This window comes from Callithrix jacchus, chromosome 6 (genome assembly GCF_049354715.1).
Source record: "Callithrix jacchus isolate 240 chromosome 6, calJac240_pri, whole genome shotgun sequence".
NCBI lineage: Eukaryota > Metazoa > Chordata > Mammalia > Primates > Cebidae > Callithrix > Callithrix jacchus.
Window position 1 is genome coordinate 22,291,046 of NC_133507.1, and position 102,446 is coordinate 22,393,491.

At 44.4% G+C, this 102,446-nt stretch overlaps 1 long non-coding RNA gene and 1 pseudogene across 1 annotated transcript; one reads left to right on the forward strand and one right to left on the reverse strand.

Annotated features, from left to right (window-relative positions):
* Positions 1–24,640: 24,640 nt before the first annotated feature.
* On the forward strand, positions 24,641–58,431 carry LOC108592330 (uncharacterized). The gene is made up of 7 exons (XR_001912442.4): positions 24,641–25,256; positions 43,220–43,386; positions 44,042–48,380; positions 56,235–56,303; positions 56,783–56,935; positions 57,910–57,970; positions 58,083–58,431. It is a non-coding gene; the product is annotated as an uncharacterized LOC108592330 (long non-coding RNA).
* Positions 58,432–58,929: 498 nt separating this feature from the next.
* LOC100388338 (DNA-directed RNA polymerase III subunit RPC7 pseudogene) lies at positions 58,930–64,601 on the reverse strand (annotated as a pseudogene).
* Positions 64,602–102,446: the final 37,845 nt, after the last annotated feature.

The window sequence follows — 102,446 nt, forward strand, 5'->3', positions numbered from 1 at the left end:
TCTGCTTTTCCATTCTTGGCATGTGACTTTTATCCTCAAGGTCACAAGACAGCTGCTGGAGTTCCAGCCAGGATGTCCATACACTAACCCCTTTCTCCTTTGTCCATGGTTTCCCTTTCTGTAGCTTTAGTTGCCTCTAGTCAACTGCAGTCCAAAAATATTCAGTGGAAAATTCCAGAAATAAACAATTTGTAAGTTTTAAACGGTGCACCCTTCTGAGTAGCATGATGAAATCTCATGCTATCCTGCTCCGTCCTGATGCTGTATACACTGTCGGTTAGTCACTCAGTGGTCTTGGCTACTGGATCAACTGTTGTGGCATTGTGCTTGTATTTAAATAATTCTTAAAAATGCAACAGTAGTTATAGTGACATATTGTTATAATTGCTCTATTTTGTTATTAGTCATTGTTGTTAATCTCTTACTGTGCCTAATTCATGAATTAAACATCTTTTTTTCAAACAGAGTCTTGCTCTGTTTCCCACGCTGGAGTGCAGTGGTGCCATCTTGGCTCACTGCAATCTCTTCCTCCTGGGTTCAAGCGATTCTCTTGTCTCAGCCACCCAAGTAGCTGGGATTACAGGCATGTGCCACCATGTCCAGCTCAGCTTTGTATTTTTAGTAGAGATGGGATTTCACCATCTTGGCCAGACTAGTCTTGAACTACCGACCTCAGGTGATCCACCTGCCTCGGCCTCCCAAAGTGCTGGGATTACAGGTGTAAGCCACTGTGCCCAGCCTAGAAATTAAACTTTATCATAGGTGTCTAGGTATTCAGAAAAAAAAGTACATAGAGGGTTTGGTTCTATCCCCAGTTTCAGGCATCCACTGGGGGTCTTGGAACACATCCCCCTTGAATAAGGGGTCTATAGTATTTCAGGCAGAGTGAAGGGGAAGGCCAAGGGGTAGGCAGCTCTTCCTTCCAGCCGAACCAGTCCCCTTGAAAAAGACTTTGCAGACGCTTCACCCAGGAACTTTTGTCTAGATTCAAGAGATGCAGCCAAATGCAGTCTTTTAACTGAGCAAACTCCAGCCCTGAGTAGATCCCAAGGTTTGTTATTAAGGAAGCAGCAGGGAATGGACATTGGGTAGACTGTTTTGGTGTGTTTGGAGGAACGTCATGTTCTTAGTATTGCCAAAGCCTGAAGTGCCAGAGGGCATGCAGTGGGAGGAACGTGGTACAGCACCCAGCTGCTCCGGAAAGGGGAGTCATGGCCAAGACGGGCAGGACAGAAAGTCCACGGAAGTGGCAGGGCTGAGATCCAGCCTTAAACATGAATCTGTCCCTGGAGTTGGAGTGTCAGGATCTCTCTTTTCTCTTTTTGCTCCTTTCCTTCTTCCTTCCACCTTTTTTTTTTTCTCTCTCCTTCTCCACTTTATTTTTCCTCTTCCTTCCCATTCCATTCTTCTCTCCTTGTAGGAGCTGCAGGATTTGGGTTGCAGTCAGAGATGAGTTGGAAGGTGGAGAGGAGCCCTGCCCTTGGGTAAGCAGGGCCTTGAGGGTATGCTAGGGAGTGCTGGAGGAACTTTCCATCCATCAGTAGGGAAAGCCTGGGAGCCAGGCTAGAGATAGCCACTTAGAAGAGGTAGGGAAGAAAGAGACATCATTGGTTCTGGGCAGTAGAGTAACATGATAAATGCAGACTTAAGGAAAATAAGTCTATTGGGAAAGAGCTTCTCTAAAGTGCATTTTAATTTTACATTCTTGGCTCAGGAGGAAGACACCTTCATATGAAATCTGCTATTGCATCATTAGTGAATGATGCTGTGGAGGACTTTGCTCCTAGAGTCTTTCATAGTTCTCCATATGAAATCCTGTAGGAGTCCTTTCTTAATGTAGGACCTTGGGAAGAGCTGCTTTCCTTCAGGAGTTTGTAGTTTTCTTCTCCATGAATGACATTTACACAATCCACCTGACTTCCTTTACGTCATGGCTTCCAGGAAACACTGGGGCAAATGGTTGGACAACTGTGGTTCTCTTTTCCTTGCTTCTCATTTTCTATTTATACTGGTATTTTAATTGCCTCATTGGATGTGTTTTTGTCTATGAAATATGACAGGAAACACAGGCATGTTAACTAGGCTGGAAGAGATTAATATGTGGCACAGTTGATGGGTGCAGAGGGGCCCTGGCAGTGTGGAGACTTAGCAGTCATTGTGGCCCAGGTGGGAGGTGATATGATCCTGGTGGGAGGGATGTTTGGGTATGTCCAAGAGAAGTTGCAGAGAGCCCATAGCATGTGTTACATTATCAGTTTCACAAGGGGGACAGCTACAGGTGACTGACACATCCAGACATGTGTATCCCAACTGGGGAGGAAGTTTGCTAGAAGAGTTTAATTTGGGGTTTATTCTCTTCCTTGGTGTTGAACACCTTGGGCTTTCCTGAAAGACATGCTTTGGCGGTATTTCCTGTCTCAACTCAGGACCAAGGTTGGGGCTCTCAGGCACCCAGGCTAGTCTGTTTTCTAAAGTCTTTTGATTTCTGCCACTGGTCTTATGTGCCTACAACTACATTCTTCAAAAACGGACCTACTGGCATTGTAAACTAATCCAAAAATTGCTATGATGGGCAGGTATTGGTCATGGTGTCACCTTTCAGGTGACATATTAACCTATTAAAAGGGCTTGGTGGGGGCAATATTTTGTTTTTAAAAAGTGACTTAAATATTGGGGATTTTGATACCATCCAAGTGCCTCTGTCATGGTGATGGATATAGGTGAAAGGAGGGTTTTGGTTGTGTGTAAATTTCATGGCCGCAGGACTCTCTCGCCTTGTTGCCCACTCACACTGTGACTGATTAGCTCCCCTCGGCCAAACCCGGCCCATCGCTCCTGCCTGACTCCATCCCCCACTGATCTGCTCATTAACTAACAAAACAATCAATCAGCTGCACAATCACTTCAGTGCACCTCTGTTTCAACTCCTTTTCTAGGCAATTTTCTGTGATAAAAAATAAAAAGAAAATATCATTTTCTGTCTGTATGGCTCAGATATTTAGTTACTTCTAGTTCTGGGCTGTTTCCATTCTTATTCTGGAATTCATTTATTCTTTCACTCCTCTTTATAGTCATTCATTTCTTTGTTTTTTTTTTTTTTTGAGACGGAGTTTCACTCTTGTTACCCAGGCTGGGGTGCAATGGCGCGATTTCTGCTCACCGCAACCTCTGCCTCCTGGGTTCAAGCAATTCTCCTGCCTCAGCCTCTCGAGTAGCTGGGGCTACAGGCATGTGCCACCATGCCCAGCTAATTTTTGTATTTTTAGTAGAGATGGGGTTTCACCATGTTGACCAGGATGGTCTTGATCTCTTGACCTCGTGATCCACCCTCCTTGGCCTCCCAAAGTGCTGGGATTATAGGTGTGAGCCACTGCGCCTGGCCCCGTCATTCATTTCTTATACATTTATTCAACACAACTTGATTGAGCATTTCCTCTGTGCCAGACTCTGGTGCTGATGTTGGAGAAAAGAAATAATTTCGGTCTTCACGAAGCTCCTAAACTAGAGTTTCTCAACAGACAGCTATTAACTTTTTTTGTGTGCAAAAATTATCTGTGGCCTGGGATGGTCCATACATTATAGAGTATTTAGTACCACTGGTTCCACCCTCTAAATGCCAACAGCATTCCCTCTTTCCATTGCAACAACAACAAATAATGCCCTCACACATTTCTAAACTCAGTGGCAAGCCTGTTGTTAGTGTGGTGGATTCTGTACATTGGTTATTCTCATTTTCTTCCCCCCAGTTACCGAGACTGGAAACCTACAAACTATGTTTCCCTTTCATCCAGGTTGTATTAGTTTGCTTGGTTGCCAATACATGATACCACAGACTGAATGGCTTAAACAACAGCCAGTTCTTGTCTCATAGTTCTGGAGGCTGGAAGTCCAAGATCCAGATGTTGGCAGGGTTGGTCTCTCCTGAGGGCTCTCTCACTGGCTCACGAATGGCCACCTTCTCCCTGTGTCTTTTTTTTTTTTTTTTGAGACAGAGTTTTGCTCTTGTTTCCCAGGCTGGAGTGCAATGGTGCGATCTTGGCTCACGGCAACCTCCATCTCCTGGGTTCAAGCAATTCTCCTGCCTCAGCCTCCCAAGTAGCTGGGACTACAGGCATGCGCCACCATGCCCAGCTAATTTTTGTATTTTTAGTAGAGATAGGGTTTCACTGTGTTGACCAGGATGGTCTCCATCTCTTGACCTCATGATCCACCTGTCTCGGCCTCCCAAAGTCCTGGGATTATAGGCGTGAGCCACCGTGCCTGGCCTCTCCCTGTCTCTTTATGTGGCTTTTCTGCTCTGTGTATGTGTGTTCCCGGCATCTTTTCCTCTTTTTATAAGGACTCCAGTGATATTGGCTCCCTCTGCCCCTTATGACCTCATTTAACCTGAATTACACCCTTAAATGTTCTGTCTCCAAATACAGTCTTGTTATGGGTCAGGGGTATCATAGAGATCTGAATTTTGGAAAAGCACAATTCAGTCCATAACATATGGTGAGGCATGTGACTATTGTGGAGACCAGCTCCCAGTATATCAACGTGGATTCGAGATCTCTCAAAGTAATCGAGTGTTCAGTGAAACAGAAAGAAAAGACAAAGAAACAGTTTTCTTCAAAGCTGGGCCCAGGGGAGACACCACATAAAGCCGCTCCGCAGATGTCTAACATTCCCCTGAAAACCTCAGTTTTTTATTAGGCTCTTTCAGTAGGGGAGGGTGAGTGAGGTTACACAAAGTTTCAGTGATAATTATTCAAAAAGAGACATAAGCAAAAACTGTTGACCAAAGATCACAATATAATATTGTAAAAGCAGAACCATGTGAAAGTTACTTTCTGTGAGTTAGCATAAAAACCATAAACCTTAGCAAGAATACAGGTTAATTATAAACTTATAATTATCAGCAAGAAAAGCAGTAGGCTCACAGCTGCAGGGGGAACAGGATCTGACACAGGACAACCAGCCTGACCACAAAACTGCAAGAGGGGGGAGACCCCATGCAGGCCGTGGGGAGAAGCGGGAGAAGAAAGATTTTTACGTCCGTATCTCCACAGAGGTTTCTCCTCATGGCAGACGCCCCTCATGTGTCCGTTTGTAGGCTCCCCATAAGGGTCGCCTTCCCTTTCCAGGGCCATAATTAATATGCATTTCCTGGGAAAGGAATCTGGGTAATAAGCCTCTCCATTACACGTCTGTTCATAGACTCTCTACAATGAGAAGCTCATTACCTGCTGTCATCTCTCTCCGGCAGTCAGGCTACGTGGTTTGTCTCTTACACAGAGTTCCTGTTTTTACAAGAACAGCTCAGCAGAGCCAAAGTTACAAGTTACAGCTCAGCAGAGCCAAAGTTACAAGTTACAGCTCAGCTCTTCACATTATTCTTCATTTTTCTCAAACATAATTGATACAGTAAGTAACAGGCATCACAAAGTAAATAACTCATTTCAGGGAAACCAAATTCTAAGAGAATTTACAGGTTAAAAGTCAACAACAATTTCTTCTTGTTATTTCAGATAGCTCAGGTTTTGCCAATTCTTCCAGAAGCTTGGGGTGGTTCAGTCACCACTGAGGGGTCCACAGTGTTCCCAGCATGTGACCTGGGTTGGCCTGGCATGTGCCTCTGCTGGAGATCCAGATGCAGAAGTGAGCAAGGTGAGGCGCTGATCTTATGCAGGTGTTCTGACAAGCACGGTGGCAGGGGCAACTGGTTTTCTAGGGCCGCTGTAGGTTTTTAGCATCCAGCCTAGTATCGTAGGGTCCAGAGGTGAGTGGCAGGAGCCATCAGTGTTCCCTGCAGCAGGCCTGCAGTGTGGTTGGACATTGCTCCTGGCTCTGTTATTCCTGCTTGCATCACATCTGATCTCATTTTCCGTTTCTCCTGAAGATTGCATGCACTATTCAGTACCGTTTAATAAATCATCTTTTTGCTTACATTAGCTAGAGTGGATTCTGTTGTCTGCAACTAAGAACTCTGATACAGAAAGAAGGGCCCCCAATATTTTGTTGTAATTGAGTGTGGTAAATCCTGAGTAGAGTTATGCATAGGATTTTATGGAAACTCTGAAAAGAAGAACCCATAGTCATTCACATTCATCTCCTAACTCTAGGACCCACCTCCCACCGCTTGGGCGTTGCTGCTTGCTCTGTTCAGAAGCTTCTTTGCTGGATGGCTCTAGTAATCCATTTATCTAACAAGGACTCTTTAATTTAGTAACTAATAACTAATCAGCTAATCAACTAGTAACTCCCTTTATTTGTACCTGAGTAGCTGATCCCATTATTGTGGGTGGAGATTTAGATCAATGGGTATCCATCTCTGTGTCTGTCTAGCTGTGTCATCTCCAGCTGGTCACTTCTGCTCCATCACCTGCATCTTCTTCAGTGGTAAAATAAGAATTGAGCAGTCCCAGCAGCCCCTCTCACCATTGCCATGCTACACAATGTAGCTGTTCTTCTGTGGAAACCAAAACATGGTTATTTGCTTGTAGGAATGAGGGAGGAATTCCTGCAGAATGTCCCAAATGGCAGAGATGGATGTGAAATCACCGTTTTAGAAACACAGGTGTCTGGAGACTGCTCTATCTTTGTGGCAAGGGAGAATGGTGGGAGGAGAAGCTGCAACCCAAAAGGCTTTTCCAAAATGTGTTCATCAGTACTTTAACCCCACAGGATTCTTCTGCAGAGGCTATTCCATGGTGAACCAACTTTGGGGAATGCCACATACTCTATTGCTTTCTGGACATTCAGAGTGAACTTAGCAGGTTGAAGGCTCCGAGGAGGCCCCCAGATAGGAAACCTGTTTATTAAACCTCTTCTCAAATGTATTTGACTACTCGACCCTTTGTTTTCCACATAGCATCTACTAACATCCTCTGCAACACCACTTTTAGGGAAATGCTGAACTAAGTTAGTCTCAAAGTCTTCCAAAATAAACACAGACCTTGAAAGGCCTTAAAAGGCCATTTGAGATGGTGAGTCCTGCTTACAGCTTCCTTGACTTCTGACTAACCCAGGGAGCACTCAGAGTTCTCAGCAGCAGGAGGCAAGGCCAGAAATCCCTGTGAGTGGAGGCCACATGGAGTTGCTGCTGGTATCAGTGGTGAGTCACAGGGGTCCACATCAGGGATGTATTAGGCATGAATCATGGGCATCTGGAAGCCTTATTCAGCTCTACCTTCCTTTGGTCCCTAATCCTTTGTAATGCCCCAGTTTCATGATGTAACTGCAAGGGAATTAAGCTTGGGAAGCAAAAATGATGTAATTAATTTAATTCTGCTTCAATTAAAGCCTTCAGCTAGCATGACATCTGACCATGTCAGTTTCACAAGGGGGACGGCAGCAGGTGGCTAGGCGTGTCCAGACATGTGGGTATGCCAGGTGGGGAGGAAATTCACTAGATGGATTTCACTTGGGTTTTATTCCAGTCCTCGGTGTTGAATGCTCGGAGATTCCCTGAATGACACACTTCGTCAATGTTTCCTGGTTCAGCTATTAACTGAGGACCAGGAGGAAGACACTAAGGAAACAAGACTAGGTCATTTTCTTGTCTTTTGAATCCTACCGTTGGTTCTTTGGTTCTTTCTACCCAGAGCTACTCTCTTCAAAAAGAAACCTCCTTTTATTCATTAAAAACTGACCCCCAAAATGGCTTTCATGGGCAGTTATGAGTGGGTCATTGTGTCATATTTTGTTCTGAGTGGCAGATAAACTTATAAAGAGGGCTTGGTGAAGGCAGTGCTTTGACCTAAAGGAGTGACAAACACAGTGGGAATTTGCTCTCTGTTATTGGGAGATGACAACAGAGTGACTTTAAACTTGTTTGTGAAAATAAGCTCTTTTGCTGGGCACTGTAGCTCACACCTGTAATCCCAGCACTTTGGGAGGCCAAGACAGGAGATCCAGACCATCCTGGCCAATATGACATGGTGAAACACTGTCTCTATTAAAAATACAAAAAAATTAGCTGGGCATGTTGGAGGGCCTCTGTAATCCCAGCTACTCAGGAGGCTGAGGCAGAAGAATCGCTTGAACCCGGTAGGCAGAGGTTTCAGTGAGCTGAGATGGTGCCACTGCATTTCAGCCTGGCAACAGAGCGAGACTCTGTCTCAAAAAAATAAAAGCTCTTTCTAGGCTAGGCACAGTGGCTCATGCCTGTAATCTCAGCCCTTTGGAAGGCGAAGGTGGGAGGGTTGGTTGAGTCCAGGAGTTTAAGACCCCCCCATCTCTACATAAAATTAAAAAATTAATGGGGCATGGTGATGTGTGCCTGCAGTCTCAGGTACTTAAGACGCTGAGGTGGGAGGATCCCTTGAGCCCAGAACTTTGAAGACATTGTGAACTATGATTACACCACTGTACTCTAGTTTGGGCGACAGAGTGAAACCCTATCTCTAAAATAAATAAATAAGCCATTTCTGGGACTTCTGGAGTCTTGTCTCTTTCTTCTCCAATCTATAATTAAAGAAACTTCTGGAATAGGTGAGCATCTCCTTATACCATGATATCCCTGAGATGTTGGCTGCCTTTGCTCTGGGCCCTGTCTCCAGGAGGAGACCCTGACAGCTCCAGCCAGGAAGCACAGGGCCCTCGCCAGCTCTGCTGAGGCTCATGTCAAGGGGAGGTCACCCCTGCTCCCTGCTTGTCCCCTGTGACCTGTGGCTAACGCAGCCTCACTTTCAAGCTCAAGTCCCAGCGTGGGGCCCTGGGGAGCAGTCTGGCCCTCTCTCCTGTTGGCTGAGAGGCTTTTTAAGTCATGCCAAGGGCTCAGCGGGGCATTCTGACCAATTCTTTCCTAGACATTTCTGCTTCTCATTCCTCTCCTTCAGCATTCATCACTGGAGCCTCCTTTTTTTTTTTTTTGACAGAGTCTTGCTCTGTTGCCAAGGCTGGAAAACAGTGATGCCATCTCAGCTCACTGCAACCTCTGCCTCCCAGGTTCAAGCGATTCTCCTGCCTCAGCCTCCCGAGTAGCTGGGACTACAGGCATGCACCACCACACCCTGCTAATTTTGGGGGGTATTTTTTAGTATAGGCGGGGTTTCGCCATGTTGGCCAGGCAGGTCTCAAAATCCTGAATTCAGGTTAATGCACCTGCCTTGGCTTCCCAAAGTGCTGGGATTACAGGCATGAGCCACTGCACCCGGTCCACTGGAACCTTCTTGCTCCTTCTTTCATAACTCACAGGAGCTGTTTTGAGGCTCACTAGATGAGAAGAGATTAGCTGTGGATCATTGCTAACAAGTATTGGGCTGGGTGGCTCGGGCTGGGAAGAATCTCACAGGCATGGCCTCATTTTGTCCTCACTTCAGCTCTCTGAGAGAGGAGCTGTTACCATCTTCAGTTTAAAGATGAGACTTTAAGAGTATCTTAGGCCGGGCGCTGGGGCTCATGCCTGTAGTCCCAGCTACTTGGGAGGCTGAGGCAGAAGCATCGCTTGAACTTGAGAGATGGAGGTTACAGTGAGCTGAGATCGTGCCATTGCACTCCAGCCTGTGACGAGTAAGACTCAGTGTCAAAAAAAAAAAAAAGAGTGTCTTGGTCAGCTCACACTGCTACCACAAGATCCCATAGACTGGTAGCTTATAACCAATAGGGATCTATTTCCCGCAGTTCTGGAGGCTGGGAAGTCCCAGATCAAGGTGCCAGCATATTTAGTGTGTGGTGAAAGCTGCTTTCTGGTTCATAGATGATGCCTTCTCACTGGGTCCTCACATGGGAGAGGGAGCAGGGAAGCTCTCTCGGCCCCTTTTTTTGCTAGGTCATTAGCCCCATTGATGAGGGAATCCAACCTCATGACATTGTCACCTCTCAAAGGCCCTATCTCCTAACGCTATCACTTTGGGAGTTAAGGTTTCAACATATAAATTTTGAAGGAGACAAAATCAGTCCATAGCAAAGAGGATAAATACTGTGGCCAAGGTTTCATAGTGAATAAGCAGTGGAACAGACACTCACTCAATAAGCCATTTATATAGCACCTGCTCTGGCCCGGGTGCCATAGGAGCTTCAGGGACAGAAGCTTGGATGTGACCAGACATAGGACTTCAGTGGAGCAATAGGAGAAGTGAATTAAGCATAATGTGAAGTAAGATGGGTATTGCGGTGGGCAGCCCAACAGTGCGGCTCAGGGACTGGGTGGGGTGGGCTGTCCTTGACAGACTATTTTAACAAAGGCTCTTTGAGGAGTGACAATTGATGTAGCTTTGGATGAGCAGGAAGGAGAAAGGCCAAAGGGGAATGAGGGCCCCACTTTGCAAATAAAAAAAAAGAGAGCAACACAGCACATTTGGGAAAACAGCATGGCTGACTAAAAGTAAATGCTGAATAATCTTGGGGCATTAATGGAATGGATGCCCAGCCTGGCCTCTCAGCCCATCTCCAGGCTCTGGGGAGGGCAGGATCTTTGTAGAGTATAATGTGGGGGAGGGCTGCACAGATTTGGGGTTTGGGAAGGTGGCTGTGGCTGGATGTGGAGGATGGCTGGGAGGGACATGGGAGGTAGTGCAACTCAGTTGAGGTCATTCTTTCCATGATTTTCTTTCTCTCTTTTTTTTTTGAGATGGAATCTCGCTCCATTGCCCAGCCTGGAGTGCAGTGGCATGATCCTCAGCTCACTGCAACCTCTGTCTCTCAGGTTCAAGTGATTCTCCTGCCTCAGCCTCCCAAGTAGCTGGGATTACAGGTGTGTGCCACTACACCTGGCTAATTTTTTTTTGAGACGGAGTCTTGCTCTGTCACCAGGTTGGAGTGCAGTGGTGCAATCTCCGCTCATTGCAACCTCCGCCTTTTGGGTTCAAGGGATTCTTCCACCTCAGCCTCCTGAGTAGCTGGGAGCCACCACGCTCGGCCAATTTTTTTGTATTTTTAGTAGAGATGGGTTTTCACCGTGTTGGCCAGGATGGTCTCGATCTCTTGACCTCATGATCCACCCACTTCGGCCTCCCAAAGTGCTGGGATTACAGGTGAGCCACTGCGCCCCCTCACCTGGCTAATTTTTGTATTTTTTAGTAGAGATGGTATTTCACCATGTTGGCCAGGTTGGCCTTGAACTCCTGACCTCAGGTGATCTGCCTGCCTCAGCCTCCCAAAGTGCTGGGTTACAGGTGTGAGCCACCATGCCCGGCCAAGACGCCTGCATGTAGTCCCAGCTGTTCGGGAAGCTGAGGCAGGAGAATTGCCTGAACCCAGGAGGCGGAGGTTGCGGTGAGCCGAGATCGCGCCATTGCACTCCACCCTGGGTAACAAGAGCGAAACACCGTCACACACACACACACACACACACACACACACACACACACAAAAAAAAAGAATTTTTAAGTTGGAAGGATATTTACAAATTCTTTTCTTTAAGCCTCTTTGATCAAGATAAGGAACTTAATACTAGGGTGGTTAGAGGAGGCACCACCAATCTCGGGTAGTTAGCGGTGGCCGCGGCCAGAACCTGGGCCTCCTGACTCCCAGCACATATATTTTTGCCACACTGTGCCAGTGTGTGGAGACATCACTGTTGTCTTAGGATGTTTATGTTGCTATCAAGGAATACCCAAGCCTGGGTAATTTATAAAGAAAGATGTTTCTCTGACTTGCAATTCTGCTGACTGGAAGGTTTCAGACTGGGCATCTGGTGACGGCCTCGGGCTGCTTCCACATATAGTGAAAGGCACAGGGGAGCCAGTGAGTGCAGACAGCACACGGCGAGAGGGAGCGAGAGAGAGGGGAGGCAGTGCCAGGCTCTTCTTGCATCTTCTTCATGGCACATTTCTGAATGTCTTTGAGAGCCCGAGGGGCACGCTTTGTGAAGGCCACTCCATGGATATGCTTGTGAATGTTGATGATGTATTCTCGGGTCACCACCTCGCTGATGGCAGAATGGCCCTTTTTCTTCTCCCCACCGTTCTTTGCTGGAGCCATTTTGCCGGGTCCAAGTTGGAAAGGAGGAGCGCCAGGGATTGTGGGAGAAGGAAGGCTGCAGTTGCAAGTACAACTTCCGGGTCGCCAGGCGAGGGGTCACATTTTTCATTTCTAATTTTTTTATTAATATGGCAATCTATCTAGGTGTATCCATTACAGAGGGGGTTCTCAGCTTTGGCACCATTGACATTTTGGAGCAGAGAGTTCTTTGCTGTGGAAGAGGCGCTGACCCGGCCTGGTAGGATGGTTGGCAGCTCACATCCTCACAACCAGCTGGGAACGTGGCTGCAATTCATACTCAGGCAAGGCCAGTGTGCTCTCCAGGGCACTGTGGCTCTTGAGGTGTGACTGTAGGGCAGGTGCCACTAATTAAGACCCCTGGGAACCCTTGCAGTGTCTGTGTGTTGCTTAGTCTTTCTAACTGAGCCTGGCGGGAAGCTTGACCAGTGCCCACCTGTGCTGGGAGTATTTGAGCTGGGGCAGCAGTAGAGGCTGCTGGTAAACCCTTACCTGTTCTGTGGATGGATGTAAGAGCTATTTGTTGATTTCTCAGCAAAATCCTTACCAGGTCCAAGTGTGCAGGGAGAACTCAGAGAAAGTCACTGGCTTGGCATTGGACTGCAATTCAGTCTGTTACTTTCCGTGAAGTGGGTCCTTAAGAATCACAATGGGTTGGGGATCCCTGGAGCCCCTGTGAGATGCCCACTGACCTGGGGAAGGCCTGGGCTGACCTATGAGCTGTTTTATTGTCTTCCTTCTTACTGCACATCGTGGCTCAGTAAGTATATATGGAAACATGTATGTCTCAAAAACTAAATAAATGAATGAGGAGGGGTCCTGGTCAGCCCCTCTGCCACAGCAAAGAATTCTCTGCTGCAAAATGTCAGTGGTGCCAAGGCTGAGAACCTCTTCTGTACAGGATACACCTAGAAAGATTGCCATATTCATAAAAAATTAGAAATGAAAAATGTTCAAATTTAAGGAATTCATTGAATGATGATACATCCCTTTGACAGACAACTGTGTAACTATTTACAACAATGCAGTGGCATATTTAATAAACCTGGTTGACCCCCTGCCCTGGCAGAAGAGAGGATTGCCCCTTGGCCCCAGGGCCTCAGCCCTGAGGTCACTGGATGAGGGCTACGAGACAGAGGTGGCCTTGATGATTTCTAGTTTTGGGCTTGTAGCTGAGAACATTTTCCATACTCTGCAGCTTCTGTCACTTTCTTTCTGACAGCCTGGGAAAGCAACTGTCACACTTAGAGATCTGCTATGACAGGGCTAGAAAGAAAATTCTAGGGCACTAAAAGTGATTTTCAATTTTGAAATAAAAATGGCGACTAATAAGAGTGAGAACTCATACATTTGGCTTCCCATTAATGTAGCCAAAAAAAGGAAGAAATGCTGTCAATATCTCACCCTCACCCTTTAGTTAGAAAGGGGTGAAAAGTTCTGGGGTGTCCATTAGGCTGTTTGAGAAAAACAAACCCAGAGAGACAATCTCTGTGTGGGTGGACCTTCCTAAACAGCTGCAAGCTTCCTGAAATCTCATCACATCATAGGGGTTTGAATTTAGGAGTTTATCCAACTGGGCCCATGGAGAAGTTTGTGGAAGATTGTGGAGACAGTAGCAGGGAGGGAAGAGAGTCTCAGAGTCTCTCTCCATGTGATGGGCACCAACCAGACCCTTGAGCTCTTGCTATTTCCTTAAATGTTACTCCGGCAACTGGCAGAGGGGCAGCTGCTTGGGATTTGGAGTCAGGGCATCTTGGGTCCTCCTCCCCACATTTTCTAATTATGCAGTGAGGGCAAGGCCCTCAGTTTCTCTCAGTTTGTTTCTCATCTATAAAATTAGTACTGCCTCGTAGATATGAAAAAGAAATTAAATAATGCTCATCAAGCCTCTGGCTCTGTTATGTAGGAGGAAGGGGATACTCAGAGGGGTTGGGAACTTGGACCCAGTTTCAGGATAAGTTAGAAGAATCTGGATGAATCTAGACCAGGATGGAGGTTGGGGCCCTGTGTGGGGAACTGCTGAGGTAGCCAGGCTTGGAGGCCCAGTGTCCACTGCCAGCTTTGTATGCCCATTCATTCATTCATTCATTTATTTTTAGAGATGGAGTTTCATCATGTTAGTCAGGCTGGTCTCGAACTCCTGACCTCAGGTGATCTGCCCACCTCGGCCTCCCAAACTGCTGGGATTACAGGCATGAGCCACTGCGCCCAGCCTCATTTATTTATTTTTTGAGGCAGGGATTCACTCTGCTGCCCAGGCTGGAGTGCAGAAGTGCGATCATGGCACACCACAGCCTCGACTTCCCAGGCTCAACGGGTCCTCCCATCTCAGCTTCCTGAGCAGCTGGAACTACAGGCATGCACTACTATGCCTGTCTAATTTTTGAATTTTGTTTTGTAGAGATGGGGTCTTGCCATGTTGCCCTGGCTGGTCTCGAACTCCTGGGCTCAAGTGATCCTCCTACTTTGGCCTTCCAAAGTGCCAGGACTACAGGTGTGAGCTACTTCACCCGCCTGTATGCCCCTACTGATGTGATCATTCACTTATTATTGATTACTGACCTATGTACAAAGAAATAATAATTGGAGGTAGCTAACGATAAAAGGAAGAAAGACAATAAAATGATAAAGGAGCAAAGATAAGAGAACAAAAACCAAGTGGTAGTAAGGACAACTATTGCAATTCTTAACTAAGGATAGCAGAAGCAATTTAGCCAAAACATTGAACTCTGAACTCTCAGGAGTCAAGACAAAAAGGGATATACAGCAATCACTTCTGCCTGGGGATTTTTGTGGTATTTTTGGCCACCCAACATCTGGAGCCTTTTTCTCTGGGAATTTTCCTCCCTCCATAGAAGCGGAAATGACTGATACTCATTCTTGGCCTCCCTTGCATCCAGGGAACAGAAAAACATCAGACACACCATGCAGAGACAAGTGGGGTTGGGGTTGGCCTATGGAAAATGCTCTCTGGCATATGGCTGGGATAACTGCACAGTTATGGGGGTGCTGGTGGTGGCAGCAGATGGTACCCCCATGCTGGTAGGGCTGGTGACAGAAGCTGGCTGCACTGGCTGCTATGGTGTGCTGTCCCTGCACTGCTCTGTGTCAGGACTGGGGTGCTGAGCCATTCAGTGCATGTACTTAAGAATTTTTTTCTTCCAACTTGTTTTTTTTTTTTTGAGATGGAGTTTTGCTCTTGTTGCCCAAGTTGGAGTGCAATGGTGTGATCTCAGCTCACTGCAACCTCTGCCTGCCAGGTTCAAGTGATTCTCCTGCCTCAGCCTCCCAAGTAGCTGGGATTACAGGCAACTGTTACCATGCCCAGCTAATATTTTGTATTTTTAGTGGAAACAGGGTTTCATCATGTTAGCTAGGCTGGTCTCGAACTCCTGACCTCGTGATCCACCTGCCTTGGCCTCCCAAAGTGCTGTGATTACAGGTGTGAGCCACTGTGCCTGGCTTTTTCTTCCAACTTGTAATTTTTGAATAATTTCGAATTTACAATGAAATGAAAAGAATAGCACAGTGAACATCATATATGCCTTTATCCAGATTTAATGATTTGTTAACATTTTTCCATGTTTGTGGGCACATGCCCTGTCCTCTCTCCGCACACATGTGCATGCACACGCACACATATTTGCTGAACTATTTGAAATCGAGATGCCCACATCATAATCCTTTACATCCAAATACTTCAGCATGCTCTCCTAAGAATAAAAACGTTCTCCATCTTCATAATTCCATTGCCACCTTAAGAAAATGAACAATTTTATAATATTATCTAATATCTAGTCCTCATTCAAATGTGTACAATTTCCAAAAATGCCTCATGTCTTTTAGTCTCTTGAAATCTAGAACAGTCCCTCTCCCTTCCCAATCATTGTCTGTATTTGACACACTTTTCAAATGCTTTTAATTTCAGATACTTTAAAAACATTTCTTCTCTGCTCAAATCAACTCTAGTTTCTTCTGTCACTTACAAACTTGGCCTCGTGCACACAGCTCCTCTTACCTTACCGAAGGAGTATTTCCACTATATTCATAGAAAGATTAACTTTCCCCTGCTCAAAAAGGAGTAGCATAGTTCCAAAAATGGGCTTCGTAGTCAGACTGCCTGGGTTGAAATTGAACCCCACCACTACCCAGCTGGGGAAGGGCAAGCTACTTAACCATTATGAGGATCCGTTTCCAGAATTGTGATGCATAATAATAATTGTAATGATAGTCTCTGTTGCATAGAGTTGCTGAGAGGATTAAATGCGTTCACAGGCATGAAGGGCTAGCTGCCCTGTAAGTGCTATGTACGGGTTTGCTATAATGATGCCACCTCTTCCTGGTACATTCTCTCAATTCTTTGCTCCTGAGACAACTTACTTTCTTAGAAAATAGACCCAATGGAAGACCCTACTTAATGATCTGTTTTCCACTGTAGGGTGATAGTACTAGCTGTCTTCTTTGTAAATGGTGCTTTAGACTTTTCATTAAGAAGGAGAGGGTGGGTGTGGTGGCTCACGCCTGTAATCCCAATGCTTCTGGAAGGCTGAGCCGGGAGGATCACTTGAGGCCAGGAGTTTGAGACCAGCCTGGGCATCAAAGTTAGACTCCATCTCTAGAAAAAAATTTGAAAATTAGCTGGGTGTGGTGGTGCACAGCTGTGGTCCCAGCTGCTCAGGAGGCTGAGGTGGGAGGATCACTTGAGCCCAGGAGTTTGAGACTGCAGTGAGTATGATTGCAGCACTGTACTTCAGCCTGGGTGACAGAGCAGGATCCTGTCTCCATAAATAAATAAATAAATAAATAAATAAATAAATAAATAAATAAATAAATAAGAGAAGCAGGTATATTGTACTTAGAAACAAGGTTCCCAGTCTTCAATCACATCAGTGGCTCTTGTGCACTTAGTGGCCACCATGGGCCAGACACTATGTATATGCCATCTTGGTCCCCTCATAAGGGCTGTGGGACATTATTATTATCATGCTACACATGTGAAAACCAAGGCTCAGAATTAAAGTCACTTGGTCAAGTTCAAGCAATCACTAAATAAGAGCACCGAAGTTAAAACTTCAATTTAGCTGCCAAGCAAAGCCCTTTCCAGTAAACCATGTTGACTGTCTCCCTGAGTTTGCTGGGTTCTAGTGTTTTTGGCTAATCACTCCCCAAATCACCTTTTTTTCCTTTCTTTTCTTTTTTTTTTTTTGAGACAGAATGTCGCTCTGTTGCCCAGTCTGAGTGCAGTGGCTTGATCTCAGTTTACTGCAACCTTCAGTGATTCTCCTGCCTCAGCCTCCCGAGTAGCTGGGACTACAGGGGTGCGCCACCATGCCCGGCTAATTTCCAGAGCACCACACACACACACACACACACACACACACACACACACACGGGCTTGCAGGGAGATGTCACACACACACACACATGGGCTTGCAGGGAGATGTCACACACACATACACACACATGCACACACACACACACACACGGGCTTTCAGGGAGATGTCTGAGTAAAGGAGAGACACAGGTTTTAACCTTTTGTGCAGCCAGATCTTTAGGCCCTGCATGTGTCCTAATTCAACAGGAGATTGGATGAGATGAGCTGAGGATAACGACTGTGGAGAGAGCCAGCTCTTCATAGTTACGTTCCGTTTAGTTACTGATTGTGACTTGTAGGTTTCATATCTGAAGATGATTTTCACTTTACCCAGTATTTTGTACAGGAAAAATTAGGGAGAAAAATACCCAAAAATTTTTACTGCAGAATGCTTTTGTTTCTCTTTTTTAAAATGGGATCTAATTGAGTCATACGTGGTCTTGTAATAAGGTTGTAAGAAGGTAGGAAATTGGAAGGAGCAGAAGCATTCACAGTCAACCTTTCAGAGTATTGCAAGCTTATTTTTTACAAGCAAAATTATTTTCTGCAAAATCCATTTCATGTGAATACTTAAAAGGGGTGCTCCCCATGGGTCCCCACCCTGGATCCCACACTGTATTTAAGAGTCACATCTTCTCAGCCTCCTCTTGGCTCTTGGTGATCCCAGCACTGAGGTTGGAGCCCTGCTTACTGCCTGCCTCCTCCCGAAGCCCCTCACTCCCTTCCTGGAACCCCATGGCTTTGTGGAGCACCGTTTGAGAACCCCCCATATACTCTAACATTTACTAAAAATGCAGAGGTGAAACGAGTCATTTCAGCCTATATTTAGAAAACAGTCTCTTTCAAACCTCCTGGTGAGAATAAATCCAAATAATTTGTGTAAATATTTCACCCTTGAGGAGATGGAGCATAATTCTTTACTTCTTCCACGTGGGCTATGCATAGGGACTTCCATCCAGAGAGTGCGGTGTGGAAGGGTGAATGCCAAAGAAATCCAGTGGAGATACCAGACTTTTTTTTTTTTTTCGAGAGGGTTTTTCTCAGGGGCTACTCTCAGTGCTGCAGCTGCTGCAGGCTGTGCAGGGCCTCCACACACGCCTGGATAAGGCCACACAGCTGGATGCTAGTCTCCAGGGAGGTGCTAGCGCCCAGTTCAGCAGAGGCCCAGGTCAGCTTCTGCAAGAGGGCTGTCTGTGTGCAGGCCATGACATCTGCATTTGGAGGCACAGCAGGAGGGGGTGGTCCCTGGGCTGCTTTGAGCCCTGCTGCAGCTCCCTCACAGTGCTCCGGACGAGGTACTGGGGGCTGGGGTGCAGGTCGAGTGCCCACCACCTCAGCCAGGTGGGCAAGGTGAACAGTGATGAGTCATGCCAACAGTATGTGCCCTTGATATGATGGGATAAGAATGGCACTTTTTTATTTTATTTATTTTTTGAGACGGAGTTTCGCTCTTGTTACCCAGGCTGGAGTATAATGGTGCAATCTCGGCTCACCTCTGCCTCCTGGGTTCAAGCAATTCTCTTGCCTCAGCCTCCTGAGTAGCTAGGATTACAGGCGCGCACCACCATGCCCAGCTAATTTTTGTATTTTTAGTAGAGACAGGGTTTCACCATGTTGATCAGGATGGTCTCAATCTCTTGACCTTGTGATCCACCCGCCTCGGCCTCCCGAAGTGCTGGGATTATAGGCATGAGCCACCGCGCCCAGCATTTTTTAATTTTTTTAAGACAGAGTTTTGCTCTTGTTGCCCAGGCTGGAGTGCAATGATGCCTTCTTGGCTCACCACAACCTCCACTTTCTGGATTCAAGCTATTCTCCTGCATGCACCACCACGCCTAGCTAATTTTGTATTTTGAATAGAGACAGGGTTTCTCCATGTTGGTCAGCCTGGTCTCGAATTCCTGACCTCAGGTGATCTGCCTGCCTTGGCTTCCCAAAGTGCTGGGATTATAAGCATGAGCCACCGCACCTGGCCAGGAATGGCACTTTATCTCCGAGGTCTTCTGCCCTAAAACCCATACCCAAGTTTAATCACGAGGAAAACATCAGAGCAATCCTGATGGAGGGGGAGTGTGAAGAAGGCCTGATCAATACCTCTCACATCTGAAAGCCATCAAAACCAGACACTCTGGGAAGCCGTCAGGACCAAAAGGAGCCTAAGGAGGCAATACAATGCGATACTGTGTCCAGGGTGGGGTCCTGGAAGAGTAGAGGGAGGGATATTGGGTCAAAACTAAGGCAATCTGAGTAAAGCATGGATGCTAGTTAATAATAGCAATAATAATACATTGCTATTGGTTCATTCATTGTAATGAATGTACCATACTCATGGACGATATTAGCTGGAAAACTGCTTGAAGTTTATGAGAATATGGGAACTCTCTGTACTATTGTGGCAGTTTTTCTGTCAATCCAAAACCGTTCTAAAATTAAAAGTTACTTTTGAAAAAAAAAGGTTTATTCCATTACATAATAATTTCTGGTGTAGGAAAAGGGTTTTTTCTTTTTTTAATTTTAAATTCAGCCTAGTCCTTTCTGGTCATACATGAAGGCTAAAGGGATTTAAGGCACTCTGACAAGAGTCTAGACATTAACTTATACAATTCATATTTCTCACCTCACCAGCTTGGGATACAGAATAAGGTCATGTCTTTTAAGAGGTACATAACGCTGGACTCTCATTTGCCTTAGACAACTGGAGAACGTTATTTTTCCAGACCCTTGGCTCATGGTGGCATGGTGCTGTCCTCCTGACAAATGCACTGTGGTCCAGTGAGCACTGTCACCATCATGGTCATCGTGGACCTGCAGGAGCTGAGAAGAAGCCAGCCCTGTCCATGGCAGCTGTGCAGCTTGGCTTCAGAACGGGTCCCTGATGGCGGCACTCCCTCAGTTACTCACCTCTCCTGGCCATGAACACAGTCATTTCTCAGGGGTCAGGGTGGCCAGGTCAGGAAATCTCCCCAGCCGTAGCCACCTGAAGTCCTTGGGGAATTCAGTGTGAAAACATTGTCCTTTCCTCTCAATTTCAAACCTGTCAATTTCCTGCACCAGCTTGAGTGATAGTTCTCCTCTTTCCATCCCCAAGGGGACACTTGATTTCCTGGCTACTTTTGTTCTGCTGTGGGTGAAGAAAGCCACGGCGGCTGGGCAACTGTGACTTGATGGAGGGCGGAGGATCAATCTCTTTAATAGACATAAGAGTAAGTGAGCAGGAGGGGCAGGCAGCGAGAGGGAGGCACTTCTTTCACTGGCTGGGAGAGGACCTGTGCCCTGGGCCTGCTTCACCTAGCTCTGTGACTCTCAGTATTCTATCTAACCTTCCTGGGCCTCAGTTTTCTCATCTGCAAATTGGGGAGAGGGATAGAAACATTGGAAGAGAAAATCCTGATTGTGAAGTGTGTTTTCCTTCCTTTATTTTTTATTTTTTTGAGATGGAGTGTCACTCTGTAGCCCAGGCTGGAGCCTAGTGGCATGATCTTAGCTCACTGCAATCTCTGTCTCCCAGGTTGAAGCGATTCTCCTGCCTCAGCCTCCCAAGTAGCTGGGATTACAGACACTTGCCATCAGACCTGGCTGATTTTTGTATGTAGTAGGGACCGGTTTTACCATGTTGGCCAGGCTGGTTGCAAACTCCTGACCTCAGATGATCTGCCCACCTCAGTCTCCCAAAGTGCTGGGATTCCAGGCGTGAGCCACTGTGCCCGGCCATGAAGTGTGTTTTCTGTTCCATCTAGCAGTGTATCCAGGAGCCAAAGCTGGAGCCTTGGCTCTGGCACCCCCTGACCCCCACCCCTCACCTAGTACCATCTGAAGTGGTGGTGCTTATCCCCTTGCTGTAGACTCAGCCTCAGTGATGGTGGGGAGAGAAAAGCCTCGCTCTGACCCCAGCTTAACCCTAGCCCCCATTCGAGGTATTGTTGCTATTCTCTGGGGTTTGCTTTGCCGGAATACTGCCCCTTTGTGGTCTAAGATCCTTTCCAGGGGCTTCGAGAGTCCCTCCCCCACTGCAGTGTGCATTCACTAGATAGGGTAGACTTGAGTTTTTTTGCTTGCAAAATCCAAGTCCGTTTACTTTTCCTCTCCAAAGTGATGAAAAGGAATTCGGCTGCCAGGACAAGTCACAAGGAAGATGAAAGCAGCTTTCCTGAGGTTCAATTCTTCCAGAAACAATCTTCCTCTTCTCTCTTCCCCGCTACTCCTCCCCAACTTTCAATGCACCCAATGCATATTGCTTTTAAATGTCAAAGGGAAAAAAAAAAGAGAAAAAAAAAAAAGTGAGAGAAAACCCATTTGCTCCTGAATGCCACATTCTGGTGAGGGAGAAAAGGGAGAAAGAACAAGTGTTGGAATGAAAGAGAAGCAGAGTTTTTGTTTCTTTCACCCTATTCAGGTCTCCAGGCCAGCCCCCTTTGCTCTCTCCTCTCCCTGCCGTTTCCCTCCCCCCAGGTTGCATTGAAATGTCAAATGCGGCAGTTTGCAGCTGAAAGGGGGTCCCTGGTGGGAACAGCCTGCCCTTCTAACCTGCAGGACTGAGCCGTTCCGGGCTCGCCCTTGTGTTTGCTTTTCCCCTTTCTTCCTCGCCAGCTAATGCCAGCAGATGTTTGGGATGGAGGAGGCAAAGGGGGAGCAAAGGGCTTTCCACCTGGGCGTGTGAAGGAGGCGCGTTGCAACCACGCTGGGCCCCTTCCTTCCCTCAAGTTTCTCCAACCTCTGGTTGACACAGAGATTGTCCCCTGGGGCCTATTCACTTTCCACCTGGGAGGAGAAAGGCCCGGGAAGGGAGCTCCCTGTGTCCAGAGCTGCCTGCCTCTGCCTGAATGTCCTCTCTTCCCATTCAGGGATTCTGTCCAGGCATGTTGGAGGTCAAGACAAAGCAGAACAGTCGTGAGTTTTATTAAAAATGTCACGCCTGTAATCCCAGAACTTTGGGAGGCCAAGATGGGTGGATCACCTGAGGTCAGGAGTTCGAGACCAGCCTGGCCAACCAACATGGTGAAACCCGTCTTTACTTATAATAATACAAAAATTAGCTGGGTGTGGTGATGCAAGCCTATAACCTCAGCTACTCCAGAGGCTGAGGCAGGAGAACTGCTTGAACCCAGGAGGCGGAGGTTGCAGTGAGCCAAGATCACGCCACTGGGCTCCAGCCTGGGCAACAGAGTGAGACTCCATCTCCAAAAAAGAAATCGCAAAAAACCCAAAAAAGAAAACAAAAATGTGCAAGTAGTAGTCAAAACGTTTTACGCTGCCCAGAGTGGGTGAAGGTGTAGGGAAAGGATGGTTTCCTTATATTGCTGGCGAAGGGGGACATTAAATGATCCATGTGAATAGAAGAGTCTGGAAGGATAGGCACCCAGATATTGATGGCTGGGTGGTAAAATTATGGTTGATATCTCTTGTCTTTATAATACCTAACGATTTCTCTTTTTTCCTTTACATGGATGCTTATTATAATCAGAAAAAAATCCAAGTTATTGCTTTCTTAAAGAGTGTGAACTGTGTAAATTAACTTTTGCCCCTCAGGTACTGGAAGGCTATCTTTTTCCTTATGTTGCACAAATAAAATTTTTCTAATAATTAAAATGTTTACTTCATAACACAAAACCAGAGATTTACTGTTTTTGGCATCTGAGAAGCAAAGCATCTCATCCCTAACAGACCACAAAACACACAGTGAAGTTCTGTGATTTCTTTTCCTCTCTGTTCACCTGTTGGTTAACTTCGATGGTCCTTCTTGAGACAGAATCTCGCTGTATCGCCCAGGCTGGAGTGCAGTGGTGCGATCCTGGCTCACTGCAATTTCCACCTCCTGGGTTCAAGCAATTCTCCTGCCTCAGCCTCCTGAGTAGCTGGGATTATAGGCATGCACCTCCCACGACTGGCTACTTTTTTTGTGTTTTTAGTAAAGACGGGGTTGTACCATGTTGGCCAGGATGGTCTCAATCTCCTGACCTTGTGATCTGCCCACCTCGGCCTCCCAAACTGCTGGGATTACAGGTGTGAGCCACTGTGCCCGGCCTGATGGTCCTTTCAATAAAGAATGATTGTCATCTTTCCTCCTTCACCTTAGCTCCAAGTTGGACCTGCGTCACTTCTCTCTGCTCTGTCCCCAACTCCACTGTCCCATCTACCCAATGTCCCCTAGCTGCTTCCCCCAGCAACCCTGCTGTTTGCTTTTCTGCTGTTTTGTTTTGTACAACCAACTCCAGCCCCCACTTCAGGTCATATCAAATGACACATTTAAAAGGAGGCTGACTGTCTTGGACGGTCCAAGACACGTGGACACTACTATAAAATACATCCACCTTGAATACTGAGAGCTTCCTGTAAGCCTTTCACTTTTTCCTTCCTAACATGACTTCCTAAATGCACCAAAGTTACTATTTGAATTTTATATGATTCTGCCCTAAGAGTCAAAACCGGGTCCCTTTACTTATGTGTGCCATGGGAAGGTGAGGATTTGGCTTTGGATAAAACATATTGTGGAGGTCAAAGCCCTGACTCTGCTTTTCCAAATATGAACTGGTGTTCCTAGGAAGCACACCGCAGGACCGACCTACATTTCCAATTTGTGCCCAAGTGGGAGTGGCTAGGTGAATTCAGGGAAAGAGACTTGAAGTTAGCTCTTGAGATATTGGCCGCCATATTGAAAAGTTGGAGGCATGGCTTGGAGGAGTGTGGCTGACTTTTGGACCCCAGGCCACCTTCTCCAGTCTGGCAGTTTGAAGACTAACCTTTCCCATTTGGTAACAGGGAAGAGGCAGAAAGTAGGAAAAAGACAGCCTTTACTTGTGCTTGTTCTTTAGCTGAGGTGAATGTATCTGAGGGTAGACGATGCCCTTCAAATGGCTTTGCTGCTTTTGGCATGCTGCTTTGTTCAGGCGCAGACAATCACTTGCACAGAACAGCGTGTGTACATGTAGATATCGCTTGGCCATCTTCTCCTTGCTGGGGAAATGCTCCTTGAGAACCATGGGATGGAAACATGAGCCAAGGAAATCCTCTTAATCTCTTGCAAGGATCTTCCAGCCATCACCACCTCGGGGTTGAGGATGACTGAAGGTCATCCTGAGTGCCTGATAATGCAGATACAGTTCAGTGTGGGGAGGACAGGGCTGGAGGGAAAAAGCCACCGGCTGCTACTTCTCTGCCAAAGAACAGCTTTAGGGAAATAAAAGACAGCTGCATAGGAAGCAGCCAGGCACTTCCATGGATGCTTTCATTTGTGAACAGAGGCCGTGCTAAGCAACAGCTAAAAGGAGCCTTGGGCATCCCTGACCGGACAGTGGACAGTTCTTTGTTTCCCCCATAAATAAGGGACATTTTCTTCAGGACTGTGATGTATTCCAGAAATTTGTTGTTAGTGAGGGCTTTCAGTTGTCTTTTCAGATTCTCATGGTTCTTAGGTCTTTATAATATCACATATTGGGAAAAAGTATAGGTTTTCACAATCTGGCTTTGGTGATTATAAAATATATAAGCTTAGTCTTCAAACCTCCCTGGTTTTACATATTCCTCATCTCTATACAGGGGACAGTAATATCAGCCTTTGGGGGCTGTGGGGCTCAAAATGCTTGTCTAATTGATGTGGTCCTGGCTACCTGTCTAGCCTTATGTCATTTGTTGCAGTATTTCAGGCCAAATTGATGCCTTTCTCTTCCCTACTCAGCAGGCTCTTTCACACCTCTTTAATACTTCCTATCCCTCTGCCTGAAATATCACTCCCTGACTCGTTCATTTCTCAAGCTCAGTTCATCCTTCAAGGGCCACTGGACTGTTGCCTCCTCTGTGGTACCACCTTCGCCCCTGTGTCTCTGCCTCTATTTACCTCCATGGGAGCTCATCATACACTCTCTGTTTGGGGAAAGTCTTCATGAAAACTGTTCCTCTCCCCCACTAGACTCTGAAGTTTTTGAAGACATGGTGAAGTATCCATTGCTGGTGGAAGACACAGGTAAGTGCTGTATCACTGTCACTGCTGTTTTATTTTTTCTGCCTTTCTCAAGTAGTTCCCATTCCGAAGTGTCCTTAATCCCAGGTGAACTGGAATGACTTCACTGCTTATGTATAAAATCACTCCATCAGGAGTAGCTACTCTGATGAACCCATAAGTGATCTTCAGAGCTGTTCAGGTGCAGGACATTTGGAAGTCCCTGTATTTTTGGGGGAAGACTATGAACGATTGATAGAGTTGTCTTCACCAATGAGCTAGAAATAACTTATTAGTTACATAACCTAATATACGTTATGTATGTAATACATGTTTGCAGCCATGCACACATATAATGTGTCCATAAAAAACAAAAACGCAAATTCTTTCAAAAGTCAAGTTTTTAAATGAATCATAATCGTATCCCTCCAATTTTTAAAATCAGTATTCATTTGCTGTTTATTTATTTATTTGATCTGTGAGTGCTGACGAGTAAAGAAGCAATAATGAGTGATAAATATTTAAGAAAAAATAGTGGCAAACAACTTACAACTGAGAACAATCTATTCATTAACTATTACTCAATTTTGACAGCTTAATTGTTTTGTTTAGTGAAGTTTATTGAGTACTTAGGATGTGCCAGACACTACTAAGGGCTTTGCATGGCTATCCCATTAATCCTCATTCCCACCCTAAGATACGAACATTTTTATGATATTCGTTATACAGATGAGGAAATGGAGGCTTAGCGTCAAAGGTTAAATGCTTTCAAAAACTAAATGTTTTCAAAAAGTAAAATCATGACTCTTATACTAACATAAAATGAAGACAGGTCAGAGATTTTATTGAACTGGTTAATTAATAAGGGAACCAGTAAGATGTCACTGAAATGCATCTGCATGTCTATGGACAAGAACAATTTGCTTTACTATAAATTTTCTGTAATTTAGAGAATTGTAAAAGAGCTTTAAGTCAATGCAAGGTGGAGGTAACCCAGAGGACATGGGAGCCATAACACCCAGTTGTATTATGTTGGTGAAACACCAGCCTGGTCAACATGGTGAAACATTGTCTCTACTAAAAATACAAAGTTAGCTGGGTGTGGTGGTGGGCGCCTGTAGTCCCAGCTTTGGAGGCCGAGGCAGGAGAATCACTTGAACCCGGGAGGTGGAGTTTGCAGTGAGCCAAGATTGCGCCAGTGAACTCCAGCCTGGGTGACAGAGAGAGACTCGATCTCAAAAAAAGAAAAAAAAGTGTTCTCAAAACGCTGCAGGCCGCCGGGTTTACTGCATGGCATCAGCTACTAGTTTTCCCTCCACAGAAACTAAGCAGCATTTTCCAACACTCACTGTACTATGGCCATACTCTCGGACTGGCCTTTATGAACCCGTCCATGATATTTATTCTATTCTATTTATTCTAACAGAAAGAATTTTTCTGTTAAAAATTTTTCTTCAAGTTCTTCAAGCCTAGCTCCATCCAAATGACCTTGATGCTTGGATACAATGCAGTTTTGTCAACAGGTCTCCAAAATTACTCAACTAGGATTTCAGCAGCAGGAGGGCTGAAACATACCTATTTTGAAGATCCAAATATACTTGAGCTTTTCAGGTATAAACGCTGTGTGCTGGATTCAGGCAGGCTGGAATGTGCATCCTGCCCACACTGTGTGATATTGGGCAAGTTAATTCAGCTCCTGAAGACCTGCTTTCCTCATTTGAAAAATGGGGATAATTACAGTTGTGGGGAGTGAAAGAGGTGATCCACAGGAAGCTTTTGGCACTGGGCCTGGCATCAGCTCTGTTCCCAGTCAATGTCAGCTATTAATGCATTTCATGGAGTCTAAGATGTTCTTTTTTTGCATATTAACGTCTCTGAAATCAGTCTGCTTCTTAAAATTGATGGCATGTCATTGTCTGAATGGTGGCATTTCTTCCCTCTTCTTAGGGTCTCTAAAACGATGATGGACCTTACAATAGATGGTGTCTAGACTTAGTGAAACTCAGGGTGTGTAAGGGTCCCTGGGGCGTAGTACTGATGGCCACAGGGCCTCACAGAGGAGAGCTGGAATTTTGGGAATGTCAGGTCTGTCCATCTCCCCAGTGGCCGGTGCACCCACAGGAGTAAGTCAAAGGAAAGCTGAATAAACAAGGTGGGTGGGTCCGCGCCTCTTGGGTAAGGTCTTCATGAGGGCAGGTGCACTTGCTCTTTCTCCTTCTCTCAGGTTTTGTTCAGGTTTTCTTTCCAGGTCCGGGCAGCTGAGCAGGGAGGGCGGGGTGAGGGCTTTGCTCATCTTGTTCAAGGTCCTCCTCCACAAGTTGATCTCCAAGCTTGCTTGGGCCACTTGGCTTCAACAGGTTCCATTATCCTTTTCCTTTGGGTCCCCTTTCAGGGAATGATTTTGAAACAGCACCCAGGGTTCCGAAGGAGGCAGCAATATCCCGTGTACCAGCTTGACCAAAGAGGGCAGATAAGGATGAGGTTCCCCCTGCCCCGCCCCCACCAACCACCTCTGCCTCGCTCTCGTTCTGTTCAGCCACATGATCATGACGGGACTTGCCAGCAACGCAGCCAGGGGAGAAGGTTTCCTTCTTGTTGTTATTTTTAAGGTGATCCTATAGGAAGGAGTTGGTGTAATGGATGATTTGCTTTCTTTGAAAAAGAACCATCTGGGTTTAGATTTCATATTTACTATTTTAAACCCTTTCAATTAGACCCTTGGGGCTTCCCAGGCCTGCCTGGGGGTGTCTTTCTCCAAGCTTCCTTTCCTTTCTTTCCCAAACCCTGGGAGAAATGTTTGTTTTTCTCACATATTCATCAAGGCCCAAGGCCTTCAGAAAGTACTGAGCGCAGGCCTTTGACATGGGAAGCTGGAGCCTGTCTGGGGAGGTTTAGCCGAGAACAGTACTTGGCAGACTTGCTTCCTGCCCCATGCTGCCATTCACTGTGGACAGCTTGGGGGTGGGGGTGGTGCTTGGCACATTTGCTGAACCCACTGGAAGCCCTCAGTTTTGAGAGGGAAAGGGACTTTCTCATGGATTTCCCGCTCCAAGAGCATCAATCAGCCTCAGAGCCACACTAGTGAGAAAAGGAGTTGTTTATAGCAGAAAAAGTGATTACAAAGGCCACCCGCTTGCTTTAAATCTTTTGTTCCTGTTGGCGCCTCAATCAGAATTCTGGGGCAGCCCTTGTGCAGCCTTTGCCTGCCTGGGTTTGTGGATCTCGGAGGTCGGGGATGCAGGACAGAGATGCCCAGAGGAACTGGGAGAAGCCTGGCACTGGAGTCTGTGCGGTGTCCCATCTCCCTCTTTTTTTTAGATGAGGAGTGACTTCCTGCAAATCTCCAAGCTTCCAGTTGTTGATGTGTCAATGTGAATAATCAGTCCAATCTCATGGGATATGAAATTTATTTTTTTATTTTTACTTTTATTTTTTTGAGATGAATTATTGCTCTGTTGCCCGACCTGGAGTGCAATGGCGCAGTCTTGGCTCACCGCAGCCTCCACCTCCCCGGTTCAAGCGATTCTCCTGTCTCAGCCTCCCAAGTAGCTGGGATTACAGGCCTGTGCCACCACGCCTGGCTAATTTTTGTTTTTTTTTTTTAGTACAGACAGTGTTTCACAGTGTTGGCCAGACTGGCTTGAACTCCTGACCTAAAGTGATTTGCCCACCTCAGCCTCCCAACGTGTGGGGATTACAGGCATGAGCCACCACGCCAGGTATGTGAAACTTAAATCAGGTGTCAAGGTCTGCCGGGCACTTGGTGGGCAATTCACACTATTACTTCCAAGCTGCCTTTCCCCCTTCCCTCTTGCCATGGAGGGTAGGATCCATACCTTACATGACTTAAATATGATTTTTGAAAGGGTAGTTGAAATAGAAGAATGAGGAAAATGAGAAGAAAAAAAAAAAAGTCATTTTCCCCCACATTGACTCCCTCCCACCGCACCTTCAAACCTGTTTACATTTCACAAACGTTACTGGCCAGAGGTTGCACATCTGTGCCAGGGTACTGCATTTCCTTGCCCAAAGCCAGTTGCTGATGGAAACCTCCACCCTGCCTGTTGGTGGTTTTGCTCCGCTGAGCTGTGGGCTGTGGGGTTAAAGGACCCTTGCCAAAGTGAAGAGTTTTATCTGCCTTCCTGACAGCTGTGAGAAATTCTGATTGAGAAGAGGGCAGATTCTACGCAGGGGGTTGGAGGAGACAATCCCCACGTGTCAGTTTTGAGAGGCACTGCTGGTGTCAGATAGATTTCATTCCCGTATTGGAAAGTGCTTCTTAATATGGAGTTGAAAATATTTAAGGCTGTAGCAAGGGACAGTTGGTCCAGGGCAGAAAATGGTCTGTATAAAGTTGCCCTCCCAGCTGCAGGGTGGACTGCATGGACTTGACCCCAATAGGAATAATTGAATTTATAGGAAGAACATTGCTCTGTGAATAGCTTTTGGAAGCTTCTGGGGCAGAGATGCACAGGGTTTCCAACATGCAAATGAGGCTGGGTACAAAACCCCAGAATAAAAAATGTCACACGAATACCATCCATCATTGTATTAACAGGTGGGCATGTAGACTGATTTGAAATTTATCAGTACGCAAATTAATTACGCTTTTGAACGGTGATGCAGAAGCATCCATAGGTGTCTTTGAGCTTCTTTGACAAGGGACACGCTGCTGTGGGTCTAATTGTCAGAGTAATTGTTTTCTCCCCTGCGAATGACTGGCGGCAAGTGCAGCTCTGTGCATTGGTGTGCTTTTGATGATCTACCGGACCTGAGGATGGGGGCTTTGTGGGATATGTTTTTATGAAACAGTTAAGCATTTATAGTGTAAAAATACCTATTAATTCTTCCTGGCTGGATTCATTTATTTTAAACAAATCGCAGTGGCTGGATATAGGCTTAGGGCTTAGGTGCTCCAGGAGGGATATTTACTTTCCTGATGTGTGGGTTTTCTCTTTATTTGTCTGAGTGATATTAACAACAATATACAGCCTTTCTCTGACTGCACTTGCTGCTTGTAAGCACAGTTTCTGTGGGCATTGTTGTAATAATCAGGCAAGACATTTCAAAATGTAGGCTAAGGGTGAAAACACGGCCATTGAAGAAAATAAATCCATGCCTTGGAGATGAAAACCATTTGGGCTAAAAATGAAGGGCATGTGTTACTGTGAAAACAAGACAGGTAACAAAATCAGAATCACTGGAATTTATCCAGCACTTCTTTCATTCATTTGGTCAATTATTTGTGGCAACGATCATGTACTAAGCTAGGGCCTGGGGATATATGGTAAACAGCTGTCCCGGAAACAGCGATGTAATTGTACAGATGGCTGGGAAACTAAAGGGCAGCGTGCAAAGAAAGGGTAATACAGATGGGCGGAGGTGGTCAGGAAAGGGGTCCCCTGATGCGTAGAAATTAACTAGATGAAGGGGTGTGTGTTTGTGTATGTGGTGCTGGTGCAGGTGATGATACAGTGAGAATGGTGTGTTTGAGGTTCTGAGGTGGAAAGGTGATTGGTATATGTATTAGGGTTTTTTTTGAACATAGTCTTGCTCTGTTGCCCAGGCTGGAATGCAGTGGTATCATCTTGGCTCACTGCAACCTCTGTCTCCCAGGTTCAAGTGGTTCTCCTGCCTCAGCCTCTTGAGTAGCTGGGAGGCTACAGGTGAGTGCCACCAGTATACAGGCGAGTGCCACCACACCCAACTAATTTTTTGTATTTTTAGTAGAGACGGGGTTTCACTGTGTTAGGCAGGATGGTGTCAATCTCCTGACCTCATGATCCACCTACCTCAGCCTCCCAAAGTGCTGGGATTAGAGGTGTGAGCCACCATACCTGGCCCTGTATTAGTTTGTTAAGGCTGCCGTAAGAAAGTACCACAGAATAGATGTCTTCAATCACAGAAATGGACTGTCTCACAGTTCTGCAGGCTGCAGGTTGACATCATGATGTCATCAGGATTGACCACTTCAAAGACCTCTCTCCTTGCTGTGCAGGTGGCCCTGTTTTCCTTCTGGGTTCACAGGGTCTTCCCTCTGTATGTGTCTGTGCCCAAATTTCCTCTTCTTGAGAGAATATGAGTCATATTAAATTTGGACGCACCTTAAACTCTTCATGTTAACTCAACTACCTCTTTAAACAGCCTCTCTCCAAATCCAGTCACATTCTAGAGTACTAAGGGGTTAGAGGTTCTACATGTGAATCTTGAGGGGACACAATTCAATCTATAACCCTCTATAAGAAAACTAAATGCAAATTTTCAAGATTCAAAATTGCATGCTAATTATAAACATAATACCTGATGGAGGTTATAGAGTTTAAAGAAATTTAATGCTATCCACTAGTAATTTTTATGAATGGATTGCAGACCTCAACTTACTGGAGAAGTGCCAGAAAGAAAAAACCCTGATGATGTCCTCATCTTACTCAGAGAAATGTAAACTTTGGTAATTAGATTAATAAGATGAAAAATTTCTTTATAAAACTTGAAAGAATAGGGGAGTGATTGCACTACATTGAGAATGTACTGAATGCCACTGAATAACTTTAAAATGGTTAGTTTAACATTATGTGAATTTCACCTCAGTGAAACAAACAAACGCACAGCCCCAAAAACTTAAAGGCAGCCACTGGCAGAACTCTTAAAAGGATTTAAAGTCTACAACCCTAGAGTAGCTTAGAAAACAAAATGTAGCTCATAAAAGCAATGAGAGGACATAGATACAGCAGGAAAGAATTAGAACCAAAATGCACAAAAGTTACCACAGGCATGAAACAACTTATCAGCCAACACAATTAATAGAAATGATTGAAACTCTTTTACAAAGGCTCTTGAACTGTATTTAAAAACCAGCAAATTATATGCTGTTAACAAGGAATACATCTAAACTAAAACACGACAAAATTGAAAATTAAATATCCTAACAGTGAAGAGGCAAGCACAGATTCAAAGAAAGCAGGCTGGCAGTGTTACTTTCCAAAAGGTGATCTTCATGGTAAAAAACATTACACAGAAAATACAGTCATTTCATATGGACAACGTGTATATTGTACAATATATGTCATTTTTGAGTGTGTGTAGTTGTGCCAGTTACTATGTGAGACATTTGTTTTGGATTATTTCTCAAAAGCCCTCAGGTAGGAGTTAGCTTGTTTTAATCCCTGTTTCGGAAGAAGGAATACTGAGGACTAGAGAATCTATCTCATGATAATCAAAGGTAGACCAGGAGTGTGCACTAGAGTCTGGTGCTTCGCAAATATACTCTCCATCAGGCACACAACACATGGACAAAATACACATTCATCTAATGTTGGAAATGCAAGAAGTTAATGGTAAATTTGCATAATGGTTTTTCACAATCTTGATCAACCTTTGCCAGAAATGATTAAAAAATAAATTGTTACAAGTAAAATGTCAACAGATCCCAAATTTATTGTAGAAACTGTACAAGCCATGTTCTCTAACTCTAGTGCTATAAATATTGAAACCAATAGTACAAATTAAACAAAAAAATCTATACCATCATTTAAGAAGTAAAATAATAAAATAGCCAAACCCTCCAAAATCCAAATTCATTTTCTTAATAGTTTGGTTAGAAAAGAATAACTAAAGTCGTACTTAGAGGCAACGCGATAACAGCAAATGAATTCATTTTTTTAAACAAAGAATGTGAATGAATGAAGTGGTCACTTCAAGAAAAAAGGTAAAAGAACAAGAAGAATACAAATCAAAGAATGGAAAAGAAATTAGAATTGCGGCATAAATTCTGATTTAAAAACCATAGAAAACCCTCAGTGTAACTAAAAAAATAAATCTAAGAGCGGATTTTCTGGTTGAGTTTTTGAAAAACTTAGCAGTAAAAGAGAAAACAAAAATTCAAAAAAATAAGTAGTCCTAATTACAGATTATAGTACATTTTCAAGCTATCAGAGAATAAATACTATAGGAAAAATATTTTTCACATGAAAAAAGTTTCAGTGAAATGGATGCTTTGCTGAGATAATTTAAAATTGATCTAAGAAGGAATAAAAACTGCAAAGAAATCAAAGTGTATGTAATTCATGTAAAAATAGTTTAAGCATTTATTCTAAAATTTATCACAAATCCAGACAAGTTTCTGGTGAGTTATTTTAGAGTGTTAAAGAAGAGCTCATTTCTTTGGTGAAAAAATCATGGAAAAAAAACCCAATTTTATAAAACTGGCTGAATCTTAAAACTTCACACTGTAGCACAAATAGGAAAATTATAAATAAATATGCCACATGGATATGAATGCAAAATTGAAAGTCATGAAGGGAAGATTCAAAACTGGGATTTATGTAAATAACTCAAGGACAGTTTTGCCTGAGGAGATTTTTCTGATCAGTTTCACCATTAGAGCCAAAAACAACTTGATATCAGTCAATGCTGAAGTACGGTGGATAAAATCAATACCCACACTTAGAATTTTAAAATGTTGATTACCACAGACGATACTAAAATTCATAGCTTTGCGATATATAAGAAAGAAAATAATGGAAGCCATGATGGAAGAAAAGATTATATTAAAGTACCAAGAAAAATCACATAATACCGAGGAGTAATGCTACCAAGAAACATATGAAGCCTTTGTGATAAAAACTTCTGAATTTTATTGAGAGATACAAAAAAAATTCAAATGATGGGGAGATGCATCATTCTATATGTCTTAATGATTTAAAGATGTTAATTTGCCCCAAGTTTACTTATGGCTTTCCTAAGTCCAAAATTCCTAATTTGAATTGGAATTTTTTTTTTGTGGAAACTTGATAAAATCCATGTTTTTTTTTTTTTTTTTGAGACGGAGTTTCACTCTTGTTACCCAGGCTGGAGAGCAACGGCGCGATTTCGGCTCACTGCAACCTCCGCCTCCTGGATTCAGGCAATTCTTCCGCCTCAGCCTCCTGAGTAGCTGGGATTACAGGCACACGCCACTGTGCCCAGCTAATTTTTTGTATCTTTAGTGGAGATGGGGTTTCACCATGTTGACCAGGATGGTCTTGATCTCTTGACCTTGTGATCCACCCGCCTCGGCCTCCCAAAGTGCTGGGATTACAGGCTCGAGCCACTGCGCCCGGTATAAAATCCATCTTTATAGTACATGGGCTATGGCGGGGATGAGAATAAAAGAATGATGACCAGATATGTCAAATGAGTAAAGCTGCAATGATCAAATCAGTACACCTGTGAGTGACAGAGCAGTAAGTCCTTAAACTCAAGTCTACAGAAGAGCTTAGTGTATAAACAAGATCATCACACACTGGGGGAATAGATGGAAACTTTCAACACTGGGGAAAAATCAAGCCAGAGCCTCTTCTTACTTCAAACACTGAAATAAATTCCAGATGGAGTCAACATTTAAATGCAAAAATATTCTGCAGCACTAGTAATCAAGCAAATGTAAATTAAAATAAAATGTCACTTTTTTTTTTCTGTTTATTGGCAAAGGTTTTTTAAAAAAACATTTGATTTTGGAAGTGTGTGGTGAGGAAGGCACTTCACAGACTCCTGGTAGGGACTTAGAGAGATTTGCTCTTCTGAAGAGTAGTATGCATTAAAAATGTCAAAAAACTTCAAACTCTCTGACTTACAAATTCCCTCTTGGCATCTATCCCAGGAAAAGATAGATGATAGATAGATAGATGGATAGATAGATAGATAGACAGGCAGATAGGGAGACAAAGATTACATACAAGTATGTTTTTTCGGTCATGTTTAAAATAATGTAAGTCCAATAAGTAGGATTTGTTAAATATCATATAGTTCCCATGATAAAATATTTTGTAGTCAATATATAAAAAAATTTAAAGGCTATTTAATGACTTAGTGAGATACATATGATATAATGTTAAATAACAGGGATGACACAAACTACGTATATATGGATAAGTGGGGTGTATATATATAAAACAAACTCAATATTATTAAAATATATAAAGCCTAAAAAGAAATACAGAAAAATGTTAGCAGTGCCATCTCTATGTATGATTGTAGAGATTTTATGATGTTCCTATTTTTCTTTATTTTTAAAATTTTCTAATTTAAAAATAAAGCACTTAGTTGTGAAGAGAAAAATAATAATTTTAAAAAACAGCTCCATCAAATAAAACAATGTAAAAGAGTTAAGGTTAAAAAATGAAGTGAAAAGTCCAGGCAGAGTGGCTCATACCTGTAATGTCAGCACTTTGGAAGGCTGAGGTGGGAGTATTGTTTGAGCCCAGGAGTTCAAGACCAGCTTGGGCAACATGGTGAGAATCTGTCTCTACAAAAATATAAAAATTATCCAGGTGTGGTGGTGCACACCTGTGGTCCCAGCTACTCGGGAGGCTGAGGTGGAATGATCACTTGAGCCTGGAAGGTCAAAGCTACAGTGAGCTGAGATTGTGCCTGGGCAGCAATCTCAAGCAAGCAAACAAAACAAAAAACAGCAAAAAAGAAGTAAAAAAAGTGGAATGCTTCTTCAGAAATGGGGTAAGGTGTTGATGGTATGAAGAAGTGGAAAAATCATAAATGTAATTGATAACAAATGTGATGCTCGAAACTGAGAGGCCAATTGTCTAAAAGTCAAAACCAAATAAAAAGAGTATCAATAAGCTGAAAAAAACACAATAAAATTGATATCTCCAATAAATTAAAAACAAAAACAAAAACAAAAAACAGGCTGAGCACAGCGGCCCATGCCTGTAATCCCAGCACTTTGGGAGTCCAAGGCAGGCAGATCATGAGGTCAGGATATTGAGACCGTCCTGGCTAACATGGTGAAACCCCGTCTCTACTGAAAATACAAAAATTAGCTGGGTGTGGTGGCAGGCACCTGTAATTCCAGCTACTCAGGAGGCTGAGTCAGGAGAATTGCTTGAACCCTGGAGGCAGAGGTTGCAGTGAGCCGAGATTGTGCCACTGCACTCCAGCCTGGCAACAGATCAAGACTCCATCTCAAAAAAAAAAAAAAAAAAAGGAAAGAAAAAAGAAAAAACAGCTCACCTTTAAATATAAAAATGGTCCAAGTATATTAACAGATAATTTAATAGAAGAAAAAAGTCAAAATATTTGGTAAACATAAGAAAAAAATCAAAGAAATACATGTTAAAACTACACAAAATTATCTTTAAAAAATCTTTAAAAAATATTTAAAGGCATGGCAAATGTTTGCAACATAATATTGAGAATGAAAGAGTGTAGGCACTTGTGCTCAGTTTTATGAAAAATAAAGGAAAGACATAGGGATGGAAGGAAATACATCAGATATGCTAACAATGGCTATTTCTAGGTAGGGAGATTAGAGAATATTTTAAATTTCTTCTTTATTGGTGCTTATGGACTTTGTTCATCACAGCTAAGACTGTGGAATCAATGATGAGCAGACACAGGAAGGACACTTTCTGAGTTGTGGACAGGCCTTTAGAAAAGACAGTGGACATTATGAAAATCTGCACCCACGGAGAACAAAGAAGGGTTGCCAAGTGTTCCCCATTGGTCTAAATCCACTGGGGCTTTCTGGAACTCTAGCAGTTCAGTGGGGTTTCCCTGGGGGAGCCTGGGTATGCAGGCCCCACCTCAACATGGATCTCTGCCCTCACCCCCTCACTGCCTCTGGCTTCTTCCTACTTCCTCATCTTGCCCTGGCCACTTCTAACATCACCACCCTCAGGCTTCAATGACTTCATCCTTACAAGATAAATATCATTAATTTTTTAAAAAAACATTGGGCTCCTGAGCTTTCAAAGAGAGTATCTGGATCTGAAAACTCCACTGGGTTTTCCCTTGGCAAGAATCTAAGGTATGCCCATATATGGATGTCCATCTTCTGTTTGGCCCCGGCTTCTCACTCCATTGTAGAAAGTTCTTTCTCATATGAGCTGAACTACCGTTAGTCCCAGCTCTGGCCTAAGGAAGCCTACAGAACAAACATCATTCTTTTCCTTTTCATATTATAATATTTTTATTGTAGAAAATACAGATAAGCAAAAGTAAGAAAATGAAAATTCCTTGCAATCTACCATCTAAATATAACTCATGTTAACACCTTCAGGGTCTAGTCTTCAATGTCGATTCTCATACAATCACATATACCCTTTTTAAATGACAAAATAAAGTGATGCTGGGCATACTTGTTTTTTTCACTTAATATACAGGCATCTTCCATACAACTTCAACTGTCTCTTAGTGAAAATGTCAAATTCTGCACAGATTTGTTATTTAGACAGAGTCTTCCTCTGTTGCCAAGGCTGGAGTGCAGTGGCACGATTTTGGCTCACTGCAACGCCCACCTCCCAGGTTTGATTGATTCTTCTGCCTCAGCCTCCTGAGTTGCTGGGATTACAGGCACATGCCACCATGCCTGGCTAATTTTTGTATTTTTGGTAGAGATGGGTTTCATCATGTTGGCCAGGCTAGTCTCGAACCCCTGACCTCAAGTGATCTACCTGCCTTGGCCTCCCAAAGTGCTGGGATTACAGGTGTGAGCCACCGTGCTTGACCCTGCACAAGTATTAATTGGTGATCTAATTCTTATCTTAAATGGGAAAAGTTATCATAGGTTACAGATCAACTCTAAATGAAGTCATCGGGTAGTTGTGAAGATTAATAATAGCAACTGTAAAGGGCTATGCACAGAACCTGGAACTGGAGAAAGCTTCAAATGAAGAATAAGACCAAATGCCTACTCTAATTAGCTGTTGAAGAATGTTATGAGTTCTTTGAGACTCAGTTGGTTTTCTTCTTATGAAGGGTCTGTGTATGCATAGGGGGTTATGTGGTCCCTTGTGACACACTTTCCTGTAGCATCAGTCCTTGGCCCTAGGCTGTCTCTAAGATGTTCACGGGTAAAGGTTTTGTCTTATCCTGCAAGATGGTTCTGAGCAAAGGGTCACAAGTCTAGGGCCCAAGGTAGGTTAGTCTAGCAGACATGACAATGAATATCTCCCTAGTGTCTTGGTATTATTCTCTGTTCTTGACACTTACTGAATAAGGGATGCTACTGATAAGGGATGAGTAAGGAGAGGTCAAAATTGCTATGCTGGTTTACTTCTGCAGTTTGGTGGGTTTAGAAATTAAGAATTTCTAAAGAAGGAGGAAAGTAGGTAAGTCAAGAAGAGCAGGAACCAGAGCCTAGCTGGCTGGCAGGAAAGTGAGGTTCCCATGAGTTTTGATAACACAGGCTGATAAACAATGCTGGCAGGCACCTGGCATCCTGGTGCAACAGTAGGATTGTGTAAGCTGTGTAGGCAGCGGGGCTGGGAGAAGCAGCAGCTGCTGTGTGCATGTGCGGTATGCTCCTTGCTGCCAGGAGTGAGTCATTGCTCAAACCCATCCTAGGCTAGCCAGGTGTACAAAAGGCACAGAGCATGGCACATGCCCATCTAAGTCCTTGCCACTGTCTGGGTTCCTGAGAATTGTAAAGAAGGGAGAATCTGTAGGAGGATGGAGGGCTCAGTGGGTACCTGGCCAGGTGGTCATTTGTTGTCAGAGTATCAGAGGCCATGTCACTTTCCTAGGAACACACAGGGTCAATGCTTTGGGTAGAATCTAACCTGATTTTAAGGTGACAATTCCAAGCCCAAGTTGGGACTTCAAAACACAGAATAATCTTTGTTGTTCTGGTTGAGCCTCCATGTTCAATGCATTGCATCTACCCTGCTTCAGAGGCTTGGTTTAAAGAGACATGATCTCCCACCCTAGGATGGGTAAGGTTCTGAGCTGCCCTCTAGTGAGTGCCTCGGCAGCCCTGCTGTCAGTGCTCCAGCCAAATTTGCTTAGTTGTAATTTCCAACATCTCAGGACCCATCGGAACAAGGCCGAAGGATTTCAAGGGCTTGCTAGGCTGCAGGCACTGGGATAAACGTTTATATGAGTGACAGATAGTATGGTGGTGAGACACAGGATTTCATGTCGGACTGTGTGGGCTCAAATCCCAACTCTACTGTTTACCAGTTGTGTGATGCTGGGCGTGTTACCTAACCTCAGCATGCCTGTTTCCTTTTCTGTGCAGTGCGTATGTGTGTGCATGTGTCTATGTGCATGTGCTTGTAAGAAAAGTAACTGCTTTATAGAGTTGTTGTCAGGCTTAAATGAGATCACACGTGGTGGAGAATGCTTGGAGCAGTGACTGCAGTGCCGTCAACACTCAATGTTCTAGTATGTAATTCCAGCAACCATATGAGGGAATGCCAGGGTTACGACTCTCTCCCAGGTGGGCGAGGCTGAGACACAGGGCATCATGCCTTGGCCTAAGGGCAAATATTTTGTAAGTCCTTGAATCAAAACTTACATCCCAACAGTCTGGCACTGTGTGAACTTTAAGCTACCATGCTCTATGGCTTAACTAAATTGAATTGATTGAAACATTGTCACTCTCCTCATTGTAATTGATGTTTCAACTCAGTGTTTCTTACTCCAATCTAAGACCTCTGTTACTTACCTTGTCCTTCGCGGATTAAGCAAAGCTGTTTGTGTAGGGTTATTTATTCCATATTTTATTCTCTTGGAGAGTTTCATAAAGTTTGACCTCAGTGTTTCCTATATGAGATAGACGGGTTTAATTCTCTGCCACCAGTCTTGGACCCAGTCAGCCTCCCTGCTTCTGGCTGCCTCACCTGCTTTCCTATTACTTACTTTCAGAGGAAGAGAAGTACCCGCTAGTAGCAAATCTGCTTAATTTGTACCCAAGGTACAAAATTCCCATGAAAACGTAGCATGGAGGCATTTCACAGCAAAGCAGAGTGGATCTGGCTTGCTGCCCGATTTTCATCTGGTGCAACTTATTTCCTTTAGGCTTGGAGAAGAGGGTTGGTCTTTTTTATTTTATTGCAATTTTGTCCTTTCTTCCAGGGGGTTTCCCTCTAATCACAAGGCTCGGGGTTGTGTTTCTGTCTACCTGGGCTCTCTCTCAGATTCCAGCTCACCACGCAGCTGGGCAGAAGGTGAGTGCTTAGGCAGTTACTTCCCCATGCCGCTGGAAAGCCTTGGACGCGCGTGCCTTCTGCACTCTGGTACTCGCTGAGAACATTTATTGCTATCAGTTGAGATTAATGAAACAGAGTGTCTTTGATGTAGATGAACTGAGGGGATCTACAGTCAACAATCAGTGAGGCAAAGCCCTTGGGAAGTCCAGGACAATGATGGGTGAGCAAGTTGATAGGACATAGTGCTGGCCTCAAGGTCCAAGACCTGGATTTCAGGTCGGTGCCTGTCAATCTGCCAGTTGCATTCTTGGTTCAGCTCCCCTTACTGCTTTGGCTGAACAAGATGATCTTTGGTAGGGTTGTTTCCAGCTGCAAAACGACATGATTCTAGGATACGGGAAGAGCTGTGCTTCCTAGTTTATTCTGTAAGCATGGGCTTGCTTTTGAGCCAGAACTGGGTTTTAATCTGGGTTAGTTTTGTTCTGATTTTATGGCTCTGGGATTTTGGTCCCTTGACTTTCAAATGGGGATAAGAATGCTCACTTTGCAGAGTTGCAGAGGAATCATACTGAGAACGTTTTGCATAGCCTCAGCTCGTGGTAGCCACTCAACACCTGTGAGGCCTCCTGGTAGCTCATTTGTATCTATAAATGCCCAGCAGCACTGAGGCAGGGCAGCCCACTGGTGATAGGGACAAAGGCACTTTAGAAAGAAAGTGAAAAGATCATTCTCAGCAACCCCCTATGGGGCACCTTCGTCAGTTGGCCACTTTCTCCAGGGGAAAGGGATGGCTGTTGTTGGGTAATTAGTGCCCTGGGCAGAGCCAAGACCAGGGCACAGTGAGAGCCTTTGTTTTAGGCTTGTAAATTTCAACACAGGTTGGAAGGAACAGAACCCCAATTCATTTGACAGACACTCCAAATCTGATTCTGTGGACTGAGCCAAGGGAGAGACTGCCTGGCAGCCCCAGGAATGGATGGCGAACTGGGCGGTTCCAGAAGGACTAAAAGATGCTGGGAGACACGGAGGGCAGCCTTGTGACTATAGGAGACAGAAACTGGCCAGTGTCCGTGCAGTGGGGGTGTGAGAAGCCTTTTGCCCTGGCAGTGTGATCTGCCCAGAAAATGCTCAGGAAGTCTATTCTAGAACAGAACTGAAGGCAGCGCTGTGCTGGTGCCTGCCAAATTTTGGCTGCCTCTCATCTTCCAGTTTGAGTGCTTTGAGAACCACTGAATGCAACTTTGCAAATACTGAAGATTTATTTATCATGTCGGTCCTAGGAGATACAGAGTATTGATGGACGTGTAGATATTTGCCAGACAGAGGGGTTGGGCCACAAAAGAGAGTTCTAGTAAAGTTAGCAGCATGTGAAAAATTCAGGGGTTTAGATAAGGTGGCACACAGCGGGATGGTGTTTCAGTATGACCAAATCACAGATTGCAAAAGGAGGCATGAGAAGAGAAGAAATAGTCCTCAGTGATGTTCTATGCAGTATAGATGTAATAGAGACAAAGACTTATAATCCTTCTTTTATAATTTTAAATTTTATTTTACTTTGATTGATATATCATATTTGTACATATTTTTATGGGGGAAATGTGATATTTTATTACATATGAGAATGTGCAATGATCAAGTCAGGGTATTTGGGGTATCAATTCCTTTGAGTATTTATTATTTCTGTGTGTTGGCAACATTTCAAGTCCTCTTTTTTGCCTACTTAAAAGGGTACATATTTTTGTAGTGTATAGATTCCTTAAAAAACTAGAAGTAGACCTACCATTTGAACCAGCAATCCCACTGCGGGGTATCTACTCAGAGGAAAAGACGTTATTATTCAAAAACATTTACACGCATGTTTATAGCACACAATTTACAACTGCAAAATTGTGGAACCCACCCAAATGCCCATCAATCAACAAATGGGCAAAGAAACTGTGGTATATACATATAATGGAATACTACTCAGCCATAAAAAGGAATGAATTAACAGCATTTGCAGTGACCTGGATGAGATTGGAGACTATTATTCTACGTGAAGTAACTCAGGAATGGAAAACCACACATCGTTATGTTCTTACGGATATGTGGGAGGCATAAGAATGATACAATGGACTCTGGGGATGTGGGGGTAGAGTGGGAGGGGGGCGAGGGAATGAAGACTACAAATATGGTGCAGTGTATGCTGCTTGGGTGATGGGTGCACTGGGGTCTCACAAATCACCTCTGAAAAACTCATGTAAGCAAATACCACCTGTACCCCGATAACTTGGGGAAAAATGAAATAAAATAATAAAAAAATTTTTAAATGTATGATATAGTGTTGTAAATAATAGTGACCCTTCTCTGCTACTGAACATGGTCTAACTGTGTGTTTGTACACATTAACCAGCCTCTCTTTGTCCTCACCCCTGTGCACCCTTCCCAGCCTCTGGTGACTCCCGTTCTGCTCTCTATCTCCATGCAGTCCACCTATTTTAGTTCCCACATATCAGTGAGAACGACTGATCTTTGTCTTTTGTGCCTGGCTTCTTCCATGTAACGTAATGACCTCCAGTTCCATCCATATTGTAGCAAATAACATAATTTCATTCTTTCTTAGGGCCAAACAGTATTTCATTGTGTATATATACATGTTTCTTAGGACCCTTTCCTTCTGGCAAGGAAAGAATGTGGCAACATCCAAGGGAGTTTGATCTGGTGACTTTATTCAGCCCCTGATACATTTAAAAGGTAGAGAAGGAGAAATCCGTTACTTTTGTCACCTTGTTCTGAGTGGCCTCCAACCTAATCCACTCCTCATTCCTCCTCACACCCCAGTACATCCTCCAGATGGAGATTTTCACTGTGGACGAGTAGATGTTCAAAATCCACATGTGCAGCATATATTGTTATGCACATGATGTTATGTATTTTGCTTGTTGGAGGGACGTCACATGAAGTAAACTAGCATATATTGGTGTTTTTTATGTGTCAAACACTATAATAGATACTTCAGACACTTTAATGAAGAGAAAAAGCAGGTCAATCCCAAACCAACTGTGAGTGCTTCTGTTTCCCAAGGGAGATGTGAGACAGTTCCTATCAGCTGGACACTATATGGACACTTAGCGATTGCTGGAGCAAGGAGAGAATGTCTGATTTTCTGATAGTTCTGGGTTGCTAAAGGATGAGACAGAGCAAGGGGCCTTTTGTTCATCAAAAAACCTGAAGTCTATGGCCATGGAAGTGTAAGCATCGGGTGGAAAGCTATTTGGTTCTGTATTATATGGGGTTGAAAATTGAACTTCTGGGTGGGGGGGCGGTAGGGGTGGTCTTGAGGACCAAGGGGATCCAGAAAACAGAGAATCAGGGAGAAGCGAGGAGAATCCCGAGGAGGTGGGCTGGCACGGCAGAAGGCTGGAACCTACTGGGAAGGTGGCGCCTGGGAAATGGCTGGCGGCGGCTCAGCCATGAGCCTGCTGAAATGACAGAAGCTGGATGCCCCGTTTTAAATTATTTGGGTTTAAATGGTTTGGGCCACGTCATTTCTTCCCCGTAGCCCCGAACCCTCAGCAAAACCTGCTTCACGCCAAATGCCCCCTGTGACTGTGTTTTAAGGAGAGCTGGCTGAGTTACACAGTCTGTGCTGGAACACAGCAGCGAGACCCACTTATGAAGCTGGGAGAGGAGTGAGATCAAAGTTTGGGAAGAGCTGTGATTTGGAGCCAAAGTGACCATGAGGATGTACAGCTCTGGGGATGTCAGGGTGGATGTGAGACTTTGCCAGGATATAGTGTGTACTGAACCCATCTTATATACATTTCAAAGGGCAGGGTGACCTTAGTTGGTGTCTACTTGGGTTTCAATTATGCTGCTTCAATAAACATAATCTCCGTTTTACAGATGAAAGAAACAAAGCATAGAGATGCTCACCAATGTGCCCGGTCACACAGCGCCTACATGATGGCCAGGGTACCGTAATGTTCATGTCCACGAGATGAAGGAGCTTGGAGAACCACAAACTCACACTATCAAAGAATCCAACCCCTAGCAAACTCTTCCGTAACGGCCAAATGGTAATGATTTTAGGCTTTGTGGACCGTTCTGTCTTTGTCACAACTACTCAGTTCTACTGCTGTAATGGGAAGGCAGCCAGAGACAGTGCGAATGAAAGAGTGGGGCTGTGTTCCATAAAACTTTGTTTGTGGACACCGAAAGGTGAGTTGCGTGTAATTTCCATGTGTTAGAAAATACTATTCTTAAAAATTGTTTTCATCCCTTAAAACATGTAAAAATCACCCTTAGCTCCGAGGCTATACAAAACCAGGCAGTGGGCTGGATTTGGTCCCCAGCAATGATGTGCTAAGCCATGCACTACACAATCCAGTTATTTATCAGATGTTTTAGTGAATAAACAGTTCAATGAGAGAGCTGTCAAGAGTGTGGATGAGGCCAGGTGCAGTGGCTCACGCCTGTAATCCCAGCACTTTGGGAGGCTAAGGTGGGTGGATCACTTGAGGTCAGGAGTTTGGGACCAGCCTGGCCAACATGGCAAAATGCCATCTCTATTCAAAATACAAAAGTTAGCCAGGCGTGGTGAGCAGTGAGACCAGCTGATGAAGCCGGGAGATGAGTGTGATCAAAGTTTGGGAAGAGCTGCCATGAGGATGTACGGCTCTAGGGATGTCAGGGTGGATATGAGACTTTGCAAGGACATAGGGCTGTACTTGAACCCATTTTATTTAAATTTCAGAGGGCAGGGTAACCTCACGCACCTGTAATCCCAGCTACTTAGGAGGCTGAGGCTGGAGAATCCCTTGAACCTGGGAGGTGGAGGTTGCAGTGAGCCAAGATTGAGCTACTACACTCCAGCCTGGGCAATGGAGCTACACTCTGTCTCAAAAAAAAAAAAAAAAAAAAAAAAGATGGATATCATGGCCTTTTTCCCTAGGAGACATTTGCTAAAATTCACATAGGGCTCTTCCCAGACAAATTAGCATGTTTCAGTCCCTGTTCCTTTTAATCTGATCGGCCTAAATCAAGCATTCCTTTCCTTGGACAAATCACTGCTCCCCTCAACCCCTCACCTCACCTGCCTTGTGTGTGCAAGTGTGTGTGTGTGTGTGTGTGTGTGTGTGCACGAGAAGGTCTGAACAGTCATCTCCAAAGTCCCTTTTGGCGCTGAAATTCTCAAATTAAAAGAAAAATCAAATGTTTAGGGCTCGTTTGTTTTGTCTCTTACTTTCTTTTCTTGCCCCTTGCTCTCTTCTCACTCAAATCCTATGAGCATCCTCTCTTTTGACTCTGCCTCCTCAAAGATACTGTATCTCAAGGCTGGTGGGATTATCGAATCCAAAAGCATCTCAGGGAAAAACAGCTGGAATATCCAGCATAAGAAGGGAAACTGGCAAGAGTTGAAGGGGGTGTCATTGCTGTTCTTTTTGTTGACTTGTAAAGCCGCGTGCTTTAACCGTCTCAAGATAGCAGGGATTTTTCTGTGTGTGTACGTGTTTTGCTTTTTTTCTGAGAGTCAAATGTAATACTCTCGTGTTTTCCTTTTTTTTTTCAGGGAAATGTAAGAGGAATTCATTTTCTTTGGGATTAACAAAATCTTTCTTCTTTTATGTTGGCAACACGAGGTTTTAGCAGATCTCTGATCTCGTACTGAGTAAGAAATATGGTATGACAATGGTGCACAGAGGCCGGGGGCTTGAACTCAATTTGGATTACAGAGCACAGCAGCAGGCCTGCTGCAGCTAATAGAGGCGGGTCTTTGCCAGTGATGCCAAGGGACAGCTTCGGGGACCCAGCCCTACACGCCCTGTCTATTGTTCCACCCTAATCTGAGGCCAGTTAGCAGGTGGGGGGGAGGCTGAGCCTCACAGTCAGGTGCTGCAGGGCAGCAGGCCGGCAAGCCCGGTGGACGCAAGGTGCTGCCGTGTCAAAGCCAGGATGGACACCGAGTGGGGAAGCGTAGGAGAGTGGGGATGTTGGTTGAGCTATTTAACCTCTCTGAGTCCAGTTCTTCCATCTTTAAACTTGGGTTAATCCCATCCATGTCTCAAGGCCTCAGCAGTCTAGGGGTGCGGAAGGGATCCCAGTGACAAGTGTGGGTGTTTTGTTAGCTTCTCACTGGGTGACTGCAGGATCTTGGCACTTCTCTCTCCTCTGGGTCTCACCAAGCTCTCATTTTTCTTGTTATTTCTTTGCTTTTTCAGGTCGTGATTTAAATGTCTACTGACATAGTCTGTTGTATTTTCCCATTCCCACCCCAGTGTTGCCTGGCCCTGCAGTGGCACCACTGACTCCTGGGGTCCTGCCGTCACTCATGAAGACAGTTCTTTGTGCTCCAACACTGCACACCCAGTGGAGACTCTAGCCTGGCTGTCAAAGACAGAGTGGGGCCATGCTCCCCATTTCCCTGTGTTTCTTACCATTCCCCAAGTGGTGTGTCAATCTTTTCCCCTTTTCTATCAAACAAAAGCCTCACCATCTATTTCCTGGTGCACAAATGCTTGAGATGCTGCTGGACCTGTATCCCCTTCTTAGCCCCAAGCACCCTGCCTTGTATGCACTATGCATCTGCCGCATATGCACTACGCCTCTGCTGCGTATGTGCTACACACCTGCCATGTATGCGCTATGCCTCTGCCACGTATATGCGATGCATCTGTTATGTATCTGTGTACACCAGGCTCTTGAGAGGGTTTGTGTGAATGGCATGAAATCAAATTTGATCATGAGAACAGCTCACAATTGTTGAGCACTTGCTGGATGCCAGGTGCTGCTGGTTGACGAGCTTTTTGTGTGCGTCTTCTCATAGAATCCGCCAAACAACCTATTTTCAGAAAGCAAGCCCTAGAGAAGAGAAACAAGCATAAAGCACATTTAGTGGCACCAGCAGGATTCAAATCCAGGCACTCTGATTCCGGGACCTGCCTTCAGAACCACCACTGTGTGCATGTAAATGACTTCCCAAGACTGGCACATGGTCATTGTCTGGCACCTGTCAACTCCAGCTGTGAATTGGTGTTGTCTCTTTAACCTCCTCCTGGTGCAGGCAGGACAGAGACAGAAAGAGACAGGAGGGAAAACTGCAACAGCACGAAGGGGCTGGCCCGGGTTGTAGATATTTGCTGGTTCCAAGAAGAAGTGCTGCTGGTGGGCTGGGATTTCATGTAAGACTTTGAGGGTATAGGGAGTTGAATAAGTAGAGGTAAAGAAAAGGGAAATCAGGCTGGGAGTGGTGTCTCACACTTGTAATCCCAGCACTGTGGGAGGCCAAGGTGGGTGGATCACAAGGTCAGGAGTTTGAGACCAGCCTGGCCAACACAGTGCTGGGCTTCCAGGCGTGAGCCACTGCACCTGGCCTCATCTGTACTCTTGACAGCTCTCTCATTGAACCATTCATTCACTTAAAACATCTGATAAATAACTGAATTGTGTAGTGGATGTGGCTGCACATGTGTGCGTGATTGTGTGGGTGTTGGTGTGAGCATGCATGCATGAGTGTATGAGAACATGTCTGAGTATGTACAGATGTGGAGGGAGGGGAATGGGTGCTGGAGACACGGGCAGGGACAGTATCATGGTTGCCATGCCAGCTACATTTTCTCACTTCACACTCTCAGCAATGCCATGTGATAGACATTATAATCTGTGTTTATAGATGAGAAAATTTGATTTAGACAAATTAAGTACCCTGCCAAGTCATTCTGATGAATGGTAGAGCTGAGCCTTGACTCTCAGTCAGCAAAGCTGATGACCTTCTTATATCCCATGCTGAAAAGCAAGATGGCCAGGGCCCTGACATTGTTTCAGGGTAAAGCAGCCAGGAGACATCAGAAGCAGGAGCTGTGCTGTGTTCATCCTGAAAAGTCCTGGAGGAGGAAGCCACCTATGGGTGTCTGGGCGGGTGATGGGGGCAGGTGGAAGTGGAGGGGCAAGGCTAAACCTTTAAGGAACTTCCTATAGGTGAGCACTCCTGGGAGAATCAGAACACTGGGAGGAAAGAGGTCGAGGACACAGCCTTCCTGCTGTGTAGATAGAACCTTCTGGTGGATGGAAATTTCCATGAATGCTTCAGCCTTTCTGCCTGGCTTTACAGGGAAATGGATTTTAGAGCTACTGGCCAGAAGATCACCTTTACGGAAAGCATCTTGCAGTCAACCCCCTCCCCAAGCCGCCTTCCAGTAAGAGGCACAATGGAAGGTCCCCAGTCTGGAGCAAGGATAGGGGCCAAGTAAGTGAGAAAAGGCACCGTTTCTAAAGCATAAAGAAAACCTTTCACCCCTTTACTTTTAAAACCCCAGTATCCATGACAACTGGACGGAGGGAAGAAAATGGCTGTCCCCTCCCCTCTTCATTGTTTAACTTTCAGTTGCTGCAGCAACTGAATATACTGAGCCCAGCCAGATTCTCTGGGTGCTTTCTTCTCTCTCAGTCCCCCTTTATTGTGAGCCCTCCTGAGTGCCAACATGGCTTTGTCTCTCGCTGGAGAAGCCTGTGAGAATGAGGATGGGCAGTGTCAGGCTCTTGGTGCTGCTGGAAATCCTTTGAGATGGAAGAAATGGCTGGAACAAAGGGGCAGGGGAACAGAAAGCCCTGAACTGCCTCGCCCCTGCCTCGTAGGGTCTTTATCATCTTAAACCTTGGGATTTGAGAGTGTCTAACTTTTCCTTTCCCAGGGATGACTTGGCAGGGATGCAGACAGAGTGGGCCTACGAAACTGGTCGGGCAGCAGTCTCAGCAGAGGCTGCTTCCTAGGGAGACAAAGCCTGCTTAACTTAGCTCATCCTCTTTTTCTTCATTCCCTTTTTTTTTGATTCTTCTTTTTTATTTCTCTCCCTCCCTCTCTCCCTTCCTTCCTTCTTTCCTCCCTCCCTCCCTCCCTTCTTCCCTCCCTTTCTCCTTTCCTTCCTTCAGTCCTTTCTTCTTCCCTTCCCTCCTTCCTTCTTCCCTCCCCTCCCCTTTCCCTTTCCCTTCTTTTTCTTCCTCCTTCTTCCTCTCTCTCACCTTTTTTTCCCTCTCTCTTCCCTTTCTTCCATCCCTCTCTCATATATATTTATGGTTAATACTTTCCCATTTGAGAAAATTCTAAACAATTATGTGGAGCTTGAAAACCTTTGCATAGTCGATGTCTTTCAATAATCTGTCTTGAAGAAATAATCAGATATGTGCACAAAGAGTTATCTTTCTGATGATTTATCACAGTGTTATCACATTTATAAAATAATAGAAGTCTACAATGGCCGGAAATAAGATCAGTCAAATGCACTGTCTTATTTCATTCTGGCAAAGGGATCATTTTTCATTCACTCATTCTACAGCTAGATGTTCGCCCTGTGCTGATGGCTGGAGAACAACAGTGAGCAAAACAGACCTGGCTGCTCCCTAATGAAACTTAGAGATACAGTCAGATAACTGAGAAATAAATGCAAATCACACATCATGGTCAGTGCCATGATGAGAAATGATGGGATATGAAGAGAGGGCGTAGCAGTGGCGTTTAACTTCAACTGGGGGTGAAGGAAGAGTTCTCTAAAAACCAGTGACCTTTGAATTGTGACCTGCAGGATGTGCTGGAGAAACGTGGAGAATGGATGGAGTGAGGCAAAAGCCAGGCCACGCAGAAGGGCTGCCATGCTCATTGCAAGGCTCCAGTTGTCAGGGAGCATGGCTTGCTCAGGGGACAGAGGGAGGCTGGGAAGCTGGCCTACAGAGTGGGGTCTGGGAGTCAGTGAAGGACTGGAGGGGAGGTGGGGTTGGGTACCCTCTGGGCATGTCTTTATTGTAAGAGTAATGAGCAGCTTCAATGTGGCCAGGGCAAGGGTAAGGGGTCAAGGGTGGTGAAGGTTGTGGGACAAAGTCAGATTTTCTGAGAAATCACTGTGGCTGCAGTGGGGAGGAACATTTGCAAGAGGCATAATGGGTTTGGGGCACCAGCCGGAATGCCACTGCAGTAGTTCATGAGAGGCAAGGGGCATCTGGATCCTGTGGTGGAGGCGGAGAAGGGGAAGTGGATCAGAGAGGAATTTAGGAGGTACAGCCAATGGAATGTGGTGGTGATGGATTGGATATTGTGGAGGGCGTATAAGAGGAAGGGAAGAGTCAAGAATAATGTATTATTTTTCTAGGGAGCAAAATACCACAATCTGGGTGGCTCAGAAGAACAGAAATTATGTCTCATAATCATGGAGGGTAGAGGGCCAAGATCAAGGTATTGACACAGATGCTTCCTTCTTTTTCATTATTATTTTTTTTTTGAGACAGAGTTTTGCTCTTGTTGCTGAGGCTGGAGTGCAGTGGCATGATCTTGGCTCACTGCAACCTTCACCTCCCGGGTTCAAGAGATTCTTCTGTTTCGGCCTCCCAAGTAGCTGGGATTACAGGCATGTGCCACCATGCCTGTATAATTTTGTATTTTCAGTACACACAGGGTTTCTCCATATTGACCAGGCTGGTCTTGAACTCCTGAGCTCAGTTGATCTGCCCACCTCAGCCTCCCAAAGTGCTGGGATTGCAGGCATGAGCCACTGCGCCTGGCCAGATGCTTCATTCTAAGGCAGCATGGGAGATTCTGTGCCATGCCTCTCTCCCGGCTTCCGTGCCTGTCTCCCGGCCTCTGTGCCTGTCTCCCGGCCTCCATGCCTCTCTCCCGGCCTCCGTGCCAGTCTCCCGGCTTCCGTGCCTCTCTCCCGGCCTCTGTGCCTCTCTCCCGGCCTCCGTGCCTGTCTCCTGGCTTCCGAGCCTCTCTCCCGGCTTCTGGTGACTTGCCAGCAATTGTGGTCCCATGGTTTGTAGCAGCATCACTGTGATCTCTGCCTTCATGTTCACATGATGTTTTCCCTGTATGCATATGTCTGTGTCCAAACTTCCCCCTTTTTAAAAGGACTCCAGTCACATTGGATTAGGGCCCACCCTACTCTAGTATGACCATATCTTATCTACTTACATCTGCAGTGGTCCTATTTCCAAATAAGGTTACATTCTGACGTATAGGGGGTTAGGATTTCAACACATCTTTTTTTTGGGTAGATATACAGTCAGTCCATAACAGACCACTTCTGGGCTTCTGACTCTGTCTCCGGATGGATGTTCCTGCCATTCTACTGGAGTGGAAACTACATGAAAAACCCATTTCAGAGAAAAAAACCTTGAGTTTCTCTAAGCTCTGTTGAGTTAGCTGTACCTTTAACTCATTCATTCATTCTTGAATGTCCAGTAAGTGACACCATAAGGTAGGCGCTGGATTAAGAGCTGGGGACACATATGTGTACAAGCAAATTAGTCACGACTCCTGCCACCGAGGTACTCAGAATTTAATGGGGATAGACCTTGATATGGTTTAATTCGGGTCCTCACCCAAAGCTCATGTTGTAGGAGGGGCCTGGTGGGAGGTGTTTGGATCATGGCGTAGACTTCCCCCTTGCTGTTTCTGTCCCCCTGAGTGAGTTCTCATGAGATGTGAGACATTTTTAACATGTTGTTTAAAAGTGTGTAGAACCTCCCCCTTTACTCTCTTCTTCCTGCCCCAGCCATGTAACAAGTGCCTTGAGCCTTCCTCTTTGCCTTTTGCCATGATTTTAAGTTTCCTGAGGTCTCCCCAGGTTGTATCCTGTACAGCCTGTGGAACAATGGGCCAGTTAAACCTCTTTTCTTTATAAATTTCCCAGTCTCAGGTAGTTCTTTATGGCAGTGTGAGAACAGACAATACAGACCTCAGACACATAAGCAAGTACAATGTTGCAGCTGGAACATGTGCTGTGAGTGAGAGATAAATTGAGAGGCTACAATAATGGGATTTTATTTAGCAAAAGAGGTCAAAAAGGATTTCCTTGAGGAAGAGGTACTTAAAAAGGGTTAACTAGCAAAAAAGAGAAAGAGCATTCTGGACAGGGAGAACAGTATATGCAAAGGTCCTGTGGTGAGTGAGAGCAGAAAGAGCATTTGGAATGGGAAGCTGGCTAGTGCAGTGGAGGTGCAGAGAGGCAGAGGCCACGTAAGGTGAGGTGAGCATCAGCTGGGCTATGGAACGTCATGGAAGCCATGTGGAAGAACTTTCTGTGGTTCCTAAGAGCAATAGAAAGCCCTGAACGATTCTGAGCCAGGGTGTGCATGATTTATCATATAAAAGGCATCCCTTGGCCAGGCGTGGTGGCTCATACCTGTAATCCCAGCACTTTGGGAGGCTGAGGTGGGCAGATCATGAGGTCAGAAGATTAAGATCATCCTGGCCAACATGGTAGAACCCTGTCTCTACTAAAAATACAAAAATTAGCTGGGCATGGTGGCGCACGCCTATAGTCCCAGCTCCTCAGGAGACTGAGGCAGGAAACTCACTTGAACCTGGGAGGCGGAGGCTGCAGTGAGCCAAGATCATGCCACTGCACTCCAGCCTGGCAATGGAGCAAGACTCTGTCTCAAAACAAAAACAAAAACAAAAGTATCTCTTTGCCTGTTGTTTGGCAAATGGATAGGAGGAGGGCAGAGTGGATGAAGAGACTTAAGAAGTCCAGAGACAAGGAGGGTAGTGGTGCTGAAGACAGATGTGACTAGACAAATTCAAGAGATATCTGGAAGGGAGATTTGAATGGCCTCAGTGACTAACTGGATATGGAGTGAAAGAGAGGGAGGCATTGAAGATGATTTTTGGGTCTCTTGCAACTAGTAGCACGTGACAGAGAACACTGAATGAGCACCAGCCTTGAGAAATGTGGACTTCAGGGTACACTGGAGTCATTCATGAGAAGAGGCTGTAAGTCTGCTGGATATTCCCATCTAGAGCTTAGAGGAGAGCTTGGCCAGATGGGGAAGACTGGACCCAAAGCAGATTCTGGAGGAGCAGGCAGAGCTGGCAAAGAATTGCCTTCTCCAGCACAGCAAAGGTACAGAGTACATGTGTAGATTTACAGGGAGCTTTGCAAGCTTAGTAATGAGAAAATGAGGGAGTTGCAGCTTTCTGATGGCTTCTAATTTTTCTGAGAAGAAAGAGGTGAAGTTGTCTGCTTTAAGTGTAAAAGAGGAGGCAGGGTGGAAGGCTGTGGGAAATCGGCAGGTAACGTTTGAAAATGATGTTGGAGAATAATGAAATAGGGAAAAGTTTGCAGTGTGTGAACTGAAAAACAGAAAGTTACAAAATAGTAGGTACGGATGACTTTAATTTTGGACAGAAAAAGTAGGCCGGGCGCGGTGGCTCACGCCTATAATCCCAGCACTTTGGGAGGCCGAGGCGAGTGGATCACGAGGTCAAGAGATCGAGACCATTCTGGTCAAGAAGGTGAAATCCCGTCTCTACTAAAAATACAAAAATTAGTTGGGTATGGTGGCACGTGCCTGTAGTCCCAGCTACTCAGGAGGCTGAGGCAGGAGAATTGCCTGAACCCAGGAGGTGGAGGTTGCGGTGAGCCGAGATCGCACCATTGCACTCCAGTCTGGGTAACAAGAGCAAAACTCCGTCTCAAAAAAAAAAAAAAAAAAAAAAAAAAGTAAAATGGTAACATACACATAAGTACATATACATATATACATATGCATATGCTCATATACATACTTCATGATTCGTTGGACTCTATGCAATTTAAAATACTTTGCTTTGTTCTTTTCTTCTGCATTTACTAAAATAAACATGTATTGCTTCTGCAATGAATAAACACCTCTTATTTCTAAAAATGTTATAAAACACTTTGCTTTCATTCTTTTTCTTGAGGAGAGACTTGTATATTATTAATTCGGAAAATTACTGTTAAACCATTTTTAGCTTAAAACAACAGCAACAACAAAAAAATCCACAAGTATTTAGTGACAAGAAATGTCTTTAGCTTAAAGTGCTCTAGTAGAGGCCGCGCTAATTTCAAGGTGATGTTCTTATTCCCTAAAGTTATAGCTCATCTGCCTGCAGGTTCATGACTGTGAAATCTTTGCCCCCTGGTGCAGATCCAGTCAGTGACTGAGACAGCCTAGCCAGTGTGGTAGCCTGGTGGCAGCACACTCGCTCCTACTCAAAGAGCTAAATTCTAAGCACATTGGTGGCATCTTTGCTAATTCTAATGATTTTGAATAGCAGGATAATTTTTTAAAAAACTGTACAGGCGTGAACATGTTATTTATGTTATTATTTCCAACAATACTATTAGACGTTGTAAATAAACTCTTTCAGTTTGAACACTTTATACTTTTTCAAACGGTTACATTCACAGATGAGAAAAAGAGCCTTTGCCAGGGTTTTGCATGGTGGCTGTATGAGGGGATTGCTAGCTGCAGCAACAAAGGACTCAATACATTTTAATGGCTCAACACTGACAGTAATACAGAGAGATGAAGGCACTTGCCCGTTGTCACATGGCCAGCATGGCTGGCCCAGGCAATCTGACTTCAGAACACTTGTTCCTCACCTCTTTCCTGTATTTCTGTCTAACATGCTAAGACACCTCTGGAATTTTCTTCTCACTCTTTCTCATACTTGGGAGGGTGATGTCTGTACTTTTTTGCTGCAGTATGCAGCTAATTGGAGACATGGAAACAGTAAATCACAAATACAGCTTGTCCTAAGCGGTATCTGTGAAACCACAGGTTAGCTGGGCTATGGTTAGCTAATATGCATTAAAATAAATGCATAAGCTCCATAGAAAACGTTTCCGCTTGTACCACCTAAAACCATCTCATGTGACAAACTTAGGGAGGGGAATAATTACATTCAGAGCCTGAGCAGTGTATGTGCAGACCCTGTTCTGGAATCCTCCATGAGGCAGAGCAGACAGGCCCTTGTTTCATGCACAGCCTGTCTCTTCCAAGATGGCACAATGACCTTCACAGACTTTGCCCATAAAATGGCACAAGGCGCCTGAGAGCGCCTTCCAGGATGTATACTTTGACCAGATGCTAGAGAGGTACCTGAACAGGACCCCTAACTCTGCTCTCTGTTGTCCCTGCCCTCTGCCAGCTCCACTGCTAACTCCATCCCCTCTGCCTCCTGGCTGCCCAGCCAAGCAGTTGGAGATGGAAAGAAGGGAGGGTCCCTACCTGAGGTTAGGAGTTTGAGACCAGCCTGGCCAATGTGGTGAAACCCTGTCTCTACTAAAAATACAAAAATTAGCCAGGCATGGTGGTGGGTGGCTGTAATTCTCGCTCTCAGGAGGCTGAGGCAGGAGAATTGCTTGAACCTGGGAGGTGGAGGTTGCAGTGAGCCGAGATCACACCATTGCACTCTAGCCTGGGCAACAAGAGTGAAACTTCGTCTCAAAAAAAACAAACAAAAAAAAAAAAAAAAGAGAGAGGAAAAAAAAAGTATCCCATGCTTTCTGAGACAGTACTGGCATCAGTACTTCCACAGGAAATCCTGCCAGAAGAGGCAAAGAGGCTGACTGCACAGTCCTTTAAACCAAAATGCAGTGTTTTGTCAATATCGGCCCTGGGAGGAAACTGGGCTGAGTTAAAGTTAAGAATCTGACTTAATCCCTAAATCTGGCAACATAAAGGGTGTAGACACCCAGGCCTAGCCCAGACTGGGCCTTTTCCCAGAATGGTCTGTGAGCTCTGGGTAGCAGACAACCCTGGTCTGGTGCTGGCTCTGTCACTTGGTGGGCACGTGCTCTTGGCTACACATTTCCTTAGTTCCAAATTTTCTAATATGCCAAATGGGGCTGAAACACCATATGCACATAGTTCTCCTTCCAGAACTCCTGCCTTCAGACCCAATATTTATTTAAGAGTAATGAAGGGTGAGAATAAGTCAGCTCATTCCACCAACCTGTGACTTTCACCCGACATTCTGTTACCAAGTGTAAAGTGTACACGTATGCGAGGGTCCTCTGGAGTGCTTACTAACTGACTGTGCTCCCATCTGAAAACAGTCCATTTATGTAGCACTTCTTCAGGTGCAAAGTTCTTAACCTCAAACGATCTCATAAAGCCTAATGAGTTTGTCATAGAAATTATTTTCCTGCTACTTACTTATAAATCTCCCAGCCATGACATAACCAGTATCCTCCTGCTCTCCCTCCCCCTCGCCATTGGCATCTACGACACACAAACTCTTACCCAGACACCCATACATCTGACTTACCTCAAGCCCATCTTTTTTCTTCTGTTTCTCTAGCTGAACTGCCATGAGAGACAGTGACGGTGCTGAGGGTGAAGGCTATTTGTCAGGGAGATCCTGAGAAAGGTAAAGGGCCGGGTAGGAGAATGAACTAGTGTTTCCCAAGTGTGAATTTCTGACTGGAGAGACAAACATTGGCTGTCCATCAGCTTGATGGTATCTGCTCCACTTCCTGCCTCTACCTCACTAATGGTTGAGATCTTCCACAAATGGTGGGAAGTTCCTTTCCTACAGAATCACGTGGGCTGAGAAACCCTTCGAAAGTAAGGATGCACTCAGCTACTCCAGTTTCTTTCTGAAGATAATCTATGGAGAAAATAAAACTACTTGCTGCATTTAATTTTGTATCTAACTGAACTAGAACATTTGTAATTAAAAAACACTTTAAATGGATCCAATGAATTATTAAGAGTTATGACTAGCGAAGCAATGTTGTGATCAGTGGTGGCTAGAATTATTTAGCCAGGAGCTGGGCTTCGTGGGGAGAGATGTGTGGCTGAAAAAAAAATCTTAGTTTGTAAGAAGCAGTTTTCTTGACATACTAGGCTAAGGAAACCTGGCACAGAGGATGTGAAATGGGGGAAATGTGAGGCTCCCTGAAGAAGCGATGGAGCTTGCAGAGGGCGCCCTATGTGCCGGGCGCTGGCCTAGGCGCTTTCCAGCTGATACCTCGCTTATCCTCAGGGCAACCTGATGAGGTAGGTACCATTATTACCTATTTTACAGATGAGGAAACTGAGCCATGTGGAGGTGGAAAAGCCAAGACTGATCCCAGGCAGCCTGGCTCTGTGTGCTGAACAGTCGTACTTTTTGCCCTCTGGTATCTCATACGTGGAAGGCAGGCAGGGAACAGAGGAGAATGGTTGAGGCTGAATTGGTACATAAGCGCAAGGGCCCAGGGTCCTGAGTGGTGCCTGAGAACAGAGGGGCCCAAGCTGTTGGGCCATAGAGCAGACTGCCTGGTGTCTGCCAGGTAGTAGATTATCCCTAAGTGTTGAACTGAAATCAAGCATCGCTATCTGACCTGTCAGCCCTGTCTCTCCAGGTCATCAATATTTCTCTTAATTCTTTGATTTTCTCAAACTGGGTAAACCACAGAAATTGTGTATTTCTTTTCCTTAATTTTTTTTTTTTTTTTCCGAGATGGAGTCTTGCTGTCACCCAGGCTGGAGTGCAGTGGTGTGATTTCGGCTCACTGCAACCTCCGCCTGGATTCAAGCGATTCTCCTGCCTCAGCCTCCTGAATAGCTGGGATTACAGGCATGTGCCACCACACCTGACTAATTTTTCGTCTTTTTAGTAGAGACAGGGTTTCACTGTGTTAGCCTGGATGGTCTCCATCTCCTGACCTTGAGATCCACCCACCTTGGCCTCCCAAAGTGCTAGGATTACAGGCATGAGCCATCACGCCTGGCCGGAAAATGTTTATTTCTTTAAAAAAACAGATTGTCCAGTTCAGGGAACAGGGCCACGAGACATGTGAGAAGACTTCTTGCTAGTGTTTAACTCAAAATCCGAAGAGGCTTGCTGGAGTCCAGCAACCATGGCTTGTGTTTAGAGCCCATTTAAGGGGCTCCCTCTTATCACCTCCCCCATTGGCTTTCTCCCTTTGAAGCATGAATATTTCCACAGTGAAGTTCAGGTCTAACTGTGACACTCTCACTGCCCACAGAATACACAGGATTCCAGTGAGCAAATAGCCCCGCCCTGAGTCTCCCTGGCATCGGCCACAGGTATGCTGGCAGGAACTGGGCGGCTGAGCTCGCAGGCAATCAGGATGGGGGCTGCTGCTAGCAAGGTTAAAATAATCTGTTCTGCCAGTGTCCCCCTCTGTCCACCCTCTAGGCTGTGGTCCGGGTGCCTCCGGATAGCCACAACTTGGGAGGCAGCCACTGCTCCCCTCACTTTGGGCCATGAGCTGCGTCCTGTTTACCTTCACCTTCCTGACACATTCCTTGGGTGCTCTGCGTCTGTGTGCAGGGGCTTTGAACCACTCCGCCTTCCTGGGCCTCAGGGAGAGAGATGGGCTGCCTCCGGGTGCTTGTGACCTTTCCAACAATAAGCCAACGATGTATGACTCCGGCATTGCCATTGGTTGCTCGAGGTAACCATCCCGTTTTCATTTCTTTTTCTTTTTTTTTTTTGATTCTCATAGGAAATTTTAAATTTTATTGAGGTTTAAAATGACTTAGAATATTAGGACAGTTCTATGCACTTATAATTATTTTGATTTTTTGTATATATGGTTATTTTCTTATTCTTAAATATACATATATATGTATATAAACTATATATATATATATATTACTTCTTTGTTTGCTACTGAATGTTCTATTATCTCTGTTTTTTTTTTTTTTTTTAATTTTTTATTGGATTATAGGTTTTGGGGTACATGAGCAGAGCATGCAAGACAGTTGCGTAGGTACACACATGGCAGTGTGCTTTGCTTTTCTTCTCCCCTTCACCCACATTTGGCATTTCTCCCCAGGCTATCCCTCCCCACTTCCCCCTCCCACTGGCCCTCCCCTTTTCCCCCCAATAGACCCCAGTGTTTAGTACTCCCCTTTCTGTGTCCATGTGTTCTCATTTTTCATCACCCACCTATGAGTGAGAATATGCGGTGTTTCATTTTCTGTTCTTGTGTCAGTTTGCTGAGGATGATGTTCTCCAGATTCATCCATGTCCCTACAAACGACACGAACTCATCATTTCTGATTGCTGCATAATATTCCATGGTGTATATGTGCCACATTTTTCCAATCCAGTCTATTATCAATGGGCATTTGGGTTGATTCCAGGTCTTTGCTATTGTAAACAGTGCTGCAATGAACATTCGTGTACATGTGTCCTTATAGTAGAACGATTTATAGTCCTTTGGATATATACCTAGTAATGGGATTGCTGGGTCAACAAACAAGCCCATTCAAAGGTGGGCAAAGGATATGAACAGATACTTTATGAAAGAAGACATATATGAGGCCAACAATCATATGAAAAAATGCTCATCGTCACTGGTCATCAGAGAGATGCAAATCAAAACCACATTGAGATACCATCTCACGCCAGTTAGAATGGCGATCATTAAAAAATCTGGAGACAACAGATGCTGGAGAGGATGTGGAGAAAAAGGAACACTTTTACACTGTTGGTGGGAGTGTAAATTAGTTCAACCATTGTGGAAGACAGTGTGGCGATTCCCCGTTTTCATTTCTATCAGAAATGCCTTTTTCAAATGTCAGCATGTTTGAGAGTTAGGCTTAGATTCTAAACCCAGCAAGCAGAGATGAGTGTTGGAGATGGGGCCAGGGGCCCTGAGTGGTGCCAACTCTACCAGTTCTTATGCCTGCATGATTAGAGCAGAACAGCAGGTGGGGCTGGACAACAGGAGTTGGGTAACTTTTCCGTATTGTTCAGTGTGCCCCTCAGTCTAGCATTTGCGCAGTAGCAGCGTAGCTTATACACCTGTTCTGCTTCACCCAGTTTAATGGCTCCCTGCAGCCTGTAAGACAAAGGTCGGCCTCCCTCTGGCTCTCAACACCCTCTGGGCTCTGGCCTTGCTGAGCCCCCTGTTTTTGGGGCTGCTCACTTCTCTTTCTCTTGCACCCCATGCACCAGCTATCATGAGCCATGTGCTGTTCCTTGGCAATAAACTACACTGTTCCCTGGGCCATGCTACTTCCTCTTCTCTAATGCCCTTTCCTGGTTTCTTCTTCCAGGTCAACTTCAGCCATCAGTGCTGGGCTTAGCTCTACCTCCCTCTGAGAACCTGTCTCTGACCTTGAAGGTTGAATTAGCCCAGTCTGCTCCCAACTATCATGGGACTGATAAAGAATGGGAGGATGTACAAAAGTAGCATCAAGACATCAGAGAGCCCAGGGTTCAAATCCTGGCTCTCACATGATTAATCATGTCATTTTGGGCAAATTTTTAACTTCTCTTCAGTTTCACCATATGTAAAATGAGGGTATTGACAGTATTTGCCTTAGAAGAGTGTTTTGAGGCATGGGTGAGTCCATGTCTGTAAAGGGTGATAGTGGATTGAATTGTAGCCCTTTAAAAAAATGGCCACTGGGGACTTTAGAATGTAACTGTATTTGAAATAAAGACTTTTGCAGATGTAATTAAGGATCTTGAGATGAGATTTCCTTGGATTTAGGATGTACCCCACATTCAATGACAGGGTCATTATAGAGAAAGGCAGAGGCGGATTTGGGAGAGACACAGAGGAAGGTTTTGGGAAGGTGGAGGCGGAAATTGGAGTGACGCAGCCGCAATTCAAGAAATGTCTGGAGCCGCCAAGAGTGGGAAGAGGCAGGGAGGGAGTCTCCCCTAGAGTCTTTGGAGAAAGTGTGGTCTTGCTGATAGCTTGGTCTTGGACTGCCACCTTCCTGAATTGTGCAAGAATGGATTTCTGTTGTTTTAGGCCATGACGTTTGTGGTGATTTGTTATGGTAGCTCTAGAGAACTGACACAAGGGTGTGTAGCATGCTGCGATACTTCCACGAAGGTGGCCTGATGGTATATTACTATTGTTTTGATGGCTCTGTGTTAAATTTTCCTTCTTTGAGGTGAGTCTGCCTACCCCATGTCACCTACCTGCAACATTTCAGCATATGTTTTTCTTAACCTGTATTTTATTTATTTATTTATTTATTTTGAGATGGAGTTTCACTCTTGTTACCCAGGCTGGAGTGCAATGACATGATCTCGGCTCACCGCAACCTCCACCTCCTGGGTTCAGGCAATTCTCCTGCCTCAGCCTCCTGAGTAGCTGGGATTACAGGCACGTGCCACCATGTCCAGCTAATTTTATTTTTTTTGTATTATTAGTAGAGATGGGGTTTCACCATGTTGACCAGGATGGTCTCGATCTCTTGACCTCGTGATCCACCCGCCTCGGCCTCCCAAAGTGCTGGGATTACAGGCTTGAGCCACCGCACCCAGCCCTTAACCTGTATTTTCAATGCTTAGCACAACGTCTGGCGCATAGTAGGTGCTCCAGAAATGCTTACGGAATGATTTTGAGCAAGGATGTGCTGATGTGGTACTGTCACCTGGAGGGAACTATGCTTCCTCTTTGACCATTTTGTGTTCACACATCCTGAGGGTTCTCTGCTTGGTCACTGACCCTTTGATGACTTGAACATCTGTGTTCAGTGTTAGTGTAGCCTGTGGTGCCCGGTGGCAGTGCAGTAACCAGCAGAAGGGTGGGATACCCACTGGTCTCTCAGTGGATGGGTGCCAGGGGACGCAGCCACAGTGCTGGGCTCATCCTCCAATGGGGAGGGGATTATCCCATGGAGAGGCGCTGGGGCCAGGGAAATGGCGCCAAATAGTAGCTGAGCTGCCTAGTGGGTGAGCTGAGCAGAGTAGTGAGTGTGCATGCTTGACGGATGAGCTTCTGGGGAACGGTGTCAGTGAGTGGCTTGCCATGGTCACATAGACACTTCATGGCATCACAGTGTGACTGTACAGCACTGGGGTTCCGTGGGCTTCAGGGACCAAAACCCTGGGCTCACAGCCCAGGCCAACATGCTCCTGCCGGCTCTCTAAGCCTGTGAAGATGGTGATAAAACCACCAACACTGAGAACAGGAATTTGAGGTTCAGAGAAGTTGGATGGTTTGACAGAGGCTGCTTAGGAAGTGGTGGTGCCAACATTTGAATCTGGTTCTTGATCATTATGTCTGGGCTTAGCAGGGGAGAGGGTAAGGAGGGGACAGTCGCCTGATAGAGGTGACTGTGTTATTGCTATCTTATATTTTAATACTCCATGTTTTATAAATCCACGATACAATATTGCTTTCCTTTAAATGGTCATTGTCTTTTAAAGAAATGAGAAAATGTTATATTTACCCACATGTTTACCATTTCTGGCGAATTTTTCGTTTATTTATCTGAGTTTCCACTTAGTATTCTTGCCCTGCAGACTGAAGGATTGTCGTAGTTCAGGCTTGCTGCCAATGAATTTTTTCAGCTTTCCCTTATCTAAAAAGTCTTTGTTCTGCCCTCGTTTTTGAAGGATATTTTTTCTGGCTATATAGATCTGAGTTGACAGATTTTTCTCCTTCCAGCATTTTAAAGATGTTAATTTATTTTTAAAAAGTGTTTATTTTACCATACTTTGAAGAATACTTTGTTATTAAGATTTTTAAAAATGTCAGAAAATACTTATCTTCATACCTCCATTTATTTTCCTGATGTAGTCAAAGCATTATTCTTCTCAAATTTCCTTCCTTTTGTATTAACTGTTAAGTTATTCATATTAATGGATATAATTAATATTATTGTATTTTATGAAGATACACTTTGTTAAGTAATATTATTTTTAGTATATCTTCTTGTACTGGTAGCAGCAGGGAACCTTTAACTCTTTCTTTCTTTCTTTCATTTATTTATTTATTTTTTCAGTTTCAAGGTTGAATTTAATAGTACAGGTAGAAATAGAATCTAGGGATCAGGTTCCCACATTTCAGGTTAATGATATCTTCCCAAAGGGGAAAAATAATTTCTTTTGGTAAATAACGTTGATCAATCATTTTTCAAATATATAATATGAATTTCCTTGAAAATCTTTGGCATTTGTGAGAGTCTTTGTAGGCTAAGGTTTTTAGGCATTTTTTTCCCCAAAAGTATATAAAGTTGGGGGAGCTAGCTTTAAAGTTAAACAAAAAAGTCTTAATTTCAAAATGACTTGAGTTCATTTTGCATTTATATAAATCAAATGTACAACTTGAGTACTCTGAAACATAAAATGCCACCATACTTCATAGAGTTCACTCACATGCATTCTATAGTGATATTTATATGACCAGAACTTATTTCACACTTACATAAAGGACAAAATAAAGTATCTTAGTCAAGTTTTTCATAAGCCCAACTATTTGAAGATGTCCAAGTGATTACAGTGAGGTGATTAATTTATATATCATACAGTATCAAGTCAGTCCCAAATTCAAGTATTTATAATATTCACCCCCTGTGAAAGTTTCTTTGTACTGGCTAAGATGTGAGCTCTGAACTTGATATTGCTCAGTTTGGTATTTTTCCCTGCGTGTATGTTTTCCATCACAAAACCTCTGTCTCACAATTGTGCACTTGTAAGAGCTCAGGTAGGTTTATGTAGTCAAAATGCAGTAGTCTAGAACATACTATGTAAAAGTAAAAACTAAAATTATTTTCAAGTTTGTTTTTAAAGTGCTCCATGTGCTGTTATATCAACTTTCAGGTTATAGAAATTCATTATGACTAGCAATAGTTTTATAAAAGATCAGCAGTTAAGCAAGAATGATTTCTTCAAGTATGTATATATAGATTAAGAAAGCATAAATTCTTTAGGCACATTCATATTCAAATATGAAAAAATCCACGAGAGTACATAAGAGAGATGGCAGAGGTGTTTAGAAGGAATGTCAGTGTCAGGGACTAATTTGTAAGGTAACTAGTATGTAAACTCAAAGTGGTTTTGAATATTTTGGTAACAAATATTTGTCCAAAAAACAAAAACATAAATACTTATACCCTATCAGAAATAAGACTGTCCAAATGTTCAGAAGCTGCATCATAAAATTTTTTTTTTTTTAATTTCATGCCTAAAAGTTTGCTTCATCCTGTCTGGGCCAAAGTCATCTCCATCTCCAAAGTATGAATTAAGGTAGTCATTTTCCTCTTCTTGGTCTTCTTCATCATATTCCTCCTGTTCTGCAGCATCGTGGTCGTTGTCATCCTTGCCTTCTTTACTTTTCTCTTTGCTTCCCTCTTTCTCTTCATTTTCCTCATCTGATTTTTCACCATCACCTCTCTTTTCCAATTCCTCAATGTTTTTCAAAACATCTGCAGTATTAATGAGTGAAGTGCCTTTGCCTGCGTCTTTTGCCTTTTTGGGTTTGGGGCCTTTTTTACATTTATTTCTTGGCATCATCTCTCTTGGAAGTCTTCTCCAATGTGGTATCCATTCTTCCTTGTACACCTTCATATATCTTTTACTATACCTTTCAATATCTTGTCTTTCTTCAGGTGTTTCAATAAAATAAGGCATTCTTTTCATTGTTTCTCTCAACTCCTGTTTCAAAGCCAGCATATATTCTTCACCTTCTCCCATTTTCAGTGTCACTGGTTTATAATCTGTATCAGGAAATAGTGGGGGTGGTTTCGACACTACATCAGGTAACTTTTCACCTTTGCTAAATCCAGCAGCTTCAATATTAAAGGTATAAGCAGCACGTCCTCTTCCTTTATTCCCAGCCATCAGAACTAGTTATACCAGATGAGTGGGCAAATTGTGAAAGGCACTGCGCCCTAAGTCTCGAAGTGTGGGCAAAACTCTGCAGTCGAAGTGCCGGCCGGCAAGGAAGGGGTGCTGGCCTTTTTCATTCTTTCTTGCTTGCTTGCTTCTTTCTCTCTCTCTCTCTTTCTTTCTTTTTCTTTCCTCCTCTCCTCTCCCCTCCCCTCCCGTCTCCTCCCCTCTCCTCCCCTACTGTCTCCTCCCCTCCCCTCCCCTCCCCTCCCCTCCCCCCCCCTCCCCTCCCGTCTCCTCTCCTCTTCTTTTCTTTTGAGTCTCACTATGTTGCCCAGGCTAGAGTGCAGTGGCTCACTGCAACCTTCACCTCCTGGGTTCAAGCAGCTGGGATTACAGGCACCTGCCACCACACCTGGCTAATTTTTGTATTTTTGGTAGAGATGGGGTTTTACCATGTTGGTCAGGCTGGTCTTGAACTCCTGACCTCAGGTGATCTGCCCACTTTGGACTCCCAAAGTGCTGGGATTACAGGCACGAGCCACTGTGCCCCAGTTTTTTTTTTTTTTAATGGATAAGAGGTTTTTACGCTGCCCAGGCTGGCCTCAAATGTGTAGCCTTGCCTCCTCAAGCACCAGGACAACAGGCCAGAGTCACCACGGCTCCCTACTTTCCTTTTCATACCCGTCTTTATTTGATTTCTTTCTATGATCCTGTATCATTTTAATTTAAACAAACCTTTAAAAGCTGATGTGTCACAAACTATGTGCCAAGCCTGTCATTAGGACTATGTGTTCACTGGGGATCAGGGTTCGCCCTTCCACCCTGTGCTGGCTCTTGTGGAGTTGCTACTCTGGGATGTTCTAGCTGCTTCCCCAGGTGACATCCTGCAGCTCTACGATGTATACACTAGGAGATATGAAGTGAACATTCAACCATCGGGATCACTACCAGTGGTCTTTGTATTTTGGAGTCAGTAACAATGTATGGTGGCTACAGTGCTTTTTGAGGGTACCAGTAGTATCTCTGGAGGTTCATAAACCTTTATCCAGAGGTTGGAAGCTAGAACTTCTAGGGCCAATTTTTTTCTCCATCCACAATATTTTTTGAAATTTTGAATCTGAACATCTAAATATCTCCAGCTGGCCAATACCCCACAATTCCCCAGTTATAACTGTCTTATACCTGGCTGGTACACACATGTGGGTTCCCAGAATGGTTCCCGAAGACATTTCAGCAGGTCACTCTGCATCCTTTGGTAAAAGCAGACCTGTGGCGCTAGGCCCTAAAGGGCTACATTCTAGAAAGAAACAAAGATAAAGTGGAGTGGGACACATTTGCCTTCTTTCTTTCCAAAGCACAAGCCGGCACGGGCCCCATCATGTCCAGAACCAAGTCCAAGTTGCCTTTGGTATTTAAGACTCTTGGCCTGGTGTCAGTCTGCTTGTTAGCTTTACCTGTCAGCGCTACACTCTCCTCCTGTACTCCCACCCACCCTTTGTTCTGGTCACACCCAAGCAGTTCAGGGTCCCCTAGCTGGTCCTTCTTCATCTTAGCTGAAATGGCATCCCAGGTTAGCTCTGTCACAGCAGTCACTGTATACTGGGAAGTGGCAGGATACCGGGGCCACAGGTCATGATTAGGGGACCCCAGCGACATCTGAGCCCACAGATACATCTTTTGGCCCACAGGCTGTTTGAAAGTATCTGAATTGCTAACCTCTAACACCCTGCAGTTTTCACACACAATTCCAGATGTTCGTCTTTTCTTAGAAAATGAACAATCTGCAACACTGGGTCCATATTCCTGTGAAGCCACACACGGGAGATCTGAGTAGCCGCCACTTCTTTCTATAGGGCGTGAGCTCTCCTGTTCTCACATCTGCCATCCAGCCTGTGCTCTCAAGCACGTGCTGACGCGGCCCACACCTCAAGCATGTGGATTTGCACTTTTTGTTTTGGGGAAAGAGGAAAGAAGAGCAAGGAAGGCATGGCTGATTCTGTCTGCGAGGTGTCTGGGATGATGACGAAGGAAAAGACATTGGAGCTGGAGCATGGGAGCTGGTACTTGGTAAACATGAAAGAGACCATGAATCCAGCAAGACTTCGGCATTATTTGGGATGTCCTTTGGTGCATGTGAAGGCTGAGGCTTCCATGCTGGAAACCTGACTGTGGCCCTCGTCTTTCTCATTCTCACGTGCATATCTTATACCAGGTCTCACTGAATAATTGCTAAGAATCCCTCTAGTTCATCCCTTGTTCTCTCTCCTGTAGCACCATCCTAGTTCAGGACCACATTAGTTCCACCTGGAGGACTTGTGCTTATTCCTTAGGGCCTTGCTAATCTAAGTGTGGCTGCAAGACTAATGACATCAGCACCTAGGGCCCCCCTCAGACAGGTAAGACCTCAGACCTCAGCCTAGACCTACTGACTAGGAATCTGCCTATTAACAAGATCTCCAGCTGATTCCTATGCACATTCAGTTTTGAGAAGCATTCCTCCAAGGCAGTGGTTCTTGAGCTCATCTGTGCATTACAATCACCTGGGGAGCATTAAAAAGTTCCTTAGTTTCTGGCTGCACCCAAACCAATTAAATCCAGTCTCTAGGGGTGGGACCCACCCACTGGAGTTTATTAAAACTCTCCAGGTGATTCCAATTTGCAGAATATCAGCGCTTTAGGATACAGGTTCTCAAAACTGGCCGCACATTAGAGTCACTTGGACATCTTTCGGAACTTCCTAAAACCAAGCCGAATCCCAGGCCAGTTAAATCAATGTCTGGGGGCCAGTCAGACACAGGCATCTACATTGGTGAAATTTCCCAGGTGATTGTAGAATGCAGCCAGAATTGAGATCCAGTGTTTTGGGGCTCCGCTCATGCACCTCTCATTTCTGGAGACCCCCCCTTACAATATGTCCCTTACTCCAACGATGCCCACCCTCCGTGGTGCCCTGTGCGTTTTGCACCATCTCTCTAATTATCCGTTACGTACCTGCCCTCGCCCACCCAGTTGGTTGGGAACTTCTGCAGAATAGGGACTACGTTTTATATTTTGGTTTTTCTTATAGCTTGCACAATGCCTGACGTTTACAATATACTCATCAAGAAGTTATTAATTTCTTATTGCTTTTATTATTATTCCAATCCTGAGAGCTGTGTAAGGCAAGTAAATCTCGGGACCCCAAAATCACTAAGTCAAGGGAAAGGTCAGACTGGGAACTATGTCACACAAACCTGCCTCCCATTTTATTCCTAAATAAGATAGCTACAAAGAAGCTACCTCCCTCCCTCACAATTTGTTTACAAGGAAATTCCTTGTGGACAAAGGACAGACCTATGCAACTATCTTGCATGTTTTGCACATGTACCCCAAAACCTAAAATGCAATTAAAAAAAAACAACTTAAATTCAAAAACAAACAAACAAAAAAACAAAAACAAACCCCAAAAAAAAGGAACTTAAAGTCATCTGTGCTGAGGCTCACTGAGACAAATGCATATCTGATTCCTTCTCCTGCCCTATTGTTTATGTAATAATGCAGATTCACTGAGCCAGGCTAAACGGTGTATTCACTGGACGGCTGATCAAGGACTCAAAAGAATGCAACCTTTTGTCTCTTACCTCCTTCTAACCTGGAAGATCCCACTTCGAGTGGTCCTGTCCTGCCCTATCGGACAGAGCCAGAATTCATCTTACAGATAGGGATTGATGTCTCGTCTCTCTAAACTGTACCAAAGCAAGCATGGCCAGGCCTTGTGGCTCACACCTGTAATCCCAGCACTTTGGGAGGCCGAAGTAGGTGGATCACCTGAGGTCAGGAGTTTGAGAACAGCTTGTCCAACATAGTGAAACCCTGTCTCTACTAAAAATATAAAAATTTGCTGGGCGTGGTGGTGCATACCTGTATTCCCAGCTACTTGGGAGGCTGAGGCAGGAGAATCGCTTGAACCCAGGAGATGGAGGTTGCGGTGAGCTGAGATCATGCCACTGCCCTACAGCCTGGATGACAGAGCAAGACTCCATCTCAAAAAAACCAAACAAAGGCAAGCTGTACCTCGACTATCTTGGGCACATGTCACTAGGACCTCCTGAGGCTGTGTCATGGGTGTGTCCTTAACCCCAGCAAAATAAACTTTCTTAGCAGATGGAGCCTGTCTCTGATATTTTGGGTTAACAGAGTCTTTGGATGGAGTTGTAGGAAAGCTTTTTGTATGTGAACTGTGTCTTGTGCAAGCACTTGAACTTCAGGAATTTTGGCATTTCCATTCTCCATTCTTATTTTAGAGATAAGCCACATTTTTTGCTGTGAGATCGACACACTCGTTTCTAAGCTTTTGTCAAAATGATAACTTATGAAAAGGAACACTGGGGATGTTGACCAAACTGGAAAAACAGATGTCTTGAGCCAACTGGAGATCAATATGAGCCTAGCAGCAGCTTGGGACACTCAGGTGAACAAGAACTGGCCTTGGTTGTTCATTCACCGGTTATCAATTTCACTACTTTGAGCCGATGATTTTGGCAGACTTAGTGCCCTGAGATTTCACAAGTGAATGTTCATAGGTGATTGAGAAGCATAGAAAGTATTTACAATGACCGTATACCTGCTCAAGATGGACTACAAGATTTAGATCCCCCCATTCTCCCTCCTCCGTTTTCCGTCTTCCCTCCTCCCCTCCTCTCTCCCTCCTTCCTTCCCTCCCTTTCACTACTTCCTTTTTAGACTTAACTGTTAGTACAGGGTTTTGCTTGTTAATTGTTCTTTTGTGATTTTGTTTGTGGCAATTAAATGCAGTGAAGGTTTGGTAATTAGCTGCTGTAATTAGAAACACCTTCGGGTTAGGACGGTGTTTGGTTTTCATTGCTTTAGGAGCTGTAGCACTCCCTGCAAATCGCCTGCTGTGGGGGAGGGAGGGAGGTGACCAGCTGTACACAATTCATGGTAGAGGCAGCTCTCTGCTAACAACGACACCTTGCATCCTGCCTTCAGAATTCTCCCTTGCAGCTGCAAGCAGAACTGAAAAGTGTGGGGGACGGCTCTTGCAGTTAATAACTCCCAGATCTCCTGCAGGCCTCGCGGTGCACACTTCTGTGCGGGAATCTGGACAGCGTCATCCTGGACAGTTCAATCCCTGCCAGAAAGGTATCGCCTCCCCAAAGATTGTCTGTCTGCCTTTCTTCCTATTTTGGGCTAAAGGGACTTTCAGGAATTATATATAGATATATTTTATGTTCCAAATGGGAACACTTGTATCTCATGTCAAAACAAAAGTTAAAGAAAAATGAAAAACCTCATGAATTGTCATTTTGAAAATTATGTTTCCCGAAAAACAAAAACAAAACAACCAAAAAACTCTCAGACTTGAAATAAATCCCCAGTGAAGACCTCCGTCTGGGAATAGGTACTGCCTGATGTCCTGGCTGAGGGAGAGGGAAGCTGTGTTTCTAATCCATTGCTGCCAGATGCTGAGCTTCTGGGAAGAAAGAAATGCACCGTGAATCGTTACTTTCCTCTTTTCCTTTCTCAGTCTTGACTCCTTTTTCTTCCATGTTTTTACTTTGGCAGCTTCGTCTTTCAGACTGACCAAGGGCGCTTGCTCAAGGATCTAGGAGGAGTTTGAGGGTGCTCTTTCTGGGTTTAGGTCTGTTGCCACCTGCTAGACTCTGACACCCCAAAAACCAGTGAGAGAAAAGAGGAGATGGGGCCCCAGCAGCCAGGCCCTGCTGGGAGCTCTCCTCATGCCACTGTGCACCCAGAAGTCCAGATTCACTGGGTGGGGATTGGGGATTTCTCGGGTTTCCCCAGAAGTACCCTGAACACCCCAAACAAGTAAATGCCTCACCCTCACGTCACCTCTCCTGCCCGACCACGAGATCTGAGGAGGCGGACAGTCTTTTAGTGGTTCTGTTCAGCTATGGTATTGAGAAATTCTTGTGAATTTGGTATTCTATTCCATAATATATCTACTTTGGTTCAGGGGGTAAAAATGATGATTTCTCCACCAGATCTGTGATGAAAAAGGCTGCTCCTGTTCAGGTGGTGCGTGTCTATCACAACCTGGTGGGGGGACAGGCAGGTGGGTGGGGCTGATGGCCTGCCACTGACAAAGGTCCGTGGGAGGAAATAAATGCCTCAAATTCTCATCACATTGGAGCTGCCTCAACAGCTTGTCAGCCCTTGGAGTGACAGTTGCCTCACTTGCTTTTGTTGCTGATGTCGGGTTTCCAGAGGACACAGGGCTTGGTAGGCTCTTGCCTGCCTCCAACTCTCAGGGTGCTGTCGACCCCCTTTTCCAGATGTGGAGCGGTGCTTCTCTGACTTACAATCTGGCTTCACAGCCAGGACTCTGCCTGCCTGTCTGGCGCTTTGCTTTTGTCTTTCTTCCTTCACTCTTTGAGTTTGGGAACAGGGATCTTGAAGTCAAAGAGGTCCCTGGCCACGCCACTGAACAAGGAGGCCAGATGTAGCAGGCCCTTGATGTTAGCTTATCAGGAAACCTAAATGTGCTGTGATGATGTCAGTCCCCTAGCGGCACTTGGAGGATGATCACAAGTTTGGGAAGAGTAGCCTGCTCATGGTGCACAGTCCCTAAATCTCTTACAATCCACAGAGCTTGAACGAAAATACGATTAGCATCAACAGCCCCTCTCCTTGCCTCCCAGGGTTCCTTCCATGCAGTGATGTGGTGCGTGGGAACAGGCTTCATCACGAACTCATGGACACCTGGTTGACTTACCTTGATCACAACAAAACCGGGGGAGAAAGGCACTGTGCCAGGAATTCCCCAGGAATCAAGCTCAATGCAATCCAATTTTCTCCACAGTCAAGACTTCCTTCTAGGAAGATGCCTTGGGCTCACCCAAGCTGCATCCCAAACTCCAGTTCCTCCCTCTTGCTTCCTCTATAATTGCTGCTTCTCCCTGGAGAAGGGAGAATCTTTTCTTGCTGAAGGGAGAATTCTCTTCTTGCTGAGTGATGTTCTTCAATTTATTCTCCCTCAGCTCACTTCATTTTTACCCAAACTATCACGTGAAAGATATTTCCAAACTCACACATCTATTTCCAGTGCCACATAGAAGATATTCTTCTCAAACTTCATATTTTAACCTAAAACTTCCCTCTTATTTTCATGTAAGATATTTCACCCTTAATAATGACTATGCATTGACTGGCGTGGTCCACAACTCTGGGAGGAGGGCTGAAACACCAATGGAATTGTTTTGTCATTGCACAAAGTTCAATTCCAGCGTCTGCCACTGCTGATCAGTGAAACAGAGGCTCTCAACCTCAGTCACCACAGCAGAAGCCTGGGGATGAAACTCCCCTCACAGAGATGTTGGAAGGATTAGGTGAAGATGTGTGCTATTTCTAGCATGATGTTATATGCAGAGTCCTAAACAATTTAATTTTTTTTGTTTTCTTTGAAGGAGCAAGCTTGATAAATGCATAAAGCTCCCAAGAATATTTTGGATTGGAATAGAAACACATTGAAACCAATAGTTTAGGAACCCAATATACGGATATGGTTATGGATTTTCTCATTTGCTAAAAAAACAAAACAAAACAAAACAAAAAAAAACCAACAAAAAAGACACCTCTCTGTGATCACTGTTGTTGGATCTTAGTCTTTATAAAGTATACAAAGGACCTTCTGTTGAGTATTGAAAAACATACGTGATCTATCTGCAGGCTGGAAAACTTCCTTCAAAAATGGAAATGTCTGTGGGAGTAGCAGCAGCACGTTTCCTTTCTCTTATCTCTCCGTTGGGAAATTTTCCTTCTCTTTAAGTTTTTTAGAAAATTTCCATAGGTTTTTGGGGAACAGGTGGTGTTTGGTTACACCAGTAAGTTCTTTAGTGGTGATTTGTGAGGTTTTGGTGCACCCATCACCTGAGCAGCATACACTGCACTGCGTTTGTAGTCTTTTATCCCTCACCCACTCCCCACCCTTTCCCCCATGAGTTTCCAAAGTCGACTGTGTCATTCTTATGCCTTTTCATCCTCATAGCTTAGGTCCCACTTAGGAGTGAGAACATTGGATGCATCTAGCACTTAAGCCGTCACGACTGAATTTCATGATCTGGAAAGTGTATTCTCAGTTGGCAGCACTGACCATTTGGCCTAGACTCAATGAAGGATGATGTTGCCTCTGTCTTACTGCAGCTACAACAAAGACTCAGACAAAATAAAGTAGAAGGACTGTATACCAATCGAGAGAAACTTACTAAAAAGAAAAAAAGGGCGACCAGGTGTCCCAAATTGACTAGGGCTGTCCTGGATTTTACCTTTTGGATTGATTATTTAGGGGTAATAATTTAGATTTCTTATTGGAAGATTAGGAGGCCTAGCACAAAGGTGATCTGTAAATTTGTTGGTGGGTTGAAAGTGGGGGAATAATTGGAAAAATAAATAGTGGTTATTATCTCAGAGTTCTTAAAATAATATATGATCTAGATGTTAAAGCAAACACAGCCCTTAAATTAAATACAAGGATTGATATATAACATTTGCATTGTCCCCCTCAAGGGTCTGACAGACCAACCCTTTGCCTAACTTTAGCCACTCTTTCCATAGGTTAAAAGCCTCTCCTCTTCTATCCAGTCGTGATTCCCCTCTAGAGATCTTACTAGACAGACACTCAAATTTGAAAATTGTTGGGAGGATGAAATGGGAGAATGCTTAGCTGGCATATAGAAGTAATCAACACATGTAGCTCTGATTACTTCTGTAACTTGCTGCAGGAAGGGGAAGAAAGCAGAAGCTGAGTGTGTTAAATATGTCTTAGGCTTGGATTAACTTTGATTTGCTTAGGTCAGTGGTTCTCAATTGGGAATGATTCTTTCCCAAGAGACACGAAGCAATGTCTGGAGATGTTTTGATCCTCATGACCACGGCTGGCAGGGAGGGTGTTTCTGGGTGGGCTGCTGGCATCTAGTGGGTAGAGGTTGTTGCTAAACATCCTGAGATTCACTGGACACCCCCACAATGGTGATTTCTCCAGCCCCAGGGTGCAGAGGTGGGGAAACCATGCTTCAGATGGATCTTGACTTGTTAGGCTCTGTGGATGAGGGGAAATTTTGCTTTCTTCGGTAAATTAGAATAGTGACTAAAAGTTCTAGGTTTTGCAAGGATATCTATTCATTATCACTCAATGAAATAATGTAGGACTTAAAGCTATTTTGATCTCAGCTTGTTGGCCTTTTTTTTATTACAGTGGTGACAGAGTAGTCAAGTTTTAATTCTTTAATGAAAACAGGCTATTGCTGAAATGTCTGATGTGTTTGCTGTGAACCTAAAACTTCTCTAAAAATAAAGAATATATTTTTAAAAAACTGATGTGAACAGAAAAGCGATTGGGACCAACAGATCTATGGTTTATCTGTGACTCTTTTCTAAGTGAAAAGTCATAGTCAAATGAATTCCAAGAATAAAACTAGCTTCAAATAAGACTACTTAAATATTTCACATCTTTCCCAAACACTACATTAAACAATAGAAATCAGATCTTTCCTATCTAATGCTTTTTAGTCATATTATTTGATACTTCTAATCACAGAGATAGTGAATGTTTCTAGTTTCTGTGAACATAATTTTGGTGAATTCTTTTCGTTTGTATTTTTAAATTCTAATACATATTTTGGGGGCACATTTGGTGTTTTGATACATGTATACAATGTGTAATGATCTCATCAGAGTCATTGAGATACCCATCAATCACCTCAAACATTAACCTTTTCCATGTGCTCGAAACATTACAAATCTTGTCTTTTAGCTATGTTGAAATATGCAGTAAATTACAGTTAACTAAGTTATAGCCAATGAAAATTATAATGATAAATGTAAAAGAAAACAACTTATTTTGATTTAATCGGGTATAGAAAGAAGCCCCATAGCTATCATACTGTTATCATACTCTTCAAGGATTGCTCATCTTGAAGAGGAACTAAGATTCTGTATTTTTTTCTTTATTTGAGACCGGGTCTCACTCTGTTACCTGGGCTGGAGTGCAGTGGTGCAATCCTGGCTCGCTGTAGGCTCGACGCCCTGGGCTCAAACAATCCTCCCACCTCAGCCTCCCAAGTACTTGGAACCACAGGTGTCTACCACCATACCTGGCTCATTTTTAATTTTTTTTTTTGTAGAGATGGGGTCTCACTATGTTGTCCAGGCTGATCTCAAATTCCTGGGCTTGAATGATTCTCCTGTCTTGGCCTCCCAAAGTGCTGGGATTATGCGCATGAGCCACCATGTCTGGCCTAAGATTCCAGATTCTTAATCCTTTTGCTGCACCTCTCATGGTTCTACACTTATTATGTTGGTCACTTAACCACCTTGGGCCTCAGTTTACTTGTCAGAACTATGAGAGTTCAGACAAGAAACCTCCCTAGTTGCTCACAACACCAAGGTTTTATGCTCTTGTAAAGAATGGTTAAGTGCGTATGTCTAGCTGAGTTACAGGGGAGACCTTTTGAGTAGGGGTTACTATTCAGAGTCTTGTTGAGACATGAATGTGCTGGGTACTTATGCCCCTAGGAATTACATGTCTGGAGTTCCAGGAGACCTCAAGGTCACTAAGTCCTTTTTTTGCTTCTCTTAAGCATCTGTCTTCCTCAGGACTTTTTCTTTTCCTTTGTTCTCCTGGTGTCCGTGTTGCAATTGATTGGGGGCTGTTGGCCTGAGGACCGTGCTTCCTGAGACTCTGCCTAGGCAGGCTGGGAGGGGCCTGGGCCCCATCTTGACCCCTGGGATCCTTATGCTGGGAGCTAAGGTAGCTTTGGAGGCTTTGGCTATTAGCAGAGATAACTCCTGCCCTAGGCCCTTGAATGAGCTTGTTTCTCTGTGAATGACGGAGATAAGAGGACTTGGAGCTCCTCAAGGGTGCCTAATAACCTACCTAGGATAACTCAGAAGAGAGCTGTGGTGGAGTGTTGAAATACCGCCCTTGTGAACTGCACAACTCGTATGCATGCCCTTACTCATGTAGTTTTCTTTCACATTGCTCTAGCCTTGGCCAAATAACTTGCTTTGGTGAATTAGACATTAGTAAACATGATACAGGCTGAAGTTTGATAAGCTCTTGAGTTTAGACCTTGCCTTCTTGGAATTCTGAAATGATGCAAAGAGAAACCCAGAAAACAGCATCAACAGCCAGGCAGGTGAGTCTGGTCATAGTAGACCGTCTCATGCCAGCTGAGCTATCCAATGACTGTGGACATGAATGTCCCTAGGCAAGACAGCAAAAGAGCAGTTCAGCTGAGCCCAGCCCCAGATTGCTGACCCACAAAATGTGGCTCCTCTGATGGGAGCCCCAATAAATGGCTTGGGTGGTTTGCGGTAAAGAAATTGGTAACTGATATGAGCTGAGTGCTATTCGGCCATTTGCTTATGAGATCTGGATGACTGAGAAAATCAGCACAGCCCCATCTCCCTCCCCCGGTTAGTGCCTCTTGTTTGCTGTCTTTACATGCTTCTCTTCCGTGCTCTCAGAATGCCCTGTGCCCATTGTGAATTATACTGCATCAATTCGTTCCTTCATTTCTCTCTGACCTGAGCACCTTTTCAGTTTAGGATCTCCAGGGCTCAGGACAGAGATTTGTAAAGTGTTGGTGCCCAGTGGACACATGGAGAAAGAAGGTATGAAGCCTGGCCATTCGTTCATATTGTAGAAAACCCTGAAGCCTTCCCAAGGCATTAGCTTGCTATGCAACCGATGGGCCACCAAGGCAAGGCAGGGGAGTATTCTGCAGCTAGTCATGGCAGCCAATCAAGACCCTCTTAACTCTGCTCCTCACCCAACTTCCATCCTGCCTCAGGGTCCACCAGCTCTTGACTTTTAAGGTCTTTGAAATGTACATCCTGAGCTGAGACTCCTGGCTCAGGTCTTGGTCCTTTCTGATGACCCACCATTTGGCTTCTCACTTGGGACCCTTCTGCAGCAGGGCCCTGGCTCCATCCTCCACCCCTACCCCATCCTCTTCCCCATCCCTCTCTCCTGGTCTCTGAGATTTGATGAGGGATTGTTAAGGTATAAAGCCCTTTGGTGGCCACATTCAGTGACTTAATTGTGAGAAGAGGAGCGATGTGGAATGAGGGACAAGGTGAAAGCTACTGTGTGCACAAAGACTCAGTCCTTTTTCATTTCTCATTTTTTTTCCTTCTTTGCCATGACAGAAAGCTTATTCTTGTTAAGTTGCTTTATTTGAATATGAGCCTAAAATAATATCACTAAAAAATAGTATCGCTTTGGGAAAAGATCCCAAAGAAAGGTTCAAACTCATAAACGGCCATAGAATCGTTCTGATGGTTTATACTGGGACTCCACACTTTGGCATTTGTCTCTGAAGGAGGCAATAGTTTTGCATTCAGCCAGGCTGAAAATGTCTGCAAGCTGATGGAATCCTTCTGGAACATCAAAGGATGGGAATCTGGCTTCATTTATACTAACATCATCTATTCTCTTTTCTTCAGATTTTAAGTTTATAAAAATCTCATGAATTAATGATCTCTCTGAGGCTATGAGAAATTTGCACATACAATGCAGCTGAAGAAGGCAGTAATTTACACACAGGCACACAGGAATAATTCCAGGAAAGTAAGCCAAGCCAAGCAAATGTGTTTTGTTTCATACCTTGAAGTTCTTTTGGTTTGAGGTTCGTAGAACTAAAAGGAAATCAGAGTGTTTTAAATGTGTTTTTCAAAGAAGAGTCTTCTCTTTTAAACCAATTTAATTCAATTCTGCTAGAATTTTAATGGTTCTTTGAATCTTTAAGGAGATTGAGTTTACCATTATTCGTTTGAACCAAGGTTCAAAAGGGTTCTGTTGATTAAAATAACGATTTTCATCATATAAAGGAGAACATTTAATAGCTGGAGCTATCATCTATCAAACATTACTGTGAGCTCTGTGAGCTCGGCACAGGCTGCACTTCGAGTGCATGGTTTCATTTAATAATCTCAACAATTTGATGAAGTAGGTATTAATATCCTCTTCTTAGAGATAAGGAACCAGGATGAGAGGTTAAGCGATTTGCCCAGGGTCACTTAGAAAGCAGGAACAGAGCTAGGATTTATACCCAGCTTACATGAACCCAAAGTTCATTCTTTCCACTCCCATTGCCTTTGAACATTACTGCTAACAGTCTTTGGAAAATGTGTCATCTACTGTCGCAAGGCACAAATGTGCAGTTTAAGGAACAGGCATTTTAGAATAACTGACTCTAAGTTTTAGACTTGCCCTTCTCTGTCCTTGTGTGGGACCCATGAAGTAATGCTGCTTTGACATCTGTGGCAGAGAAAGCCACTGTCCACGCAAAATTCATGGGTCCTTTCATGGTACGGGATGCTTCCTGGGAAGCAGCTGCCTAGCCAGGGATGTTACTTAGTTTTACCTATGAATGGAAATGTTGGTGGCACCCAGGCAGAGGTGGCTAAGCAATGCGTGTTGTATTTTCCCCGCCTACCCTTGGGGACGTGACACCCTGGGACAATGGGACACTGCCTGTAGTAAAAGGGCAGAGCCTCTTCCCCTCCAGACCTCCCGCCAGGCCTTTCTCCACTCCAACCAGCGCAAACACACGGAAGTGGTCAGTGAGGGAGAACTACATTTTTATTGTTAAGCCATTGCAGTTGTGGGCTTTGTTTGTTACACAGCAGTTAGCACTAGGAAGAATGACGGCAAGGAAAACCGAGCCGCCGCCACCCACCGCCCCAGTAGAAAACTATTTGGGGCATTCCAAAGTGGCAGGACAATGTATAAATATCATACACCAGTTAAAACAGTTCTTTAAGATATCTGACCCTGCCCTGTGGCTCCCTCGTGAGAATACTTTTTAGTTTGTCAGTGATCAGTTGTAAGTGGGCACCAGCTGCCTACTTGGCATATTTTGTGTTATAAGAAAATACGGAACATCTGTTTGCTAATAATAATGATCACCTGTTCAGAGAGAATAAAGGCATGGGTCAGCATCTACTAGGGGCCCTTCAGTCTGGAATGCTGTCAGGCCCTGAGGCTCTCGGCTCGGAAGGCTGCTAGCTTCCCCCACCTCCCTGGTTAGTCCACTTTGCTCTTTTGTCTGGGTGTCTCCCTCTCAGTTCCCTCAGCGCCGCCTGGGTGGGGGTCTCTACGGCCAAGCTGGCTCTCAGTCCTAGTTCTACTGTAAACTTCCAGTCCCCGACAGACCTATTGAATTAGAAACTCCGGCGGGTAGGACGCAGCCATCTGGGCTTTAACCTTGTGAGAACAACTGGGGAAGATAATAGCTGGAAAACTTTATGTTTTCACCAAAAGAAAGGCTCATAGGCTGGGATTGCACAGGCCCTGAGTCCAGGGGGGCTATTTTCCTTCTGGGCTGCATGGATAGCATTCTGTTTGTTTTTGGCAGGGAAAGTCTGGTGGGTTCATAATCGTCTGGTACATTTTGGAACAACGTGTGTTTTTAATGCGTCCATGTCCCTTTTTAGACAACACGAAAGATGAATGTAACTTCAGACATACAACGGGAAGGCTGTGCCTGTCGGAGCAAGAAGCTTGCGGGGAGGCCCGGTTAGATCAGTGGCTATTTTTCACTGGGATAGATACGCTCATAAAACATAAAAGGCTCTTAGGTAGGTGGGTTTTAGAGCATTAAATGCACCAGGTGGAGGAGATTTTGTAGAAAAAGGCTCCTGGCTTTAGGCAGAATTGGGAACAGGAGAAAGCTGCCCTTGTTGGCTGGCTTCTGCGTTTTCCATCTCCCCTTGCGCCCTGACCCCACATAGGGATTCCTTTGCGCTTTCCCCTCTTCCTTCCTCGCCTCCCCTCTCCCAGGTTTCAAGGCTTCAATCAGACACGGTCTTTTCTGTGGAAGCCATTCAGACTCTTTCCTCTGCCAGGTGAGACTGGATTAAGGAGGCAAGTGAATCCCTCAGTTTTGGAATAAAATTGGCAGATTACCCCCAAGACATGTTGTGACTGTCATCCACGCCTTACTTTTCTTTAGGAATGAAGTCATTACAGCCTGACAGTGAATAGTGTTTCTGGGATGCTGTAGGAGGCATTTGGATGGTACTCTTCTTGTGAATTATGTAAAATAGCTCGTGATTAATGGATGCCAATTGGTCAGGTTTCTCCTGCTGATGGTTCTGTTGGATGTCTACTGTGCATGCACGCATTTGTGTGTGTGTGTGTGTGTGTGTGTGTTTGTGTGTACTGGGTGGTCCTGGGTGGTAGGGAGGCAACTAGATGCTTTATGAGAAATATAATGCGACTGTTTATCTTTCGTTTCCATGTTTGGGAAAAGTCTGTTTCAAGTTAAAGGATAAAGGCTCAGGTCAAGCTAATCCCAATCATTTTCCTTGATTTTTCAGCTGGGGCATTCTATTTGATTTCACTCATCATTCCTTTTGAATTCATTCTGTTTTATTAAAAAGGAAGTGCTTGCAACTCTTCAGTCCTTATTGGCAAAGGTTTTCCTCCAGGCATGAAGGGGGGCTGAGGGCTAAGGTTGTTGAAGTAGAAAGACCAGCATCATCTCACAATCCAGAAGCACTGAGGGACAAGGAATGGCCTCTCTGGCTTTATCCTAAACTCCTGAATAAACTTTTCTCAGGGTCTTTGTGTGTTTGTGTGAATTGGAATTCCAGCTCTGCTGTTGGCCCTGCCCCCAGAGTACAGGGAGAGAATGATAGAGCTGCTTCTGAGGGCAGATTCTCATTTCTTTTTGTGAAGGCTGACCTGAAATTCAAAGAAGCATTATTATTTCATCCAATTTAAAACCCTGCCTGATGCTGAATGGGCAAGCACCTAATTTCACCTTTGGAGGCAAATGGGAAGCTTTTTGTGCTGAAAGAAAGAAGAAAAGAGGATTCTGGAGGATAATTGAATGAAAATCCCTTTAAGGTGCCAGAAAACTTCGCCCTTCCAAAAGGGATGAAATGAGGTCAAAATATATTTGTTAAAAGTGTGGGGCTTGAAAGCCTTAATTATTTCTTTGGAAAGTCTTGTCTTTTAAAGACTTAAACAAAAGCTTCAAGAAGGTAGAAGCTGGGAGAAATTGCACATGGCTTTAGAAAAGGTGAAGCCGAAAGGAAAGTAATTACTGGTTAACAATGCTATATTAACAGCGATTCTTCTTCCAGATTTGGGGACCCTACACTGGGTTGAGATGCGATTTACGAAGATTGCCTGGTGGTCCTGCCCAGGTTTTACACAAGATGTGGGATGGAGGAGGGATACGGTCAGACATGACTGAACAGGCTGGAAGGGGAGCTGGGTTGGCTGATTAAGAAAGCGAGGAAATCATCCTTATTTCTTAGTCTACAGAAAATATCATTTCTCTTGGGGGAGAATGGTGGGCTGCTGTAGTGAATGCTTTCTGGGTTTAGACAGATAAGTAGTTTTTTTTTTTTTTTTTTTTTTTTTGAGACAGTGTAGCTCTGTCACCCAGGCTTGAGTGCAGTGACACAATCTCAGCTCACTGCAATCTGTATCTTCCGGTTCAAGCGATTCTCCTGCTTCAGCCTCCTGAGTAGCTGGGACTACAGGTGCCTGCTACCATGCCCAGCTAATTTTTGTATTTATAGTAGAGACGGGGTTTCACCATGTTGGCTAGGATGGTCTCGATCTCTTGACCTTATGATCTACCCCCCTGGGCCTCCCAAAGTGCTGGGATTACATTGGTGAACCATGGCGCTCTAAGATATGTATTCTTAATCTCCAATCTCTCTTTTACTAGCCTTACTACCTTAGGCACATTCCTTTATCCTCCTCTTCCTCATTTGTAAAGTGGAGAAAATATTCCCTGCCACCGATGGTGAAAATTAAATCAGGCTCTTCTGGGCCTGATACATAGCAAGTGCTCCAGAGGTGCAGGATCTTGTTCCTCCTCTGCTTGGTTTGATTTCTGGACAGGTTTTCTGTGGCATTGTAGGTGCTTGTTTTTGAATTTTTTGTGTCAGTGTGAAGCTCACTCCTAGTCCTCTGTTTGGCCATCTGCTGGCGATTGCAGACCCATGGCTCCCTGTGCACCAGCTTCCCTTGGGGGAGTTTCCAACTAGCAGAGGATCCAGAATCCCGCCTAAGATTAACAAACTATTGGAAGGAGCTTGCATTCTTGCCTCCTTCGTGTTCACTAAGTTGCAGGGCAGTAATTCCCTCTGCCCTGCAGAGGAGGTGCAGGTAAGTAGACTAAAACAGTTCATTCTGCCCCTTCGGATTGTTTCGTGTCATGCCAACTTTCCCTTGAGTTTTTCAGTTAGTATGATTTTTCTGTTCTGAGATTTGGCCAGGAGCTCTTCCTGGTTCCCTATGAATCACTTTTCCTAGCAGGAACTGACAGTCCAGCAGAAACCTTCCCTTAGTGCCTCCCCCAACTCCTGTCTTAATTGACATACCCTCTCAGACTTCAAACCAGGAAAGTGTGTAGGGGCTCCTGATCAATCTAGTTGTAGATTAATAATGGACAGTCAGGTCTGTGGGTGGAGATGGGGAGCCCCTCCTCCTCAAGGAGCCCAGAGACCTCTTTGTAAAGATGGCCAAGGCTTGCTTAAAACAGACCCCATGGGGGCTGTCAAATTAGTGAATGCAAAGATTTCCCAAGGGTTTCAAAGAGCGGCCTGCCAGCCAGCTTTTGAGGAAACTGTTCATTCAGAGGCAAGAGCCTCAGTCTGGTTTGCTGGGTGGAAAAAGTTTCTACAGCACTTTAGGCTTTGCAGGCATTGGTCCTCTTTGTCTCCCCTCAGGATGTCAAATAGTCTTTTTTTGGCAAGAATTGGGCAAGAAATTGCAACTGTTTCCTACTTTCTCAGTTGGTCCAGTAAAGGGGGCTTTCTGGGTGATATGATTTTTTTAAGCTCATTTTTGGAGGCCGTGCACGTTATTAGAAATACGAACACAGAACTTGTCCTACTAGATACGGTAGATTTCATGGTTATTAGGTATTGGGCATTTTGACAGAAGAAAGGGTGTTAGAATTGTGGCAACAGCAGCTTGAGTTTCTAATTATGTTTCCCCTTTTGAGGCCCAGGGGATACACATCTTCAATTTCTTGCCTTAACCTTTTTTCCTAAATTGGGAGAACTCAGTTTCTGAGGCAAATGGGAGCACTTTTTAAGAAGATGGGATTTTCTAACAACCAGAGCTATCTCAAAAGTCATAAGCTTCCTGCCCCTGGAAATGTGCAAGCTGTGTCTGATTGCAGAACTGAAATTCCTGGTGAATCTCCTGAACATACTGCTGACCATACTCCTGAACATTAAAATTCCCTTTTAATCTGAGATCCTAATATACTAAATTTGGAATGAAACTACCCTTGGGCTAAAGCTTTCTAGGATGCTGATCACCTGCGATGCTGGAACTGCTTCCTCTGTGATCTCTGGGATTGCTCTTGAGTGTACAAGGCCTTTCTCTTTGCTCCCAGCCTTCTCTCCTTATCTTGGCCTCCTCTTCCCTTTCTGTACTTCCTTTTCCCTGTCTCCCCACTTGTGTCTCTCTAGGGTCAGTTATTCCGTGTGTTTTCCTGACTAGGGCCCCACAGCTTTAGCGACATCAAGCACTCCTAACCCTATGCATCCGTAGCTGTGAAACCCTGCGTGCAGAATTTCCACACCGCTCTCATAGGCCCAGCCCCACCCAAGATACATAGGTAGGCTCTTCGATGGAGACAGAAACCAGCTCAGTGGGCATGGCCATGGGGGTGGGCTGGCATGCACCTGAGGTTTCCTTCAAAGCCAGAGAGAAAAGGGTTAGCTTCTTTTAGGAGTTCTCTTGAGCTCTAGGTCCTATATAAATCAGCACAAAACACTGTACAATCAGAAAGGCCTGTGTGTTATTTTCTCTGAGAGCTTTAAATACGGGATGGTTTGACCACAGATTTTAGTTGTAAAATGAAGACTCCACCGAGGCTGACACAGTGTGGATTTGGTGCTGGAAATCAAGATACTTTGCTTTGTTATTAGAAACAAATCCAGTAATGTTATTTCCATTAACTAATCGATTACTTGATTAACTCATGTTTTCATCATACACTTATGGAATGCCTACTAAATATCAAGTACTGGGCTAAGCGGGGGGAAGGGAGGGAAAACACCTGTCCTCAAAGATGCGAGCCTCGAAAAGGGGACAAAACAGATGAACAGACAATTCTGAGGTGCAGAGAATGTGAAGATTGGATCACTGACTTCAAAAAGCAGAGACCCTGACCATTCTGGGGGTTGTGGTGGTGAGGACAATTGTCTGTCTGAGAGCATGGTGGTGCATGGCACTGTCTGTAGCCCTTGCCTGAGTGAACCACACACAGCACAGCAAGGTCCCCACTCCAAACAGCAGCAGCAGCTTTGCAATTGTATAAATACGTTGCCTCCAAAATGACAGATTTTTCTAAAATAACATTGCATAGCTTGTGGTATTGTTAGAGGACCAGAATTTGAAGTTTGACCTATTTGACCTCTGTGAACTGATCTTAGGAAATTCACTTTATCTCCCTGTTGTCAATTTCCCTACCTGAGAAACAAGGATTCCTCAGGTTTGCCACAAAGTCTAAATAAAGCAAAGGAAGGGAAATTGCCTGGCATGGGTGGTGCATATGAGATACTCAAAGGATGTTAACATTTTTAAAAATAGAAGTAAAAAATAGATATCACAACTCAGAATTCTAGATTGCATAAACAGTACCAGTTTTGCCAAACTTTGAAACGGGAAATAAATTGGCATAGGCTATCAAAAATTCAAGTAGCCTAGACTTAAAATCTGCATTTCCTGGATAAAGTGGACAACAGAATAGATAGTTTTGGGGACTTCTGGAATGATCTGTCCAGTGTAGAATCTCAGAGGCCTCTGGAATGCTGGAACCATTGAGGGCAGCTGTGAACAACGTGCTATCACTTCTCTCTCTTCTCTTGACAAAGCATGTATGAAAAGAGCCTTTATTAAGGGTGCAAGTATTGGCCTCAGTAAGGTCCCATAAACTTACCATGTTATTGGTTTCAATCAGCAGAACAGTGGACAGGAAGGGCATTTCTTTTCCGATGATTTTACTTAATAAGAATTTGGAAGTTGCTTGATAAAGGCTCCTGAGCAATTAACCAGTTAGTGTGGTCCTGCTAAAAACGGACCAAGCTGGTCAAGGGCTGTACAATGTTTGTGGGATTTTCATGGTTCTTCAAGGTGAAGTGAATCTGGATTTGGTTGACTGTCTAGGAATGGCAGTTTTTGCTGACTGTTGTGTGGTTTCTAGTTGGCTGGGCTAACAGCACTCTCTGGAATGGCGAGACATGGGTGAGTAATGAACTGGTTACCAAACTAAACTCTGCACTGGGGTAGAAAACTCCCTGGTTGTCTGTCACACACGTAGGCATGCAGGAGGAGAAGATGGGAGAAGAGAGCTAGGCAGAGACAATTTGTCATTGCAGCAATGCAGAGATAGGCGTAAGCCTTTGGGTTCACTGATGCTGGTCCATATGAGAGAGCCAACTTTTGAATTTACTCTCTTAGCACCATCTTTAATGAAGGGGCTTTGAAGGGTTAGTGTCTTTGAGGGAAGAGTGCCACAGGTATCCATATGAGGGATGCGGAAGTGGCAAGGGATTGCCTTGGGCGTGGAGGATACACAGATGCCCATGCAGTAGAACAGTACTCACTTCCAGGATGGCAGCATGAGCTCTGCATTAGCTCTGATGGCGTGCTGACAACAGGTCCTCATTCACATAAGTGGGGCAAAAATGAGGGGCTTGGTTCCTAAAGTTACATGAAAAAAGAGGAGTGATACAATGCAGTGAGTCTGCACTAGTTTGCTGGAGCTGCCATAACAAAATCATGGACTGAGTGGCTTAACCAACAGATGTTTGTTTTCTCACAATTCTGGAGGCTGGGACGCCAAGATGCTGGTGCGGGTGGGTTTGGTTTCTCTGGAGGCCTCTCTCCTTGGCTTGCAGGTAACCACCACCTCCCTGCATCCTCACGTGGCTGCTTCTCTGCACACACATTCCTAGTTGTTGCTTTCTCTTCTCTAAGGACACAAGTCCCATTGGATTACGAGTCTCACTCTTATGGACGCATTCAAGCTTAGTTGTATCTTTAAAGACTCTATCTCTAAATGCAGTCACTTTGAGATTAGGACTTCAACATATGAATCTTGCAAGGAGACATTTCAGTCCATAACAGGCTCTCAAAAGACTGTCTGCACAAAGTTGATCCAATATGAGATAAGAGTTTTTCTAGTTCATGACAAAATGAACAGAATAAGTGGCTGGCCCTCTACTCAGTTGAGTTTAACCCTAACCTCTCTCTACACTTCCATTTCTACCGACACACTTTCTCCGATTTCCTTCTGCCAAAATTCAATGTCCTGTACACACCAAAGTTCAAATAGTCAATGCCTGCCAAACTCTTGTCATGCCCTCCTCACCCTTGCTCTCGTACATTGTAGGATGGAGTGAGCACATGCACAGACATGCACACACAAACATCTACACGAATGCGCACACATGTATACCTTTCTCAGTAAGGGCTGTGACTTAGTTAACTTTTTTGGTGCTGACTTGTCTTTCTTTGAATGCTGGTGACATTGGATGGCAGTGTCTGAGTGTACATGAGGTTTCTCCCTAAGTGCTTTCAGTGAGGCACCCAGAGGCTTTAGAGGAAAGAGCTCTTCTTTAGGGTACAGTGGAACAGAGGCATGGGCTTGGCCTCACTACCAAGCTGCAGCCATCAGAAGGAAGCAAACCCATGATCCCTGGCTGGAAGACACTCATTTGGATTTGTCTAGAGTCCAGCACCCCTCAGAACCCTTGGCTTGGTCTTCCAGAGACTAAAGGCCATGAGTAAAGACTGATACAACCGTTTTCACTAAAAAAAAAATTCAGTAAGCTTTGGAACACAATTGTGTTGCTATGATATGTTTCTTGCAGCTTTTTGCATGAAAAGAGGGGACGGTTTCTTTTACTTTGCCAAACAGGTGAAGGAGTCCAGAACAGATGGTTACACCAGTGTGATTGGCAGTGATGGCTGATAGGCCTGGTGGTCCCCAGCAGGGACTTCATCCAATATGGTGATGCAGGAAGCACTAGAATGGGCACAAGAGTTTTGTCATCTGTGGGTGCAGGGGAAGATCCAAGGAAGGTGGCCTGGCTTGCAGTGGTGGCTGCTCTTGGACACACCTGACGAGGGAAGGACATTGTCAGTCATGTGCTTTATTAGGGGAGCATACGTACGTGATCGGCTTCTTGGGCCTCCCTAAAATAGCTGGGCCAAGCTGGGACTCCCCAGCATATCAGGTCTGAGTAGGAAGAGATAGCTAACTACGGCCTGTTATTTTTAATGTGTGCGTATTTTATATGAAGGGCTTGTGTGGTCTTCAGAAAGTGATGGGTACAAAAGAATCACTTCCTGTTGTCATCACTGACCTGGAGTTCATGGAGTAGGTGAGATTTCAGGAGTTGTTTGGACAGTGGCAAAGCTGTGTGGGCTAGCAGAAGAAAGGCGTTCTGGACCCCAAGCGTGTTCTAGCGACTGCAACCTTTTCGGTCACACCTCTGTAGTCTGAAGCTCTGTGGTGATCCAGACTGCATTTCTCTGTATTGTTCATTTTTGAGCCCCTGAGAGACGATGCAGTTAAAATGAGGACATCCTGTGTTCCTTCTTGGTCTCTGGGGATTTGGGTCAAGAGGTAGCAGTTGTCATGTGTCTGTTTCCCAGTGCCTGGGATAGCGAATCACGAAGATGTTTACTCCCTCCGTGTGATTCCCTGAGGAGCCACGCAGTTTTGCCCTGATAGCAGCTGCTGTCTGTCATTTCAGGGTCACATGGACAGTGGCCTTGATGGAGACAGTTACCTTGTGGTCCTTCTTTTGGAATGAGGTTGAAGTTAAAGATTTCTGTTTCTCTATTGAGAACCATTTCATTCAAGATTATTTGCCTGTTGGTCCAGTGTTTAGAAGACTTCTGTTCAATTAACACACCAGTTTGCTAAGTAATCATGATTTTCCTCACTTTGTATTTTAGCAAGTGATGCATTTGTCCTCTGCAGGGCTCTGGTGTGTGTGAATTTGCCAGTGATCCCAGGTTGTGTCAGTTCTGTGCTGGACCAAGGCAGAGAAATGTGATGATTCAGCCAGCCCGGGCCATCCCCTGCAAGCTAGTGCCTGGGTTTTATTAGCATTTTTGGAATTCTGAAAGGACTTAAGAGTATTGTCTTCTCTCTAAGGAGCTCTGAGGCCTTAGACACTCAGAATGGGAACCAGTCCTCGAATGTTTTTGAAGTCATTCTGCTGTGTGGTCTGAGTGAGGGAGAGGACAGAGTAGGGAAGCATCTGCATGTTCCCTTTGGGGCCCGCCATGGTGGGGTACCTTCATGGCATACTTGTGGCATTGCCAAAATATTTGGAGGGTTGGTTAGCATGCTTGCTGATTTTGGCCTTGAACCAACTTACGGTGCTCAAGGGCACGTGGCTGCTCCTTGTGTACAGACAGGGATCACTCTGTCTTCTCTCTACCAGGGATGCTGCAAGCCGGGTGAGGGGCAAGGCAGAAGGATGAGGGTAAGAAGCAAAGCCAGGCGTAGAGGCAGCAAGACAGGGCATGTGAGGAGCGACGCCCGGAGCGGTTGCCAGGGAGAACGAAGGAAGACATTCATGGTGACATTGTTTTCAAATAATTGCAGTTACTGAGGAAGAACCCATAGCTGATGACAGCAAATGATTGAGCCACTGCGAGTCATAATGCATGTAATGAGTGAAGAAAACCATGTGAGTCCACATCAGAGGAGGCGGGGGGTGGGGGCGGGGTAGAGAGGAGACTAAGAGAGAAGTGGGGAGGGAGAGGAAAGAGAAAATTCCAGTGGGGAGGTGGTTGCTCCTGAGGTGTTCATCCTCCCTGTGTTAGACCAAAGTGCTTATACCTTTTCTTGGCTTTTCTCTTTTACTTTTGGGAAAACAAATGTTATATAAATGCCAGACAAAAGGATGATTCATAACCCAGGTGGGTTGGAGCAGGAGAGCCAGAGATTTCATCACACTACTCAGGATAGTGGGCAATTTAAAACCTATGAATTGTTTTCATCTGAAAATTTTTAGTTAATATTTTTGGATTGCAGTTGACTGCAGGTGACTGAAACTACAGAAAGTGAAACTGTGTAATGAAAGGGTGGGAGGACTACTATATATCTATAGATCTCTATCTGTGTGTGTATCTGTACCTATAGTCGTAGCTATCTACTTACACGATTACAGGAGAAAATAACATGGCTTATGTTTCATGGTTGACACGGATGATTTATTGCAGCTCTGATAATTCCAGTACATGTCTGGCAGGTGTGAAATTCCTGTTTACCTTCATGGCTGTTGGGAGGTGGGAGCACCCTCCCCAGCCTTGTCCCACGTCCTGCTCATTGCTTCTGTTTGTGGAAGAGCAGGGTGGCTTGTCACGGACAAGCAGCCGCTTCCTGGGTCACATGCTGCATAGCCAATGACTCAGTGATACAGCAGGTGCCTCGATTGCTGGCTGCAGAGCTGCTGGGTCCCCTGGCAATCTGCACCTTCGCTCAGGGCAGTGGCTACTGCAGGGGATGCCCAGTCAGCAAACAAGGAGGAGAGAATGCAGAGTGGAGAGAGGAGCCGCTGATGCTTTCTTCCTGATTGTGGAGAGAACAGAGGCCCACGGGTTGTACCATAAAATTCTCGGAATGCTCCATCTGCACTGCAGGCCTGAGAATACCCAGCATGACAGCGCTGAAAACATTCCTGGTTTACGCTGCTTAATACCAGTCTGTAAAAATAACAGTCCATCTGTAAAAATAACAGTCCAACTGCATGAGATCATGGGGAGTTTGTGTGGGGCCATATGCCGTGGGCCGAGTCTGTGCTGACTGACATTTGGAGGCTTGCACTCTGGGACTTGTTGATTTGGGAAGGAGAAGAAATCAGAGGGTGAGAGCGGAGCTAGAGAGCACGAGAAAGAGAATGAGAAGGGTGAATAAGCCTATCTTAGCAGGAGCTGTCCATCAGTTAAGGAGTAACAGGAAGGGGATAACATTACCATTTATTGGGCATCTACCACGTACCAGATAATGTTTATATTTTTTCTTATTTTATCCTCTCTACAAATACCTGGTTTTCTCCAGTGGATGAAACCATGTCTTAGATATAATAAGTAATTTAACTGAAGGCTGTTAAGGGGGTAGAGATGATGTTCAGCCCGAGGTCTTTCCAACCCCAAAGATAGGGTGATTGTCGTGCTGTAGGATTTTCATGTTAGGAAGAAGTCAGTGTCATCACGGGTGCACATCTCCAACTGGAATTGATGTTGCTGTGGGGAGCTGGTTTAGCTGATTTCAATTTGACTGAGCTCAACAGTTGTTTTTGGAGCACTGGGATGAAGCTTTGCTCTCCCCTTTATAGATACAAGTGATTTGGGATGGGCCATATGGACAAATGTGATGGCTGCTGGGTCAGGTTGTTAGAGATGAGTGACCAGTGACCAGTACCAGTGGTCAATCTCTTAGAAAACACTCTCAGTGTCTTAAACACCCCTGAGGAGTGGGTAATGCAGACTCAACTCTGAGGGACAGAAATGTCCCCACCATTCCCCACGTTCACTGTAGGAAGAAGGACCACTAGTATCATCTCTGGGGGCACCCCTTCCCCTGGGCAAAGTTCAAAGTAATTTAAAAACTTGATTCAGTTGCACCTCTATTTTTCCAGAGAAATATACAGCTACGGAATATCTTCTATTTCTCAGGTGTTTTAGATGAATGATGTATTTTAATTTTTACAACAACCCCATTGGAAAAGTGGAATTAACTATTTTATGGAGGCAGAAACAGAGGCTCAGAGAGGATAAATCAGCTGCCCAGAACAGAACTATGATTCAGTTATTATTTTGAGGTTTGGACTCTGTCTGATTTTACAACTCTTTTCCCACTAATGTCGAGCTCATCTCCAGAGGGATCAGGGAGGCTCCTGTCTCATCAGGCTCACTGGGTGTGCTCTGGTTAAAACAGGGCCCAAGGTAGTATTTATTACCAACTTAATAAATTGTGTTGAGAATTTATTTAAAAGCCCTGTAGAATACAGCTGTTGAATGACACTGTTCCTTAAGTGGAAAACAAAGATCTTTTCTCTCTCCATTGAAAGTGGCTCACATTTTTACAAACAAAATTACATGTTTTATAACAGCTTTGAGATCGAATTCATATACCCTTCAATTTACCCATTGAAAGTATAAAATTCAATGGTTTTTCCTACATTCATAAGAGTGGGCAACCCTAGCCACAGCTAATGAATATTTTCATTTCTGCAACAAAATTACATTTTTAATCAGAGAAAATAAATTAATATTACATAAAATTGAGAAAAAGAGGAGGCTCTTCCCCAAGTCTACTCGCTCCATTTAGCATTTGTCATTATTGTCACACTTACCAGTCTTGATTTGCAGTCAGTTAGTTCCAGTCATCTGTGTGTATTGTTTTATGTCTGCTTTTTTAAGTTGGCATTTTCCATGTTACTTTGCATTTTTAATGACCCATATTATTCTCTCACATTGATGTATAATAATTTACTAACCCACCCCCTTTTGCTGAACCATTAGGGTTTTTTTCTTCTGTATCATAAATAATGTTGCAGTCACCATCTTTGCACACGAAGCTTATTTCCCCTGTTGAATATATTTCCTTGGGCTGTAGTCCCAGGAGCGGGATTACTGGGTTAAAGGGTGTGAATGTTTTATTTCCTTCTCTCCCCTCCCCCATGTTTATTTCCAGAGAGGTGATGTAATTTCACAAAACTAAATGATGTAGCATACATGTATATCTATTATACATAAAAAGTCATTTAATGTTACCAAGGTTTTGGGTTCATTATGTAAATCAGAGGCAGGCAAAATCTGTGAGGTTAAATGTCACACATTTCTTAAGAGCCAGGAAAGATTGTCCTTTATGTGTCCCACCTGGTGACTTAAATAACGTTACCATTTCCCTTAGAAAATTATTCCCATGGAAAATGATTCCCTCAACCTCCTGACCTTTTATTGGTTGCTGTCAGCCTGAGGCAACACTTTGTTTCCAGCTGTTCTTAAAAGCCCTTTCTTTAGCAGTTAACCCTTTGAAGGTCTGCAGGGGGTGAAGAGGGGTGGGTGAATGGCAGGGGTGGAGGTAGGAGGGGGGGGTGGGGCGGGCAGAGAGGGCTGGGAGGAGGGAGGGGGAGAATTCTTGCCCATTTGCACCACTATGCCTTCAGGTTAGGGTGTGCTGCGGCAGTATGCTGCAGAAGCCAAGCCTGGGAGATACATGGTGGCCGGAAAAATGAGAACATCCTCAACTTGCTCTGTTGCAAATGGCATCAGAGCTTCCTGAATTGTTGGTATTAATGTCCATATAAGAGTGGTTAGTAGCCAGAGCGATGCTGAACTACTAAGAGAGACAGAGGCTTTGTAGGGTTCGGGCATATTCACCCCTGATGCCTCCCCTTCCCAGAAACATGTGAACTTCAGGATTTGTGGTGTTCTTAGATTGTCACCAGAATCCCTACTGGCTTCATGAAATTCTGTATCGGTTAAGATGCTTTTGGCTGGAAGCTGTAGGAAATCCAAATCGACCTAGCTTAAAAGATAACAGAAATGTTCATGTTGCTGACAAGTCCAGAGGCAGGGTTGACACTTGGCAAAGCTTGATCCGGCAGCTCAGGATGACACTGAATAGTTATTTCTCTCCCTTCCGCTTTCCATCTTGTCAGCTGCATCCAAGGCTGGCTCTCCATGTGGTCCTAAGACATTGCCAGTGGAGGGGGAATGCATACTTTCTCATTCACGTCTAGCAGGAGAGAGGGGTTATCTCTTTCTCTCGAGGATGGAGCCTAAGTGCTAGAATTCACTGTACCTGGACAAACAGGTGAAATGCCCATTTTTGAACCAACTTTTTTATGTGCTGATCTTTCTTAAACATTTTTAAAATGTCAGAAGTAATTAAATAAGTAATTTATTTTATATAAGTAATTTAGAAAGTAAATCATGATTATATTTATTTGAGATATACATGATTATTTTATATACATATACACACACTGAACCAATTTTTGTGTTGAGAGGTTTAGGCTACTGATTGGTGAATCATGATTTAGACCAAACAGGGCCTACTGGTGGAGCTGGGGCTGGGATCAATCCCATTCAAACTGTGAGGCCTCAGCATTGGGAAGGCAGCTAACAGCACCTGCTATAATTCCTGTGGCAACCTCCCACAGAAGGGATCACCCCATCTTTCCTTGAACTGCTTAGGTGACAAATTTATGTGATAAATCATTCTCTTTCCCCAGAACCCACTCAGCCCTTCCTACCTGCGGGTTCTGTATCCACAGATTCAAACAACAATAAAAATAATACAAATAAAAATATAGTTTAAGAACAATTTGCATAGCATTTGTATTCTCTTAGGTATTATAAGTAATCTACAGATAATTTTAAGTATGTGGGAGGATGTGCATAGGTTATATGCAAATACACCATTTTACATAAGAAACTTGAATATTGTAAATTTGGGTATGGGTGAGGGGAGGGGGACCATTTTGAATAAACCCCCTGCAGATGCCGAGGGAAGACTGTGTGTATATATTTGGAGCATGTGCCCTGATTCCTGAAGATACATCTGGGTTCTACAGATGTGAAATTTTTCTAATGAGATAATTGATCGATCAACAAACATGGCTGAGAAACACGAAGAGGCAGATCAAGTTTTGGTTCAGAAGAACTGAGGGGGCAGAGGCTCATGGAGGGGATGGGGCAGGCAAAGGGAAGGGAGGGTGATGAGTCCTGTCAATGAAGAGAACATGACCTGAGAACTCTGTGTAAGGGATTATGTATGCTTGAACCTTTTCCAAAATCCCCATGCGTTCCCACTCGTTAACCTGATGCTAGGCGGTTAGAGGACGGTTATTTGTTGGAGAGGTTTGTTAATGAAACATTTGGTTGAATTCCAGGGCTGGGAGTCTATGACTAGATTTAGATTGAATTACTCATGAAAAGGAAATTTCTATCTGAAACTGCAAGACTTTGCCTAGATCCCGCTTGAAAGGCACCCCCTTGTACCAAAGATAACAATTAATATACAGGAAGGGTTGGACCCATGGCTGTAATGGTAAGTTGTAATTCACCTAAAGAATGGAGTACAATTGATCTGTGATTTTGTAAACACACCAAGATTTACTTCAGTTTTGCATAAGTGGCCTTTTAAATGGATAATACAAAAGCGAAGTATCATAGGTAGTGAGGGATTATTGGGATATCGAATGACAGGTATGAATTGACAGGCTTCCTGGTAGCTAGTGAAAACTGGAGGCCTGGGCTTCCAGTGACTGCTCTGTGCGCCTCTCCCCTTGGCTTCACCAGCCTTCCATCCCCTCCCCAGACCCACTATGAGGGAGCTGGAGGAGCAGGAGACAGGAGGAGGTGACCTTGGGTTCCAGAAGCCTCCAAAGGAGCTATTCTGCAGCAAGGAACTGGTTCAGGATCTGCCCCAAGGACATCCATCACTCCCTTGTTTTCTAGATGCTGCTTCTATCTTTCTTCTACTGTCAGAGGCCTTTGAACCAGAGCAACTCCATCTTGAATAGGGGCTGGGTTAAATAATCTGAGACCTACTGGGTTGCATTCCCAGACAATTAAGGCATTCTAAGTTACAGGATGAGATAGAAGGCTAGCACAAGATACAAGTCATAAAGACCTTGCTGATGAACCAGCTTGCAGTAAAGAAGCCAGCCAAAACCCACCAAAACCAAGATGTCAGTTTACAGATGCCATGGCAACATCAGGAAGTTGCCCTATATGGTCTAAAAAGGGGAAACACAAATAATCCACCCCTTGTTTAGCATGTCATCAAGAAATAACCATAAAAATGGGCAACCAGCAGCCCTCAGGCCTGCTCTATCAAGTAGCCATTCTTTCATTACTTTACTTTCACTTCACTGTATGGACTTGGTTTGAATTCTTTCTTGTGCGAGATCCAAGAACTCTCTCTGGGGGTCTGGACCAGGACCCCTTTCCTGTAACACCACCATCCAACTGGGCATGTCCCAGGTGCTACGTGATGTGTGTTTATCACAGTAGCTGTTGAAATATCTTTCTATACTAAAAAGGACATTTGAAGTTGAGCTCAGGCCGGGTCAGGTGTGGCCTGCATATGGCAGGCACAGGGACAGCTGAAAGGCACTGTCTAGGGGAAGCTAGAACGGGGAGCCAAGGGGATGCCTGGGAGTGGGGAGCAGCTCAAGGGCTGGGCTTGGAGGTGGCACTTGGATGAATGAACCTGGAGATCCAGTAGTAAGTGGACTTGAGGAAAGTTCTAGAACAACTCCCAGAGCTGCAGGGGTACTGTGCAGGGTGTCTGCGGCCCAGACATGGAGACCTTCTGAATGGAAGCTGCTCTTTGCTGCTTTGGGAGTCTTTGATTTTTGCCCAGGGGAACAGGAGGCTTTGGAAGCCAGCAGAGCAAGAAACTAGCTTCTGCATCCACCCTCTTGCCAGTGGGCTGCTAATCCTGGAAAGGCGTGTCCCCTTTCCAATCCTGAGTTTTTTCATTCGCTGGGATCTGTTAACTGAGTGAGAGGAGACGGTGGTTGATTTCTGAGGTCTGCTTGAAAATACTGCAAGCTGGAGGCTTCTAAGGAGTTAATTGTTAACTCAAGTGTAAACTGAAGATGGTGTTAAGTGTGACCTCCTCCTGGGTTATTTGCATTTTATAATGCACTCCTAGGAGACCAAAATTCCTAGAAGATCCTAAAAGAATAGCGATTTGGGTGTGTGGGGGTGTGGGAGAGCAAGAGAGAGGAGAGGGAAAGGGAGAGAGAGAAAGAGCCCGAGTTCTCTGTTTAAAACACTTTAAATCTGAAATCTGTTCCTATGGAAGAGCAAGGATTTTCTGAATTATCTGGGATGCATGGACCCTAGCAATGCTTATGGTAGGATGCACGGGAACTATTTTGAGTATTTTCTTTAGCTGTAGTAGTTCTGTGTGAGCTAACTGAAATGATGGAGGTCGAGTCTGTGATTTTTCACTTGATGTTATTTGGAATTCTGGGGTGGAAAGCAATAGACGGTACAATAGATCAGGTAACACTAGGTGCTTTAGTTAAAAAGAGGTGACCTCTCTGGCCAGATTTGGCTTTAGTTCTCTCATTTCCCATCTCTTATCCTTGCAATAGAACCCAACCTATGCTCGGCAGAACATAGGCTCCTTCAGGCTGAGACTTGTCTGAAGCTGTCATCTAGAGCCTGGGAGATAAGAAGTGCTAATTGTGGCTTTGTCTTGGAATAAGGCAGCTGGGACTCTGAGAAGTTCACCCAGCTGGAGATGGCCAGTTCTGGTGGCTCCTGGGTGTGTTGGTCAGAAAGCTCAGGGTTTCTTCTCTGGCCTCCCAGGCGGGTAGTCTCATAGTTTCAGGACAGGCTGAGTTTGCCCTCTGCTGCAGAGTTAGGGGGCCGGAGTTGGGGCTTCACTTTTCCTCCAGCTCTCAGGCTCCAACCTGGCTGTGTGGCTGCTGGACTTGGTAGCACTTTAGGAGAGAATTTGTGAGACTGAAAGCAAACTATCTGTCTCTCATCCCAGCACCTCCCACCCTGTTTTCTCAGAAGTGAATAAATGGAACTTGGCACTTCAAAGAAAACCACTGACAGTATGTGTTGGCAATGATAACATTCAAGCTTTAAGGCAAAAATTAGAATTTTGTAAAACATACTCATTATCATGGGCTTGACATGTTCCTGATACTTAAAGACCTTTCTGATGAGATTGCTAGTGATACCAACAAACGTGACTTTTTGATACTGTATAATGAAATATGTTAACGTTTGAATGACTTGTGTAACTGTGAATTAATATTTTCCAAATGACTAATGAATGATTTTACAAAATCATGCATGAGTAAAAGATATTTTCAGAGTGGATGGTAGCTTTTTATGAAACAGTAAAAAGCTCTTGAATATAATTTTGGATTCCACATTGCAAATAAACTTAAAAAATGACCACTTACTGAGTTTCAGTGCAGTAGCAAAAAATATCTGCAATTATTAAATAACTTCTCCCTCCCCCAACTAAGTATCTTCATTTACTTCAACCACAATAATGTATTACAACAGTTAGAATGCAGAAGCAGATTCGAGATTCAACTTTGTCTTAAGCCAAACATTCATAAGATTTGGAAAAATGAAAAATATTGCTGCTGCCTCCTAATTTTTTGGAAACTATCATTTTTTTATAAAAAATGTTATTTGCATTAACATATAATGAGTTTAAAATGGCTACCTTTAAACCTGTTAGGAAACCTTTAAAACTTTCTCAGTTTTTCTAACATGGAAAACATTGGAAATAATAAATGTAAGCAAAACCTCCTCAGGATTCTAAGTTATCTTTGAGAGTGTAAACAGTTCCCCACTCCCTGCCAAAAACACTTGATTTGCTGATCTAAAATATATAAAGGATTCCTACAAAGCAACGAGAATGAGACAGTTTCCCAACAGAAAAAAAAATGGGCAAAGGATGCAACCAGGTAATTTACAAAAAGAACAAACAGGCATATAAAGAGTTGTTTGAACTGATTATTAATCAGAAAGCAAATAAAAATGTGACATTACCGTATACCTCCTGGGCTGGCAAAATGTAGAAAGCCAAATAATGACAAGTGTGGGTGGGGTTTGAGGACAGAAACCCTGATGTACAGTTGGTAGGAGTGAGAAGAGTATAGTAGTGATTCTGAAAGCATTCTAATAATAGTTATTTTAGTTAAATATGCATAGTTTTTATGACTTAGCAATTCCATGTTTGGGCGTATGAACAAAATAAATCGTCCATGCACAAGTCATTTGGTGTGTGTACAGATGTTTATTTTCCCTGCTTGCCGGGACAGGGTTCTGAAGCCTCCTGGGAACTGATCACTGGTGAGTAGATTGGGATATGTGAATGTGTGCTACCAGATGTACCCATACCATGGGTATATCCTAAAGAAAGTGCTAGAAGAAGTGAGAGAAAAAAGCAGAAGCAATCCAGAGCACATCATTTATGTAAATCAAAAGTACATTCATACAAAGCAATTCATGTTTTGCGATAATACAAATTAAAGGATCTCCACTGCATTGGTTTCCTGGGGCTGGTAGGAACTATCACTAACTGGGTGACTTAAAACAACAGAAATTGGTCTGGCATGATGGCTCATGCCTGTGACCCCGGTTCTTCGGGAAGCCAAGGCAGGTGGATCTCAAGGTCAAGAGATGTAGACTATCCTGGCTAACATGCTGAAACCCCATCTCCACTAAAAATACAAAAATAAGCTGGGTGTGGTGGCGTGTGCCTGTAGTCCCAGCTACTTAGGAGGCTGAGGCAGGAGAATCACTTGAACCTAGGAAGTAGAGGTTGCAGTGAGCACCACTGCACTCCAGCCTGGCAACAGAGTGAGACTCCATCTCAAAAACAAAAACAGCAGAAATTCTTCTCTCATATTTCTGAGGGCCAGAAGTCTGAAATCGAGGTATCAACATGGTTGGTTCCTTCTGGGTTCCCCGGGAAGAATGTGCTCCATTCCTCTGTCGTAGCTTCTGATGGTGCTAGCAATTCTTGGCATTCCTTGGCTTGTGGATGCATCACTCCACTCTCTGCTGCTGTCTTCCTTTTCTCTGTGCCCACGTCTCTCTTTGCATGGACATTTCTCTTCCCTTTTTTTTTTTTTTTTTGAGATGGAGTTTCACTCTTGTTACCCAGGCTGGAGTGCAATGGTGTGATCTCGGCTCACCGCGACCTCTGCCTCCTAGGTTCAGACAATTCTCCTGCCTCAGCCTCCTGAGTAGCTGGGACTACAGGCGTGTGCCACCAGGCCCAGCTAATTTTTTTTTTGTATTTTTAGTAGAGATGGGGTTTCACCTTGTTGACCAAGATGGTCTCGATCTCTTGACCTCGTGATCCACCCGCCTCAGCCTCCCAAAGTGCTGGGATTACAGGCTTGAGCCACCGTGCCCGGCCGTTTCTCTCTTCTTATAGGGACACCAGTCACATTGGATTTAGGGCCTGCCCTACTCCACTGTGACCTGACTTCAACTTGATGATATCTGCAAAGACCCTATTTCTCTATTTCACTGGCTCTGAGTGGACATGAATTTTGGGGGGACTCAATTCAATGGGGTACATAGAACAAACGTGAGAATGGCTGGCCATGGCAGGGAGGGAATAGGAATGTGAGATGGGATACACAGGATACACAGTAGTCCAGCAAGAGGTAGGCCTGGACACAGCCGGCAGTGATGTGCACACACACACAGCCACACAAGGAAACTTCTCCAAATCCATCTCAGCTCTAGATTCAGGGAAAAAACAGCAACAAAACCCAAACCCAAACCAAGCCAAAACACAACGTGTCTCCTGAGGATTCTTGACCCATAATCTGACTTTCACATGGTTTGGGGATAGAATTTACACTACCCAAGAATTCCAAAAGATGCCAAGCAAAAACTGAGTTAAAAGTAGTCATGATTTGGTAATGCCTTCTGCAGTTTGACCACAGTAATTACAAATCCTCTTTGAAGAAAAAAATAACCTCTTAACTCAGGCTTCAAAGAACTTCTACAGCCAAAGTTCCTAGAAAGTCAAGAGGAAAAACAGAACAAATAACTTCCACACAAGTAGAGGAAGAATATGGAATAAGACAATCAAAGAAGGCAAACAGAAAAAGTAATATAGAAAAAAAGACTTAGAGAAAGCACGAAGAGTAAAACGGTACAAATACATCAGCTTTCGAAATAAATACATATGATTTAAACTTGCCAGTTGAGACAGAGACTGCCAGAACAGATGAAAAAGAAACAGGACCCAGTTCCATGCTTTTTACTTGAAACATGAGGGCACAGAGAGTTGTGAAACATAAATGGAAAAAAGCTTTTAGCAAGTAGTTCATGAGCGCTCATTTGTGAAGCTATGTTAATATTGGGCAAAATGTGCTTTAGGGCAAAAAGGTCTTGGCAGAGTAAGTGCAGAATGTAAGATGAATTCAAATGAAAAATGGAGTAATGCTATTCATTAATTAAAAAAATATTATTGGGAGTTAGGGAGAGACAGCACGGGGAGAAATGCCAGATATGGGTGAAGGGGAGGAAGGCAGCATATCACACTGCAACGTGTGTACCTATGCAACTATCTTGCATGTTCTGCACATGTACCCCAAAACCTAAAATGCAATTTAAAAAAAGTAAAAAAAAATATATTATTGCAGTAGATGTAGAAGAGTTAATCAGTATAATTTAGCATTTATTCATAAATATTCTTAATAAGCTAGAAGAGAGTTTTCTTAATCTGATGAAGGCACTTCTCAAAATAATCTACAGCTAATCTCATACTTAAACTATTAGAAACAATTTTTAATTTTTTTTGAGATGGAGTCTAGTTCTATCACCTAGGCTGGAATGTGGTGGCATGATCTCGGCTCACTATAACCTCTGAGTCGTCGGTCCAAGCAATTCTCCTGCCTCAACCTCCTGAGTAGCTGGGATTACAGGCAGCTGAAACCATGCTCGGCTAATTTTTGTATTTCTAGTAGAGACAGGGCTTCATCATGTTGGCCAGGCTGGCCTCAAACTCCTGAACTCAGGTGATCTGCCCACCTTGGCCTCCCAAAGTGCTGGGATTACAGGCGTGAGCCAACACACTCTGCCCAAGACAATTTATTAATAGGAACAAGACAATCATTCCTGTTCTAGCAGCATCTTTTCAACTTTGTACGATAATCCTAGACAGAGTAACGTAGTATAAGGATTGTCATCACTTGGACATGAACATACAGAAAATCCCAAAGATCAGTAGGTACATTTTAAGATTAATAATTTATATTAATATAAAATGAATATACAAAATAAAATTGCATTTTTAGGCCACCATTAGAATATGTGATTTCAAAAGACATAATTTAACAAATACAGGTAAAATGCTTTGGAAATCTAAAATGTTCAAGACTTTTACAGATAAAACATATTCAACTTTAGGTCTTCCAAAACCTCAAAGCAGTGTTTATAGATAAGATGAGTGGATGTCATAAAGGGGTTAACGTTCTCCAAATTGATTGATAGAAATTCCAATTGGACTCTTCTTTAGATGACCACAAAGTGGTTCTGAAATTTTTAAGACTTAACAGGAAGCTACAGTTATTAAATAATATATTGTGTCCTCTTGGACAGGACCTTCCACCCCACCAGGTCTTCCCTGAAAAAGCTGTTACCTTTCCCTGGCCATCTGTGGCAGCAACTTGCTTCCAGTGCTCTGCCAGCAGGCATGGAGCACCATCTACAGCTGTTTGCCCTAGGCTGTTCCCAGGTGGGAGTCAGATGCCAGTTCAATCCCACTGATGCTGCAGCCCTCAGATTCTGTGTTAATACTTTTGATGTTGCTCCACCTGCTTGAGGTGAAGGCACAGACACTGCAGTCCCCTCTGCTGTGGAGATGGGTGGGAACCTCTACAGCCAGCTCCGTGCCTCCAGGGACATTCTCTCTGCCCTGAAGCTTTTTAAAGGGATGGAGATGGTGACCAGCCCATGTGGGCAGAAGCCACTTGGTGCCCCATGAAAGGAGAGCCCACCATGTGATTTAATGGGGGCATATGGCACCTACTGTGGTCCCCAGCCTCTGGGACTGCTGCGAAAACTGAAATGATGAGACAGAGTCACGTTTAATATCATGTTATGGTGATGTCTATTTTCGAAATCACCGTAACAAATGGGAGCCGATCCAGTCTCACTCTCTGTACACATCTGTTTGTTTCCTTTGTGTGTTTGGTTGGTCAGAACAATTATTTATCAGCTGAGGTGATGAAAGGCAATGAAACGGAATTGTCGGTGGGCACTGGGCTCCTCTTCATGTGAGGGTGATTTGTCCCTACATTGAAAGAAGACTGGTGTGGGCAGAAGGCTTAAAATCTGACAGACTCACATCTGTAATCAGCACTTTGGGAGGCCAAGGTAGGTGGATCACAAGATCAAGAGATTGAGACCAGCCTGGCCAACATGGTGAAACCCCATCCGGACTAAAAATACAAAAATTAGCTGGGCCTGGTGGCGCACACCTGTAGTTGCAGCTACTTGGGAGGTTGAGGCAGGAGAATCTCCTGGGCCTGGGAGGCAGAGGTTGCAGTGAGCCAAGATCATGCCATTGCATTCCAGCCTGGTGACAGAGTCAGACTGTGTCGTAAAAAAAAAGAAAGTTGATTGGAACTTTGGCTCTAAGTAACTCTGTGATGGAACACATGTTGCTTCCCTTCTCAGAGCTTCAGTTTCATTTGTAAAAGGAGGAGGAGGGTGCCTCCAGGCAGGGGTAGGTCCACAGCAGGGGAACCAGGTTGTTGTTCAACACAGGATCATCTCGTCTTTCCTTGAAGTCTTGAATAGAGCAAACAGGTGTCTGTGTAACCACATTTTTCTTCTGTACCTTATAGATTCCAGATAAATAGCCTCAGATAATAATCATGGTAACAGGAGGGCTATTGCCCAATTAAAATTGTAAAGTGAGTTTCTCCCATCGTTTGAGTCCATGCCTGCCCATGCTCATATTCTGTGGCATGAAATCCTGATGCCTCCACCTTCCCCTTCACTATTTGCGGTCTGCTTCTCTTGACAGCAGCCTAGAATCCAGACCTCTGATGGTTGAAGTGATTGATACCCCTTTCTGTGTGTGAGAGCAAGAGAAGTGGGTGGAGGGAAGGGACGGGAGCTGGGGAAGAGGTGACTGACACATATCCCCCAGTGGGTCATGCTGCTTTCCTGAGCACGGGCATCCTAACCCCGGGTGTTTCCTCTCCTGAGCAGAAAGCACTGGGATTGATTTAACAGATTTCTTTTTATTACTGTTATTTCAGGCTCTCTTCTGGTGGCTGTGATACAATAATATCTTGGGGTATTTGAGCCTTAAATGGCACCTAACTCATCACACTTGCGTAGCCCCCTTTCCAGCCTCAGACATTTCTCATGATCAGTCCCGTTGGTTGGAACTCAGG